Source organism: Molossus molossus, unplaced genomic scaffold (assembly GCF_014108415.1).
Source record: "Molossus molossus isolate mMolMol1 unplaced genomic scaffold, mMolMol1.p scaffold_m16_p_16, whole genome shotgun sequence".
Lineage (NCBI taxonomy): Eukaryota > Metazoa > Chordata > Mammalia > Chiroptera > Molossidae > Molossus > Molossus molossus.
In genome coordinates, this window is record NW_023425351.1 from 28,454,394 (window position 1) to 28,598,572 (window position 144,179).

General features: G+C 43.0%; 1 protein-coding gene across 1 annotated transcript; it reads right to left on the reverse strand.

The window, feature by feature from the left end:
• Positions 1 to 44,495: 44,495 nt before the first annotated feature.
• Positions 44,496 to 99,943, reverse strand: TRPA1 (transient receptor potential cation channel subfamily A member 1). Its single transcript, XM_036264479.1, has 28 exons — positions 99,889 to 99,943; positions 97,230 to 97,387; positions 86,476 to 86,635; positions 84,539 to 84,714; positions 79,240 to 79,347; positions 75,886 to 75,994; positions 75,553 to 75,698; positions 74,975 to 75,111; positions 72,180 to 72,228; positions 71,039 to 71,138; positions 70,267 to 70,367; positions 68,934 to 69,103; positions 68,684 to 68,848; positions 67,034 to 67,151; positions 65,660 to 65,826; positions 64,005 to 64,098; positions 60,108 to 60,167; positions 59,491 to 59,583; positions 56,494 to 56,564; positions 55,800 to 55,962; positions 54,916 to 55,005; positions 53,316 to 53,485; positions 51,500 to 51,629; positions 50,902 to 51,084; positions 47,473 to 47,541; positions 46,928 to 47,041; positions 45,280 to 45,377; positions 44,496 to 44,697 (listed from the first exon to the last, which is right to left on the reverse strand). Exons 1-28 carry the CDS (start codon positions 99,941 to 99,943, stop codon positions 44,496 to 44,498), a joined length of 3,456 nt encoding a protein of 1,151 aa, XP_036120372.1.
• Positions 99,944 to 144,179: the final 44,236 nt, after the last annotated feature.

Genomic DNA, 144,179 nt, shown 5'->3' on the forward strand with positions numbered 1-144,179 from the left:
CAATTGTCTTTCTATCGAAGAGGTGTGCTATTTATTAGTGAATGGTGGAACATTTTACAGAGCTTCAAGGTATTTGGAGAATCATTTTTGTCTTAAGATAATCTAGTTTATATATTCTTAAGAGCTTCCGGTGAAGAAAGCTCCATGGATGCTGCTAATAACAGCACTGCTAAGAAATGACTGTGCTTCCGTTCTACCTGACTGTCTACCAGTAGTTTCAGCTTGCAAAGCATCCTGTGTTGCTGTTCCTGAAAAGGCATGGCAGGTGGAGACAGGAGAGCAGCTAAATCCGCATTTAGGAGGTTTAACACCAGCCCAGCATTTCTTAAAATAGACAGACTCCAAAACTTGAATGCAAAACATAAATCAGTCACATTTTCAGTTAAGAAGTTATGTTGTAAGTTTGTAACCCACAACTCTTCATTTACATATGAAGAACTGAACTTTTGATACATTAATTAATTTCAGCCAAGACTCCTACTGAGTTGAGCTTCCAGACAAATTGCACTGTTTTCTTTGAACAGATCTGTTGGTTTAGAGAAGCAGAAGTTGATGGCAAATTACCCTTTTCTTTGGAAAGCGGTTTCGTACGATATTATTATAAAGGAGGTCGGGGTAGGTTGCATATTAGAAAACGGCTTTGATTGTCTTGACATATTTGATACAAAAATATTTTATCTTTTTTTTGTAAGAAATAAAGTTCACTTTTGTTAATAAAAGCTAATTAGTTAAGAAGGTGGAGATATATCTTAAATTGCTAATCCGTTTTTAGGAGGGAAGGAACAAAGCCAAGAGTTATTGTGCACAAAAGCACCATCTAGTGACCAGAGTGAGTAACTGCGGGCATCCGTAGGAATCCATAAGAATATAAAAGCATAGCCCATTAAAGCACCATATATGGGCACTGGCTCCCATGTGCTCACTCTTCTATCAGCCTCAGTGTCACTACCAAATGGGAATGAAGAACAATTTGTCAGTATTTAGGTTCAAGCCATACCCTTTCAGTAAATTCTTAGGGTTTATATTTTTATGTACTTTCCCCCTTTTCAATTGGACTGTTTCAAAATGACTTGATAATCACATTAAGTTGTAAATGACTGATAATGGACCTAAATTGCTCTCTTCCCAGGGTGCATTTGAATTTTGAAAGACAACAACCTACCAATCAATAGAGGGATATTATGGGTTAGTAGGTCTGTAGCTATTTTTGATAAAGGAAAACTTCTCAACTAACATTTAAAATAATTAACCATTCATAGCATAACAGTTTCTCTGATTGGTTGACATGGTCATTAGAAAACCACTTGGACACATCAGCCAAGCATTTAATTGCTGGCTATTAGTACTTTTCTATTGCTGAAAGGGGCATTACATACAAAGCAAAATATGACATAGCTAGGTTGGCATATACGGACATTATGTGCTGTTATGTACTATTTGTTTTTTTTTTCTAATCCTTAATAATCCTGTTTTTATTGATTTTTTTTCAGAGAGAGAGAAAGCAGCATTGCTCAATATGAGAGAGAAACAAGGACCAGTGTCCTCCTGTATGTGCCCCAAGTGGGGATCCAACCTGCAACCCAGGTGTGTACCCTGAACAGGAATCAAACCCGCAACCTTTTGGTGTATGGAATGACACTCCCATCAACTGAGCCACCCGGTCAGGGCTGTGTACTATTTCTTATGCAATACCACGCCTCTTTGTTGTTGTTGTATGTTCAAAATACAGTTTAGTAAAGGCTAAGGGGTGGCTGATGCCACTTATGAGGAGGAACCAGATTCCATCTAAGAGTCCATGCAGACAAGTGAATCCTGGACTGTCCCCACCTGCTACACAACGTGCCTAGTCAGCGTGTTTCTACTACAAACCTCTGTGCCTCAGAGAAGTGTCATTTTTATCATCGGGAGACATCCCTGCTACTTATTAAGAAAATAATGTCCACAAACTAAATGTCCACCAACAGTGGAATGCCTAAGTAAAATACAACACATCTCTGTGCTGTACTACAGCATAAAACAAATTGTCTAGGAATATTCCGTGACACAGAAAAATGCCTCCACCATACTTCGGTGAAATTTTTTAAACCCTTGTAACTGTTTTAGTTTGATCGCAAATTTGAAACAATAAAATAATGTTTATATCCACAGAAAAAATACTAGAAAGATAAAGTCATGATCAGTCATGGTTACTTGTGGGTGATAGGATTAGGAAAGAGGTTTTAATTTTCTGTCTCTCCTCACTGCCCTTTTGCCAAAGCTTTCGCTACTATTTTGCAAGATTGTACTAATGTCTTCAGTTGTTCAGTCTCTGTGTTCTGGCACTTCACCCTGTGATTTTGTCGTTCTCCCAATACAAAGGAGTACTTTGGCCACCCTTATATTTGGGTTCGCCCTTATGACTTGCTCTGGTCAATGAAATGTTAGCAAGCATGTCTTCGTGAGCAAATCCCTGGACAGGGGTTTTGTGGTTTGGCTTGTCCCCTCACGCCATGTCCATGAGACGACTGTCCTAAGTAGGCTGCTGGCGGAGGGTGACGCAGGCGTGGAGCAGAGGCAGGCAGAGCCGGCGGATCCCTGCCTCCCTGCATGTCTCGGTCTGAGCTGAGATTTTTTGTGGTTGATTATTTATGCAGCATTAATGTAGAAGTAGCTATTCGTTTCATTATTACTACAAGGAAAATGCTGTATGTGGAGTAGGAAAGAGACCCAGGGATGGAACAGATGTCTCCTCACTGCCAAACATGCTCAGCAGGGCTTGTTTTCAGGACTGTCTGCCGCACTTGTACACTGTCTTGTAAGATAAGAGATCTTAACCACTTGGAAATCTGTAGTCCAGATGCCGCATGAGTACAAGGACTCTGGGTCAGCTCAACCTGTTTACGTGCTTTTCCTGGCATTTTTTCCTTTGCTTTTCCTCTTAGTCACTACTAAAAGAAAAATAAAATTTATCAGAATATATTCTTTGTCAAAGAAGTCACTGTATTAATTTTCAATTTTCCACGTTCCAGTTTCTACTCCACCCTTCTTTGTCTTTCTTTCCTCTCTTCTCCTCTCTATGGTTTTATTACCACAGTGAAACGGCACAGTGAGGCACAGTTCTGGGGGTTCTTTTCAAAGACCACTCCTCTGGAACAACTCCATTTAGTACGGGGCTATTTCACCACCCCCCAAAGGTATTAATCTCATGTGCCATCCTCTGGTCTATGGGGACTCCAGTACCTTTACAACTGAAACTTCACCGCGTGACCAGCCAAGCTGCGTGCGATAAATCCACTCACCAGTCCCCTTGCCGCGTACAGAGTGAGTGGGGTTTCAGTTGAGGTGAAGGTCTCAGAACTACAGCAGTGTACCTGGTGTGGGTTTGGGGGGATTTCTTCTCTCAGAGCCGGGTGTTGGGGCTGGTCCTGGGTCCTCAGCGATGCTGAGGAACGAGCCGTGTTCCCCGTGCACCTGATCCTCAGAAGAAACTGTGAGCCTCTCGGGCCTGCACGAGCAGCCATGACAAAGGACAGAAGAGGACAGCGAGCTCATCGTGGCCTCCGGACAGGCGGACACTGTTTGGCCTCCTCTTCCTCCCTCACACGCGACCTCAAAGGGGTGACATGGGGAGGAATCGACCCCCCTTGGCTCCAGGCCCCTCCCGCCTGTGCTGGTTTGGGCAGGAGAAAAGCTTGAAATGAATAAGAAGTTGAAGTTTTAAAAAATAAAACAACCGGAGTACACTTTTAAAACAAAAATAGAAATGTTTTAACACATTGAAGTGACTTACGAAGATGGACTCAGGCTTGTATCACTGAAACTGAAAGCCAGCCCTGGCTGGTGTGGCTCAGTGGTTAGAGCAGCGGCCCGTGCACTCAGGTGTTGAGGGTTTGCTTCCCGTCAAGGGCACGTACCTGGGTTGCAGGTTCGATCCCCCGCCCCAGCCGGGGCCATGCAGGAGGCAGCCAGTGGAAGTGTCTCTCTCGCATCGATGTTTCTCTCTCCTGCTCCCTTTCACTCTGTTTAAAAATCAATAGAGAAAAATATCATGGGGTGAGGGTTAACAAAAACAAAACAAAACCGAAAGCCAGCTGGAGTCGAGAGTTGACAGAGCCTGGTGAAGAGCCGCAAAGCACACCATTTCACGTTCAGACTCCCAGCAGGGAGCCGGCTGCCTGAGCACCCCCCCCCCCAGGCTACTGGCAGAGGCTCCACGGAGGCAGAGGAGGAACAGACTGCCCTTTTCTTTGACTGCTCACGTCAAGATGGTCGGCCCCAGCCCTTCCTGCCCCTCCGCCTCTCTCAGCCGACGTGTGCACCCCAGTGAGGACTCTGCTGGTGTTGTGGACCAGTTGCTTTCGGACAAGACACAGTCCCCAGCCAGGCACCTGCAGTCCTGTAGGAAGAGGAGCCTGGCTGTGGAGTCATCTGGGAAGAGACGGTTGATGCCCCCCATGTGCTCCTAGTGAGGCCTCCTCCCCTGCTCTGGCCCCCTCTGGTTCCGATGAGTGTGAGGAGCCTGGGGGTGCTGGGCCCACTTCTCCTAACGTGGCCCGTGGGTTCGTTAGACCTGGAAGGGAGGCACTGGGCCGTGGTGTCGTCCTCAGGGGGCTGGAACAGCTACTTCCAGGGAAGCAAGGAGCCCTCCGCACCTCAGCCGGCCTGTCTCAGCCATGCAGCTCATCTGAGCGCACTCACTCGCTGCCTCTCGCCTGCCCAACCGGACATGTGCTTGACCCACCTCCTTGGACTTTTCTTATTATTGACTTTAGGGAGAGAGAAACATCGATTTGCTGTTCCACGGACTTATGATTCTTGTACGTGCCCTGACCAGGGATCAAACCCACAACCTTGGCATATCAGGGCGACCCTAACCAACCGAGCGACCCACCAGGGCTCACCTTGGACTTTCATGCCGCTGCAGCCACAGTGATATTGTTGTTGATAAAATACCGCCAGGGCATCTGCTCTGCACCAGGTGCTTTGCCTGCTCCGTGTCACCTAGGTCTCACTACAGCACACACTTACCGTCTGCTTGACAGACGAGGGGTCTCTGGCTTGGAGCACCTCTCTGCCATGCAAGGTCAGGGTTCGGCTGGGGGCCTTCACAGCCGCACCGGGCCCAGGAACCCAGGGCACTGGCCCCCTGGCTTCACCTGCCTCACTTGCCTGAGAAATGAGACTGGAAGTTGTTTTCCAGAACTAGCGAACAGTTCACAGTGTAAGACAAGATAAACTCCCTACCATGCAAGCAAGAGGTCTTCCACTTGATGCCTTTCGTCCCCTGCCTCTTAGCCTAGGACCGCTTTGGTGGGACCCCTGCTTTGCAGTTTTCTCTCTGCCTCACTCGCCTCCAGTGGCTCGCCTTCCTGGTCAGTCCCCACTCAGGGACAGTCAGAGAGGCCTTGGGACTGCTGGCTTGGACCTGGAGTCCACTATCGGCTGGTCCGCAGTTTCACCTGGCGGCTCGCACGTGCCGAGCCCAAGGACAGGGCAGCGGGGGTGGGTTGTCAGTCACCGTGCATTTATTCAGAGTGGTGGGAGAGGATTTAATGCGTTAAACCCAGTGAAAATCTTTATCCCACCACGTCCCCTTTCACAATCCAAGCAAGCACCTGTGGTCCCTCTCTGCTTGGCACAGTGGGGTTTTTGTTTAGTTAAGTTGTGTTTTTAGCTGAAGTCAAGCATAGCAGTGTCTGTGTAGCAAGAGTTCACTCCAAACTCATACATCACATGAAATATGATTGCATGTCAAAGTGGAAACATCAATAAAAGACATAACATTAAACTGTCTTAAAGAAACGCTAAACCCAAGAAACTAAGCCAGGAAAGTACTCGTGGACTTACTTGCAAAACACTTATAACCATTGTTCAAAAAGAGCTACTTTAATTTACTTCAGGTGTTCTCAATTCTCAGCAATTAATGTTCTAAGTGAGAGAGAACAGAGGTTCGCCTTTCAGGGAGAGCAAGTTCTCCGGAACAGGATAGTTCTCTTTCAAGGTCACTCGGCTTCAGGTTGCGAAGGAGCCCGGGGGCTGCTTGCTCCTCTCCGCTTCTAACTCGAAGCATCGAGAAAGGTCCCTTTCCTGGTTGCTCAAGTCACACATCCTAAAATCCCGCAGCTGTTCGCCCAAGATTGCCAGCAAGATAACAGCTATAAAACTCAAACCGCAAGATGCAAATTCTTGCCCCTTTTCTCAGTTCTAGCCCAGCAAAAAAGATCCTGCTTCCAAAGAGCTGTTGCTCTGTGGGGGGTTATTCCTGTTCACAGGAAAAGGAGAAGATTCTGCAGAGCAGCCGGGTTTCGCCTGGGTCTCCTTGTCCTGGGACCTACAGCCGGTCCAGGAAGGGCTTCGGATAGAAATGCTGTGTTTGTTTCCAAGGGCAGCAGACGCGGGACGGGCCAGCTCTGAAGTGAGTGGACACAGACCGCCCTTTGGCTTCTGCCAGTGAACAAAAGGACAAGCTTTCTAGTTCTAACGGTTTGGGCTAATACAGTGTGAAAAACTAAATATAGAATACTTTTGTTAAAATCAGATTAGACTAATTCTATATGAAGTGCTTTAATGAAAAATGTTTAATGGTTGAAATACTATAGCGCTGGAGTTAAAGTGCAGGTGCAAGAATGATATTCTACACTCCCCAGAGAGCAAACTAGAACACACTGTGAAATATCAATTAAAGTTTATAGTTGCCTGCATTGGCTAAATGTCTTTTTCATGGGAAATTTTCATTGTCTTATGCAATGATCATTTTGGGTTAAAATATGTGCCGAATTATGTGGGTATTCCAAGTTATTAAGAAATGGATTTATTTTACAAGCAAGCTGCAAGCATTCTTTGCTGTTTTTATGAGGTCATCGACATGACTTTTAAATGGGGCTCTAGGCCAATTCTGATTCTCACATCAGTTCATTAATTCACACAGCTGTCTCTGAAAACTACAAGCATAATATATACTGCAGACGGAGGGCCAGGAGGGGGTGGGGTGAGATTTCAAGGCCGTATTTCAGCCCGGAGATCCTGCTGACATCATAAACTACGAGAAGACAGCTTAAGCTGTTTGGGGAACCGCAGTAGCCCCCCTGATGGAAATATGGCTGGTTTAATTGATTCTTTTTCGTTTCAGAATATACAGAGCGGGGACACCCAGTCGTTTTTATTCCGAGCAAAGTCAGAACATGAAAGGCCGGCACTGCGGGAATGCATTAGCAGGGAAACCCAAGCAGCCGCCTAAGGTGTGGGGATGGATTTGATCGTGTTAACGATATATGAGCAGCCGCGCTGACATGTGAAGGGCATTGGCAGGGTTTACTGCACAGTGACTGTGTTTTATAGGTGACTGTGAACTTACCATCTCAATGAAGAGTTTTCCAAATGAGATGTGACAGGGATGATATGACCGTGGTGTGAGTGAGGGACAGGGAGAACGCTGAAGAAAGCTCCTCACCCTCTCTCCACTTCCCGGACTGTAGCCAACATGAACGGAATGACTGAACTCTGCGGTGGGACCTCGGACAGCTTCTGTCACTTGGTCGGGGAGGCATTGCTAATATCTGTATTAACGCTCATTCTGGTATGCAGGAGCCCACCTTCGGGAGGGTTTGATACCAAACCGAACTCGGCGGCAGCTGAGGCAAAACTAATGTTGATGAGAATGCCCTGGTTTCCGATGCCTCCTTCGGTGTTAATATGATATTTTTAAAAAGGAGATCTGCCGTTTCATATCCTTTAAATTCCAAATTTGTTTTGGTTGCCATGGGAAGGTGAATTAAGCCTCTGTGAGAGTAATTTCAGTTTGTCAAATAAATCTAGCCACATTTTTCTGTCTTTGGATGGGGGAAAGTTTTCATGAAGTGTGACATTTTAAGTGTGCTCTTCAGTAACTCTCCATTAAGACGCTGACACCTGTGTACATGTGGGTATTGAGATTTGGTTGCCCTTATCTCACTTGTATACACAAATGTCTTTCTGTACATGCGACCTGAGAAACAGATGTGTCCGTAAAGAGTATGTATAAGGCCGCTAATGCATAAGAAAGAGTGAAAACATTCAAATTTACTTAAGAGAGCGGGGTGGACGCTCAGTTCTCCTTACAAGCTTTCCAGCCCCTTCCTGTACTTAATTATTCTGTGGACAAATGCTGAGGATTTTTCTCTTAGGATCGTGAAAATATGTAAAACTTAACATGTTGCACAGGATCGTCTTAGTCTGTTGACAAACTGCCCCAGGCTGGGTGGCTGATGAACAGCAGACATTTATTTCTCTCTCTTCTGGAGGCTGGGAACCCCAAGATCACGACTCCTGCCGGTTCTGTGCTTGCTGACGGACCACTTCCTCTCACAGGCCTTCCCGCTGACCTCCCAAGGCGGAGGGAGCCAGAGGGATGGCCCCGGGTCTCTTTTATAAGGGCACTAATCACATTCATGAGAGCTCCACCCTCATGACCTAGTCACCCCCAGAACACCCCCTCTTGATAACACATCCTTGGAGATTAGGATTTCAACATATAAATTTGAGGGGGACACCAACATTCGCTCTATAGGTGGAGCGTCGAGGAACAGGTGGCGGTCTCCTAGCCTTGCTTGGAAGGCCTCCAGGCTGACGGCCACAGCTCTGCAGCCACCACCCCAGGCCTTCACCCCTCTACAGCCTCTCCCACATCTCTGGGGGCCATGCGAAGATGTGGGAGCAGCTGGGGGCTCTTCCTCATCAAAGACAGTTTGGGGACTCTTCATGGAGAACGTTTGAAACCCTAAGAAGACAGGTCCACCCTTTGATAGGCTTGTGCTGAGAAATCCAAGTTACGTTAAATACGTTACAATTTGTCTTAAAACCATGTTTTGTGTTACATTTGTGTACATAAAGGAAGTGTGAGTTGAGTCTGTAATGGGTTTTCATCTGTTGAAAGAGAGTGGTTTTCGCTTTTGCCGGCTAGCGTTGGCAGAAGGAAGGAATACATGGCAGCTCTTGTGAATGAAGAGACCCTCAGTAGGCGAAATTGACCAGTTTTCATTAAGAAGGAGTAAACTTACAAATTAGATAAGGGAGCACGAACGAAGAGAGAACACTTAGTTTGAGTAAGAACTTTAACTGTTCAGCAACCAGCCCTCAGAGTTGGCTGAAATTAGAAACAAATCTTGCTGGTTGTTGGAAGGCTAAGACCTCTTGGAGTTAATGGTCGTAGGTGTTATGTGTGACCTCACAAAATCCATGGGTTGAAGCCCTAACCCCCAATGTGATGGTGTTTGGAGGTGGGGCATTTGGTTTAGATGAGGTAATGGGGGCAGGTACCAAAGTCGGATTAGTGCCCGTATAAGAAGACAAGACACCAGAGCTTTCTCTCACTGTCTGCCATGTGAGCACACAAGAAGACAGCCATGACCTTGGGCATTCCAGCCTCCAGAACTATGAGAAAAAAAAGAGTCTGTTGTTGAAGCCAGCCAGTCTATAATAATTTTTATAGGCAGCCCAAGCCAATTTGTTTTAGTAAATGAGTCCTTTTTAATATAGTTACTGAATTTTCATTTTGTTATGAAAATGTGTTTCTTTTATTTATAGGTTATAGGTAGCCAGACTATTAACTTTTTCATTGCAGCTAAAACTTCTAAGCTATATATTGTAGGTCATTATTTGTACTATATGGTTTACACCTTACCAGCAACTTGTAGCAATAAAACTGGAATGCTCGGGTGACAAATAAGACATCAAAAGAATTCCATAAAAGAAGGGATATTTTAGGACTTGTGGGTCTTTAACATTTTCACCTAATAAATAAGTATAATCTTTCCCTTGGTGAATAAAAGTTGTAGGTATTAAAAATATGTTCTTTTCTTGTGAGAGTATATAATACTGATCCAATAATGTTTGAAGCCTGATTTTGTTTCTTTGGTATTGATTCTTGTTCTCAAATAGAAAACTGACCTGAAAGACTCTAAATATTGAATAGATTCATATTGTGACCAGTTTCTATTTCATCTAGTTCAACTAAAGCAAATCTGCCCAAGTCTGATTTCAAATATTTTGCATGTAAGTCAAAGTCTAAAACTCTTTGAGACTAATAACATGTCCTAATGGCCAGCTATTCCTTCTGAGATTAGATTGCATTTCTTTTTTCAAAAAAATTATCTTTATTATTGAAAGTATTATAGATGTCCACTGACCCCCTCCTGTCCCTTCTTTCCCCCCCCCCCTCCCCCACCCCCGCCTTCATCGCACTGTTGTCTGTGTCCATTGGTTATGTATATATGCATATGACTTCTTTGGTTTATCTCTTCCCGCCCTCCTCCCCTCTGCGGTTTGCCAGTCTGTTCCCTGCTTCCGTGTCTCGGGATCTATTTTGTTCATCAGTTTATTTTGTTCATTAGATTCCACATATAAGTGAGACCATGTGATACTTGTCTTTCTCTGGCTGGCTTATGTCACTTAGCAATATACTCTCCAGGTCTTTATCCCTCCTGTTCTTTCTTAGAAAGAAAACAGGCCACTTTAGATAATCCCATTACTTTGGTGAGAGAATTTTTTATTGCTGATTTTATTTATCCTCAGGAGCACCTGGAAAGTATTCTCAGCCATTGACTGCGGACTGTGTCGATCTGCTGTCTGGAATTGTGCTTCTGTGGCTCGGCCAATAATCCAACCATCGAGACCAACTGGACTTCAGCCTCCCCTCGCCGCACAGGCCTCTGGTGTGTCCTTGGCTTCCCCTCACTGTTCCCTGCGCCTGGGGAGCAGTGTTAAATAGAGGCGAGAAGCACGGCCTCTGGTTTTAGACAGACCTCCGTTTAAATCTTCATTCTGCTATTTAAATATTCGATGACGGGGAACAACTCTCTTCGTCTATAAAATGGGCATCTGAATGGGCCTATCGCTCATGAAATTGTGAGAGTTAAAAGGAGACAAGACATGTAAAGGACGGGGACCTATACCTGTAGGAGCTCAGTCAACACCAGCTGCCTGCTGTCCTCCGTACCAGGACCCATTCCTTCTGTGTGTTGGCTTTTCTCCCGGTTTAACTCGAAGCTGCTCTCAGGCAACTATTCCATTGGAACAGATGTAACAAGTATTCACACAGAGATGTCACCAACAATAAAACGGAGTTTCAGGGAAGTTACACAACTTTCCTAAGATGATAACATAAATGGCAAAGTCAAGGATCAAGTTCAGGCTGGTCTGATCAACGTCCATGCCCTTGCCCACTGTACAAGCCGCTTCCCAAGAGCTGCGGCCGAGCCTGTCCCCGCGGGGAAGCCCGTCTCCTGAGACAGAGAGGCGAAAAGACCAGGGTGGATGCTGAGTGGCCAAACTGAGCCTTTATCAAAAGATTCAGAGAGGGAGTGAGCACACCCATTTCTTGACATACTAGCGGAGACTGAATATTATTGACCTTTGTTATCTTTGACTTTCTGATGAATAAAAACGATCGCTTTGCTGGGTATTTGTATTCCTTCTTCAGTAGAAGGTCAGGTTTGATTTGGCCTGATCTCTATTATCCACTCATTAAAAGGAATTTTCTAAGGGAAAAGGTTATTTTCTAAAAGAAATGAGAAAATAGCTTACTGGCAAATGTTATTTAGTTGGCTTAACAATGGAATTTTGCTATACCTATTATTATTCAGAAGATAGCGGCTGTTTTCTGACTAATAAAGTTAGGATGAGAGAAAGTGTGTTTAGTTGCTTGTTACATGGTTTTTTAACTAAGATAAAAATAGAAACATTGAGAGTCTCTAAACCTTATAGTAGATTCCAACAGATCTCCACCAAATCTTAGGTCTCTGGTCACTACTGGGGGCAGTATTTGTGTCACTCATTCCTCTATTTTAGGTAAGTGTGTTTTCTTCTAATTTTGCCATTTTTTAAATGCACTGCACGCTCATCATTGGGACCTGAGCATCTAGACATAGGTGTGTATTTTAGGAATTTATTTTTCAACAATTGGTATTTATAGAGCTTGAGGAAGACAAATGATGCCCAAGGTTTGAGATCTCATAAACACATATATAAACGTTTTACACACTTGTGTAAATGTGTATGTATTCATGTAGTTTTCTATTAGTAGAATGTCCTGTTGGGACAAATGTAACATTTACAGAAGTACTTTACTTACTAGACCACAAAGTAAATCTCAGAAAATATCAAAGAATTTTTGTTAGCGGAGACAGACTATATTCTCTGAGTGAAGCGCAATTAAATTAGGATAATTGACTAAAGGATATTCTCCAAATACTCTGGGACTGTTAAAATCCTGTCTAAGTAGTGCATGAGTCAATGAAAAAATTGTAATTGAAATCTTACTTTTGAATATAGAAAAAATTCCAAATAAAATATTGAATCCACTCTTGTGCTAGAAAAATATATCAGAACCAATTATAGTTTATCATAGAATGCAAGGATGAGTTAACATTAGAAACTCTACTAAAGTAAATTAGCACATTAACAATTAGTTGGGATATTTCAATATGAAGTAAGAAAAAAAAACCAGTAGTCTTTTAAATTAAATATATGGAGAAAATTGACTATGATATAAAAAAATAAAGTTAAATTCCAAATTCACATGTATATAAAAATAAACTCCAAATTATTGAAGGGATTCAACTTGAAAAGTAAACTTTAAAACTTCTAAGAAAATGCAATTACATTTATTAATGACACCAGGATAAACAAAGATATCTTGAACACAACATAAAATTAACAAAACATATATTGATAAAATTTCACTACATGATTATTATAAAGACAGATAAAATGAAAATATTCCACTGTAAACAAACAAACAAGTTAAAGACTGGGAAAGGATACACAATGTACTTAGCAAAAAGAAATTCATATAAGGAAATATTTTGAAAGTCTACACCCCAGATTGAAAATGGGCAAAGGATCTAAATTTAATGACCAATAAACATATTAAAATATACTCATCCTCACTAGTAATAAGGAACATGTAACTTAAAATAGCAATGTTAGCAATGTGATAAAATGTCATACCCACCAGTCTGGCAGAAATCTGATAATACTAAGTGTTGGTGAGTTCGTGGGAAACAGGAAATGGATACAATCACTTTTGAGGGCAATTTAGGAATATCCATTAAAAATGAAGAAGCACATATTGGGGAGACCAGGGACTGATCTTATAATGACTCTTGTAGGACTATTTGATTCTCAAAATCCTGAAAAATACAACTTATTAGAAGTTTAAATGTTAATTAAACATAAACAGAAAAACAAGGAAAGATGCCTGGGAATGTAGGCTTAAGCCAAACTTTAAAAGCTCCTAAATATCAAACTAAACTCTCTTTGTAATTGATTCTGGTGGTAATTAACGTTAAGCTACTGAATGATTTTGAACAACAAAGCAATAAAACCAAAGCTATTCTTGAAGACTGTCTTGCCAAGATGTGGAAGACAGTTTGGAGTTAATAACCACTAAGGAAGCATTGCTGGCATTAGTCCAGGAATAGTCTGTAAGGCGCTTACCTGGGGTATGGGTCTGGGGAATGGGTGCTAGAATTGAGAAGAGAGATGTAGATTCTAAAATATCCCATCCGCTGAGTCAACCTCCCTGCCTACTCGCCTGTACTGTTGTTCATCTCATACCAGTCCAACCTCTGCCCCCTAAAGACACATTCTCACTCATTCTCCTGTCCGCTCAGCCCCTAGAGCCTTCAGGCCATTTAAGACAAGGTCGCCTTTAAGACCATTGCCTAACTCACAACCGTATCTTCCCGGTCTTTCCTGAGGGAGGCCTCTGTGTCCAACGAGTACCAAGTATCTCACTCTCTTGGAAGATAACTTTATTGAGTTCCATGCACACCAAAGAAACAAAACTGGCCCTCAATTTTCCATTAATTTTGGTTACATGAGCACTCTTTGTGATCTTTCTTCAGAATTCCAACTCGTCCATAAATTAGATACAACTCGACGATTAAAAAGCCATCCCTTTTGCAAGACATAATTAATATCCTGTGAACTAGCAAATGCAGTTCTAGATATAAAATGAGTTTGGAAATCTTCCTTCATCTTTAATTATTTGGAAGAGTCTGAAAGATTAGTATTAATTCTTTAAATGTCCAGCAGACCTTATTTTTAAAGACAGTATCTCCACTTAGGAGCTATTCAATTGGGAAAATAATAATAGCCATCTCCTAGCTGTTACAAGAAAATACGTATATCTAAAGTTCTATCACAAGATCTGGTGTATAAAAGAAGCTCAGTTGAAAGGAATTATTTTCCCTAATATCTCAGTAGGCATGGCAGTAAATGTTCACAGAATGTTCAAAGCCTATCTACACACCCACAGTGATTTATATAATACTATAACAATAAAACCTGTTTTTCCATTGGTAGAATTTTTAAAGCTTATCTGCACACACACACACACACACACACACACACGTGATTTATATAATACTACAACAATAAAACCCTATTTTTCATCAGTGTCTGATAGTAAATAATACCTCATATAAGCTTCCACCATTTTATACAATAAACTACATAAATAGTTCTTAGCATATAAAAAAATGACACTAAAAATATTCGATTAGCCCTGGCTGGTGTCCTCAGTGGTTGGAGTGTTGCAGGTTGATTCCTGGTCAAGAGCACCTCTCTGGGTTACGGGTTCATTCCCAGCCTCTGTCAGGGCAGGGGCTGGAGGAAGCCCGGTTGATGTGTCTCTCTCACATTAATGTTTCTTTCTCTCTCCCTCCCCTCCCTCTCTTCTTTCCACTCTCTCTAAAAATCAATGGAAAAAATATTCTCTGCTGAGGATTAACCAAAACAAAAAACAAAAAACGTTTTGATTGATGATTTGTTATGACATTTATTAAATTAAATTAGGATAATAAGTTTTTACTTTTTATTAGTACATCAACATATTTTCCAGGTTAACCTTAAAACCTTTAATAACATGACTTTGTGAAAGTATATTATCAAAAATTGTTCCATAAACCCAGGAAATATGTATTTCAGCATTAGAGTCAAAACTGTTACAGAAAGTCACCAAAGCTCCTTCTCTGGAAGACTTCAAATCAAGATGATTCAAATCCCTTGCAAATCGATTTTTCTGCAATTATTTGATTTGTCTACTTTTACTTAAATTCTATGGGTAAAATTTCAAAACTTCTGATGGGTATATGGAAATTTTCATTTTTTTGCATTCTACGCTGGGCACTCACTCCTTCCTTTTCTTTTAGAAGGTAAACTAAGTAACACCTACAATAATGACATTTAACTCTTATTTGGACGGACCGATTTCCTAAAAACTGAAGCTGAGTTGCCAGTGTTCCTCGTTGTGTTAGGATGGAACCTGGCTCATGTCATACTTTGCCTCCAATGTATCAGACTTACACAGGGCAGTGCAGAACCGCAGACAGGGTACAAAGGTCCACATGTTCTGGCTTTGTTATAATTAAATATTAATTTTATTATTGATATTTAGGAACCACCGAACAACATTGGTTTTTTTTGTTTGTTTGTGTTTGTTTTTTTTATCCTCACTCGAGGACATTTTTTATTCAGGTAGAGTGGGAGGGAGAGAGAGGAACAGAGAGAGAGAGAAACATCGATGTGAAAGGGACACATTGAGTGGCTGCCACCCGCACAACCGACCAGGGCTGGGGACAAACTGCAACTGAGGTACGCGCCCTTAGCGGGAACCGAACCCGGGTCTCTCAGGACCGCAGGCCGACGCTCTAACCGCTGAGCCAAACTGGCCAGGGCCAACATTGGTTTTTATTAAAGACTACATAAACCACAGTATGGTGAAACGCCTTAAATTCGCAATTTTTTTTCACAGTAGGAGAGATTCCTTTTTCTCATCATTATAAGGAATTCGATCATTTGTATAATATTCAAGTTGATTCTTTAAATGCCAGTGTACAAAAAGATTTTTGTTTGGTTATTTTCACTAGAATTTTTTTTCTAAATTATATTACCTTCAAATGAGATTGTTTATAGCATAGCCCACACAAAAAAATACATTTAAGTTACATTACTTTATATAAACACTCATTAAGTTAATTTTGGTTCATTTATGGTTCTATGTAGGGCTGTTCCTTTTCTCACTTTGCTGACAGTAGAAATGTTATGAAGATAAAACAAAAACGAATCCACATGAAATTCACTGTACATGACAGTTGCCCCTGGCCTGGTGAAATCAGTGACCATAACGTTTATGATTCTGACAGTGCGTGAGGCGTGGGCTGTGGAGGTGGCTGGGTGTGTTCACAGGTGGAAGGCACACGCAGACTGAGTGCAGTTTGACCCAGGTGGCATTTCACACGAAAAGAATTAATTTATTGCATTTAATCCATTAAATCTGAGAAAGAAGTACTGCAGAAAAGAAAAAAAATGTAGTACCTCCTCTAAAGAATTCCTTAGATGAATGTTCTGTGCTATTTTGACTTTGAACAAATTGTTTTTTCTTCGGTCCTTGTCAAATAAAATAATTCTCCATCAGACTAAAATGAAATTGCATATTTTAAAGTTTACTTGAAGATGAACTTACTTTGGTCAAAGATAGAAACTTATTTTGGAATGTAGAGGCAAATTATATAATTGAATGTGAGAAACAGTACATAACTAGGATCAAAATTCTCTTTCGAAATGAACTCAGCTTGTGGGGTTTGACACAAAGCCTTCTCCCCGTCGTTGGATTGGCTTCTTGAATTGGCACAGTTGTCATGAATTTAAAAGGATATTTTCAGTGGTCTCGGGGAAAACTTGCTGCCCCAGATCTGCCTCCCATTTACGCTGTCACGCAACCAGTAGGTCAGGATAGACCTTTCTCATTACTTTAAGCAGCGAGGTGGTTAAACAGGGTGACGTCCTGTCTAGGCTCCCTCGCTAGAAACCTGTGCGTCCTCAGCTCCTCTCTCACTTACACCCTTGAAGTCTGTCTCTGTCTGACCCTCTAGCTGTTCCCTGTGGCCTCTGAGAGTCACAGCTCCACTCCTGGGCTGGGAGAGGCCATTCCTCAGCCTCTCCCCATTTTCAGTCACTGACTACATCTTTTATTTCAGGCACTGTAAAATTTTACCTTTCCTGGAACACTTCTGGCCCCTTCACAGCTCCATGACTGTCTCTCTGGCTGTACTTTTATTCTGCTTAGCCTAGGAAAACAAAACTAAAAGCTACTCACCAGTCGATATTCATCTCAAGTGCCACCACCTCCGTGAAGCCTTCCATGGATGGCTTGTGTGTGTTCCTGCAGCCTATTTCTCACAGCACGTAGCATGTTGTAGTATAATGTAGGTCTCACAACACCCTCCCGCACTCGACCAAGCTGCCTGAGAGCACGGATGACTTCTTACCTCTCTGGGTCGCTGACACGGCTCCATTACGCACCCTGAGCCTTCGCACACAGTGTACCTGGCATACAGTACTCAAGATATATTTGCTGAGTATATGGTAGAACCAAAACTCCAACATTGTGGAGTGAATCAGCAAGCCACTACCTCCCGATACTGTGTTAATCAGGTCCATCTCTCTGGCCTTGGAGGTGCTGAGCAGCAAGCAGACATGAGAGGTCTACCCTGGAGAAGCAGAGGAGAGGACAGCAGGGGCTGAAGGGCCATCAGCCACACTCCACCTAGCTCACAGCGGGGCCAGAACCAGGCCTGGCCAATGTGATCAATACGAGGAGGCTTCAAATAGCGAAGGATGACCTAAGGAAAGGAAGGGGGTGGGGGGTAGGCTACTGTAGGACACTCCGACCATTTCAATGACTGCTCTGAGGATCAATGCATTTTAAAACAATGATCTGTGTCTCTCTTGCATGTTTCTCTCTCTCTCTCCCCGCCACATACCTTCCCTTCACTCTCTAAAAATCAATAGATAAAATATCCTCGGGTGAGGATTAAAAAAAGAACAATAATCTATTGAGGTGAACTTCACATAACATAAAGCAACCATGTTAGAGTGAAAAAATCCCTGGCATCTAGTTCGTTCACAGTGTTGCGCAGCCAGGAGTGATGGACATGTTCTGGATCTAGATAAATACATAGTTTTAATCCTCCCATGGGCCACCGTTTCACACGACGTCCCGTCAGTAAATGAAGACGCGCCGTGGCTGTCCTCACCCTCGATCCTGAAGCAAATGTGCAGCCTCATGTGGGAAATGCGTCCAAATGCCTGCGCGTTTGAATTCCACCTGGCATCGTTCTGGTGTGACTGGAAATGCAGACCACGGGGTAACCCTAGACCCAGACTGAAACCCACATTTCTGCTCTTGAATTCGGGACACGAAATATATTTATTGTGGCTCATTTCAGATGAGAGATGACACACAGGAAATTTTCCTTATTTAGGGGAGCAGCAGTGAGCACAGAGCTCAGGCGTAGGGTAAAATTGTGCCAGGTTAACCTCCACCTGACCTAGGCAAGCGTGTGTGTGCGCGTGCGTGTGTGTGCGTGCGTGTGTGCGTGCATGTGTGCGTGTGTGCATGTGTGTGTGTGTGTGTGTGTGTGTGTGTTGCAGTGTATAGCAACGAGCTCTCTTCAGAAGACTAGCAGATGTTGGTAAGTCTAGATATTTGTAAACGTGTAGTTATGATTCTTCTTCATGTTCACTAATTATTAAAACACCCCATAGTGCTGTGCAGAGCCCAACGTTGGCTAGGGTGAATGTAAACATACAGAATTACATCTAGAAATCTAAATATATGAAATGCAATTAGCACAACCAAAGACCATATTTCTCTACAAACTTTTGAGACCATGCAACTGTGGGTCTGTATTAGCTGGTGAATCATGCACGCAGCGAATAGTATAAGGGGACATATGTCAAATCTGAACATTGCAACCGGCTCCCTGTGCTAATGTATTTTATTAGTTGGGATTTCTTAGCTTTATTTTTAGATTACATTTCTTCTACGAGAAATTTCTTTTTTGACAGGTGTGCAGTCCGACACGTGGAAATACCTCTCTAGCTACTATGACCATCCTGTCACTAAGGTAAGACTGTCCTCCCATTGTTCACAAATGCTTGGCCCAGAATAAGTTCAAGTGACAAAAGGGACCAGGCGGCAGTCACCCTCGTAGACAGCGCTCCACGGAGATGCAAGTAATGGGCTGTTAGGAGATGTATCCTGATCCTCAATGTGAGGTTTCCTTCCAATAGCAGCATCTGGCGCTCGCTCACCGAGGCCCGACTCCGTGCTGCCGAGAAACCGAACCCGCGCTGTGCTCCGCTCCTGTCGGAACCCGGGGCCTCGGAGTCTGCGCGCTGTTTTCTTAGTGACATCAGTTTGCCTTAACAATCCCACCAGGAATTCTCTTGTGAGAGAAGACGTAAATTAGGCTTTTCCTTATTTATTCTCAGCTTCTCCTGAGCAGAATTTTGATGATTTAACCTTTGAAAATCCAGGAGTCCCTACATACCGTGGTAGCACAATCCAGTTTCTCTCTCTCACTGTCCCATTTGACCTGGTTCTGAAGAAAAAGAAAAGGATATTTGAGGCGGGAGACAAACACACGGGAAAGAGAGCGTTGAGGGGTGCAACGGGGAACAGATGAGAACCCCAGGCTGCGGTGAAACGTATCCGCCCGCTCGGCGTGTGTACTGATTCTCCGTCTCCCAGCTTCCTCTGCCTTTCCACCCCATTTGCCTCCCCCCCAGCAAGGTCAGCTGCTCCAAGGAGCAATTTATAAACTTGCAGTTCATATTGTGGTTGCAGTTCCAGGACTGACATGAAATTAAATCAGTCTTGAGTGCTGTAGGATGCAAGAGCTACCTTCCGAGTTTACCGAGCCCTGCAGACTCCTAATAAATCACGGGAGGGTGGCGTTCCACCAGCAACTGCCCGCCTCTCTGCTCACGGAGGACCTCAAAGTGGGAACAATGCAGTTCTCTTCCAGGCCACACTTCATAGCTCAGAGCAGGATGCACGGGGAAGGCACACGCTGAAGCCCTGTTCCCAGCTCCGGGGCAGGCGCTGAGACACCATCAAGGAGGCCTAACCTACACCTTTGCGTCCAGGGCCGGGGCCCCGCAGTGCGAAAACACCTAGAAAAGTTGACTGTGTCCCCAGAGTTTCTCCATTGTTTCTTAAGAGCCTAGAAACATGTCTTTGCTCCCAGTGTGTCACCCCTCCATTTCCAGTGACCCAGGCTGATTGCTGGAGGCTCCTCGGAGTGGCCCAGGAGGAATCTGAAGGACGCTCTTAGATGGTTAATGTTGAATTATATCCGCCGGCGGCTCACGTTTTCCACTGTTTTAAACTTTAATCTTGTCCAGCTGGTGTGGCTCAGTGGTTGAGTGTCGACCCATGCACCAAGAGGTTGTACTTGCCCAGGTTGTGGGCCCAATCCCCAGTGAGGGGCATGCAGGAGGCGGCCAATCATTGTTCTCTCTCATCGATGTTCCTATCTCTCTCTCCTCTCCCTTCTTCTCTCTCTAATATCAATAAAGAAAAAAACAAAAACAAAAAACTATGATCGTAAATTTTCAGTCAAATCTGCCTAAAACCTTGAGACAGTGTCAGTGATGCAGTCCTGTGCCAAGTGCTTCATAGGCATGAACATTTAATGTTCTCCAAACCTCTCTGAGCCAGGAATTACTATGGTCACCAGTGATGGTTAATTCCATGTGTCAACTTGGCTAGGCCATGGTACCCAGTGTACCCAGTGTACCCAGTTTTGGCCAAACATCACTCAGGATGTTGCTGCGAAGGCATGTTTTAAATGAGATTAAGATTTCAATCAGTGGACTCTGAGTAAAGCAGATTACCTTCCATCGTGGGGTGAGAGGATTCCAAAACGGTGGCGGAATGAATGGAAGCTACACAGACCGTCTCCCAGAACCAAACTGGAATTACAACTATAACACAGACAAATCGACGGGAAAAAGCAACAGAAAAGCAGCTTGCGAGGACAATACAACCAGGGACACTGACTGGATACTGGTAGGATTGCGAAGGCGGGAGACAGGGGCTGGGAGCCCACAGACAGCAGCGGCCTCAGCTGGGAGCAGCGCCCTCGGGTTACACTCCCAGGCGGCCCCACAGCCCAGAGCCAGGACAGAGGCTGAAACAGCCACAGCCACTCACCTTGGGCTCTGGCAGAGGGAGGGCGGACTGGACTGGAACTGTGTCGGGACACTCGGGGTTTGGAGGGCGCTCAGAGCTTTGGCTGAGTGCAGCCACGCAGGACTGTGGGCATATTGCTCCTTCCCAGGGCTGTGGGGAGAGACAGCAGCCCCTCCCTCTGAGATCCAACCCCACCCTGTGGGCCATTGAAGTGCTAATTGAGACTCATTAACAACCAGCATCTGCCCCACCCTCGCGAAATCCCCTTATGCTGAGCACCTGAGGGAGTTTTTCAATCAACTGACAACCCAAAACTGATCATAGTGGGGGTGAGCCCATCCAATCAGTTGAAGGCCTTAAAAAATAATTTCCTGCCTTGCTGGTGTGACTCAGTGGTTGAGCATCAACCCACACACCAAGAGGTTACCAGTTCGATTCCCAGTCAGGGCACATGCCCAGGTTGTGGGCCCGATCCCCAGTGAGGGGTTTGCAAGTGGCGGCTGATCGATGTTCTTTCTCATCGATGTTTCTCTCTCTCTCCCTCTCCCTTCCTCTCTAAAATCAATAAAGACAAAAACAATAATAATAATAATTTCCTGAGGAAGAGGGAATGCTGCCTCCGGACTGATCTCAGACTCAGGCTACAGCATCAGCTCTTCACCTGGGTCTCCAGCCTGCAGCTCTGCCCTGCAGATTTCAGACTTGCCAGCCCCCACATTTAAACACACCGACTCCTTAAACTCAGTCTCTCTGTGTGTCTCCCTCCCTCCCCCTGCCCCAGAGATTTCTTGGACAACCCTGACTAATACCTCTCCACTCTATGAACGGTGAGGCAGTCTCAGAGAGAGAAAATAACTTGCATAAGCCACACAGCTAGTCGGTGGCAGGGCAGCCTGCTGCACTTTCTCGCAGGTCCATCCTCCTTCCAGCCAGACTAGAGCCCCTGTTCCTTCCCAGCCTGTGGCCAGCAACCGCAGGAGGGGCCGAGGATCGGGGTGTGTTTAATCCTGTCAGCGGTTTATTGGAAAGCTTTCCACTGCAGCCGGAGTGCGGGGAACCCATTTGCTGGGATGAATGTGGCCACCAATGTGTTGTTTCCCTTAATCTAAACAGAGCCTCAGGCACACTTCATTGATCACGCCTTTAAGCTGAAAGGTTGCCTTAATGCCGGCCAGCAAATATTATGTTTCTCAGGCAGCCCTGTGCTGTCAACCACATTTCCTGATCTACTCTGATTAGATATATAAACAGCTTCGGTCAAACAGAGCCCACGCTTTGCTGTTAGAAATATAAGATAAGGCTTCCATAAAGATTCATCAACAGCAGAGATGCTAAGTTAGGCCTGAGCCCTCAGAGCTCACAGCTTCTTCTTCTTCTTTTTTTTTTTGGTGTGTAAGAGGGGTCAGTGGACAAATAACCATGATTTATAATCATGTTTTAACAGTGGCTGGTGCTTTGGCTAGGGGAGAAGAAAGGGTTAAATAATTGAGCAGGGTCACAAAGTGGTCTTGCATGAATGACCCAGCATCTGATGACATAAAAGTAACGGTCATTTTGTATCTGCTAAGAAGTGTCACCCTGTGCCAGCTGCGAACAGGGAAGTGGGCTGATGCCTGCAAGGTGCAAAAGGCAAGCAAAGAAGAATCCCGACTCCCGGAAACGCGGACGACTCGGTCCGGGGAAGGAAGCCATTGGAAGCAATCCTGTCTTATCTGCACACCTCGAGACCTTCCGAAGGCCTGATCGGACACATCTTGTACTGTAAACAAGTACGAGGGGGACAGGTTAGGGGTTTTATTATAGCCGTGTGTGTGTTTAATTGGCATGCATTTCAAAACACTCTTCTAACATTTGTGTAAAGGATGGGCTAGATGACCTAAAGGATTTTTCCAGCTCCAATTTCTTTGAACAAGAATATATGCCTTTTCTACATTTTTTTTTTCTTTAATCCTCACCTGAGGATATTTTTTCTATTTATCTTCAGATAGAGAGGGAGGGAGAGAGAGAGAGAGATCAATGTTAAAGAGACACATCGACTGGCTGCCTCCTGCATGACCCGACCAGGGCCAGGGCCGGGGACAAACCACAACCAAGGTACACACCCTTGATCAGAATCAAACCTGTTTCTTTGGTCCCTGGGCCAACACTCCAACTGCTGAGCCAAACAGGCCAGGGCTAGATAATTTTTTATATATTTTTTCAGAAGAATGGAAAGGGCTGTCAGTATCAGTTTTAAGAAGGAAAAAGTAGGGTGAGAGTAAGAGGACTATTCACAATTGCTTGATGGGAAAATGTAAGAAGTTTTAATGTACTTTGATATTTATATGTAATTTCTAAAGGATATTTTGCTCACATAAGAGTGGCTTACTCCCCACTTTAATGATCGCTTATGGATTTCCTAAATTAACCAATACAATTTCCACTCAATGTTAAAAGCATGTACTGTGTGTACCCAGCACTGTGGTAAGCACTTTATACAAATTAGCTGAGAAAATTTTTGTAGCAACCAAAGAGCTTGCTGCTTTTTCCTCCCTCTTGATTGTAGCCCATAAAATTCTACATGCTAAATTTAAACCCTTCTTGAATTAAAATAATATTCTTCCAGGTTGATGCCTGGTTTGGGTTAATGTCAAATATAAGTGTCTTTTATTCTCCTGAGGTGATAGATTTGCTTTCTTGGAATTATTGTAACCAGTGGTCCCTATGTTGATGTTCATGAAAATGAGGTGAGAAACTTTCCAAAAATGCCAGTTCCTGGGTCATAACTCCAATGGCTGACTCTCTCAGGGTGGGACTCAGGCATCTGCATTCTAATGAGAAGGTGCTATTTTTAATCCCTTTCTGGGAAGAGGTAACTGAGTCATAGTTAATTAATAGCCTGAAGTTGCCCTGATAGTACGTGGAATTGCTAAATGCAAACATAGGAAGATTGTAGGTTTTTTTTAAATTGTACTTCAGTTGATCTTAGTGCCGTTTGGCTTCTGCCACAAGCAAAATTTCTTCTTTGTACAAGGAACTCAAATACTAAAAGCAAAAGTGATATTAGACTGAACTAGATACATTGGGGAACTTGGGCCGCCTCTCCAAGACTTCCAGAAAAATGAATGTCTATGGACTGTCTTTCATTCTTTCCCTTAGAGCAAACACCCTTAAGTTTGGTGTGCACGTGCAAATGGGTTTCTGTGGTGAGAATGACTGAGACAGCCCCTCAGACTGATGTGGCTCCATGTGGGTTACGAACACAGCTGTAGAGGGGTCTGCACCATCAGTGGTTGGGGAAGAATAAATAAATTTGAACCTAGAATCCAAAGCCCAGGGTGCCAGTCACTGGTCACTTCCTATCTACACAGCCCTGAGCAAACCTCAGGGCCTCTCTGAGATCACTTCTAGCCGTTGCCCTCGACATTTCAGGGGCCCCCTGAAGAACAGGGCACCAGGCATTGTCCAGTGAGGCCCACAGCTTCTCCCCAGAGGCTCTGAGCAGAGGTTTGGAGCAAGCATTTCATGAGCTCATTTGGGTATAAAGGTAAATTCTTCAAGACGGACAAAACATGAATCTGATAAAATCCAGGCATGGAGAGAGAGCCTTAGAAAAGCTTCTCACCTTCAGTTCCAATTGGCTTGCTTAACATAACACTCTGCTGCAAGCCATAGGTGTTGGGGAAGGACAGAGAGCCCAGCGCGGCAGAGCCAACGTTCTGCTCTGTGTCAGTTTTAAAGTTCCCACAACATAGTTTCCCACATTTTCTCAGGAAAGGAATTTCGTATTATAAACATTATGCTCAAGGCCTTTACTGTAACAGCGAGTCATTTCCTTAATTTTGTCTTAATTCCCAAGTACACAATGCAGAGATAAACAGATCTGACCTTCGACCCTTCAGAGCTCTGAAGTATTTACCTATAAATTCAGGAGCATTGCCCACGGGTCGCAGTGCGCAGGTGCTGCAGGCCGGTCCCTCCACCTTACAGTGTGTTTTTGGCTGGTAATTTCCTGTTTATTCATTGTAAAGAAGGGTCCTGCTCCCTACCACAGATGGGAGTCACACCTAGGCCACTTGCATCCACAAGGACCATCTCTGTTTTCAAACAGGCCTGTTTAATTTCTGCAGGGGGCGGGCGCAGCCCCTTTTCTCGTGATGTTTATGCTGCATTTGCTCTATTTACACGTTGCCTCCAAACCCTGAAGGCAGCTCTGCATTGTCATTCTTTACCTCTATGTATCACAGCCCTCAGTTGCTACCCGGGCACTGCCAAACGCACTCACTTCTGCTGTTCACTGTTGATTACCTGGTAACATCTGAAATAAAAGTGAAGTAGACAGTGATTTCATCTATAAAAGAAATAGAACAATTGTCTGCATCCCCACCTTTACGAAATGTAATTCATTCCACCCTACCTGTTCGTTTGGTTGAAATGAAAGAAACGTCGGTCTCCCCAGCTGAAGGGTGAGCCCCTAGCCTGATGGGCTGAGCCTGCCTTCTCCATTACCGGTGCAGTGAGGGCCCACATAGCTGACCGCTGCCTCCGCGTGCCTGTGCCCTACTTCTTACCATAATGTCTCTCAAAATGCAACTTCCATTGGTGATTGAGCCTGTGCCCTCAAATCAAGTACCCAAGAAATGCTCGTTTTGGTTTCTGACTCATCTTCCTATTTTCAGATGTAATACTAGGTGGATTTACAGTAAGTAAGGAGGTAGTTTAAGAATTAGCAAAAGTCCCTTAATGAGAAATTGATCTAGCGTCGAGGGCCATCCTTGTGGGTAGCTAGAACACATTTTGTGATGATATTTTATAATTTTATGACTAGATCTGTGAATGAACCCAAGCACAGCGACAGGAGATAATGGACCAGATATTCTGGAAATTCTAGAGAGCAGCTAAGTGATGACCCTTCTCAGTTTCTGTTTCTGTTCTGATTCAGCTTCGTCTCTTGTAGGGTTAGACTTTTATAGAGTCCTGAACATTGCTCCTCTAACCCAGTGCTTATCAACCTCGAGCTATGCCATCTGGAGAGTCAGAGTTGTGGGAGCTGTCCTGTACATTGCAAGTAACATTTCTCCACCCCAGTTGTGACAACCAGTGTCCCTGTCCCCCCTTCTCTGCCTCTCATTGGGTACCACTGCTATAATCGTATACCTCTATAGTCATAGAGGCCAGAGTAGGGAGCAGGCTGCACCAAGTGGGTGAAGGTAGGTACTTCCTGTGGCTACATATAGACTTTAGAGAAGGGAGTCAGCCACTACCCATTTTGTATAGGACCCCTTCCTAGAAAACTTCCAGCGAGGGATGAGGTACCTCAGCCAAAAATGGCTGGATGTATGATGTTACATAAAAAGTAAGGGATGGGAGGCAAAAGACACACCAGGGGACTGCAATTAGATCCCCAGTAGACGTTCAAGATCTCACAATAGAATCCCATGAGAAAGTCCACTTTGGATGTCTGCCATACTCACAGGGTACTGATGTCAGAGGTGCACGAATCAATGAAGACTTCTCTGTGGGAGACTATTTGCATGGCATCCATGTTGTTAGTCTGCTCTGCTGTCTCCGGCCCCAGGACGGGGTCTCTCTGCATACAGTGTCTGCATTCCCCTAGATAATTGTTTACTCCATTATCATTTGTTCCACCTGGGGTATTTACTGGAATTTGCTTCAGGTGGGATACTCATTAACTGTTTCACCTGTTTTTCCCCTATATATTATGTGAACTCCCCCTGAATAAACGAGACTTGATCAGAATCCTGTCTTGTCTCCATTTCTCGTGTCTCTTGTCCCTCCTCATCCTCACTCCCCCTCTAGAGTCCTCGTTGCTCGACCTGCGGGCCGGGTCACTTCTCCTTTTTCCTTCCCTGTAGGAGCCAAAGGAAGCAGCAGACTGAACATGGAAGGAGGGGCCAGCTATGACACATCCTCTGACCCCGCAGGCTTCTCCGGCCACCAGGCTAGGCCAGGGCAACCGTGTTAAATGAAGTGAGAGCCTTTAGTTTTCAGAGTGAACTTTTTCTTACCTAAAAGTGACTGGGCAGTTTTCACAACAAGGAAAAGGAAATGAATCCTCACTGTGCACTTGTACGATCAGACTTAGAATGAATACTTACAGCTTGTAATTTACCCAGAATTCAACACTACCATGGGCATATTCCCAAGGGTGAGATCCTCAAAGTAAGTGAAAACAATGCAAATCCTGCATTAAATTGCCATTATGAGATGGAACAGATATTCAATAGGAAAATAAAATACCCCAAAGAAGAAAAATTGTGGCTTCTGTTCACGGATGGCCTGAAGATGGTCCCAGCCCCACACACTTGGCTTCCTCTCCTATAAACCGTTGGCTTTTCTGGGTATTATGTTCTTGCTTCTTACATTTCCTTTAATGTCTTTATCCTGTAACCCATAGTGATGAGACACATTACTGCTCAGTGTTCTTCCTATACGCGATGATGAAGGAATGGACATAAATTTCCCACATCATCATCATCATTACCCCCTGTGATATAATAAGGTGATTTTAAGTGGTATTCAGATAGGACATTAAATAGTGTCAAATCATCCACTGCTGCATTTTTTTTCCTTTTCATTTGATCTCAGTTTCTCTGATGGCCTCCTGAATGCTGCCAGGTGGTACTGGTAGACCTGCTGATGTTTCGTCTTGCAGCAGGTCTCAAGCTCAGAGCTGGACTTTAACAGCATTGTTTTGTTTTCATTGCATTTCTTTTTATGATCACTTTCTATTTATTACAAATAATATTGACTATTTTAATGGTAGTGTTTAAAGTATCCTTTAGAGTAATATTATTTATATGTATAAAGTGAGTCAATTTAAAGAAAATGTGACGGTATTGACCGGACAGGTGGTATATGAAGATCAGGCAGAATCCTGATGATGGAAAGGCGATGTCTAAAATTTGGGAGAGTGCTTTGGGGCATTTACTTGAACTCATCAAACCTCCATAATCCAAATGTTTCTGCTCAAGAAAAATGCTACGCTACAAGTGACATCCCACCACCACTAGCTGGCCACCTGATTGGCACAGGTGTCCTGGCAAGTAATCCTTCCTGCATCGGATTACTGATGGAGAGAAGGAAGTGACACCCACTGAAGGAAGTGGCTACACTACCCTAGTATCAAATGCCTTGGCTCCCTCCTTGGCCCCTCAGCCCAGCCGGTCATTAGATATACTCACTGTATCCTGTTTAGCAACCAGGTGGAGCCCCTCCACAGGAGACACGCTCATCTCCAGTGGTGCGTCTCCAGTGGTGCAGTGCCCAGTGGTGCGTCTCCAGTGGTGCATCCCCAGTGGTGCATCCCTAGTGGCGCGTCCCCAGTGGTGCATCCCCAGTGACGCGTCCCCAGTGGTGCGTCTCCAGTGGTGTGTCTCCAGTGGTGCATCCCCAGTGGCGCGTCCCCAGTGGTGCGTCCCCAGTGGTGTGCGGGTTAACAGCAGGGCTCTGGGGAAGGGGCTGGTCTGTGACAGTTGCTGATATCAGTGGTCTATTACTTCCACCTTAGCTGATTGTGAAATGGCTGTGTTTAAAAAGGGCTGACAAAATGCCTGAGGATTTGACAAGTGCCCAGGGGAGCCAGCCGCAGGCTCCAGCACACCACTGCCGGGCATCTCCCCTGTGAGCGTTTGACCTGTAACTGGCCTCCTACGGCTGTGTTCTTCCGAACATGAAGCTCCAGGAGAGAAGAAACGACGTCTGCCTTCTTCACCGTGGTAACACCCATGGCCCTGACACCCAGCTGATGACCCACAAACGGTTATTGGCTAATATGTGTTGGCGAGGGTCTGGGGTTAAAGGAGTTCCCTCAAGGACCTCCGTCCTTCAAATCTTAATGATTTCGTACGTTTAGAAAATTTTGAGGTTCCTTTGTTTGTACTTGTATTCTTTCTCTTTGAGCAGCCGACCTGGGTGGCCCACAGTTTCAAAGACGAGTGTCCATTGATGTGAGCCTGTGATGAGCAGCCGTGAAGGGTACTGGAGCGGGGCTGACCGAGTGAGGTCCCAGTTCAAGTGCCCCTGTCCCCCAGAGCCCGCCCCATGTGCCCCCCCCACTTAGTGTCCCGAAAACTCTTTGCTCTTATAAGTTGTCTGCAGGTCAGGGGAGCCTGGGCCGGCAGCCCTGCCCCGCTAACAGCTGGAGAGAATTCCTGCCTAGGTCACCTGTGGGTTGGGGACTGGGCCAGGTGGGCAAGGCCCCAGGCCCCAGGAAGGAGGACAGGGTCTGTGGCACGCAGGGAGGGGCACCTCCAGCTCAGGTGGCAAGTGGCACGGAGGCAGGACATCGGTAGCCCCCCCCCCCACGCCATCTCCTGGGTCAGTTGAGCATTCACCTAAGTGGCCACCAGTTGCCCCTGACGTTGGTAGTGACAACCAGGCTGTGGGAGCTTCACAAAGAGCCCTATACTGTGCTCTCCCTTTAATTGAGGGTTGGTGACACCTTTTCCTCTTGAAGGCAGCGACCTTCCAGGACCTACACTCACCCCTTGGTGGGTGTTGCCTCAGTGGCTTAAGTCCACTGTCTGATCACCCTGCCCCTCACTGCGTGTGCGACCCTGCGTGGCTCTCCTGCCCTGTCTCTCGTCCTCAAAGCCACAGAAGCTGCCCAGAGGACGTGACTCCAGGCAGGACAAGCCCTCCAGTCTGGAAACCCTGCCTGGAGAGAACCCACTTCTTCACTCAGCACCTTTGGCCTGGCAGCTTAAAAAGTGCTGAAGAAACTATGAAGCCATGGTGTCTTCATTCTATTTCCAACTCACTAATGGGCTGCCTGGCCTCAGGCGAGTCACCAACGCCTCTGCAAACGGGTGGAACTGGACCAACCGACTGTTAAGGTCCCTTTCAGCTCTGTTGGTCCAAGATGCTAACACTGGACTTCCTGAGGATATAAAATATAACACAATCTCTTCCCTTCGGAATATCATGCACTTTTAGAGAACACAAATGCCGCAGGCTTGTGTCACATATGGCAAAACAAAATCAAGACTAATAAAATGTATATTTAAAAGATTCAGTATTTATTAAGAGCCCTCCAAGTACAAAGCATTGAAAGCACTTGACTAGGACTTGATGACAGCAACCAAATAAAAACGGGTACGATGTGCCCCGTCTCCAAAGAGCTGTTACGTGTAGTTTTCTAAAAGACACTTGCACTAAGGCACGTGAATCTGCAAGCTCACCACACTGGAGCACTGCGATGAAATGAAGACTAGAGAACCGAAGGCGGTAGAGGACGGAGACAAAGCCAGAGCTGCCCCTAAGGAAGGGAAAAATAATGCCTTCTGTTTTTTATTTGCATTGTATCTGAAACAGTGAAACAAGGTGAGAATGGATAGGGTGATTTTGTTGTTGTTTTATGTCAAGACTCAAAACAATCCAAATATGTCTGCAGTGCCATTATTAATGACCCCCAATTTTTATTTTCTGATAAGTACTATCATTCACTGCTGTCTAGAGTTAACCAGATGGACTTCTTCCACATTGATTTTTCTAAATTCCTCTCCCAGCCCTCCGTGTTCAGACTCAAGGGGAGAGTGTGAACATCTAGTTTGGGGCTGCAGTGTCTGTGTCCTGAGAAACCCTGTTTCCTGGCCCCCTGCCCAGGCCCACCCTGTGGCCCGGGGTCTCAGCTTATCCTCAGTTTATCTTCCCTGGACCTCCATCATCGCTACCAGCCCTCTTCCTTGGACTTTTCCTTCAGATGCCATAATCTCCTAGGACTAGATGGGTTCATCACGGGGCAGAAAGTTTGTAGCAGAAAGAGAAAGCCTATAGCTGACCGATAAATTGGGGAGGTGACTAAGAAAAGTACTTCTCTGTTTTTGCAAGTGAGCTTAAACTTTAATAAAACTCTCAATCAAGAGGAGCCTTTTAACTTTATATTGAATACTTCAGTTTCCAAGCCTCTGCAGTATTTTCTAAAAACCAACTAAAAGTTTTTAGGCAAACATCAAGTGGCTTTTATATTAGTCTTATAAGTATAGTAACCATATCTCTAGGTATATATGGAAATGACCTTTGTTTCAAATGGCTCCAATTACTTTGTTCAAATGTCTCCAATTGCTCATATAAAGTTCTTATTATAGTTGTTTTTGTTAACTTGCTAAACAATAAAATACTATACTTAGTCGTTTTAGAAACAGAATAAAAAGAAGTCAATTTACTCCTAATATTAAATTTTGAATCATCTATATTTATAAAGCACTATCTTATGAATTGTAATTCTCTGAAGCTTCATTTTGAAGAATTCATATAATCCCCTTACAGTAGTAAAGCTAAAATATGGAAAATTTAAAATCACATTTTATATGAGATAAAATTTATTACTGCCCCGGAAGGTTTGGCTTAGAGGTTGGAGAGTCGGCCCACGAACCAAAGAGTCATGAGTTCAGTTCTGGCCAAGGGCACGTACCTCGGTTGCGATTTGATCCCTGGCCCTGGTCGGGGTTGTGCAGGAGGCAGCCAATCGATATGTCTCTCTCACATCAGTATTTCTTTCTCTCTCTCTCTTCCTCACTCCCTCCCACTCTATCTGAAGATAAATGGAAAAATATTCTCGGGTGAGGATTAAAAAAAAAAAGTTAAAAACAAAACATAACATTACTGTGTTCCTGGACCTTTAGAAGGAAACTGGGAGGTTGGATTAACAGCTGCTCTCAGGATGAAGGGATTGATGCGAACCCAGCCCTGGGTCGAGAGACATTCCACGTCCTAACAGATGTGTTGGGGCAGGGGAATTCCTAGTCCTCTTCATTTAGTTCATTCACTCTTTTCCTCACTATTTGTTTCATGATAAGGCAGTTTATCTTTCCTGAAGATAGAGATGTTTGTCCAAACCCTCTTGTATGGCTACCTTACCCTGTTCCTCATTCTAACAGATTTGTAAGGCTGGTTCGGCTCTAGCCACTTGAGACTGGATTCTGATGAAACTCCCGAGTCTGGAGTAAGTCTTTCCTGCCGTGTCCCCCTCAGTCCGGTCGTCAGCTGTATGCTAGACCTTCCCATACCAGCCTGAGGGCCGGATGTCGGATTTTCAGGGATTTTGCAAGCATCCCCCTTTCCCCACCTTGTTTTCTCATGCTTTTGTTCCTGAGATGATCAAATCAGGAATAAAGTCACTAACTAGTCCTTTTTTGGTTACGCATATGGGTGGCTATGGATTGGCAGCTACTGCACTGAGGGGATGAGCAGGGGTCAGTGGTGCAAGTCCTTCCACTAAGCACAGGGCAGAAAGGAGCGAGCTCTGTGAGAGGCGAGGTAGCCTTATTTAATGTCTGTCTCTCTCCAAAGTTTAGCCATAGAAGTTCCACTAGCCGGAAGGACAGGGTGATGGACCACACAGTATCACCTCTGCAATGACAGTCCTTACTGCTACCTCCACCGTACCGGCCTTAGGTAGGCTCTGCTTCATCATTCAAGTATTCTGACCTAAGTGTGAGCAAAATCCCCTGACTCACTCACTGACTTACAGCTGAAACAGAAATAAAATGTCCAAAAATAAACTATAGTACATTCTTGGGTAAAAAGAGAAACACACAGAGTGCCATAAAACTAAATAATTGGGCTTGCAAAAAATAAAAAAATAATACAAATAAATAAATAAATATGCTTGCTCTCTAGGGGTTTTCAACTGTTATGCCATTGCCCCTGGACCTCCAGAGAGAAAAGAAGACCTTGCCTGGAATATGTTTTTGCTGTGTCCATTGCGCTCCCCTAAGACGACTGGCAGAAAGTGCAGACATTAGACGTTATTTGAAGTCCTGCTCCCTTTCCTGTGTTCACCATGAGTATTACACACTTGGCTGCAGGTCCGTTTCTTTCTCCGACTCTAAGTTACAAATATAACTAACTGTAAAAGAGTAGACGTTTGGGCAGGCTTCAGCTCATCTGGGACTTTTTCTTTCCTAAATATTACCCTGGTGGTTAGGAATTTGTGTATTTTCTCTCAAAACGTGATAAAATGTGAACCATGCTCATTAAAGAAAAATTTTAAACAGGGGAATTTACTTTCAAAGTAAAATACGTTATTCATAGTCCTTTCTTTACCCAACCCTGTGAAAAATGAGCAAATGCTAAACAGAAACATTTGTATTTTTTCTATCTATCTATCTATCTACCATCCATCCATCCATCCATCCATCCATCCATCCATCGCTTCGGTGGGAGAGCAGTCATCTGTCATTTTGCCTGATTGGCAGCCATGGGTCTGACAGGAGTTAATCCCAGGATCTCATCCTCCCCAGGGAGGTGGACACAAGAACCAGGCTGGCCAGTCAAGGTTATTTATAATATTTTACTAAATAAATATTAGTTAATTTTGTCTAATACCTTAAAAAGCCTATAATATACTTTATTAGTTAATACATTGGTAATAAAAGGAAACATTTAACATGGGATTTTAATATTTTTATAATATGCACATTATAAAAAATTTAAACACTGCCTCTCTAGGCAAAGAGATTTTAAAGGTGTCTCACACAGACATTTCCCATATGGTTTCCAGCTCCCATGTCATAATTATAAAAGCGGTCCCTGCCTGGCTGGTGTGGCTCAGTGGATTGAGTGTCGCCCCGTGGACTAAGAGGTCCCGGTTTCATTCCCAGTCTAGGCACAAGCCTGGGTTTCAGGTTCGATCCCCAGTAGAGGGCGTGCAGGAGGCAGCCAATTGATATTTCTCTCTCACGTTGATGTTTCAATTTCTCTCTCTCTCTAAAAAAAAAATCAATAAAAACATAATTTTTAAGAAAGTGTTCCCTTTTCCAAGGTAATAAAAATATTTATATTGGGGCTTCATTTTTCACACATAATCTTTGCCCACCAGGGATTTTCCCTCCTAATAAAAATATTTGGTTTATTTAAACCAAAAACAATCAGTCTCCTCATATATCATGTAGTCAGACACAAAAAAGGCCACGTATCAGGTATGATTCCACTTATATGAAAAATCCAGGATCCGTAAACCCCAGGGCAGAGAGAGACCAGATTGCCAGGGGCTGAGCGTGGGGAGAATGGAGAGTGACCGATGCGTAGGTACCGGGTCTCTCTTTGATGAAAACATTCTGGACTAGATGGTGATGTGATGGCTGTGGGAAATTGTGAACGTACTCAAGGCTGCTGAAATGCACACTCGAAAGCATAACAGGATTACGTTTTTTTAAATTAAATTTTTAAAAAAATTTTAATTACAGATAACATTTATTTTAAGTGAATGTTATAAGAAAAATATAGAAAACTTTAAAATATATGTAAGATAAAAATAGACAATTTTAAAAATGCAGTAATAGGGGAGGGAAGAGAACTCTCTTGTGAGGCCACTCACACAACCTGCAGCTCAGGACCCAGCACTAAAGGCCCTGCTGGAGCTGAGGCGGTGCTGATAAGATGCGGGAGGTTGCTGTAGCTCTTGAGGTTGCTCTGCTCCAGAATTGGAGTTGGAAGATGTGCTTGTTCTCTCTCTTGAACTTGAATGAACGCTATGGCTTGAGCATGCTCTTGCTCAGAAGCTGAAGCTGTTGTCATTGTTTGTTCTAGCTCTTGAGCTTGAATAAGACCTTTGCCTTTGACTGAGTCCCCTGAGCACCAGCTGAGCACCTTCTGTTGATGTTCTACCACATTCATGAGCAGAATGCTCCTCACACCTCTGGGTTTTAGGATGAGGCAGAGTTAAGCGTAATGGAAGGACTGGAGTGGAGAGGGGATGGGTATGGATTATCTCAGGGGCTGACTCTGTCCACTGACCTCCCCAGTGCCCTCCTACAGCACCCAAAGCTACATCCATAGCTCCCTTTGACCCTTGTCCTCTTTTCTAGGAGAATTCCTAACACCTCTGCCCTCTTGCAGAAATCCCATGATGTGTGGGGTGCAGGGTTCTGCCAGCACTTCCAATGTTGGTCCCCACGCTCCACTCATAGTCCTGCTGCACAGCCCACTCGCCCTCTCAGCCGGTTCAGAGGTCCGCTGTCTTCGTCAGAACATGGGAAGATGCATCCGCATCTGGAGGGCGACAGGCGGGCATCACATCAACGGTCCCGGGGACAGTGCCTGCTGTGAAGTGTAGTGTGAGTGTCTCCCGACGAGGATAGACGCTCTGGCAGGAGTGTTGTCTGCTCTGTGCACTGGATTAGGGCCAGTGCCTAGAAAAGTGCCTGACCCAGTGCGACTTCCTATGTATTTGCTGAACGAATGAGCCCCAACCAGCCCACTACAGACATGTGAGTGAGCCTGGGGCCCCCCTGCTCACCCCTGGGATTTCTGCTCTGGCTTTGCTCAGGACAGGAACTCATAATTGAATCTCAAATATCCTTTACAAATGAGAAAAGAGACCAGCCCAAAGCCATGGGGACAGTGAGGGATGAGGCAGAGGCTTCTTTATGAGGAAGGGGACATGCCCCTCCAGCAGACCTCCCCGCTGGCCAGGCACCCAGAGAGCACTTTACAGGGAGAACCCAGCCGGCTGTCCAGAGGAACAGACAGCAGGTGGCCGAGTGGCCACTGTGCTGTGGCGGGCAGGGGCACTCACTGTGTACATAGCTGGTCTAACAGCTGTTGAGTGGTGGCAAAGGCTTTGCAGGGACCCAGAAAAGTGGGGACAAAGGTGAGGTCACTGCCTAGGAAGGCGGCACCAGGTGTTCACACCGGCGTGTGCAGCTGGCATGCCTGGACAGTATCTGCACCGTGCAGGTCTTGTTACTGTTCCCAGCTGATGCCTCTTCCCCCTGGGGCGGGACAGAGGAGAGCTATGCAGGCATAGGCAGCACCAGGGACCACCAGGAGGGTGAGGGCGGGGCTCAGACGAACCCCAAGCCCTCAGTGACTGGTGGCAAGAGATGGGGGACGAGAGCTCCCGGGAGAGAGACGTTCTCGGCATTAGAAGTAGACTTGGAGGAGGGGAAGGATGAAACACACAGAATCCCGGGTCATTTTGTTAACTGACCCTATTAACAGTGTCGCCGTGACTGCTGACAACACATCCCATTCAAAGACCAGAGAGGCCACGTGGGCTGTTCAGGGCAGCACTGCTGAAATGGCAGCGGAAGGGAATCAGGTCAAGGTCAAGGTCCCATAGCAGTGAAGGGCTGGATCACCCTGGCAACAGGTCCCCCTTGGGCTCCTGGCCTGGAGGTCCTCCGGGATGTGTCCCTCGGGACAGCAAATGCAGAGCAATCACCGTGGTCCTGTGAGCCCCATGACCTTTTGGGTGAGAGCAGCCCCGCTGACTGTGAAGATGTGGAGGACGGAAAAGGTGTACTAGGAGTGGCCCACGTGGACACCGGGCACAGGAGTTAAACAGGAAAGTCTGGAGAAAAATGCAGAAACATTCTTGACGGCACTGGAGGTAAAAGGGTATAAAAGTCTCTCTTCTAATATTCCTACCAATAAGAGAACAGTGACTTCTCATCTGGCCAAGGCAAGAAGTGAGGGTGGTGGCGGGAGGAGAGGAGGACTGGGATTCTTTTATGAACAGGACTCTAGGAGGGAGCCCAAGGCTATAGCAAGGCGACTTCAGGGACTGGGATCCCCTTTGGCTGTACGGGGTCCTGGACATTGGGTCAACTCAGCACCTGTAGTCACCCCAAGCGGGTGCCGGACTCTGTTGGCGATGTGGGGTGCCCGCCCCTCCTGCAGGGAGATGGAGTGGACCCCGTCGTCAGCTTCCACTCATGTCCTGTCAGGAGCTCTGTGATGACAGGGCCGCCACCACGCAGAAGGCCGCAGGGCCCTGTCTTTGCTGGTTCTCAGAGCCTGTGACTCTCTCCACTGCAGGGGCACACGTGCCACGGCCTGCTCAGACCTCCACCAGGGGGCACGGTTCCCACGGCACAGAGAGGCCCCGCAGGGAGCCGCTCTGCACCCGGCCAGCCTCGCCCTGGGCTGGGGCTGTGACAGGACCACCAGTCACCCACTGCCCACCAGTCCGCTCCTGCCCGGGGGTCCGTCCTTCCTCTCCCGCTACCCCCACATGAAGAGGGGGGGGCTGCCCAGGGCGGGCTCCCGTGGGCAGCCTGGCCTGATGGAGGCCACCTTGTGTTACCTTCGGGAACCTCCTGGACAATGGCCAGAGATGTTGAGGATGGCGTGGAACCAAGGCCTGCAGCATCTGAAAAGGCCCTCAGCCCACTTGGCTGGGACACAACAAGAAAACGTCTTCCACTGTCGAGTGTTGCCTGCTAATGAGCTGGCGAGGGGGCTGTCACTGGAATGTGGGTACCTGGTTACGGGGTTCCAAGTTCTGTTGGGATCTATTGTCAAGGAAGTGACTTCACTTCCATGGTCCCTTACCCGAGTCCCCTCCTCAAATTGCATAGTCGTCTGGGCTGCTGACTGCTCAGACCCCTCTCCGTGCTGTCTGTCCCCGGGACACAGTGCCCCTCGCCACAGGCCCCTGCAAGGCCCGTGCAGCCAGGCCCAGCTTTGAGGAGACAGAGCTGGATTCACACTTGGCTGTGCATGCTGACCAATCTGTGATTCGGGGCCAGGCCTGAACTTCTTGGGTTCCCCCACAACCCCACCTCCTGGCACATACCTCACCTGCAATCCCCACTTCTTAAGTGTGGACTGCATCAGTGCCTCCACGGCGGTGGCAGAGTGACCAGTGTCGCTTTCCAGATTTGGTTTAAAAAGGCAGGGCCTACCCACTGTGACCTGTGTTCTCTGTCCCCCTAAGTCTCTGTCTCTCTCAGGTCCCTCACTCTGGGGAACAAGCCTCTGTGTTATGAGTTCCCATCTCAGATGGCCTAGCACTAGGGAGACCAATGGACAGAGGGGAGGTCAGGCCTTCAATCCAAATGGATCCATCGCCCTGAGTGAGCTCAGATCCTGCCTGACGTAGACGCCACCTCAGTTGAGACCACAGCTGCGCCCCGAGCAAGGGACACGGTCCTGGCAGAAGCACCCAGCTGAGGCGGGCTGGGTTCCTCATCCTCAGAAAGTGGGACAAGGGTTGTGTTTGCAGGTTAAGTCACTGCCTTTGGTGTAATGTTGTCACATGTCCATAGGTCACTAAGACAGTTGTCCCTACACCGGGCCCTAGGCCTAAGACCTCTCCCCTCTTCCCTCTCCCTCCCCCTCTCTTCTTACAAACTCTTGTGGATGTTTGTCCATTTCAAAGACCAGATTGAGCAAAGTTCTCTCTGCCATTTAGCTAAGACTTACCCTCAGTAGCTACAATTGGAGGTGAACAAGGCATAGAATCTGTTATGAAAACATGGTGTAACTACCTTAGGGGGTGGCACCTGACTTAAAGCACCATCAAGCCTCACAAGTTTATTTATTACAGGTCTTATCAGAGCCTTTATGAAGCCAGCGTGCACTGTGAACCTGGAGTGTGGTGTTAGGGTAGTGGCCGGTCCGTACTGGACCACGGGTTTTTAAGGACGTGTCAGGCAATAACCGTGCGAAGCCGTCGTGACAGCATTGCCGCTTAGCCTGTGGTGTGCGTGGGAATCACCGAGCCATCCGGTCACACGCAGGCTCCGCTTCCATGGGTCTGGGTGGGTCTGAGAGTCTGCAGTTCTGACAAGCTCTGGGGATGCTCATGCCGCTGGCTCACTTTGAATAGCAAGGCACGAGGACGTACCAGAGTCCAGAAGAAATACTTGGCATCCCAGTGACAGAGCAAACGGCACCGCTGCAGCATGTCCTGCTGCCCTTGGGGACCCCTGTTTAGACAAGGATGTGGTCAGAGGGGACGAGAGAACGTGGGACAAACCCACACGCAGAGCAAGCTTTGGAGGGTGCAGAGGGCAAGAGGGAAGACACAGGAGGAGCTTACGTAGGGCAGGTCTCATTCGACTGAAGTTCAGGTGGTGAATTTGTTGGGGAAGGGACTGGGGTGGTTAAATAGCCCATCGATCAGCACATGGACTAAGGTAGTTTCATTTTAGTCATTAAAATCCAGGTAAGGAGGAAAGAAAGCCAGGCCCAGTATTGGTTCAGATGCAGTTACTACTCTCTCTCTCTTTACCCACAAACTCAAGTTGCATAGGTTATGAATTGTTTTAACTCTTTGTTATTCAGAATGGAATATGAATGTCAGGAATCAGAAGGGGAAGCGTGGGCTGGCTTAACAAGAGGTTAAGCTGGGTCAGGTGAGGAGGTCACACTACAAAACATAACCAGACAGCTAAAGGTGTCATAAACCTTCCTCTCGCTGCAGACAGACCTATCTTGCTCGTCTGGGAACCTCAGTTTGGCACCCATGTTACTGTAGCAGCTTCTGCTCTCCTGGCTGCCTTGGCCTGGGAGCCACAGTTTCTTGGCAACCGTGTTGCAGTCAACTGTGTGAACACACCGTGTAGAGCTGGGACGAGCTGAGGAGGTGTGGGGAGGTGCTCCCCCGCGTGTCCACCGAGACTCACTTCTGCCAGTTACAGCTTGACACATTTTGATAACTTACTTGAAACAAAAGGTTAATGACTTCCTAATAGATCGAATCCTGTATCACTGTAAAGCACTATTTTTGGCTAATTTCATGTTCCTTGGGTTATTTGTGTTAAGTTCATTTGGTCTCTCCTGTTGTGTACATGTTTAGATTTATCTTTGTTCATCTTTCTGGGATGCTAGTTTAGCTTATTCTCTAGTAATTAAAATAGTAAACCCAAATGGAGTGCATTTTACCTTTAGTGATTTTTGTATTTGTGGTCAGGATTTATAGGTGTTATTTGTGGAGTCTTGTTTATGTTTTGGGATTTTTGTGGATCTTGATACTTTTCCCACTTTGAAGCTTTTTTTTATATTGCTTGTTTCTTTTTTTAGGGTACTGATAGGTATTTATTCTGTTTACATTATGTTTATGGTTATAATTTTGTTTTTTTTCAATCCTCACCTGAGGACATTTTTTTTCATTCTTTGTTCAGATAGAGTGGGAGGGAGAGAGAGGAAGAGAGAGAGAGCGAGAAACACCAATGTAAAAGGGACATATCGAGTGGCTGCCACCCGCACGACCAGCCAGGGCCGGGGACAAACTGCATCCGAGGTACGTGCCCTTAATGGGAACCGAACCCGGGTCTCTCTGGACCACAGGCTCTAACCACTGAGCCAAACCGGCCAGGGCTATGGTTATAATTTTTTAAAGAAATGATCTAACTGATGCTTCAAATGTCAGGTATGAGTCAGCATCTTTAACTGTGATCGTTAGGATTGACTCCTTCCTGAGAAGGTGATTTAAAGGGTTCACCACCCCGCCCACACCCATCACTTTGCGATGCAAGGGCTTGGACTACTGCGGATGTCAGAGCTGTGGCTGAATATTGAGGTGTCAGCTGCAGTCACTTGGTGTTGGCTTGGTCACTGGACTGTCGCAGTGGGAATTTACGCGCGGCTTAGTCACCTTCCCATGAGCACGGTGTGCTGTCATACTCACCCACCACAGTGTTCCTGGTCTCTCGGAACTTCTGCTGTTGAAGGAGAATTCATAGGGATCTCTTCTTCCAGAGTTTGGCTCAAGCGTGATCCATTAAGAATAACTTTTAAAATACCATAAAACATCTATTCAGTGCCTAACAGGACGTTAGGAAACAGTCTTTTCATGTTTCAGCCCTGTGTTTATTGCTCTCGTCTTATCTGGTGGGATTGTCACGTATGTCAAATGGTGCTCCTCGTTATGGTGGAAAATGAAACAAAGGTGTTATTTTTTTCCCATTACCTTATGTCCTAAAATAGCCAAACTATATACTCAGGGCTCCAGAAGGACAGAGAGTTGCTTTTTTCTAACTTGTTTGAAAAGGACAGTGTGGTCAGGCTAGACCCAGCGGGGAATGTCGTGGTCCCGGCGTCCTCAGCCGTGCAGAGGTGAAGTTCCGTCTGGAGCCGACGTGTTAGAACAAGTGCGTGGTACGGTTAAGTTGGAGGTGTATTTTTATTTGTGCTGCCTTAAATATTCCCTTTTTAAGGTTATGATAGCTGCTTAGTGACTAAATGGTTGTTTTCTTTATCCATGATACATTTCTTCTTTAATTTTAAAGCATTTGATACTTCTTGTCTTAATCAAAACTTATAATTACACACGGAAAACTCTGCATATTAATATAATAGCCAAAATGTGTGGTCCTAGTTTGCTGTTCACCCATCTGATTTGTGCAACTAGCCTTAAAGTCTGTCATTTGAAATTGTATGTATATATCCTTGTGAACTGAAATTGGGCAGCTAATTAATATTTTCTGATACTTTGTGTGTATATACATGGAATATTTTTCTATCATGGTTTCTCAAAATATGTATTTAAAAACAAATATTAACAATAAATGAAAACATTTAAAGTTGCACTTATTTTTCCAACTGCCATACTAAATGTTTTCGTCAAAATACTTGTCGTGACTTTTCCCCACTCATCCTTTCTGAGCAGAAAAGGACCTGAAGAATCTTAGGAAACATTTGACCAAGCTCTGCCCAACCTGCACGTCCTGTTAGCTCTAAAGCTAACGTCCAACTTCAACAAACTTAAACACTAAAAATAGAACCGAATGACTAAGCAAGTCAGCAATTTTGGCCGCATTTTATTCTGTTTTCAAAGTGGGTTAATTGTATTCCAAACTCGGGAAAACGAAAAGCAGCGACTCATTCAACTTTTCACAGATACTTCCCTGGCTGAGCGTGCAGTGGAAGCCCATTGGAGCCCTCGTGGTATCATCTGAATAACAAGGCTAACTGCCACATTGGGATGATTCTTCTCGTGCGTGCTAGGACTTAGAATGGCAGTATCCCCATATCTCGAAACATCTTCATTGGATTTAGCTTTTTGTCTCATGGGCCATTCTTCACAGTTATAATAAACATAATAAAACCACTTAAAAAACTTAAAATTGTGAAAAATTTGACCTGCCGCACTACACTTCCTGTTAATGAATTTTACATACTCCGCATTTTACGCTTCTGTGGACGGCCGTTCTCCAGTCCGTGGGACATTTCAGAGTCCGCAGTGTCCCTCTCCCGGCAATGTCACTCACCAGCTCGGGTGGCGTCCGTTTCCCGACAGAGGTGGCCCCGAGGAGGCGCCGCGCTGGGAAAGCGGCGGGCACAGCAGGGGAACCAGCACTGCGCAAGGAGAGAGCTCGGAGCTGATGCCCCCCTGCGAGGAGCCCCCTGCGCGGAGCCCCCTGCGAGGAGGTGAGGCAGCCTGTTCACACATCAGAGTTCCCCACGACAGCGGAGGCCCCGGCTTTCACAATCCTCGGGTGGGCGAATGAAGACCTGTTTTGTGCGATGCCTGCCTGAAGTTTGAGGCATGCGGAGGTGGTGAAAGGACCATTTGATTTCATGATCCCGACACCCCTGGCATTGCCCCTGTGTTGTCAACGTCCCGGCTGTCTGTTTTAAGGGAAGCGACGGGCAAAGATCTTTCCTGTACCCAGATTAAGGCACCTGCGGCATCGCCCCCAGGCCGCGGGCTCTGTTGGGCCACCGATGAAAACATGTCTGGTTTCGTCGGACTGCATGTCGTCACTGGGCACTCTGCCCGTTTGTGTGAGCGTGAGTGTGTTTGAGAGTGTGTGTGACAGTGGGACGTGGGAGCCACTAAGATGTCTGTCTCTGGAGAGGAGTCCAGTGTGAGGTGCACACAGTGACAGTGAGCAGTTGGAAGCCTTGCACTAGAAGGACAGGTGGTGCCACAGTATCTTGTAGACATGATGTCCATTGTAAAGAGGTAAGAAAGAGAATAAGAACCATAGCATAATGCTCCCTATATAAATAAAATCACACCCAACACGACGCTGTTCAACATAACACAAGGACGTACACATGGCCAAAGATGTTCCTGAGAGTCTCCTGGGGCATGAGGGAATGAATGTGAGAGGGGCAGAGAGGGAAATGTAATAAATCAAAACAAGCACCTTAAGTGGGATGAATGAAGGATACACCACTTTCCCCTTATTTATGAGACCCAGTTCTATCTGCCTTTTGTCTGACATCAGTTGTTTCATATACTTTGTCCAGTAGTTGTATCATGGGCAGGTAAGTTAGTCCAGAGTCCGTTATTTATCATAACTAGAGAAAGAAATGCTTTTTATTTTTCAAAAATAATTTTAATAAGTTTGAGTTTTTATTTTCTTCTCTTTCTGTTGCAGTGTTTTAGTTTTACCATTTTTACATGTGGCTTATACATGACCGACAAGGGTTGTCGCCACAGAGAAGGGTAAATACTTTTTTCAAATAATTTATAACTTATTTGTCATTTTCTACAACCTGAATATTATGTGACCCACAAAATTCACGTGTTAAATCCTAACCCCCAAAGTTTGTAGGCAGAGGTGGGGTCTTTGGGAGGTAAGTAGGTCATGAAGGTAGAATCCTCATGAGTGAGAGTATTGCCCTTATAAAAGAGGTTCCAGAGAAATCTTTTGTTCCTTTTCACCATTTGAGAATAAAGACGTCTGTGACCCTGATGAGGGCACTCACCCAACCATGTTGACACCCTCACCCAGGACTTCTAGCCTCCGGAACTGGGAAAAATACACTTTTATTATTTACTTTTAAAAGAGAAAGAGAGAGAGAGAGAAGCACCTTGAAAAAATGAGTGAAGAGGCATGACACTGGGCGTCAAAAGAGAAAAGGGCATATGTGATGGAGGCATTTTTGAAAATCCCAAAAAACTAAATGCAGTGAACAGCTCACAATCATCACTGGGGTTTACATTTATTATGATCATTGGCAAACCAAGAATCCAGAAATAACACATGCTATCTGTGGTAAAATGCATGCATATCATAAGGTCTGTTGATTTGAGCCTCAACCCAAAGAGACATCAGGCGTGCTGGATGCAGAGGGCCGGGGCCTTGTACTGTGATGAGAACAGAGCATGGAGGGTTCCACCCACAGGGTCTCCCAACACAAAAACACGCCCAATGGTAAAAGCCAGTGTAATTCTTCACTGTTTAATGCATTACATGTTATATAGTTATGGAGCAGGAATCCAGGGTTGACATTTGTATTCTCGCTCAACAGTTACATTTATTACTCCTGATCAATCAAAAACATGTGTTCTAGCAAATTACTTTCTACCCATTCAAATAATAAGAGGTAAAGTCCAACCTAAACATATTAGCAGGGATACTCCTAATACAGAGTGACTGGCAGAAAATTTGACTAGAAAGAGATACTTTAGCCTGGCCGGTGTGGCTCAGCGGTTGAGCATTTACCCCACTGAGAGGGCACATGCCCAGGTTGTGGGCCTGATCCCCAGTGGGGACCATGCAGGAGGAGGCCAATCAACATTCTCTCTCATCGATGTTTCTATTTCTCTCTCCCTCTCCCTTCCTCTCTCTAAAAATAAAAAATAAAAATAAAAAAATCAATAAAGAAAAAAAAAATGAGAGAGTTTACTTTTACACAGGATGTAGGAACTGTGGTTTCACATGGAGGGAAACAGAATCAGCTTTCTGCTTTTCCCTTACTCTTTCCAAACTGGAAATCAGACCCCGTGTGTGTATTTGTATATTTATGTTTAATATACCAGAAACATATACACAGGAAACCCCACTGTACTGGGTAACTAGTGCTAAGGGCCTGTTTTGGCCCTTACTGCTCTCAGCACAGAATTCCATTTGCTGTGCCTTTGTTCTAACTGCTCTTTTTTATACCTGTCTTGAAAAGAACAATGGTTATCTTCATCTTCTGTCTCCGAGATGATTTCCATCTTCTGAATGATGAGTTTAATGAGCTCGTGCTGTTTTTCCAGAAGAGAAGTCACGTCCTTCAGCCTAAAGGGACAGACACGTTCTGTGAATTTCGTTTAGCCCTCTGAGTCCACAAAGGCCTCGTACTGGAAGTGTTGGGTATCAGATTACCTGTGCTCAGGTTACAGCTGCATGCAGGCAGAATGCTTCTAAGGAATACAGATTTTCAAGGTTTTAAGTGGTTTTCCTAAGGTTACAATGTTGGCTCGTGGCTGGTTTATAGCTGTTCCCATTTTAAAGATTAAAACACTGTTGCACAGAAAGGTTAAGTAGCTTGAACTCAAGTAAATGAACCCTAAAACCCTCACACTGAACCACTGTACATTAGGCAGCTTCTCCAGGGATTCTCGGAATCTGGCAGAGCTTGGAGGTTTGAATTGAAATGGCTCGTGAGGAATGCAGCTTCAGATACTGGCTGGCGAGGAGCCGCATATACGTGGTTGGGTCTAGAAACTCTCACGATTCCCAATCTACTAGCAGCATCAGTGAGTTACAGTATGCCTTAATGCCTGAGACAAACACAAATATACGCGGTGACCTTATACCGTGCATCAGTATCTAAGACTTTTCAGTTTCTCAAATACAGAGAAAAGGAAAAATACATACCGGTATTTCTGCTTCAGCATTTCGACTTCTAACGCTGTGTCAGCATTTGGCATTTCTTGTCTTACTTCGTGGGTGCAAACGACGTAACAGAGCTTGCACTATGGGATAAATGACTAAGAGTTACTCAAGTTAAACTCAACTCAGGAACTAGTTCTTGCAAATGGGCCCTAATTCAGCTGCTGAACCGGGGCACATATCGAATGAGCGCCGTGCCCCCAAGGAGTCCGCAGTCTATGAGAGAAACGGGCGTGCAGGGCTATGAGAGAAACACGACACGATCACGCACATTATCACAGAGGAAGGTGCAAGATGGATGCAACACAGAAGGAGGAAACTGCAGTGGAGGTTTATTTAGGAAAAGGTTTAAATGAATCATTTTCACAAGGAAATTCTCATGAAAAACATCCATCACAGGTGGTGGTATTTCATACAGGATTAGTTATTTCTCTCACCTGCTCTGCACCTTCATGCAACACAACTGAATTTCACACGGGGACATTTCTGAAATGCTATTTTAATTTATTTTTTAAGGTTGGATGTGAAATGACCAAGAATGAGGTAATTCCAGGAGTGCGGGCGAGAGGAGGCCAGCCAGGAGGTCAGGGGGCCTAACCCTGGGATTGGCTGGATGTGAGGGGACGGGAAAAGGGAGGGCAATGTCAAGGCTGACACCCCGCACAGGCAAATGAATGCTCTGGACAGTAATTGACATAAGGGACTTTGAAGGATGGGTTTTGTCACCCTTTCCCTGTACAGGATGTCGGGGGGGGGGAGTGACACAAGGGAGGAGTAAACGTCATGAGCTGGTTTTGCATGAGTTTGCTTGGAACATGCTGAATTTGAGGGACTTTGCGGCACACCAGAGAAGTCCACAGTCGGATACAGGGGCCGGGAATGCAAGGAGAGCTGCAGGCCAGAGAAATCAATTGCTGAGCTCTGTGTTAGGCAGTGAATGCAACCATGGACATGAGGGAAAGGGAGATAGTGTAGTCAGAATAAAGCCTAGACTGACACTTCGGTTGCCTTTATCCTTTTGTAACTACACCATGGAAAATGCACCTACAAAGAACTCAGGATATTCATGGAGATACAAGGGAGCCCAGGGACGGTGAGAATTAGCATCCAGTACTTCTGACGCTAGTATAGTCCCTTTTCCACTATCATGCAATGGCCTGGCTTAATCTTTGTGGATTTTCTATATGTACACTCTGTGTGTATCTGTGATAGTCACAGATTATACATGCGTGTTCTACATATACACACAGACACACACATGCTTCTACACACATGTAAGTGACATGTGACTAGGAAAACAAAGCATACCTGCACTGTGAAAAGGGTACTTAAATGGTACAGCTTGCCCACCCACTCAGTGAGAACACTGGGACGTGGCACTTGTTCAACCCGGAGCTGTGGCTGAGCCACTTGGAAATGAGACAGATGTCTCCCTCTGCACTGCCCATCACTTTTTTATCCTGGCTTCATCCTGCACGTTTTTTTGTTTTTGTTTTTGTTTTTTTTAAGCACAGTTATTTGTTTCCCACAGACAGGGTGACTAAACACGTGTAAAAGGCCACCCTTAGGTATACACGTGAATGACCATCACAGTGTCACTCTGTTGACATCAATGTTTGTTACATGTACTTACTAATAACCCTTGACTGAATCTGGGTCTGTTGGGATACACGATGATGGATTTCTGATCCACTTTGTGTAGGAACCAGAGTGGCAGCTTCTTCTCTAGGTTGGTGTGAAGTTCCACCTAAAACACATTTTGGATTTATTGCTAGGAATCATTCATTAGCATCTGGAATTCTCAAAGGGCACAGACGCTATTGTTAGTGCAGCCAACTGAAAACAGACTCTTGTGCATGAGTGACACACAGGCTGCTGGGCTGGCCAGGTGTCCTCGGCCCCTGCCAGCAGTCACCTGCCCCTACCTTTCCCCTCGACCCTGACAAGACAGGGGCTAGCTACCTGGTTGGCCACATGTTGACCTAAAAAGAGGCACAGGCATTTTCTCAATTTCTCTGCTGAGATGGTTATAGGAATCTTTTTCATTTTTGATTCTCTGACTACTGCAAGTGCACCAGAGAACCTGCCGCCCATGTTCAATGGCTTGTTCTCAGGGCTCAGCCAGGCTGCCGTGTGAACAGCAGGATGGTGCTGATTTCAAACACACTTGGTCCTCACCTGCATAGCAATCCTCTTCAGCAGCGCGTGCTTCTGGACCTCGGCAATGTCACCAACCGCCAAACCAATCTGCAGCACAGCACAGCAGTGGGTCACGACCGGTGTAATGGTTCGCGTCAAAGTGCACTTACCTTCTCTCTGGATACTGTCAGAGTGGCATGAAATTTACCAGCGGTGCCCTTGACACACTTCGTTTCCTCACCTTCCAGAAGCTGCAAAGCCTGTAACTCTGTAACGGTGATGGCCATGGTGGTGGGTCCAGTCATCGCAAGTGTTATCATGAAAAGTTCAGACATACAAATGCATCTGAAATTCATTTTATAATTCATCTTATGGGGGTGATGTGATATTAAATGCAGTTGGCAATAGCCATGCAACATGGTTAGAAATCGCAGGAGTTTGGCATCTAAGGTAAACAAGAGTGTCCAGACAACATGGCAAAGTTAAAACATTAAGCTGAAGGAGCCCTAGCGGGGTAGCTCAGTTGGTTAGAATGTTGCCCCGATATGTCAAAGTTGCAGGTTCGATTCCCCGTCAGGGCACATGCAAGAATCAACCAATGAATCCAGAGATACGTGGAACAACAAATCAATGTTTCTTTCTCTCTCTTTCTCTTCCCCCACCCCTTCCTCTCTCTCTCTCTAAAAATCAATAAATTTAAAAAATCAACAAATAAAAACAACCATTAAATTGATGGAATGAAGGAATTTATATTTTACGTATGTTTGGCAGGAAAAGGTATGGTTCAGGGGTGGGCGAGGCTGTGGTGAAAAAGGAAAATCATCCTAGAAATCCATGACTAAGCAGAATTAGGTGAGTGGAAGGTGTCAGCCCAGTTCTACTCAGTCCAACTGAACTCTCACTGTCAGAAGCTCTGTACCCAGGTTGGATCAGCCCCCTGCTGGCTGCAGCCCGAGGGGAAAGCCAATCCCTGCTCTCACAGGGCTGAGTCAGGTAAACTCCAGGAGAGAAGGGCTGTCTGGCCAGGTCCCCACCATATGCCCAGAGTTTAGGAGGATAGTGCGGGGCACAGAAGGTACACAGAACGGCCGCTGAAGGAATGCACAGTGGGAATACAGTCCAGGGTGTGCAAACTTGCGTTACGAAGCAAACATCGTCAGCAAGTAGGTTTTATTTGGCAAGATCATGTGTTCTGTTTTTTTAATTGGCAAGTCTTGAGATGGACAGTCTCTCTGGTTTAGATCAGCCCCATCAAAACCAATGGTCTCACAACTGAGGTTTCATGCTTCAGAGACTCTTGCCTGGGCTCCACAGCATCTGAGCCCGAGTCAGAGACTTATAGCTGGTGAGTCATCTGAGCTGCGAGTCCCATTGTAATTTATTAATATAACTTACAAGCTTGTAAGTCTCATTATAATTTACTAATTAAAGTCAGTCATAAATTAAAAGTTAAATAATCAAATACTATTAATATTTAATAAGTAGCTAACATTTATTGAACGCACATCATGTTTTAAGTGCTCATTTCATCTTCACAATATCCCAGGAAGCAGGTTTTATTGTTATCTTTCTTGGATTTGTGTCCTCAAAACTGGTGACTCAATAGAGGGGCACCCGATTCGGACTCGGGTGCTTGGGTGGGGGAGTTGGCTAAGAAATGTGCCCAGGAGAGATGATGCTCGAGCTGAATGTGGCCACATAGGGAGAGTAACCCAGGTGGGAAGGCTTTCTGGGAAGAGGAAGAGCAGAGCCCAGGAGGCAGGAAGGGAAGCCGAGCACACCCAGCGGACGTCGCGCTGCGTGTCTGGGGAAGACCTGTGATCAGGGAGGAGCTGGGTGGGATGTGGGCAGGGTCCAGACCACCAGGACCTTTGCGTGCTGTGCTCATGTGTTTTGACTAGACTGAAGTTTTAGAAGAGTCATAGAAAAAAATTTGAAAGAGCCACTGACAGGCCCAACTTTTCATTATCAGAATATCATTGTGGTGACAATGTGCAGAAAGGGTTAGAGAAATGAGATGAGATGAAGAAACTCTGCAGACCACTGCAGTGATGGGGATCAGGACACAAGGGTGCAAGCTAAGAGGAAGTAGGTGTAAGAGGAAGAACTGAGGAAAAGGGAGGGGGTGGATGGAGAATGTCTTCCAGTGGTCTGAGTCAGTTTGAAGGAAGGAGAACATAGTCAGTCTCCAGTCTGTTGGGTTTGATTTTGCTCAGGGACACGCAGGTGGAGAAGCTCGGTGGGTGCTGGACATGTGGATCTTGAGTGTGGCACTGACCTGCACTAGTGCTAAGCCAATGATCTTCCCAAATATACGTGATTCTAAGAGAAGAACATGGGCTTCATGTCATTCTTTATCATTCTTAGTGCCATCTTTAATTTTTTTAGGTCACCAGAATAAAACAGGAGTTGTGTCAGGTAAGTGAATCAAAACATTAAGTGCAGCCAGTGTGGCTCAGTGGTTGAGCATCGACCCATGCACCAAGAGGTTGCCGGCTCGATTCCTGATCAGGACACATGCCCAGGATGGGGGCCAGATCCCCAAAGGGGAGCATGCAGGAGGCGATCAATCCATGTTCTCGCTCATCGATGTTTCTCTCTCTCTCTCCCTCTCACGTCCTCTCTCTCTAAAATCAAAAAAGGAAAAACAAAAACATTAAGTAGTCTGTATTCTTATTTTTTCTTTCTGGGAACACTGCCTAGCACAGTCCCTGGTGCATAGTCAGACTCCAAAAAAGTGTGTGGAACATGCACATTCAAGTAATTGAACAAGGAAAAACAAGCCCTGTAATGCTGTCTAGGGCCCTCCATGGACCTGGGATACATTCCTGCCTGCATCGGCCAGGATGTTCTTGGCTGGACAGGCTCCCTGTGGCAGGGCAGAGGCATGTCTGCTGGGAGTGGCCAGCCTCTGACTGGTTGACAGGGGACACCTGAATGCCACAGATGCCCTCCCCACTTAAATCTCTGGTCCACAAGAGATTCAATAGGAGAGTTCTTCCTCCTTCACCCCATAAAGGTCGCTGCCTAACCTTTGCCCCCCTCACCGACAACCCTAAAGCAACACACACCATTCATCTCTGTGTTCTTATCCTGCCTTGTAGCTCTTTGTAGCATTTATCACCCCCAAGTCATCTTGCTACACTTCTGTTTACTGCTTAACTCCATGACTAGTTTATAATCATGTATAGACTGGGTACTGATCTATTTTGTTCTCCACTGTTTCCCAGCACCTGGATCAATGTCTGGCATTTTGAAGATTCTTGATGAGTCTTTTCCAAGGGAATACATCTCTGCATCGCCTGGGCCCCACGTGGTGCCGGGCCCATTGCAGGCACGAAATGAACGAATGAATTTCAAAGGTGCCCCTTTTTCCTTTCATGGAGGGAGATTAGGGAGGCTAAGAATAATAACTATTAAGTGCCCCAAATGGTCAACACACAGGAAATACAAGGATGAATTACTTACAAGTAAATTCATGAGGACGATGGGGACAAACATTGTGAAGGTAATAAGTTGCGTGAAGGACAGAAGTGGATACGCCAGCTCATTTCTCAGAAACGGCTCCAGAAAGGCATCGCGGTAACTGACGTCCCCCAGCATCATGCTGAAGGTCTGGACTATGGAGAGCAGTGGAGAGCTGAAAGCGTCCTGAGGAGGGGCGGTAAGGGGAAATGAAATGCAAAATGTGATAATGAAAAAATGTTTCCTGGAGAGTAAAATAAGAAACATCATATTTAAAAATATTTGTAATCATAGGACTACAGCTACTAAAATGCAGTGATTAAAAACTACTAATGAATTGGTGGTGAAATCATCAAAATGTCCTTTCTGCACATACCCCGTTGTGCATGATACATAAACGTTTTGACAATGGAAAAAGTCATTTAATAAGGTACATTTTTTTCTGCAATAAAAATCATTTGAGTGCTAATATATCAGATAAAATGAAACTATCTCAAATATTATTGTGGTGTTATTGGTTTTATACACCATTAAGATATCAGTTAAATATATGTTCCCAATGTTTACAGCAACGAAATGAGCCACAGACACAGCCCCTCACCTGTATGCTCAGGAGGACGTAAAAGCTGAGCCCAAAGGCCAGAAGAAGGAAGAAAAACACGACGGTGGACCGCAGCAGAGTCTTCACAATGACCTCCAACATAATGATGAAGATACCACAATTTTCAAATCTAGGGCAGTTTGAAAAATTAAAATATTTATTCACTTTCCCGGCCCAGTGTCGGTATTTATCACGCACTAGGCACTAGTTTTCACACGTGAGATAACTTCCGAAAAGGAGAATGAGAATTCATGAATAGTCACGACGTATTTTCCATCCATGCCTTCAACCTGCTTTGTTTCATCTTTTTTTTCCCCCTTCTTGTTTATGTTTATCTGTAATTGTTTTCCCACTTGACCACAGAAGGAGAGGGAAATCATAGCTTTCCAGCACCCAGGACAGTGCTCCCCGACATGCGACGAGAGAGGTGCGTGGTGTCTTGGTGTGGCCCTGTCACAGGGCACGTACCCAGGCTTCACGTTCGCCATCCGAGCTTCCCTGTGTCTCCCCCAGCAACCGACGCTGTGAAATGTTTGGGTGGATAATGGGTGTCATCTGGTCTCTAACTTGAACTTCCCTTTTGGCAAAGACACCCAGTTAAATAGGGAGTCACAAGATCTTAAAGCTGAAAGCGACGTCAGAGGTCTTAGAAACTAGAGAGACATCTAGTCACTCGCTACGGTCACTGATAATGACAAAGCCTCGAGCGTGGCGCTGCCTGGACCAGTCCTGAAGCCTCCTGCCTTGCCAGCCACCCCTCCGCCCACACGCCCTGTCCTTTCTGGGGTGGCTCAGCCCCCAGCCCTGCGCTCGGTGGCAGTGCAGACCCAGGGTGGGAAGGCCTGGTCCCTGGGGTCAGAACAACTTTGGTAAAAGGCCGACATCTGACTTTCTAGCTGAGATCTTGGGCAGGTTACTAACTCAGTACCTCCGCTGCTGCTTTTATAGATTATGAGTACTGACACTGACCTCTGGTTATTGTAAAGATTATGTGACATAACATATCTTTTTTATCTTCACCTGAGGATATGTTTAGAGAGAGGAGGGGAGAAAGAGAGAAAGAGAAACATTCATGTCAGAGAGAAAGGTCGATCAGTTGCCTCCTGTATGCACCCCGGCCAGGGATCCAACCAGCAACCTTTTGGATGCTCCAACCAACTGAGCCACCTGGCCAGGGCTGAAATAACATATTTAACTCAACATTAGCAATTGTGGGAGGCAGGGGAGCTTAGCCCTCTTTCCCCTCTACAATTAGATTTTCGGGGTTTACTTTTTCCCTTCTGTCACTGTTACTACCCATACCTATCACTTCATTTGATTGGTTTAAACTAAAGTAGACAATTACCAAGTTATACCAGGCAAAACAAGAATATCTAATACTTTCACACCCATTTACTCCCACATTTAATCTAGATTTGTCTAGACTGGTGGTTTTTGATCGGGGGTGATTTTGCTACGCAGAGAACAGTTGGTAATCATCTGGAGACATGTTTTGTTGTCACAGAGTTGGAGACAGTTGCTACTGGTGTCTAGGACAGGGATGCTGCAAAACACCCCATGGTGCACAGGACAGAGCCCATAGCATTACCCGGTCCCAAATTTCAATAGTGCCAAGGTTGAGAGAAAGCTGGTCTACACTCTGAACTCCAAACCTCCCGCCTTTTCCTTAACAGTATATGAAAGGTATCTTCACGGTCTACAACAATTGGTAAAGGAGTAAGCCAGCTACAAATTTATGAGACTGATAAATCGTGTAATTGTTCTTTTGATATTAAACATGCCTAAAGGATGTAGAAATCACTGAAGCACGTTTTACCTCTGAAGGTACAGTAAGAAGTTCATCCAGTAGAAGTAAATAGCGATGGCTCCACACTGCCACTGCACGTGAGCTGGTATGCCCACGAACAAGGGCAACACGAAAATGATGCTTGTGGTGTAGATAATCCATTCGACTCCGTTGTTTTGATCCAAAAAGTAATTCCTTTTCTGGGTTGAAAAGAGTGAAGAGTTACCACATGTAGAGATCAAGCCCTGACATCTGATGGATGGGTGTACATCTGTAAGCAGTCACAGACTTTCCTGCATCAGCTAGGGACCTGAGGGCCAAGGGGCCAGCTGCTGCCATCCTGGACTGACCCCAGAGCCCTGGGGACATATCATTGTTGGAGGTGGCCCAGTCCCTTCTGTTGACCTGGCACTTGGGGAGTGCTATGCCTAAGGACATTCTACAAGTTTCTGGGCTTTCCCCATGGATTTCACTCCATCCTGAGGAAAACTCCAGGGGACTGCAAGTTGGTTTAGTAATTTCTTTCTGCCTATAAATGGACATGCATGTGGATTCCTCAGGATACAAAGCAACCAATGCTGCTTCTAAGGGGGTTTGAGACTCATACTAAGACTCCATTACCATTTGGATTTGGTGTATTTTCTATTCTTAAAGATGTGATGTGGAGTAGACCATTATCAATAAGAAAATGTGGAGACCAAATTTGTCATTCTCATGTTTAAAAAATGAAAATGACAAGAGATATTAAATAAAATGCCCTAAATCATTTAACATACAATGGAAAAATACCGTCTAACTCTCAGAATTGTGACAGTTTACTGAAGCTATATACATATGTGTATACAAGTACTCGCAATGTACATTATAAAATGCAAAGCACTATTATCATCATGCAAATACCCATGTGCTTATATTATGTAATAAGGTAAATTTCCACCTAAAATGAGGTATTGTATAAAAGGTATATGACTTAAAAATTAACATTTTCAAAAAGCACACCCTAAAAATGAATAATAAAAGACTTAGAAATAAAAGACTGATGACATCTATATCAACCAAAGCAAGGACCTACAGGTAATTTACACAATCCTTGCATCTGATCTATCCATTTTAAAAAGTAAAGTAGGAAGTAAAAATTGTGCTAAAAAATTCCCCCAATTTTATTATTACTTGAAATTTTATGTGATAAATAAAAGTATTCCTTGTAGGAAATGAATTCAAAGAAAAACACATTTGAAATGGAGTCTTGGCCCAAGTAAGTTCTTTATTAACAGTTACATTCAAAATGATCAAATTCCAAATCTACTTTTATGTTAGCAAAATATTAACCTGATGTCAGACAAAACACGGAGAAGTCATTAATCAATTCATCTGCAGCGGAACAGACCCGCGTGGACCCGGCAGTCTGGACCCGCCCTGCTGCGGGTGTGTCAAACAGGCACCATCCAGTGCAGGGAGCCATCTAACCACCTGGTTTCAACATGGTTTGTGCTTGGTACTTCCAATCCATACATCTGTCAAGGTGTGTGATTTTATTCTGACATACATTGTTCTAATAATAGTTTAGCAATTATTTTATGTTCTGCCGATTAAAATATTTACAACTTTCAATATAAAATGCATTGTTTACCTGCTGGAAAATTTGGACCACTTCTTTGCAATATCCAAGTAAGCTTGATAAAAACACTAAAATCATGCAAATGTTTATAGAATATGAATTCTGAAACAAAAATAATGTAAGACAAGCACTTATAAGTAGATACATTAAAACAACATTAATTTCTTAATATTTTCCACTAGTACATGTTTATTTTGTTTTGCTTGTGCTTCATTTCTATACACTGTCCATATTTGCTTTAAACACATAGTTACTGTGAAGCCAGTCTAAAGATGACACACTCATTTCATAATGTCCTAAGTAAGACAGGTTCAAAAACTGCCAATTGAATTCTAAAGGAAAATGAATCTGAAGACCTATGTACAAATTATTTTACTCTAGTAAAATACACATAATATAAAATTTATTATTTTAAGAGTTTTACATTTTATAAGTACATTTACATTTGAAAATGTACATGTCTGTGGCATTAAGTACATTCACAGTGTGATGCACCATCACCACCATCCAGTTCCATCATCTTTTCATCACCCCAAAGGGAAGTCCTGAACCCACTAAGCATCACTCCCCTCTCCCCACAATCCCTGGCAGCCACAAACCTGCTTTCTTGTACACAAATTTTTAAGTTTTGTACTTCAGCATTCAAGCTAGCATCTCAATTCCTTTTAATTAATTTATAAACTAATTTACTGACTTATTTGTTTATATTCCCTCTCATTCCACAAAGGATTTTAGGAGAAATTATTACCATATATGAACTCTATAAGCTATTTATAGTAGCCAAAGTCCTGGTATTTCAGACTTAGTATGGGGTTCATATTTCTAAGTGGAAAATACACACTTTTTATAATCTTTTCTTTTTAAAATTTGAAATATGAAAATAAATGGAAAAATACCTTGGTGTCTAATATTTCTGAATGATCACTGGTTTCATTGATGATTCCAGTTGAGTTGAAAGCCGTACCTGGCTTTATATAGACAACAAGAAAGGTCATAGGCAGGAGACCAAGGCAGTAAGATCCTAGGTTCATAACATGGGCTCTAAACCCATAAGCCAACCTACAAAAAAATAAGTAATCCATAATTGAGAAATTTCAACAAAAAATATTTCTTTAAGATACCTGTGGAAAAGTAGTTATGGTCTCTCTCAGAAATCTATTTGGTAAATCCACTGAACTTTGGAACCAAGAAGATCTTCAAATTCATTTTTTTCAAAAAAGGAATTTCAACTTCCCAGTAAACCAGGAGTTACTTAAAACTCACCAGTGAATGGAAGAGCACAGCTCCTACTTTCTGATCCCAAGGTGACTGCTTTTCCCAGGAACGTACCTCTCTCTTTATTTGTGTCCACCAGGAATGCCTCTCCCTGTCATATACAGTGATTTCCCCTCACCCCAAAATATGTTACTTAATGTAAAAAACAAACACTATCATCATTTTAATACGAAAACATGTCTTCAACACACTTCCTTTGTAAAGTGTAAAACATTAAAATAATAAAATCTAAAACATCAAAATTCCATTAAAACATAATCATTTAGAAGACTTTTAATACATTGAATGGCGCTATCATTAAAAAGAAATACCCACCATTTCATAAGTAAATATTCTTTACACACAGGATGGGTGAGAAGCTCTATGCGATGATGTTGTACCATTGTCTAAGAAATAAGAAAAGATCCTATTTTATTAAGTACAATATAGTAAGCTATCAAGTGTAAACTAAGCTTCTTGTTTGCTGGTCTTATAACTTTATCGGTTATTATAAAAATAATAACTGTTTATTTTAGAAAATTTGAAAAGCCAAAAGTTATCTGAAGGATGTATTTAAAAACACACACACAAGCTATGGAGAACCATTGTACACAGATGCAAGTGTCTGGTTCAGTTTGTTTGGCAATTTCTCGCTAGTTGAGCTAACATAAGCTTCTCAGTCTTATACAAGTCACCGCTGGAAAGGACATTCGAGATAAATAAGCAAGAGCTACACCCTCGCTCTTTCCTTGAAGAAACGCAGGCTTATCTTTCTGGAAAGATTTTTAAACAGTGAAATACATATAATAGTAGTTAAATTAGCCTGTATTTTATAACTTTTCATGTGTTACTGGGAACTACTAGTATCTAACCTCAAAATTAATTTTTCTTCCTTTATTAATTTTTAGACAGAGAGGAAGGGAGAGGGAGAGAGACAGAAACATCGATGAGAGAGAACATTGATTGGCCACCTCCTGCATGCCCCCCACTGGGAATTGGACCACAACCTGGGCATGTGTCCTGATGTGAACCAGCGACCTCTTGGTGCATGGGTCGATGCTCAACCACTGAACCACACCAGCCAGGCTCAAATTTAATTTTTAATTATTCAGTAAATACATAGAGGAAGTGATACCGGCAGGATGGCAGAATAGGAAGCCCCAGACCTTGCTTCATCCACTGAGACAGGAGACATCAACCTAACAACAGTACAGAGACCAGCTGCCTTGGTGAGAATTCCAGAAAACTAGGTAAGAGGTTCCTGCACCCCAGGTGAGCCTGTAGCCAAAGGCAGTGGGAAAATCCATGGCATTACTCACTCTAGCCCCGCCCCGAGCACAGAACGGAGATTGAGAGAGAATACTCCCAGCTCCTCAGCTTCCTCCTGAGGAGGGAAAGAGAGGAGTGGAACAAATGTTCAATGTTCTAATTTTTCAGGGAGCTGCCAAGGGTCTGGTTTCTGTCTTGCCTGAATCTGAGCACTGACAGGTCCACCTAGACTCGCAGACTTCTGTGCACAGTGATTTCCTCTACCAGACCAGTTATCCCTCCAGAAGACCCTCACTCAGCTCCTGGAACTAGAGCAAGGTTTGCTGTGTTATGGGGACACTATTCAATCACGGGCTTACGTGCCGCCCACTGAGTATGGTGTATTCATTCAAGTGAGCCTGTTTCATATAAATTATACTGAGTCCATATTATACAGAGTCTATTTGTTTTAAAAGTTGCAAGTATTTTATTCCCTCCTATTCTGGTGGTGGAAACGATGAACTCTTTCTGATAAAGTATCACCTGTTCTTTGAATTACAATGCAAAAACTAAACCCGCTCATAGACAATCATTCGCTAAGTATAACTGTAGTGGAGTTACCTGCAGGTCACTTGGCTATTGAGTCTGAACTATAACAACTGCAAGAATTCACAGACTCCAGCAGAATTGAAATGCTTTGCACAGCGCAAAGGTGAATCAGTTGCCATCATCAGCCCTGTGGGCATAAAATCCTCAGGGCGGCTTCCTTCACATTCCAAGTACTCAGTAAGCCTCTGGAATTTCACTTGCGGCAATGGCTGGTATCATGGTCTGTACCAAAGGTGTTCACACAGGGAAATGAATTCATTTAAGGTGAATGAAAATTCCCAACTGGTCTAGACCAGTGCTATCCAATGGAACTTTTCTGCAAGAATGGAAATGTCCAATATTTCTGCCGTTGATTACGAGGGCCACAGACTACATAGACTCCTGAGTGCTAGAACTGTGGCTACTGCAAATAAGAAATGAATTTTTTGTCCGGCTGGTGTGGCTCAGAGGTTGAGCGTCGACCCATGCACCCAGAGGTCACCGGTTTGATTCCCGGTCAGGACACATGCCCAGGTTGTGAGCTGGATCCCCAGTGGGGGGCATGCAGGAGGCAGCCAGTCAATGTTCTCTCTCATTAATGTTTCTCTCTCTCCCTTCCTATCTCTTTAAAATCAATAAAGGAAAAACACTTTTTAAAAAATAAATTTTTAACTTTACTGAATTTTAATTGGTCACATGTGGCATATTAGATACACAGATCTAGGCTTTACAGCGCAATTTACAAATCCAACCCTCCACACGTTTTCTTTTGAAAGAAAAGAAATATTTCCATGCGCCTGGCTGCCATTCCCACAAGGCAACAGCCAGCAGCGATTGTCCTTTGACAGCAGGAGCCCACTCCGATCCGGTCCCTGCTTCCCCTGCAGTGATTTGAGTCTGAGATCCTGGTTTAGACTGAAGTAGATCAGCCTTACGGCTTTTATCACCTCCTCTGCTAGAAACACGCAAGCACTCTTTGGAATAAGAACTGATTTGGGGCAAGTCTCTCAGGAAATTTGGGTCCATACTGAGAATTTAGGGCCTGCTCTCAGATTGTTTACTCTTCCAGCAGGATCTAGGAGCTTCTGAAAGTCCAGAGTTTACCGTGAAGCCCAGTGGTTAGCTGCACTTGGAAGCCATGACTATAAAATGTCAAGCTCTGCATTTTCCTCGGGTTTACACTGGAGGAAACTCTTAAAGATGTATCTGTATTTAAGTGGACAGCCTATGTTGTCCCTGCTTTATTGGATTCTGGGTTGGAACAGATTTAAAGTGACCATGAGGATTAAAGTGATCAAGAGTGTGGAACTTTAAGGAGACCAAATTATAGCAACTGTGGAAAATGATTGCTCTCTTTAGTAAAGAAATATAAAGAGTTGGGCCACATGGCAGACAGACACAAAACTATAAACCTGGAATTCTCTCCAGGCCTCTTCCTGAACTATTGTATCAAACATCATGTAGAAACTGCCTGGATAAAGAAAACACTGGACTTACATTGATGGTTGTGAGAGGCTCATATGTAACATCTTGTGCATTTCTTTTCGTGAATTCTAATGGACATTGAAGATATCTGAAATTATACTCGATCTGTATAAGATACAATATTTAAAAATCACAGTCTAGTATAGACCCCAAAACTGTTCTTGACAAATCACATACACAAGCTAACAGTTCTGCTGCAAATTGATTCAAAAAAAGTTGAGTCATTTCATCAGAATAAAAGTAAATTAAGTGACTGCATATTAGTTTAAAAAATAAATAAATATCCTAGGAAGCTGTTATTTGATTGATTCTTAAATCATAGTCATGGAAAAAGATGAATTCTCAAAAGATCACTTAGACCTTTCAGAACTTCATTCTTCAGGCCATACTACACAAGAAAATGCGAGACTAGGAGCAACCCTAAGTAATGCTGTCAGAAACAATTAAAATACTGGGGAGAAACCGAGGATAAGGGGAAAATTGTCTCGTAAGGAGGTAATTGAGTAATATGACAAATGAAGACAATAATTACCATCTTTTGAGACTGTGGAACTCTACTAACATTTTTAATGCTCTTTAAAGGATTATAATAAAAGAAACTTCAAACTGTTATAGTAAAATGAGCTTACGTGGTAGTCTCGGCAGGACTTGTCCTCGGAGGAGGGTGTCATGCAGCAATCTAGAAGCACCTTGGAGAGGAAAAGGGGCTCAGATGCCAGGCGGGAGAGTAGAGAGGAGACAGGATTTGATCCCATTTCTAAAACAACACCTGAGACACTCCCTTCCCTTCCTTCGCTTCTTGCACCTCCAAGATAAACTATAATCCATGTCATCCGGGAACAAAGTTTAAAAAATAAAATGTTACACGCACCACTGCACACCTCAAGTGGTTCAGAAAAATGCCATCCACTTGAAAAACAAATTGCATTTACTGAAATTTGAGTGAGGAATATTCCACTAGTTTTGCCTAAGACTTGACGTCTTTCTGGGCTTCTAGAGAATATGTACTTTTTTTTTTTTTTTTGAGATAGAGAGACGAAGGGAGGGAGGGAGACAGAGAGAGAGAAGAACATCAACTGGCTGCCCTCTGCTGGGGATCTAGCCAGCAACCTGGGCATGTGCCCTGACCAGGAATCGAACCTGTGACCTTTTGGTGCATGGAATGACGCCCAGCCAACTGAGCCATGCCAGCCAGGACATGGAATAGGTATATTTTAGAGGATTCCTTCACTCAGTGTCTTGCAGTGATAATTACTTCTTCCTAATCGGCTTTCAGCTGAGCCCCGGAGTCTGTCTTTGGCCGAGATCCCATCAGCATTGCTCAGCCTGAAGCGCTGTGTTTGTGTCTGCACCTGGCTTGCTGTGCAGCCCTGACAAAGTCCTCGTCTAGAGCAGCCAGGGCAGGGGGAGAGACGGTACAAGGAGAAATACCACAGGCCCTCCAGATGCTTAACAAAGGGAGAGAATACATAAGGGGTCATTAGAGCTTCTGGTAGGGTACGTGGAGACAAATATTTTTGTGGGGTCCCCGTCCACATAAACAACTTGAGACTCCCCCCATCTGTGTGTTGGTATTTTTCTGGTGAGCCAAATTCATACCCCGAGAAAGAAATACTGCCCAGTCAGGCTGCCCTCCTGGACCCAGACTTGGACACCAGGCCCCAGATGAGCCCATCAGCATGTTGCCTAGAGTTCCTGGGGCATCTAGTCAACCCCACCTGAAGAACCCAAGGGTGAAGGGTTGGACAGCAACCCTGAAGAGGAGATTCAGGGGCCAGGACCCATTGGCTGGTCTCTACACTGGAGGCCTTAAGAAACTGCAAGGAGGTCTCTGTTGGTGATGAGGTAGTGGTACTAAGGGTCATACAGGCCTAATGAAAAATTAAAACACAACTAGTCGGTAGTGCTGTGCAAGCCAGAACCAGAGAGACAGGGCTGGCTGTCACAGTGTGGGAGCTTCTGGAACAATCAGCATAGGCACAGTAAAGGATGGGCTGCCGGGGAAGGGGGAGGGGAACGGGAGGGGCTCTGTAAGTTCCTCAAAGGTGTAGGGTGAGGTCAAAGGAAAACACCTTTAAGTTTCCTAGTTAAAAAAAGAATTCACAATACTAAAATAATACAAAGTCATATAGAAAGCTAACTGGAAAATATATAGTAGCATAAAGAAGAGAAGAAAAATCCATTATAGCTCTGGCTGGTTTTGCTCAGTGGTTAGAGCATTGGCCTGCGGTCCAGAGAGAGCCGGGTTCGGTTTCCACTAAGGGCATGTACCTCGGTTGCAGTTTGTCCCCGGCCCTGGTTGGTCGTGCGGGTGGCAGCCACTCGATGTGTCCCTTTCACATCAATGTTTCTCTCTCTCTCTCTTCCTCTCTCTCTCTCCCACTCTATCTAAACAAAAAATGGAAAAATGTCCTCAGGTGAGGATTAAAAAAAGAAAAACCCATCATAAACCCACACCTATGATAATTCTTATTAATATTTTGGTTTCTTTTCCTATTCTTCTTTATGTTTTCCATATGTGAATATTTCTAACACTTTTTTTTTTTACTATTATTAATAATGTTACGGGAAACATCATCATATAAAATCTGTCCCTCTAATTATTCATTAGGATAGATTCCAGCAATTGGAATTACTAAGAAAGAAAGTCTGAGATCATTTTCCATCATGAGTGTTTATATGGCCTTTGATGAAATGCAGGCACCGAAAATGCCAGTCTATGAACTGGACCTGCTCCAATATCCATGAGATATTATTAAAAAAAAAAAAAAAAAAAAAGCACACGAAGTACTTAGCACATTCTAAGAGCTTATCGAATACACAAAAACAGCGTTATAGTAATTAGTACTAATAACCACATACGCAGTATAAAAACACAAGAATGTGCAATATGGACTAAACACTATCCTAAATACATTGCCTATTTTACCGCTAACTTCTGTAATTACTTTGCAAGATCAGTATCAGCTTCACAGCTTTACAGAAAACAAAAATGGAAGACGAGGCTCAGAGAGGTGAAGCGACTGGCCCAAAGCAGCACAGCACAGGCAGAGCCAGGACTAACTCCCCGGGCCCCAGGCTCCACACCTGTCTCGCTGCCTCCTCATTTGGATACATTTTTCCCTGTGAAGGCTATTCAAAGTTGTTCCTCTTTCTTAATTATTCTCTGGCCATCCCAGTCCGCAAATCTCAGCTCTGCCAGGAGATGCTGGAACACCTGCATCCCGGGACACTCACAGCGCAGCGTTTGTAGGTGTTTCCCTTATGGGGACCAGTGACATCCCACAGAGGCCAGGCAAGCAGGGCGGACCAATGAGCTGCAGAGCCTTCAGGGCCTCTCCCATTGTGCTTGAAGTGCTGGCTCTCCTAGCGCTGGCTTTTGTCTTCACGGTTTGGGTTTTCTTCTGATTCATTTTACTTTTTAAATTAATTTTTCATTGACTTTATTGGGGTTACACTGGTTATAAAACTATATAGCTTCGAGTGTATAACTCTATAGTACACCACCTGGATATTGCATTGTGTGTTCACCACCCAAAGTCAAGTCTCCTTCCATCTCCATTTATCCCCCTTTTACCCTCTTCTACCTCCTCCCAGACCCCTTTCCCTCTGGTGATCACCATACTACAATTTCTTTTTTTTTTCTTCATCCCTTCACCTATTTTACCCGGCCCCCCAACCCCTCCTCTCTGACAGCTGTCAGTCTATTCTCTGTATCTCTGAGTCGGTTCTATTATGTTTGTTTGTTTGTTTTGTCCATTAGATTCCATATATAAGCGAAAACATATGGTAATTGTCTTGCTCTGGCTGGCTTATTTTGCCTAGCATAATATCCTCTTGGTCCATCCCTGCTGTTGCAAAAGCAAGATTTCCTTTTTTATTTTTCACAGTTTGGACAGAGGCATATAGAGAGACATATCACTGTGCTTCAAGGGGAGCAATTACATAAGAATGATGATACCTGGCAACTACCACCGGCACTGGAGCTGAATATACAAAAGGCGGAGGCAGGTATCAGAAGGAGGCTTCGCCCCAGCTAAAGGAAGCAGTTGCTACTCACTGGCCCAGCAATTCCTGCCTTGTGCACAAGGAGGCCCAGTCACCAGATCTGCTGATTTTTACAGGAAGCCAGATATCTGCATCCTTAAGGGAAGCCTCCTGGTTTTAAACGTTAGCAAGTACTGCAATTTTGAAACAATGGCATGCATTCCATTGGAAACACATCTAGAGGACTGTTAGCAGCAACTGCCATTCATAGACTTTGCTCTAGGCTTGAATTATTTGAACAAAAAAATCTGTTGCACACATTTTCTATATTACACATAAAACCTAATAGGATTCTTTAATCCAAGTAGGTCCTTCTTAAATACTTGTTGGCTGACTTCCCTTATAGCCTATGGAAAACTAGAAACATTATTTAAAGATGGAAATTACTACTATTTAGTAGTTGTGATTACAGCAGTAAATCCTCACATTATAGTATATGCCAAGCATATACTCAGAAGGAGTTTGTTTGGAGAGCTTACTTTCATGCATTCCGGGAGGTATTCTACCATTTCCGTGACTGGACATTTGTTGCTTGGAGAATTATGACTAAAAACCCTAAGACATTCTTCCCATCTGTAAAAAAAAAAAAATTAAAAACATGTTTTAATTCATTTGTTCTGCACAATAACAATGCTATCAATCGATACTCAAAATTATATATTTATGAGAAACCTGAATTGATTACAGTGGGACCAACATTTGAACCAAGATGAATCCATTAATAGGGTCCTTGCCCATTAATGGGAATTAGACATGAGGGCAAATTCCAGGATAGCTTTATAATCACTATTCCTTTCTCTAAATGCTCTTGCCTTCTTTTCCTCCTAAGATCAACAGCTGCTCATGTTGGGTAGGGATATTCACACACACATATACGGGATAGTAACACAGTACTGGGTACAGGATATTCAATCCATGTATGCATCGTGTTTAATTAAATTACAAAACAGCATGTGTCAAGTATCCTGACAAGCACGCGTTCTGCCAGAACACTGCAGAATCTGCCCCTTTCTTCATTTCCATCCAGTTGGACAGGATAAGAAGATGCTTGTGATACAGAGGAGGAACTAGATCTACAACGGGAAGTAAAGAGCCCATGTACCTCCAAGAGCTTCTCTGTGTCATAGGAGAGTAGTTCTAAAAACCACCCAGACAGATTTTCTGTTAACCCTATCAGTCAAATCCATCTGGAGTATCTGCGTAATCAGTAGAAAACTTCTGGTCGCCTGCGTGCCTCGGTGAGAGCTTCAAAAGCATGATTAGCAGGGGGCCTTGAGACTGTCCCATGCTCAGAAGCACAGGCCTTATCTGCCTTGAACAGGAGACGGTCCACCTCTGTGTCCACTACCCAGTGACACTGCGCCCTTGCATGTATCTGTCCATCATTACATAGAAAAAATTACACACCAGAAGAGGGACAAACGACTCTCCAACTTCATCATGAAAACTCCTAGGAGGCTGGTTCAAAAACTCACAACCACAAAAGATCAGGTGTTAAGGGAAATTCCTTTAGACCAGTGGTTCTCAACCTTCCTTATGCCACGACCCTTTAATACAGTTCCTCATGTTGTGGTACCCCCAACCATAAAATTATTTTCGTTGCTACTTCATAACTGTAATTTCGCTACTGTTATGAATCGCCATCGGAAATACGTGTTTTCCGATGGTCTTAGGCGACCCCTGTGAAAGGGGCGTTCGACCCCCGCAAGGGGTCGCAACTCACAGGTTGAGAACCGCTGCTTTAGATGGTACTAGTCACAATAACAAGTTGGAGAATATCTTCCCCAACATCCAGTTTGGGGATTTCTGTTGGCAAGAGAGTGTCAGGGAAGTTCACATAGAACAGGGCAGTCAGCTTGACCAGGGTGCCAGACACTGCACATGCCTGAGCCCGTCTCCCCAGCCAGCCACGGAGGCGGGCCAGGCTCCCACGATTTAGACAGGGAAACTGAAGCTCAGAGAGGTCAAGCACGATGTCTGCTGTCACCCAAAGAGTTCATTAAACATTTTCTGTAAGCAACTGACATTTAAAAAGTGATGATTAACAGCGGGGGCTTGTCCTCCTTCTCTGTTTCCTCCCAGGTTGTGAATCATCCTCACGCCAGGGCACGCTCAGGGGCAGCGGACAGCATACCTTGCGTGCCTGATGGTGGTAAGAACCACCTCCTTCCTCTTGCTGTGAATGGCGAGGTGCAGAAAGGAGGCCTGCTGCTTGTTCAGGACGATGTCCACACCGTAGCCCAGGAGGAGCGCGACAGCCTTGGCGTGGCCTTCCCTCGCAGCCAAGTGCAGCGCCGTGTTCTTGGGGAGAAAACAGAACACACGCAACTGGAGTGACAGTGGTTAATCGTCCCCTGGCTATTTTACTGCCATGTTTCATTGCTGAACTGCTTAAAAGAAGCGAGTCAAGAAACTAACTTTTGAGTACCAAAATGCATAAAACTGAAAACTGATGTTTCGGCTCAAGCTTCAGAATAATGAGTTTCTTTCTAGTTCCAGGGTGGCGCGTGTGCGGGGTGGGGGTGGGCCCGTGTGTGTGCATGGATTCCACACACTTGTTTTGCTTTGTTTTTGCAGTGGGATGATTCCATGAGGTCAGAGCACAAGCTGTCGGGGTAAGGATGCTGGAGTGAACACAGAAGAAAATACTTCTGGGAGATTTATTATTTCCCAGTACAGCAGAGCAGTGGTTCCCAGCTCCGGGGTTTTCACAGGCTTGTAAAGTTTTTTGTTGTTGTTGTTTGTTTTTTTAAATCAGAGCATCTCTGAGACTGCCAGTTTTTTGTTTTGCTACATAAAGACATTTTTTTTTAAAGTGACAATCTTAGCGCTGGCCAGTCCTGCTCAGTGGTTAGAGCGTCGATCTGTGGTTCGGTTCCCGCTAGGGGCAGGTACCTCAGTTGCAGTTTGTCCCCGCCCCGGTTGGGGTCGTGTGGGTGGCAACCAGTTGATGTGTCTCTCTCACGTCGATGTTTCTCTCTCTCTCTCTTCCTTTCTCTCTATCTGAAGATAAATGCAAAAATGCCCTCGGGTGAGGATAAAATAAATAAATAAAAATAAAAAAAGTAAAAGTGACAATCTTCCATCTCTACCATTTTGTGAGCGAATTTACATTTCAACACTTGCCTTTCACGAATAGAGGAAGGACATCTTATTGGAAAACGGGACTGCCCTTCAAATCAAATCCACTTCGCTTTATGAAGATTTACCCCTGCCCTCTTTATTTCTCTCAGGCCACCAGAGTGGTGAAAATGTTATCATCAATCCACACAGGCCTGTGAACAGTCTCTGTGAGACTGCAGAGGTGTCCTCAACGTGTACCCACCCCCAGCCTTCTCCGTGGTCTGTTCCCCTCCGCACGGTGCTCTCTCCAAGGGTCTGCACAGTAAGAGCCCAATAAAAGGCTGTGAATAGGGCAAGGAACTGAAGCAGTGGCTAAGAACGCGGCTTTCTTGTGATTTTGGAAGCTTCTACAATTTGGGGTAGGTATGAAGAACACAGTACATACCCCATCTTCATCAATCTGATCCGTTGTGCACCTCAAATTAGTGTCAAGAATAACTTTCATGGTCTGAGTGTATCCGCCCAAGGAAGCATGATGCAAAGCAGTCCAGCCGCTGTGGTCACTGTTAAAGAGGTAAGAGAGGATGTGCGCATTCCCCTTACAGATGAAACGTGGGCCAGCGGCCACCCATTTGAAAGGCACGTCTTATGACCAAAAAAAAAAAAAAAAAATGCAATTCTAGGAACCAAATATTTATTACAAATGTATAACAAACGTGCTCATTTCAAACCTAAGGTTATTAAATGATCTACCTATAATGTGATTCATGCATATTTTTCTAAATTCAGCAGGTTAAAATATAACAGTATATAAACAAAACGGGGGTGGGTGAAACGAGAGTTAGCAAGTCTGTGTCGTCCATATTTTTCCAAGGCTGTAATGTACTTACACATGCCATTTTAACGCTCGTTTTATTCTTTCATTGAGTATTGTATAAAAAATTCCCATGATGGTGGTAACAGTTTTCATGACCACTAGTTATTACTGATAATGATGATAATAATATCATCATCTTATAATACATGACGATACTTAACTTAGTGCTACTTAGCTTTCTAAGAGTTCAAGGCCAAAGAGATCTTTCCTCTGAGCTCTCCAAGACGCTTTCCATTTGGAAAATGTTTGTCTTTTCTCACAGAAATTTAGTATTAAATACAATGAAGGCTTGATATTTTTCCAAATGGCAGAAAAAAGTGTGAGATCCTGACACAGTTTAATTTCAATGCTGGTGAGCAACTGTGTCAGGGTGCAAGGGCCATCTTGCTATTTCAGTTACGATGTAATTAAGGAACAACTCTCTGGCCGGGGGTCACTGGGGTGCCCCTGCAGGTGCCTGCCTGGTGTTCCCATGGCAGCAGGAAGGAACTGAGCAGACACGCAGGTCCCAGCTGCGCCACGACATTGCTGGGCTGGCGGTCCGATAAGGAAATGTGTTTCTGAACATGAGCCTAATGAGCTCGTTGCTCATTCACCTGGATGCTAGTAGAAGGCGGCTCATCGTGTGTCTATAATGATGCGTCTATAACTTTTCTGGGGTTTTATTTTTATCTTTACAAAGATGTCATTTAATGATGCTACCTTTTTATTATGCATGATGATTTTAATTTGTTTTTGCTTCTTGTGTTAGAGTTAAGTATAATGAAAGTCAGGAGTATTCTGTATCTCGTGTTGTAGTGTAAAAGGTGCTTTTTATGTCTACCATCCGTCAGGTGGAATGAAAAGTACAGTCTTCGAATTTGTATGGAGTGTGTATCCATATACACACACACAGTGTTGGATCTGCATTAAAAAATGTAAGTGTGATGAAGTAAACTAGAAGGCACTGCATTTCAGACATCCTGGCAGCTACTCGGCACGAAGGCATTTATTCTGTGACCCTGAACTTGAATTCTATAAATCTCAACGCCTTCAGTCGTCAGCTGGCAACTATACTGACTTCTCTTTCAATATTTCAGAAGTCACATATGTTTCAAGCAGTAAATTAGATAAAGGTACTTAAGGAAATAGAAAGTTAGGCACCATAATTAATAATAGAACTGAAAACCTGAAAATGGCTAACTAGAATATATATATATTCTAGTCATACATCCTCACCTGAGAAATAAGGCACCTTTTCTCAGAAGAAGTTGAACTACTTTATCATGCCCATTTTTTGCAGCCAGGTGGAGAGGAGTCATTCCATGAAGGTCACCTTCATTCAAAAGTCTCGTATCACTCATGTCTTGCAGAAGCCTCTGACAGGTATTGATACGCCCATAACTTGAAAAAATTAGGTTTCATATGTTCAAAGCAAATATCAAACAGAAAGATGACAGGCTCATATGTCACATAAACTGACCCTTACCTGGCTGCAAAATGTAGGGGTGATTGTTTATCTTTGCTTTTGGAATGAATGGACACATTAAAGCCAAGTAGGTTATTTACAGAGACAGGGACCCCCTGTCTACATGCATAATGTAGAGGAGTACACCCATCATTGTCTTCATCCATCACCAGCTCTTTAATATGTTGCATCTATGGGAAAAAGTAATATTCTAAACATAATCCTGCTGTCATGCTAATTATAGTGTTTTTAAACTATTCTATAGGATAGTATTTTCCAAGAAGGGTCACTATGTATCCCTTGAGGCCAAAAAAATATAAATAACATGAAGGGTAATAGAGAAAAATAAATGTGGATCACAGTTCATGCTGTCTCCCTAGAGTGTACATTACTGTAATGTACAAAGGCTCTGGGAAATCCTGACAGTAGGAAATGTACTTAATATTTTTTAACCTAGCATTTTCCAAACATATTAGACCATAGACTACCCTCCACAGCCCTCTCTTCACCCCCCCCCCCAAATAACAATTAAGAACTTAATGCTAATGTGTTCTGTTAGGAGAAAGGAATGAAATATTAAAATTAAGTTTGCTTTATCTTTTGTATAAATATTAAATTTAAAATGAATGCCAAATGAGCATTCAATGAGCAATTAATTAATCCAACCAATAAGTGAACATTTTTATTTAAAATATTCAAATACAGGGGTGGGCAGAAGAAGGTATACAGTTGTAACATTCTTTTGAGTTTATAAGGCTATTGTAATAATCATAACCTGCAAGTCTTTTTTCATACGAACAACTGTAAACCTACTTTGTCACCCCTGTATATTTTTAAATTTTATTAAAGATGTTGGAAATATTGAAATCTATTATAAAAATATGATGCACTTCAGATATACCTAATAGTCGCTCAATAAATATTAGTCAGTGAATATAAATATGGAGATAATGTTTTCAACATGTCAACAAGTCAAGTATGATGAGCAGTTTTTCTTAATTGATGATGGTGTACTCCTAACCCATGCATGTTCTTGGCCTTTTCACTGATACCCACTTCATAATGGTCAAAAAATGAAGGAAAACTGACTCAATATAGGTAGATGGGGGGAAAATGGGAACCCTCTGTAACCTGGAAAATTCAGTCCCAATGTAATGTATCATCATCATCATCATCATCATCACCACCACCGCTAAGTTGTAAAAAATATTTAAATATGACATCTTTATTTTAAAATAATTTTTAAATTTCAGAGTTAGCCTTCATAATGATAAAAATTATAATAAGCAAAATCACTTTACTCTGTTGAGCCCAACTTGGTTTCTGGGAATCCATACATACACAGATACATTACCTGCATAAACTCAGGTTGCAAATTTCTTAATCCATGAGGTTGCTGTACAGTCAAATGCAAAAAATTACGTCCAAGATTATCTTTTATATCTACATGGGCACCTAAAAAAAGCACAATATAAATATAACTTCTACTCATTTACTTAAATCATAGCCTATGGTGAAGTTTTAATTTAAGAAAATAAACAAACAAAAAGTATTTTACTTAAATCTCTCCCAACCTTAACTTACAGGAAACTTTATTTAGTTAAGAAATATAGTTTTAAATGGTTTTACCTTACAGTGTGTACTCTGCGTGTGTGTGTAAAGTGAGAAGAGAATATATGTTTTTTTGCATTAATTAATGTATGAAGTCTTATCTTTGAGAGCATAAGCTATAAAGATGGAGAGATTAGAAATCAAGAAAGAAGAGAGGGTGATATTTCTCTTTGTTATAATCACACCAGGTTAGTATCTACAGTGGGGATAAGTTATAGTACTTATATTGCATAAAATTTAACCATTGAAAGAATGTAGAGAAAATGTTCAGCAAAATGCCCAGGACATGATAATCACTTTATAACTATTATCTATTACAGTTCTGAAATTATCTGTTTAAGTACTGATCCCTTACTGGACTGAATTATTATTCTATTATCCTAGACATGGGAAATATTCTATTTATCTTTGTATTCAAGCACCTGACCCGATGCCTGGCCCACAATAAGTGGTTAATTAACATTTAACCAAAGTGAATAGTAGTTCTAAAGGTTTGGCTTGGTCCCTTGTGGTACCTTTAGAGAGTAGCAAGTTTACAATATTCCAAGATGCAGAAACAGTCGCTAATAAAAGTGGAGAGCGTCCTTCAGAATCGGTCCTATTAATATCTGCTCCCTAAAAAGACAAGTCATTCAGTACAAAGCTTATGAACAGACAAACCGGCTTACATTACAATCTGTAATTAATATGAATTCATGGGGATAGTGTGCCCACAATAAGGCTAGCACCCAAGCATCTCTAATTCATATGTTGTAACATCAGAAATCAAGGCATTCTTTAATCATTTCAACAACAAAAATAATTCTCACATGTTAATCCTTTAACTGACATCTGGCAATAGATCTGTGTTACTACCTAAACAACAAAAATAAAATCCTTTGACCTTTAGCAATAGTTGAGTTCCCACTTTAAAAAACAATTTTTAAATGTCCATAAAAAAAAAAACTTCCAAATTTATTGCATGCATGATTTCAAAAACATTCACAAGACACTGTTCACTTAGTAAAAAATCTACCGTATCTGAAAGAGATGTAATTACCATCATATCAAGAGTTGCTATTAACAACAAATGCATGTTAAATACTACAAATGAAACTACATTTGTTGCTGATATGGTAGAACTTAAATAAATACATCATATATTCATCTGTTAAAATTTAACTTGAGGTTAATTCCTCAATTTTTCATTACTTGAAAGACAGCACTGAGGCAGCTGGGGGTGGAAGCTTATAGTGAGGGGTCACGTGGCGGGGACTACCCGTCCCGCCCCCACCAGATGTCACTCAAAAGATTAACATATGAGGATGCTTTTAGTTGTTGAAATTATAAAAAGACGCCTTGATTTCTGAAGAAGGGCCAGAAGAGTCGCCAAGCCTAGCACGCCAGAGCTTTGCTCGCCATGCAGCCCCTACTCCCCATACTTAAACACATGTCAACACATGGGGAGCAGTGCTTCTAACTTCATGGCAATGACGTTTGGCTCTTATGTATTCATGCACAATACACTCTACTTGCATATGTGTTGATCATCTTTTTGTAAACGTTTTGCTAATAAGCAAAAAATTAAAATTTGGTTTATTTTTGAAAACTTATATTATCTAATTATATAATTTTCAACTGCAAACAGTAATAAAAAACTGTCAATGGAATAGTTACCACTGAAATTAAGTACTCTGCTAGTTCGTGGTGATCAAATAATGAAGCCCTGCAAAAAAAGAGAATTATAAGCATTTTAAGCTACTATTGATATAAAATAAACCTACTGTATTCAGAAAGTCAACTGAAATGATCATTTAATAACATAAAATGCTAGAGAATTAAGAACCTTTCGAAATCCATTATTGATTCTGATTACGGTAATATTTTCAAAGTAATAGTAATAGAGGAACCTCAAATACATCACAAGATTTTCTTCCTTATCTTTTCATAAACCTGTGTTCTCCATGTCAAATCATCATGAAGATGTTCTGAAAGTGAGTAGTAACATCTGTCCTAAGAGCTTAAAGTAAAAGATAACAGAACTGATTGTTACCACTGTCGACCCTGGAGAATAACAACAGCTCATGCACCTAAAATTCATCAGTTGGATTCAAATGCACCCTCTTTGGTAACAGGTAACAAGGCAGAGTTTGCTTTCCTGAGGTTTTATGAAGCCACAAATTATGGTGAGAATTGCAGTCATTTCGGTATTATCTCACAGCTAGTCATAAGGATAATGCTAATAAAGTAAATAAATGTTTTCCATCTATATCAAAGCACAACCATAACAAATGTTAATGACTTATAACTTTATGTCTCCTATGGCAAATCTTGTGTCCTTGTTCCTATTCAAGGTTATCTTAGCTATTCTTAGCCCTTTGTATATAAATCTCAGAATCAGCTTGCTAATTTCGACCCAAACTTTACAAGAGGTTGTCTCATATTTAAATTAAGATTAAATGCATCTAGTAATTTTAAGAAATAAATAATGACATTGAGGCCCCATTTGATCTGTTCTGACATCTCCCCAGCCGACAGCATTGCTAAGCAGCGTGGGCTGCAGACCAGGAACACTGGCACCCTGGGAGTCCATTAGAAATGGAGATTCTCAATAGATCTGGATGCTGAAGCTTGGACAGGTCTAACGACTTGCCAAAGGTGACACAGCCAAGCAGGATTGGAACCCGTTAGCTAGAACAATGCACTGAGGTCTTTGCACTATAAAACTAACAAAGAATTCTAGCTTAAAGAGAAAACTTCGCTTTGAAGCTCAATATGAACTCCAAATGTCACTGGCTATTAGAAAGTCATTTCAGGATCCTAAGTCAGTATTTGGTTAATCAGAATTGGACTGAACTGATCCAAGAAATCTTCAGCCAATTCAAGTCGAGTATGTCTAGCTAGGTTAAGGATACTTATGGGTCAGGTAGATGGATCTATTTTTCTAAAATAATTCCTTCTTGTGCATATTTATGTATTCATTGTGTATATTAAAGGTGTATTCTAAATGGACAGTTTTTAACTATACCCAGATCTTCTGTTTCTAAATTGGCTAAATATTGTAATCACTTAGTAGTTGTAAAAATTCCTGATACCCAATCCAAAGATTCTAACATAATCTGGGATATGAGTTGACATTGGGATTCTATAAGCTCTACATGATTCGAATGTGGACTGAACTGGATTTATTTATCCAGTTGGAGACTCTCCAGGCTAGAGGTTAGTCTATCTATTAAGTTACTTTATTTCAAAGGCTTCCCCACCTCGTTTCTAAGGTTTCTAACTGGATCTTTTTCATATAGCAATCTGATTCATTCATGCCAATTTGTTATCTTAATCTATTTATTTTTATGTAACTGATTGTCCCTTCCTTTAAATATCTGAAAGTCTTAAATAATATGTTTTAAAAAATATTTTCAGAGTACCGTATTACTTCTATTTCCTTGGAAGCAGTCTTTTGTTGATTGTGTTGTCTTTTATACATTTTCCTTTGTGCTAAGAAATTTTAATTAGCAAACTCATCCTAAGTGGGAGTTCCCTGGAGTGCCCTTCAATGCAGGCAGGCCCCACTGTGCTTGGTGGTTTTGATAATGTACGTCCATCCCCCGTCCCCAGTTTAGAATCAGATCTTATATTTGTAGCTAAAGTTTCTTTTTCCCTGAGAGATATTGTGGATTTACAATATGTATTATCTCAGCACGCTTCTGCCATCCCTGGCTGCCAGCATGCTCACAGTTGCGTGTGTGTGTGTGTGTGTGTGTGTGTGTGTGTCGGAGGAGAGGCAGAGGCACACAGAGACAAAGGCAGACAAGGCTCATCTCAGCCACCTCTGTCACTCACACAGGAGGCACAGAGTCCTTGTCTTCCTGCAGGAATTGAACCCTCAGTCCACACTGCCAGTTCCCTGTCCCAGCACCTAGCACGCCTGTAGTTTCAGATGCTGTGTTCTCTGATGTATATTTCTGTTAACTCTACAGAAACATTTATCTTGTTAGGAGCTTGGCTATCATTTCCTAAAACAATGCTTTGAAACCTTTATCTATAATTTTGGGGGTGGGCAGAGAGGGGAATAGGGTAGGAAAAGCAGAGCCTCCATATGTATCTGCGCCATTATCCTCACTGAAAATGAGGAGAAGGCACAGGAAGAACTGGGGAGATTAGGAAGCGTGTGCAAAGCCACGTATGTTGACCTTCTGATCAACAGGAAATTAATCTTGAACCTCTATCCACTGGACTCAGAACTGACCCAGAATATGCCACTGGTGATTGTATTCTTTCAAAATCTACTTAGGGTTCTCCTTTGACTCCAGGGGAGCACGTAGTTTCCAGTTGAGCCCCAGGATATTTGTTCTGTTTTTTTTCTTTTGAATACTAGAATCTTTGATGGGTAAATGCTAACTTCTTCTTGCAGGGGGTCACTTAACACCTGAAGACTGACAATCTGTACACAGAATGGTAAGTAGGAAACTTGCCTGTGAAGCAATGTCTCCTGGTTTCCATCCACCGCGTTGACAATATCCCCAGTACCAGTGTAGGAGCTTATCATCAACTTTACAATCTCGGTGGCTCCCTGGGTGGCAGCAAAATGAAGGGCTGTGCACTTCCCATTCTGCAACGGGTCGGATACCAGAATCAATGGCCGTCCCAATGGGAGGATATAACCTAAATTCAGCTGTGAGTTTTTTTCTTCCCAGGTCAACAAAATCAAGGACTACGGAATTTAAGATGAATAGTAATCAGTTTCATCTCTTGAAAGGTATAAAAATCATAGCTGGCCACTTTGCTTCCTTGCAGTCTGACAGGTCCTAGCAGCATTGACAATACTTCTGTCCTTAACAGTATTATTACCTTGACTGGATCTGCATGTGTTTTTGCAGTTGTTTTTGGAAGCTCTCAAAATTCTTTACATAGATTGAAATTTGGGAGATTCTCTCATTCTGCTTCTACATCAGGAGCAGGAAATACCTGTTCCAATCTAATCAAGTGTAAAAGAGCTATAAAGCATTTTGCAAAATATGAAAAGAAAAGCTTGTAGAATATGAATGATTACCTCCATCAGATCCACCTGGGCGCCGTTGTCCAGGCACATCTTAATCATGTCCAAGTCTCCGCTTTGAACGGCCATGTGCAGAGGACTAGCTTTCCCGTTATTCACAAAGTTAACGTGGGACTGTCTGCTGTATCCATGTTCTTCGCCTTTAGAGGAAAATAAAATTCAGGATAAATATTATAAATAAATAAAAGGAATTTTTTAAAAAAGGGGGACTCTTAGACTTATTCAAAAGCCCATGTATAAATTCTGTTAAATATTTTTCAAATCATTAGCATCCACCAGTACAGGCTTCTTTATAATAGTGTATAATATAGAAAAGCCTCTACTCACCAAACTTTAATATTATTTCCATGCAGTTTTTGGCTCCCGAAAAGGCAGCCTGGTGAATAGGAAAACATCCCCACTTATTAGCTTTACATGGTTTAGCTCCACTTTTTAACTAGAAGAAAAGAAAGAACAATAACAGCAAAAACATTCAAATGACACAGCTTAAACCCCGCAAGGCCAGGATGGGCCAGGATTCATATGCCTTTCAGACCGTTTCATTGCTCTGCAATTACGTAAAACTAGACAGAACAGCTTCAGACCACATGAAATCTAGGTAGGAGGTAACTTTGGAACTAGGCTAAGATTCTGAAATAGAGACACTATATTTTCCAAAGATGAGGCAAAAACGTAGACGCAAACCATGCATCTTGATAGCTCAGAAAACTAAAGTCGACACGTTTTTCAATGGGATTAATGAGATATTTTTTAACATTAACAAGCTCCTCCTATACCCATACAAACAGAGTGAGATAATACTTCCCAGATTATTTTCCTTTTATTCATGTAAAATTAAGAAATGATTAGACCAATATTCTTGTCAACTATGAAAATCAGATATTTTCACTAATGGGGAAATTTTCCACTAAAAAAAAGTGTTAGAAGTACTGAATCATATATTACCTTGACCTCTGAGTCAATCATTTTCAGTTGTCATTTTCCATAGATCATAGGACTTGGGTTTTGTTTTAAGTACCTTTTATTATCATTAAAAAAAAAAGTTTTGCAAAAGCAGAAAAGTGTGATGAAGCAAATATTACCTTGTAATCTTACCTTCTAGGGATAGCATTGGTTTACAATATAGAAGACAATAATTTTTGTGTCTTATTATTTGCAAAGGTAATTTTTATGTGTATACTTTGTGATCATACTGTTCAGAAAAGTTGTTACCTACCAATATTTTTTTTTAAATATAATTTCATCAAGTACCTATTCCATTTTGGGGTGCACAAAGCTTTATATAATAAGTCCTATTAATTGAACTTTGTTTTATTTTTTTCAGTTTTCTCCCTCTCATATATAATACTGATATTAACATCAGTGATTGCTTTAATTATCTCCAGGCTATATTCCCAGAATTGGAATTGAGGGGTTTATTCACACCCACAGTAAATGAAATTCCCTAGCTCATGAAAATTTCTCTAACACTGTGTATCAACTAAATTTTTTTCATCTTTGGTTATTAGAGAAATTAATTAAACTTTATGTGCCCCCTTGCCAGTTTTCCATGGAGTGTTGCCTTTTCCTTATAGATTTGTAAGAGTACTTTATAGATAAATGTATATCTATTTAAAGGTAAATAAACACATAGATATGATCATATGCTTTGTCTGCTCAGGCTAAACATTGTGTTATAATCCAGTACTGAACTACACGCGTATGCTCTGCATAAGGCCAATGTGTATTTCGTGTTACTCTTTTAATTATTCGAATGAATTAATTGCTAGTACTTTTAAGATTTTACATCTATATTTATATGGTGAGATTCATCATCAACATATAACAGCATGTAATATTAGCTAGCTCCAGAGTTTTGATAATGCATTTAAAAAAAACTGTTTCATAGTTCCTTACAGGTCTTTAATCTTTTACTTAATTTTGACATTTTAATTACTTTCAGCTATTAATTCGTTAAAAGTGAATTTACAACTTTTTTTAGAATTGTGCATACTGATCTTCTGTCACTTAAAAATTACCATCAGAGTCTGGTAGGTGTGGCTCAGTGGTTGAGCATCAACCCATGCACCAAGAGGTCGCCAGTTTGATTCCCGGTCAGGACATATGCCTGGGTTGTGGGCCCAGTCCCCAGTGGGGGGCACGTAGGAGGTGGCCAATTGGTGTTCTCTATCATCAATGTTTCTATCTCTCTCTCCTGCTCACTTCCTCTCTCTCAAAAATCAATAAAGAAAAAAAAATTTTTTAAATAAAAATTACCATCAGATCCATGTAAAGCCCTTTGTTATTTCTAATTTTATGTATTTATTTGTACTTTATCTTCTTCCATTTTAGTTAGACTTGCCAATCTTTGCCTATTTGATTCTCTTTTTTAAAGAAATAACTTGACTTATCAAATACTTTCAAAATTATTATTATTTGTGTTCAACTTTACTATTTATTTAGTTCCATTTTATTTTGGTTTATTTGAGGCTCTTTCTAAATTCTTGGTTTGAGTGTTATTTAATTTACTTTTATTCTCTTTTTGGTCTAATCATAACAGTTTAAAAGAATCTGAATTTTTCTCCAAGACATAGAGTGAATATGTATGTTAGAGTGTATTGGTAGATGTAAATATTATAAAGATATTTTAAAATTATTTTATTTCATTTTCCTACTGTCTGGGAAGGCAGAGTGGGAAAATCTAATAGTAAAAATACAGAACGTGGGTTGAATAACACGTAAGTGATAAGGAATCTTGGGAAGAGAGTTCTTTGCTGGAATCCTGGCACCACACTCGAAGGGGCACTAGGGGGAGCTGGAGTCTGGGTTGAGAGGGGTGTGCCCTGTTTCCTGGACCACCGGCGAGAAGGCAGCTCTCAGTGCTGGGCCAAGGGCCTCAGCCAATACTGTCACGCAGGGCTCCGGTTTTGAGAACCCATGGCAATGTCCTCTCCTCTTGGTAACACGAAGGGCTATGTTTCTCTTCGCTTTTATTTCATGGCCTCAACAATAATATAGTTTGCAATGGACTATATTTACCTTTCCTTTGACTTTTCAGAAGTTCAGAGCCAAAAGTATGATACATTATAATTAACACACAGGCTATTATACTTTGTATTCTGTATTCTAGTCTCACTACCTGCTTCATCTTCATTTTCCTGTCTAAACTTTCTATTCACTTTGATCTTCTCACTCTTTCTTTAAAGTTTCCCTGTAAGCAAGCTCAGATCCATTTAAGATTTAAGGTGTGTGTACAGACATAAAAACTGTGTACAGCCCTGGCCGGTTTGGCTCAGTGGTTAGAGCGTTGGCCTGTGGTCCAGAGAGACCCGGGTTCGGGTCCCACGAAGGGCATGTACCTCGGTTGCAGTTTGTCCCCGGCCCTGGTTGGGTCGTGTGGGTGGCAACTACTCGATGTGTCCCTTTCATGTCGATGTTTCTCTCTCTCTCTCTCTCTCTCTCTCTCCCCCCCTCCCTCCCACTCTATCTGAATAAAATATCAAAAAATGTCCTCAGGTGAGGATTAAAAAAAAACAAAACAAAAAACTGTGTACAGACACAGAACTAGTTTTATAACATATTTTCTGTATTTAATATTTTCCCAAAAAAAAGAGAAACTGAGAGTTGTTGTAAATAACAATAATGAATGTTGTACTGATGAAATGGGAAAGCAAACAGAAAAAATAAGATTAAAATACAAACCAAAATCTGCAAGGCTTCACTGTTATCTGTGGAGCATGCGATGATCACAGCTGTGTTTCCATTTTCTCCTTCCAAATTGAGATTCGTACCTTTGTACTCGATCAAGACCTGCACGAGCGAGGGGAACAACCGTCATGAGTTAACCAGAACTTTCCAAACAGGGTGTTAGAGTATAAACTCCCGGGGGCCAGGGGCCCGTCCTCATCCACAGGTTTCACCCGCGCCCCCGGAATCTGGCCCGAAACCCGGCACATAGCGGCTGCCACGCAGATTCTCAAACAGATGAACCACGGCGATTTCTACATCTCATCAATCAGACGATATGCAGGTATGGAACTGGACACGGAATAAGGATTGTAGATATTAACGTGGTTCACGTACTACTTCTCACTTGTATTAAGTAAACTGTTAACTAACATCTGTGAGAAAGTAAATGTGTTGGAATGTGTGGATTGGGGAAGAGGAAAGGAGGGAGAGAATATGGGGGAAAGGGAGGGAAAGAGGAAGGGAGAGGAAGAAATGGTTTTCTTTTTTTCCCCCTCTAGTAATTTTTCTTCTACGGAGATTGCAAGTATTTGGGGAAATGTCATTAAAATTTCATTGTCTTGCCCTGGCCGGTTTGGCTCAGCGGTTAGAGCGTCAGCTGCGGTCCAGAGAGACCCGGGTTCGGTTCCCGCTAAGGGCACGTACCTCGGTTGCAGTTTGTCCCCGGCCCTGGTTGGGTCATGCGTGCAGGAGGCAGCCACTCGATGTGTCCCTTTCACATCGATGTTTCTTTCTCTCTCTCTCTCTTCCTCCCTCTCCCTCCCACTCTATCTGAACAAAAAATGGAAAAATGTCCTCGGGTGAGGATAAAAAAAAAAATGTCATTGTCTTCAATAGGGAGAAGAGAGTTTCATGTAACACTGATATAGCTTAGCTCAATTAATTCAGACTTACTCTGGAACAGAAAATGTTTCTATGATGTAAGAAATTAGCATTTCTTTAAAAATGGTTAAGCAATTTTTCTAATGGAATTTGAAGACCTGTTACCCCCTCACCTGGTTGACTTCCAGCTGATCACTGGCCAAGAATCTACAGATCTTTAATCAGATTTTACTTTATATTAAATCTAACAGTACTTACTTATCTCATGTAAATGTCTCTCCCAAGAGAGAAATCTTGGGACTGCCCTTCTGGAGGCCTTATCTCTTACAGTGAGCCTATGATAAAACTATAATGCACTTCAAATTAGATTGTTTAAAAAGAATTTATTAAAACAAGCTGTTTCCTAAAAACCTTGGCTTAAAAAAATTTATCTTTATTATTGAAAGTATTACAGATTTTTCTTCTTTTTCCCCCACTGACCCCTCCTTTGTCTCCCTCCCCACCCCCAACCCCCCTACACAACCTCCTACCAGAGCCCCCTGGTAACAGAATGTGTGTTGATGCGTTAGCAAATGAATTAAGCTTACTGAATTGCTCCTAAAAGAAAGTAAAAGTGAGGTTTTCATTCGTAAGAGCACACAGAGAAATTGCTGATGGATGAAGGAAGGTGAGAACACAAGCTTCACTCGATGGACTTAGGTGCATTCACATTCTGTTCTAACAAGTGGTAGTGTCACACGAAAAGTAACCTACCCAAGCCTAGAAGAAATTTCCCCCTCTCTGCCCTCTTAGAACCATAGATCATAGATCTGCAGTGTGTATTAGGGTGTTACTGCTGTATTACCATAAGCACAGTCTTTCCTAAAGCTGTGTCTAATTATATGTGCAGGGGTCCCAGGGACAGCAACTGAACTGTGCACCTACCTCAGATTCACTCATGACCAGGCAAGTCTGGAGCTTCTCAAGTGAGGCCTCCAGGTGTCCCCTTGATGAGAATCCAAGAAGCCTCATGGAAAAGTCAAGTCACTAGGTACTTTGAGGTTAATCCTCAAAGACTAAGGCCTACAAGTAACTGAAAAACAAGACCCCCTCCTATGCGCCAGGCCTGTGTGCCCCGGGGAACACCATGCATGCCAACAGTCTGCAAGAACCAGAGGGGACCCCGGGGCAGTTTTTTAGTTTACAATTATATGGGCCTTGATGGGAGATTTGGGGAAAGGCTGGCAGACCACATGATGGAAAAGCATTCTAAACTGGCCAGAACTGGGGGGCACAGGCCTGTCCCTGGGGTAGCTGGGAGAGGCAGGAGGAAGACCATTCGCAAGCACGTGAGACATTTCAAAATTCCTCCTCCTTCTCCTATCTCTTCATCTCGGGTGAAGCACAGGGGTTTGAAAGTATTTTTTAGAGGAAGTTACGCTGATAAGACCAAGTAAAGGAGAGATGATATCATTCTCTTGTAACCTTCCTTCTCTTGTTCCGGAATCACCAGGAAAATTTGTTATAGCTGCCACTCTACTTTATGAATCACTTATGGGCTTATTTCTAAATGTTCCTTTCTATTTCTGTGTGATACCGACCTTTCTGTATTCGTTGGCCTGAAGGGTTCTGATTTCTCATTAACAGTAGCCATTCAGCTGTTACCTGCCTCTGAATTCCCAAGTCACACTTCCAGAGACAAGGCTAATTAAGTCAATGAGCATTTGTTTCTGAAAAGAGCCTTCTGAGGAAGCCCAAGAGTCCTTGGGAAAATACTATGTGACATCTCTGGGGGCAGGAGATGGGGTCCCTACAGTCATTAGAAGCCCAATTCAGGTGGTTCATGAGTGATGTAGACATTTAAAGAACAAACAGGTCACTGGCAGAGGCCTTTCCAATAACCTCCTCGATGTACTGCCCTGATTCCTTCCTAGGTGCTGATACCCGAGCTCTCTCCTTCTGCTTCAGCCAAAGCCCTGACTTACTCATCCATTCATTCCAGACGTATCATTAACAGGGGACTCCCGATATTGAGATGAGTCACTCCCAAGAAGGGAAAGAAGCAATACACCTGTGATTACAATGCCCCGTCCAAGAATCGGGACAGACCTATACACAAGGTACAATGGGGAAGAGGAAGGGGGCTCCCCTCACACCCTCTATGTCTTAAAAACAGGGACCAAGGACTCAGGGGGCTGAGAGGACAGTGTTTGAACTAAAGGGAGCATGGAGCTCATGGACACCCTAAGATCTCTTTAGTGACTTACAGACAAAGTCGTTTTAGGTGTGGTGTGATGAAAAAAATGTTTTTGTCCCTCAAAAGTGAAATCCCAATCCCCAACATGATGGTATCAGGAGGCAAGGCCTTTGGTAGTTGATTAAGCCTTGAGAGCATAGCTCCCATGAAGGGGACCCATGTCCTTATACAGAGACCCAGAGAGCTCTCTTGCTCCCTCCGGCATGTGAGGACACAGCAAGACAACAGCCATCTATGAACCAGGAAGCGGGGCCGCTCCAGACGTGGAATCTGCCTGTGCCCTGCTCTCGGACTTGCAGCCTCCTGAGCTGTGAGCGAGGATGTTGGCTTTCTAAGCCACCCAGCCCAGGTGTCACAGCAGCTCAAAGTGACAATGCATGTGGCTTAGCACAACAGCCAAGTCACTTGCAATACTGTTTCTACAGAGAAATTGATTATAAGTTCCACATTGCCTACCTTAGAAATGAGTTTCTGGAACATGACCCGTTTGTAAACTGCATTCCTTTTTAAGTCAGCATGTGCATTTCCCAGTGTGTCCGGGAGATCTGAGCTGGAGTGTGAAAGCCAGGGCCTAAACCTTACCCATTACCTTTTACCAGGGTTTCCTCTATTTGACCTAACTTACTCTCAAAATGAAAAGAAAAGAAAACATTGAAAATAAATAAATAAATTTCCTTATAGTTTCGTAATGTCTTTTGCTAAGAGTATCACATACCATCCACCAAACTAGTAAATTATAATTATGTTTTCTGTCTTCACTCAGGTACTTGTCACCTTCTTCCTATTCATCAAGATAAGAACAGAATTCCTAATTCTTGCTTTCACCAGTTATCTGACATTAGGCAGGTGATTTAATTCTCTTTGCCTCAGTCTCTTCAGCTATGAAATGGGAATAATAACAGTCTTACTTCATAGTTTTTTAAATGAGGATTTAAAAAACTAAAACATATAAAGCCCTTAGAAAAATGCTTAGTACATAAGAACTATTTGATAAAGATAAGACCATATCATCATCATCACCATCATCATTGTCATTATCATCATCATCACCACTAACATGGTCATCAGTTGGTCAGAAGTAAAGCCAACAGTATAATTAGTACATTTTTTATTTGTGCTGGAAGCCTAGGTTAGTCATTCTGGCCCAGCCCAGACAGCTGACCATGGGTCCCAGCCCAGGCTCACCTTCATCCCCTCATTGTGCATGCCCTGAGGTGGGTCCCAGCCCAGGCTCACCTTCACCCCCTCATTGTGCATGCCCTGAGGTGGGTCCCAGCCCAGGCTCACCTTCACCCCCTCATTGTGCATGCCCTGAGGTGGGTCCCAGCCCAGGCTCACCTTCACCCCCTCATTGTGCATGCCCTGAGTGGGTCCCAGCCCAGGCTCACCTTCACCCCCTCATTGTGCATGCCCTGAGGTGGTCCCAGCCCAGGCTCACCTTCACCCCCTCATTGTGCATGCCCTGAGGTGGGTCCCAGCCCAGGCTCACCTTCACCCCCTCATTGTGCATGCCCTGAGTGGGTCCCAGCCCAGGCTCACCTTCACCCCCTCATTGTGCATGCCCTGAGGTGGGTCCCAGCCCAGGCTCACCTTCACCCCCTCATTGTGCATGCCCTGAGTGGGTCCCAGCCCAGGCTCACCTTCACCCCCTCATTGTGCATGCCCTGAGGTGGTCCCAGCCCAGGCTCACCTTCACCCCCTCATTGTGCATGCCCTGAGGTGGGTCCCAGCCCAGGCTCACCTTCACCCCCTCATTGTGCATGCCCTGAGGTGGGTCCCAGCCCAGGCTCACCTTCACCCCCTCATTGTGCATGCCCTGAGGTGGTCCCAGCCCAGGCTCACCTTCACCCCCTCATTGTGCATGCCCTGAGGTGGGTCCCAGCCCAGGCTCACCTTCACCCCCTCATTGTGCATGCCCTGAGGTGGGTCCCAGCCCAGGCTCACCTTCACCCCCTCATTGTGCATGCCCTGAGTGGGTCCCAGCCCAGGCTCACCTTCACCCCCTCATTGTGCATGCCCTGAGGTGGTCCCAGCCCAGGCTCACCTTCACCCCCTCATTGTGCATGCCCTGAGGTGGGTCCCAGCCCAGGCTCACCTTCACCCCCTCATTGTGCATGCCCTGAGGTGGGTCCCAGCCCAGGCTCACCTTCACCCCCTCATTGTGCATGCTCTGAGTGGGTCCCAGCCCAGGCTCACCTTCACCACCTCATTGTGCATGCCCTGCACGGCCAGGTGGAGGGGTGCCATCATGCTACTGTTTCGGAGGTTTGGGTTGGCTCCTTTGCTGAGAAGAAACTTAACACTTTCAACCTGGTTTTTTTCTGCAGCCCAGTGCAGGGGGGTGTTTCCATAATTGTCCATCACATTCAGCACTAGAAAAAGATACCAAACTATGGGTTAGGTTTTGCTTGGACAGGATTGCATGCCTACTGCATCTCTATACACTTCACAGGCCAGTGCCAGGTGCTAACGTAACAGGCTTCACCTTTGTTATGCAAGACAAAAATACAGCAGTCAGTTCTCAAGAAACGTACAGTGGCCATCTGGAGGGGATGCATTTATGACACTGACTTTGTCAAATGAGTGAGCTGTCCATCAACGGCAAAGATAAGAAACAGATCTTCCTATTGCTACATGTTTTTTATCTGTGGCATGAATCTGGGGACAGTTATAATGTATTGTGCTAATTAAAGCAATAGTTAATGCCAGGCACTCTACTAGGCTCCATTTAACCTTTATTTCATTAAACCCTCCAACAGCTCACAAGGGGTCATAACCATTTCTATAAAGATGAAGATGCTGAGCCCTAGAGGGCTGCAAAAATCTTGCCAACACACACACACACACACACATACACACACTTATTTCTTGACCATTCTGTCTGATCGAGACTGAACACTTTATTAAGAACTTCAGTCAGCACCAAACTTGGTTAAATGGACCAAAACTTAAACACTTCCATTCACTAATTAAATAACTTGAATCTGCCTTGGATCGCCACCACTTTTCAGAAATCATTTCTACAAAGATCCCGAGCTTTCCAGTGTAAGGTGTATTGTGATCTTCATCCTCCCTTGTTTGGTGTGTCATCAATCCGTTTCCCATCACTCTCTGCGTCATCCTGTCCCTGGCTTTTCTTCTTCCCTCCGACCCTTACTGTTGGTGTCTCCCCTGAGCTGCCTTTATGAGCAATTCTGTGGGCTCCGAAAGGGTTTCCATGCATTTCCACAGTTTCAGCTGCTTCGTATGCAACAGTGGCTTTGCAGGCTGGCTCCTTTCCTTCTCTATTTCAGGTTGTCGACTGGACATTTCCAAGTGGATACCCCCTGGGCCTTTCGAACTCAGTATGACCAAGCCAAAGTAGTCACCATCCCCTCACCCATCCTGCTCACTTCCCTTCTAGGCCTCCTTTTCTGGGTGGGCATACTATTAGACTCATCTCTTTAATTGGGAGTCCCAAAGTCACTTCCTGCAACTTCCTCCGTACATCCAGGCTTTTCTCAGGCACTGTTGACTCCCCCTGCCAAACAACCCTCAAATCTCTCCCTTTCTTCCTATTCCAACTGGTGGAATCTCATCTTCTCTTAAAATAGCTTTCTAATTGGCATTCCACTTCAATACCTCTTCCATGATATTGACAGAATTATCTTCCATTGTAAAGGCCTTATCATACCACCTCGCTGCTTACATCGCTGTAGCTTCCACCTTCCTTCCTTGACTACAGTTGAGTTTCTCGAAAGAGGCTGGGTGTACGAGGCTCAGGTGTGGGAGTATGTTACATCTTCTTAGAGTATCGATTTATTCAATGACAAGCAATTTAAATGTAGAATACCCTCAATGGAAACAGTATAGAAAGATACATACAATGTATATGAATTTTCATGACTTATCAGAAAAATTTGAAGAAAATCTGGGCTTGCTACGCGGTGTCCCAGATCTCTGTGCTGTCCCGGGCAGGGTTGCAGTGGGAAAATTGAGGAGCAATGGTCTATAGGAAAAATCATACTCCAAGCAAGCCAGGCAGGCCCTTTATAATCTGGAACTAATCTACTTACGAAATACCTTCACAGCACTTTTTTCAGTGAATCTAATGGAATGATAAATTAGGAGCAATCATTAGGATATTTTGTTACCTTCCCAAGAGGAGTCATTGATGATCATCTCCATCAGCTCAACTTGACCTTCTTCTGCAGCATAATGCAAAGGGGAGGCATTCATATCATCATATTTGTTTAACTTCTTTTGTCTCTTCATACAGCTTTGTAACTCATTTGCATTTCCTTCACAAAACACCTAGAGGTATATATTTTTTAAAAGTTACTTCAAACAAGCCTATGTAACATTTATTAATATAAGTTAACCATTAAAAGTGATTATCACCTCAAACTATTTATCATGTTTACAATGGGTAATTTGGGGGAGGAAACACAAAATGCTCACACACATAAAGAAAGGTCAAGCACATGCCTACACATTGATAAGTACATTAAATAACTGACTTTATTTTCAGATTATAAATGCGCACACACTATAGAAATAAAGTCCGTGAGAAAAGTTTCCGAGCAACTGTAAAGGGTGTGATCTGAAAAATAAGGTTAGTGGAACTAGAGGAATCCTTCGTGCCAGGTGAAGGTGTAAACTAGAGCACGAGGGATTCTGGTGAGAGAGAAAGATTTTCATGGATGCAAGACTTAAGTCCAGGAATCTAAACCGCTATCCTGCCTTCCTGCCTACAGTCAGTTCCTGCCTACAGTCAGTTCCTGCCCACAGTCAGTTCCTGCCCAGTGTTTCCTTTCTTTCTTTCTTTTTTTTTTTTTTTTATCCTCACCTGAGGACATTTTTCCATTTTTTGTTCAGGCAGAGTGGGAGGAAGAGAGAGAGAGAGAGAGAGAGAGAGAGAGAGAGAGAGAGAAACATGATGTGAAGGGACACATCGAGTGGCTGCCACCCGCACAACCGACCAGGGCCGGGGACAAACTGCAGCCGAGGCACGCGCCCTTAGCGGGAACCGAACCCGGGTCTCTCAGGACTGCAGGCCGACGCTCTAACCGCTGAGCCAAACCGGCCAGGGCCAGTGTTTCCTTTCTTAAACACCTGAGCTAGAGTCCGTGAGCACTGCCATGTCATCGGCGTGGTGAGGAATCCAGATGCCTTCCCACCACCCCGGGGAGTGCGCCTTCCCGTCACTGGTCCTGCAGCAGCCAAGTCAGGTCAGCTTCCCCTCCTCATTGTCTCTGAATGCGGGGAGAGCCCATCTTATTTGACTTTTCTTAGGGCCCTACAACAGGGCATCAAGAGGTTATATCACTTGCCCAAAGGGACAGTAAGAGGTAAAGTTAGAATTTGAACAGGAGACACATGGAATATATATTCTGGCCGAGTAGTAGATGCTAAAAATCACCATACACTGGAAGCTGAGGTCAAAACCACCCTCATACAATGAACGTGGTAATATATTAAGATATTATAGAGCCTAAGAATGGACTCTTTGGCTCAATACGTTCTGGTGTCATTGGCGACTGTCACTGGCCTATAACTGTGCAATTCTAACCACATGGCCATGCCCAGCGATGTCAGGGGAGGAGCAAGAGTTTTTTTGAACATCTCATTTTTTTCTAACACTTTCTTTTCTTCACACTTTTTATATTCTTTATTACGACTGGACTGCATATGATGTCTCACAGATGGTATTATGTTTGTCCTTGTGAAATTTTAAGGGGACAATGTTGACTTTCTGAGTTTGATCCATTCTCACAAGATATGAAGACAAATTCCCATTTAGGTCTTTTTCTATGACATATATAGAATTAACTTACTAAAAATAAATCTTTAAAAATCATTTTATTCAATGTTATGAATATTACTATAGCAAACACAGTTTTAAAACACCTTTCAGGTCATAAACTAGTTTCTACGAGCCTGCCTTGCATTATATATATATATGATCAAAAAGTATATTATCTTCTTCCTAAAATTAATGCATTCTTTCTTAATACATATATTAACTGACAATTTATTTTACTTGAAAATTCTTACTGTCTGTTTTATATAGAAAATTAAGAATTTTCAAAATTATTCACTGCAATCATATTTAAATATACTTCAATTGACGAGATTTTTATTCAAAGTTGCTTCTAGAATTCTCGCCTATATTTGAAAGTGAATAGTTAGGTATTATTAATTAATATGAATGACATGCCTTATTCTATTGCAAACATTTTTACATTGTTCAGAGATGATGGTATCATGGATCACACACCAGTTCAGAGACGCCAGAAATGGCATCAAATTAGTATTCTGATATTTAGTGCTAAAAGCAAGATCAAAACCAAAACTGAATGGCAGATTTTGACTCCTATTTGAGGCTGAAGCCAGTCTCAAGCACATCCCCACTCTGCACACAGTGGTCTGATCCCGAAGCCAGACTCCTCCTGCTCCGCATCCTGCAGCCCCTGCCTGCAGGCTCGACCTTCACCGGGCTTCCCCCTGCACGGTGCACCCTTCTCTCTGCCCTGTTCCCAATCCCCCTGCCTTCCCAGGGCCCTCCTAAAGCTCCCCTCCTCCTCCAGGCTTCCGTGAGGGCTGTGGGATCGCACCCTCCAGTCCAGCCTCTCCCTCGGGCTCTCGCACATGCACAGCGGAGCTTTCCAGAGGCCACAGATGTGTGGGGCCATCACAGCGCTGACAGCTACCGGAATGCGTGCGTTGTATTCTCATGCTTTTAAATGCTTCTAACATGGTAAATTTGGCAGCTATAACCTCATTTGTAATCCTTAAATTGTTTAAGTTTAAAAGGGCTCTGAGCCAAAAAAAAAGTTTGAAAAACTCTCTAGTTCTCTCCTAACACCGTCTATGCTAAATATGCACCCCACATTTGTATACTTATTTTCCATGATGCTTTCATATGTGAATAATTTTTTCAGAAAGAGAGAAGGAAGGAAGGGAGGGGGGAGGAAGGGAGGGAGGGAGGGAGGGAGGGAGGGAGGGAGGGAGGGAGGAAGGAAGGAAGGAAGGAAGGAAGGAAGGAAGGAAGGAAGGAAGGAAGGAAGACAAGAGTTCTTAAAGAGCAGCAGGAGAGGCCACGTGGACTATTAGACACACTAGAACTTCCCTGGGCTTCTTGGTGAATTTCAATTTTCTAGAGGCCTCAAAACCAATGGGAAAAATTAATGCAACCTCATTCCAGTCCTGTGACAATTCAGAGACTAAAATGTTTTCTCAGTGTTCCTTCGAGCTTTGCAAATATGTGACTGAACAATGCATTTGTTTGACTTTTTTCCAAAGCTATTTCTTAGCAAATATTTCATCACATGGACCAAAAGCAAAATATTTCACAGACAGTATCTTTTCATGGAACCCACTAAAAAAATGACTATTTTCTGAACATACAGAAACCTACCCAAATGATACAGGCATTTGCTTTATTCTACTTTGGACTGTGACTGGTCACATTTGACACATGGCAATATATGTGTCAAAATCCATGATTTATTACCTTAAAGATTACCGAAATATTTCCCACTGTTAAAATAAAAAACTATCATGAAATAAAATGAAGTCTTAAAGTATTTAATGTATTTTAATATAGTTAATAAAGAATGAGCATTTAGAGAGAACCTAAATAGACACCTCTCCAAACTGGACATACAAATGGCCAAGAGACATATGAAAAAATGCTTAACATCACTAATCATCAGAGAGATGCAAATTAAAACAACAATGAGGTATCACCTCATACCTGTCAGAATGGCTGCCATCAACAAATCATCAAACAACAAGTGCTGGTGAGGGTGCGGAGAAAAGGGGACTCTAGTGCACTGCTGGTGGGAATGCAGACTGGTGCAGCCACTATGGAAAATAATAGAGTTTTTCTTCAAAAAATTAAAAATTGAACTGCCATTTGACCCAGTGATCGCACTTCTAGGAATATAGCCTAAGAAGCCTGAAACACCAATCAGAAAGAGTATATGTACCCCTATGTTCATAGCAGCACTATTTATAATCACTAAGATATAGAAAAGCCCAAGTATCCATCAATAGGTGAATGGATAAAAAAGCGGTGGTACAAGGTACACAATTGTGGGAGACCGTTTGCATGGCATCCATCTTGTTAAAGTCTGCTCTGCTGTCTCCGGCCGGGCCGGGTCAAGTGGCGCCCAACGTGGGGCTCCAGCACGGGGGATCCAGTGAAGGACGCCGTTCGAGTGGCCGGCAAAAAGGAAAAGAAAAGAGGGAACGACGTGGGAACCTGCTGCGTCTGCACCCCTCGGGTAAGTGAACGGTGATTATGGGGCAAGCATTCATTGAGCCAAGATAAGACGTTCGTTGAAGGACTAGGAAAGGCTATAAAGGCACGAGGAGTAAAGGTGAAAAACAAGCATTTATGTCAGTATTTTGATTATGTTAAGGAAGTTTGTCCTTGGTTTCCTACAGAGGGATCTATAGATCAAAAACAGTGGAAAATAGTTGGTGACGCTCTTAGAGATTATTATAAGACTTATGGACCCGAGAAGGTCCCGGTAACTGCTTTTTCTTATTGGTATTTAATAGATGAGGTTTTATCTCAGAGACATTCTGATCCTCTCGTTGCCAATGTAGTAGAAAATGGCGAGGGTATATTACAGAAAGTAAAAAAGTGGAATGAAAATGAAAGTAAAGAATGTGAGGACTTCATGTCATTCGATAGTGATAATGAGGAAGAAGAAACCGAGCCCACTTGGAATAAAATTATGCCTAAGGGCTCTCATACGGGGAGACAAGAAAAACTGACAGAAAGAGAGGGTGGAGAAATCAAAAGAACAAAAACTAGTGTTGCCCCAGAGGAAATAATCAAATCCAAGACAAAGATTTATCCCGACCAATCAGTATATTTGGAGACTGTTCCTGACAGAGGGCAGGTTAATTGGGATGAATTGGCGGATAAAGCTGCCAGATATTGTAACTCTGATTATCCGCCTGTTTCTCAACGCCCTCCGCCTTATAATAATAATCCCAGTGCTCCCCCGCTGGCATGTCCAGTTCTTGACCCTAGAAAAGAACTTAGAGACAAAATTGAACACCTCAAAGAACAAATAAAACTGGAAAAAGAGCACCAAGATCTCATAGCCCAATTAGAAGGACTAAAAATAGGAAAATCTAAAAGGGAGAGTGAAGTAAAACCAGAAACCCTTGGGAATCAAAAACCACCCATGAGGGGAGCCGTCCCAAAGATCCCTCCCCACTTGCAACTTGCACAGGAGCTAGATGATATAGAGGCTTTTCCAGTAACAGAAACAGTGGACGCACAAGGACAGCCTTGGCGCCACCATAGCGGGTTTGATTTTAAATTAATAAAGGAGTTAAAGACCGCTGTAGCACAATACGGAGCCACAGCCCCGTATACTATGGCAATTTTAGAATCAGTAGCCGAAAATTGGCTTACGCCTGGGGATTGGCAGAAGTTAGCCCGAGCGACACTTGCTGGAGGAGACTATCTCCTATGGAAATCAGAATATGTAGAAAACTGTAGGGACATTGCTAAACGCAACGCACAGGCTGGTAATGGATGGAATTTGGATATGCTAATAGGAGAAGGAAATTATGCTAATAGCGATGCCCAAATGCAATATGATGCAGGTCTTTTTGCGCAAGTTCAGGCTGCAGGCACTAGAGCATGGAGGAAGCTGCCCACCAAGGGCGACATGAGCTCCTCCCTTACTAACATTAAACAAGGACCTGATGAGCCTTTTGCAGATTTTGTTCACCGCTTAATTACTGCAGCAGGCAGAATTTTCGGTAATGCAGACACCAGCACGGATTTTGTTCAACAATTGGCTTTTGAAAACGTTAATGCCGCCTGTCAAGCCGCTATTAGACCTTATAAGAAAAAGACTGATTTAACTGGCTATATTTGCCTATGCTCTGATATTGGGGCTGCCTATCAACAGGGCCTTGCCATGGCTGCTGCCTTGAAAGGGCATACAATTAGACAATTCTTGGAAAGATCCGCTAACCAACTCTTGGCATGACCCAGACCCAGTCCTCATCTGGGGCCGAGGTTCTGTGTGCATTTACTCTAAGAAAATGAAATCTGCCAGATGGCTACCAGAGCGTCTGGTTAAACAGATTGATCAAGTTAAAGGAATAGCAGATAACCATATAGATAACTCCAGGGACGAAAATTCGCCCTGAGAGGCTTTTCCTGTTTTTTTATTTCAGGAATGGACCAGAAGGCTGAAATCTTACTGCCAGGAATACTACTGCATCTTTGCCTCCTTGTGGAAAGGAGGTTTTGAGCCTCCTCCAAACCCTGACGAGCTCCTGAGGGCCCTATTTGGCCCCCCATGCAACTGCCTTGCAGGAACGCTGCTGCTTAAAAGAACTTTTCGATAACCCCCTTTGGAGCGGGCTAAATGGGGTGCTGCCTTATCTTCTCCCTCTGTTGGGCTCCTTACTTGGCCTTTTACTGATTGTGTCACTAGGACCTTTCCTCTTCAATGAGGTGATGGCTTTCAAGCAGCAGATGGATGCCATTAAGATGCAATCTATACAGGTCCACTATTATAGACTTGAAATGGCCGACAGAGAAGCTCACTTTAGCTGTGAGTCAGTAAGCTATGACTATGCCCGAGATGGCAAATAGTCTCAAAAACCTCGTCACCTTGGTGCGCTGGGCTGGTTAGCCAGAGACGGGCAACTGGAACTCACACGCGTCACCAACCACCACCTAAGACAGGAACAAGGCCTTATGCTGCCTTGCTTTCCAATGACGGGTAAGGATAGGTTGGAACCGTGTGCAAGTTTCCTGACCTAAGACAGGCACAGTCCCCTCAAGGTATTATTTCGGCCTTAAAATTTAATAAAAGGGGACCTGTGGGAGACCGTTTGCATGGCATCCATCTTGTTAAAGTCTGCTCTGCTGTCTCCGGCTCCAGTGCCGGGGCCTCTCCGCGTGCCGGGGCCTCTCCGCGTGCCGGGGCCTCTCCGCGTGCCGGGGCCTCTCCGCGTGCCGGGGCCTCTCCGCGTGCCGGGGCCTCTCCGCGTGCCGGGGCCTCTCCGCGTGCCGGGCCTCTCCGCGTGCCGGGCCTGCATTCCTCTAGATAATTGTTTGCTCCGTTCTTTGCTTATTTGTTCCACCTGGGGTGTTTGCTGGGGTTGGCTTCAGGTGGGATGTTTTCCCCCTATATATTGCGTGAACTCCCCCTGAATAAACGAGACTTGATCAGAATCCTGTCTTGTCTCCATTTCTCGTGTCTCTTGTCCCACCTCATCCTCACTCCCCCTCTAGGGTCCTCGTTGATCGACCTGCGGGCCGGGTCACACAATGGAGTACTACGCAGCTGTAAGAAAGAAAGATCTCTTATCCTTTGAGATGACCTGGAAGGACCTGGAGAGTATTATGCTAATCAAAATAAGCCAGTCAGAGAAAGACAAGTATCACATGATCTCACTTATTTGTGGGATATAATGAACAAAATAAGGTGGTGAACAAAATAGACCCAAAGACACAGAAGTAGGGTTCAGACTGAAAAACTTCAGAGGAGGGGGTCAGCGTGGGGGAGGGAAGAGATAAACCAAAGAACTTATGCGTTTAAGCATAACTAATAGACATAGACAACAATGCCGAGGGGTGGGGATAGGATCAAGAGGAGGGTGTCTAACGGGGAAAACAGGAGAAAAATCTGTAACAAAAATAAATTAATAAAAAAAAAAAAGAATTGAGCATTTAGGATTCATATAATAAACATCAGGTTGAAATAAATAAAACAAAATCTCTTCAAATTTTAATCTTTGGCCCTGGCTGGTTTGGCTCAGCAGTTGGAGCGTCAGCCTGCGGACCAGAGAGTCCCAGGTTTGGTTCCCGCTAGGGGCACATACAAAAATATATATATATATTTAATCTTTGATTTTTGCTCCATTAACACACAATAGTATCTAAGGGGTCACTCTTCCATGCAACACCCTCAAATAGAGATGGGTCACTTTTGTATTACAAAACCCTACATAACCTACATATCCCTTTAAAAGAGTGCATATGACAAAGAATATCCAACAATTTCCAAATTTGCATATATTAGTTAATAAATTTAAAAAGGAGCTTCTAGAAGAAATGGGCTCTTTCTTAATGTCTTACCCTATCAAAGAAGTGTTTACCTAAATCCATTTGGAAATATTTTAGCACCTCAGTTTGAAATATTCTTCCAGTGATAATAAAGGGATTATACTGCCTACCCCACAAAGCCAGAAAGAGCAATTCAAAGGTCTGCTCAGCAATGTGCTGGCAACACAATCCCAGCTACACATTGTTGGGGACAAGTGCAAGGTTCAAATGCTCCCAAGGAACTGCTGAATTCACAGTGGCACAAGTGCATCAAAATACTCGATACAGCCCTGGCCAGTTTGGCTCAGCGGTTAGAGCGTCGGCCTGCGGTCCGGAGAGACCCGGGTTCGGTTCCCGCTAAGGGCACGTACTTCGGTTGCAGTTTGTCCCCGGCCCTGGTTGGTCGTGCGGGTGACAGCCACTCGATGTGTCCCTTCACATCGATGTTTCTCTCTCTCTCTCCCTTCCTCTCTCTCCCTCCCACTCTATCTGTACCAAAAAAAATGGAAAAATATCCTCGGGTGAGGATAAAAAAAAAAAAAAATACTTGATACAAGCTCCTCAGAGGCGCTAAGCGGTCTGAACACAGTGTGTAAGCCAGCTTTCGCAGGATTTCTTAAAGAAAGTTCTGGAATAAGCCAAATGTGATTTAGACCAATTATATATCCATTCAGTGTAGTTTTGTACTGTCACACTATATAGCTACATACAGGATACAATAGTCGAGATCACCTTTAAAGAAGCGAATTCTGTAAAACAGATAGCAAAGACATCTGTTCCAGGTTACTTTAATGAAATAAGTGGTGATGGGGCAAAAAGAAGAGAAACATAGGTGAGAGATTATAACAAATGAAAGGTCAAATGCCAATGTGTTAACTGTTGAAGAAAAGTCACTGGGAAAGGATAGATGTGTAATTCACACATTTATGGTTTCATCCACATTTCTCATCTTGTAAGGACTCTGCCATCCTTCAGTTTTGTTAGTATTCCTGAGAGAGTGTGTGTGGTGGAGAAAATGTTATACACAATATCTTTTTACTCAGGAACTCCTTCAAATTCAGAACTATCGGGAGTATTATGTGTGTTGATTTCAAGTTTGTCTCACCATGGAGATTTCCACAGAATGATCTGGAATTGCTGCAGGTAATTAAATCTAAGAATCCCTTCATCGATAAGCTCTAATGTGGCTTCTAATACAACACAAATGGCTCTCCGACTCAGGTAAGCAATGAAAGTATTTCTGGTGTGATTTGCAAAATTGTATGCTTTCTTCCTCCCCCAATAATATTAATTCCAGAGACACTATGGTAATGCTTGAAATCCGCTCATGACCTCAGTACTAGGGATTAAGCCAAAAGACCTTGCTTAACGTGTTCATATGGAGGAGGAAGTAAGTGTGCAGTCTCCGTGTGCAAACAGACTCAGCTTGAGAAGCCTGGTTTATGGGGCTGGTTTCCTGCACCTGCCTGACTCTCGCACACCATTGGCGAGTGTCCATTCATGCAACCTGTTTAGAGGGCAATTTGGTGATTTCTACCAAAATTAAAGTTATATATACCTCTTGTTCCTGCTGGGACTTTAACATGCAGACATACCCACTAAGGTGCCAGTGGACAGGCAAAGTCACATCTCCCCTCACAGATACAATTGATAATATAAAATAACAAAATAAAACAAAACAAAACCAGACACAGCCTAAGTGTTCCTGGATGCAGAACCGGCTAACAAACCAGGATACATTCAGATACGGAAGACTATAAAGCTGCTAAAAAAACGTGAGGTACATCTCCAGGTGCTGATTTGAAAAGCATTCTGAAATTATTTCGTGAGGAAATAAAAGGGGGAACCTCAGTGACATCCCACTTTGGATATGCTATTAACGTGTGTTTGCATAAGCATCAACACCCACCTCCAAAAATACATAGGAACTGTTAATATGATTCCAATGTGGGAAGGAATTTGTGGTGGGGGGTTGGAGGGACATTTGTAAACATGTGCTAATGTCTGAAAAGAGAGCCCTCCTCCTGCTGACAATCTGAGGAAACCCAGTGGCGGGTCTCTGAGCACCTAGAGCCTCTGCCTTCCGACTGCGCCTCAGGGCTGCAGTAGCTGATGCTGCCTTCTGAGTAGGTCTCCAGGGAACTAACTGCTTAAGGCACAGAAGCCCCATCCTAGTCCTTGGGACCCCAAGGACCACCAGCCCCTCTTCAAAGGGTCTCCCTCTCCGCAGAGCCTACCCGACCTGCCTGCCCTGGAGAATACTCGGGTCCCGCCCTTCTGCACCGCTTCCCTTGCATGTGCTGGTTTCGCTATTTTGCTCCACGGGACAAGAACGCTTCTCACCGTCGATGCACCTCCGGAAATCCGACTACCAGGTACAACATTTAACTCTTCGGTTTGAAATAAAATCTACAAAAAGGTCTAGCGCAACAGCACATGCTCTAAAATTGTCCTGATTTTGGAAGTTGCTAATTTTGCCAAATGCAAAGGGTACTTTTGGGGGTCGCTCTCCCCAGATCTCAGTTGGCCATTCACGAGCAAGAAGGGGTTGAACAAACAAGCAAGCAGCCAGGACAGAGCAGGCACAGTGTGGGCGCCTTAAGAAGGCGGCCCTCCGACCCCCCACTTTCCCAGAAGGTCCCCGCGTGCACCGCGCACACCTCAAGCCCGCAGCTGTCACGCGCCGCGCTCCCCGCGCTCCCGCCCCGGGGCTGTCCACTAGGACACCTCGAACCCCGGAGGGCACAGCGAAGGAGAGCCGATGCCCGCGCTGGCCTCGCTGTCCCGACCGCCGATCGCCCAGGGTACCTTGAATGAGTTCGTGGAGTCGTCCATGTCGTCCTCTACGCCCTGGTAGACCACGCCCTGGGGCTCCTTCTTCCTCCCGGCGCGCAGCATCCTCCTCCGGCTGCACCTCACGGACCCCACCTCGGACGCCACCTGCTGCAGCTGCTCGGCGCTGGCACCTGGGGCGACAGATCGCGGTGAGCGGCGCGGGCGGAGGCGGGGCCGCACCTGGCGCTCCCGGGGCCGCGGAGGACCCGCTCTGCGCGAACCCGGGAACTTCTGCGAGGGGCCTCAGCTACTTGTAGCCGGGAAGAAGGGGCGCGGGTGGAGGCAGGGACCAGACCTCGTGGTCCGGCGCCGAGGGGGTGGCCGCGCCGTGTCCCACGGGCTCACTGCTTTAGGCTGAAATCCCTCACACCCCCACACCCCCACCACCCTGGTCTGGGTGTCAGGTCAGGGTGGATCCAGCTAATAAAAACAGAGAGGCCCCACCCCCACCCCCGCCCTGCCCCACCGTGGGGTGGGGGGTGGGGGAGAATGAGAAAATAACTGGGTACATTGGGAAAATTTCTGTTTCTTATAACGATTTTTCTAAAAGCCCCTGGGTGTCTTTTCCCCTTGTCCATTTCATTTTAGAAGCCTCTTTGATTTGGAGTTTCAGTTTTTAGAAAAACTTCTCTTTTCTAATAGAAGGTCCCACTTCCTCTGGATACATTTCCTGCGGATAAACATACTAATCCAATTAGGGTTTGGATTTTCAGAGTGGCTAATAAAATGACTGCTAGGTTCAAGTAAGTCAAGCTGACTGCTGTTTGTGGTCAGCTGTATTTGAAAGGCTTATCTCCACGCCCCCACTGCTTTTATTAATCAGCAGCACAGGTGTCAGCTGTGGCCTGGAAGGGGCCTCCTCTGAGCTGGAGAGGCTAGGTCTTCATTCAGGTACAGACAGCGGACCCTCTGAAACTGTTGCCACTGTGTTTAAGCCACGAGGTTAGGAAGCAGCAGACTTCCTTCCAAAGCCGATTACACTTCGCACAGGAGAAAACTTGACCAGCTTTTTATTTGGACACTCTGTGCGCTCCTTTGAGACCCTGGATTGGCATATTCACGTGGGGATCTCCAGCACCTGACACAAGTCCACCTGGATCCAGCATCTGGCTAGTCCAGCCCTAACCAAAAGTATGTGGACTGCCTGAGCTTCCCTGGGCTGAACTCAAGGGTAGCAGAGTGGTCGAGAGGATATGAGGCACTATGGGAAGGTCCCCCCAAATCTTCCAATAGACATGACAGGCTGCCATCAATTCCACCCCTGGACTGGAATACCTTAGAGGTTTAATATTGAAGCTATCTCCAGTCATCACCCATGTGGCCTGCTGACAGACTGATGGAGGACAGGCATTCAGCTTCACCACCTGCAGTTTACCCACCAGCACCTGTATTCAGGGCTACAGACCAGGGATCAGCTGCAGGCCTGGCTGTTAATAGGTTGGAGTAGGTAATGTATTTAGAAAAAATAATTAAAAAAAAAAAAAGATTGAGAGGGATGGGGAAAGAATTACTTTGAGTCACTATTGTCTGCTTTACATCTACTAGGTCCTCATCTTAAAAAGGAAATGCCTCCAAGGAATTTTAAGGCTTTCTGTTTGTTATTGTCAATTTACTTTGATTAATTGTGTTTTTCCTAACACTTAGATCACTAAGTGTCACTTAGGGTCACTAAGGCAAAAAGAGAATAAAGAGGAGTCCGAAAGGGGTCATTCTGGAAGCCTGGCAGAGGGCCTGTCGTGATAGCAAGGCTGTCGTTGAGAGAGGACTGTGAGGGCCAGGGAGGAGGGTCCCAGGAGGCCAACACCCTCCTTCATTCTTTGTAATTCTCTGGCTTCGGTGGCCAGCACAGAATTCCTGCTGAATAAAAGCTCTGCATTCTTGCTTCTGAATAAAATGTACAGAGAGGAGAGGTGCTTACTAGCCTCCCTCTGAAGCTGCTCCTCAGTCAGTACTTGCAGACCATCTCTGACTCCCGGTGGTCACTGGTCCCACCATCCTTCTTCCATCCCAGCCTCCTCGCCTATGTGTGACTGGAGTGTCAGGGACACGGTGTCATCTCTGTAGCTCTGGTCCTGCGCGCCTTCCATTTTTCCAGACTTCTTTAACATTTCTGGTCTGTTGATGGCATTGTTTTTTGTTTTCCCACCTTGGTTGGGATTTATTCTTTATTACAAAATCTTTTTTTTTTTTTTTTTTTGCCACTTCATAGTATCTCAGACGGGAAGGGAGGTAGGTGTGTACACTCAGACAGCTATCTTAATCAGATCGCTTTCTCTTATTTGCTAGGTAATTTTTTAAAATTCTGTCCTGTTTCTGCCAAATTGTATGGAAAGAAACAATTTTTTTATACAGCATGTCTTGAAATATTTAAGTTATATTAGAAAATAATTGAGTCAGGAGGAAGGGAAGAAACTGATGTTCATGAGACTCTACTGCTCACCAGGACATGTTGTTAGTTTAGTAAAACTGAGTCCCAGATGGGAAATTCTGGTTAATATTGACAAATTGTGAGATAATTACACACACACACACACATTTTACTGTGAAATGCTTTTTTCTACCAGGGAACCAGAGAAACTCGGTGCACTTTGTTACAAAGAAACCTGAAGCAGATTCGGTCCAGTCTACCTACCTCCCACAAGACCAGCTGATACACACAGCACCTCTCCAGGGCCCTTGGCAACCATGGTCTGGAGAGATTACTAGAACCATTAATAAACATGCAAATCTGATAAGATTATTTAAAATGTCAGATATTTAAAAAGCTAATTAAGTTGGCCCCTTAGGCAAAGAAAACCTTGCTGAGTTCATCGTGTCATGACAATTAGTATTTCAAATTTCAGAATAAAGTAAGGTATATAAATTTTATTTGTATTAAATTCTTATACACTAGTACATATTTTATTCCTTAACCTAATCAGATGAAGGAATTAATCTTTATGTTGTAAATTTCTATTTCTAACTATTTTACCTGAAGCAATAGCCAAAATTGTATGATAGAATTAATCTTTACATTGTGATTTTTTATTTCTAATCATTTAACTAGAAGCAATAGCCCAAAAGTAAAATTCATCTCCATGCTATCTGCCAAGCTTCTCAGTGAATTCTGAACAACCATAGCTCAACCATCTCAAACAGAATTAGATGTAAAATAAAGTTTTATTTCACCCAATTTATTATGGGAACTAGGTCAGCTTGAAACTACATCAAATAACATCAAATATAGAATAAGAATCTACATTCCTTACAGTTGGAACCCAAACTGGTATTTCAGATATATAATTAGTACTAAAATTAAACTAATTTCTTGTGTCAGAAACTTGACTCATCTAACATCTGACATAGATGTATTATTCTTTTAAAATATGAGTTATAAGATATTGAATAAAAATTACACTTACTTTTATTCATGGCACCTGACATTCTGTTTCTGAAGGTATACAGGCAAAAATATCCAAGCAGAGAGTTGTTCCTTTTCTCGTGGTCAGTAGATAGCACCCAGTTTTATTGTCACGTATAATTATGCAAGGCACAGGTCATTCTAAGAGTCAATATTATGGCTTTTTATTAGACTATATAATATAAATAATGAACGAACATTAAGTTTTCATAACCCAGGCTTTAAAATTTGATTACTGGCTACTGAAAAGGAATCACCTAATGTAATTATTGCTTGTAAGCTGATCCCACCTACACGGCCTCTTGATAATGCAGTACCACAAATCAAAATTGTTCATAGGTGGCCTTAGGAGAATGATCTAGCTTTTGCAGAAAATTAATTACCATCCTTCTACTGAATAAAAGACAGATTACCAAGAAAAGTAAATGAAGGATTACAACATTGTCATTTATTTGTTTGAATCTGTTATATACCAGTAAATTGGGGACGAAATTGAGTTACCCAATAGAAAGTTATCATGACAAATGTCTTGTACCGTAAGCACGCATCTGTGTCTACCACAGATAAAGAAAAATGAATTTCGAAAAAGGGTAAACCAATTACCTTGTGCAAGCTTTAATGTTTTAAAAATTAAGTTAACATTGGTTGTCAAATATGACAGCTTGAGCCCTCCCTGGCTAGTTTGGCTCAGCGGTTAGAGCACTGGCCCTCAGACCAAAGTGTCGCAGGTTTGATTCCCAGTCAAGGGCATGTACCTGGGTTGTAGATTCCATCAACGGCCCAGATTGGGGTCATGCATGAGTTAACCAATCAATGTGTCTCTCTTTCTCCCTCTCTCCCCCTTCCTCCTTTCCACTCTATTTCAAAAAAAAAAAAAAATCAATGGAACTATATCCTTGGGTGAGGATTAATAACAGCAGCAACAACAGAAATAGATAGATAGATAGATAGATAGATAGATAGATAGATAGATAGATAGATATGACAGCTTGATTGAAGATGCCCTATCTGATTCATTCTCTATTTTCTGTCCTAACGCATTTATATTCACTCATTCAGTTATAAATTCAGAAATGTGTATTGAGCAGTGACTACATACTAGGTAGGCTAATGACTGTAATAAGAATTGGTACCCCATCCAGCTAGTGTGGCTCAGTGGTTAAGCGTCGACCCATGGATTAAGAGGTTGCTGGTTCGATTTCTTGGTCAGGCACATGCCCAGGTTGTGGGTTTGATCCCCAATATGGGGTGTACTGGAGGCAGCCAATCAATGTTTCTCTGTCATTGATGTCTCTATCTCTCTTTCCCTCTCACTTCCTCTCTCTCTTAAAAAATAAAATCAATAAAAACATATTTTAAAAAAGTGATTGGTACCTCAATCATGAAAAGTCCAAAACGGGTCTTCTTAATCATCCAGAAACTTTTCTTCGAGTGGTAGCTCAGAAACCAAGGCCCCTACCATGTCGCGACCTTGTCTTCTTCAGCTCACAGTGTCCCGTGCTGCCAGGCTCGTGTGGGTCAAGCCATGGAAGAGGGGAAAGCCTGCAGCAGCTGGAGGGTATTGTTTTGGGCCAGTGAGGGGAGCAAGGAAATGTAGTGCTTGGGAGGAAGAGGAGGCGGGTTTGTTCATATCCTCCTCTGCAGGTGCTGTGGGAGTTTGGTCAGGGAAGGCTCCCTGAAGGAAGCAAAACTTATCTGATGAGTAGAAGCTAACTAGGAGAAACTGGGGGTGACAAAGGAAGATGCATGTGAGCTAGATCATTGTAGACAGAGGGAAGAGCATGAAGAAATCACGGAAGTGAAAGAGGTTGGTGAAATTAAGGAACTGCAACAACATAGGTTCTCCGGAGGGAGTAGAAGGAAAATAGTGTGGAGGCCTTTGTAACTGGATTATCCATACTGTAGGGTTTTTAACTTTTCTTTTTCTTTTCTTTCTTTCTTTTTTTTTTTTTTTGTTTTTTTGAGCATCCTCCAACAACATTGTAGGGGACGAAGCAAGCAGGCCAAGAGTGGGCTAAATAAAATCAATATGGATGGCATAATGATAATGAAGTCAGAAAGGACAAGGTCCTGAACAGTGGCAGTGGGAATGAGGAGGGAGGGAGGACTTAGTGGCCCTCAGGCATACGCAGCAAAGAAGTTGGAGGACAATTTGCAGGCGAGATGAGTGGAAGTAGTTTAGAATGATGTAGAGGTTTCTGACTTCCTGGGGAGGAGACAAGAGGAAGATAAAAGTGGGCTGTGTTCAGAGAGGAAGGAGGAAGAAAGATCCCATCACCCAAAAAGCCATGAAATGAGAGAGTTTAATTGGTAGGGTGGAAAATTGTGGTTTTACTAAGAAAATGACCTCTCAAAAATTAAAGTGCAATACTACATTATTTGCAGGAACACAATTTCAAAGACATAAAAGTGATTCAGAAGTTCAACTATGAAATATAAATGGTTGTACAATCAATGCTACACTTAAAAACTGAAATGGTGTTCTTCTTTCACTAGTAGTCTTTGAGAGCTCAAAGGTGTAAGTAGAAAATGACTTGCATTTATCCTAAATGTATACTATGGTGGATTATTACAAAATAAAATAAAAAAAAAGAAGAAGAAGAAGTAACCTGTCTTTAGTCTCAAATTACAAATAAAACAATTACAGACCTATATAGACAACACTCCAGAAACTGGTCTATCACCACAGTAAAAAATCAGCAAACCCACTTCCAAATTACCATCTACCCATGGAAGATTTCACAAATGCTCTGCTGCACCAGACTTTTCCAGACTATGAGACAAAAAGGTCAATGACATGAAATTTGAAGTAAGAGGACCAAGGTTTGAGTCCCAGCCTACCATCTGGCATTTTTGTAACCTTAGGTTGGTCATTCAGTTACTCCAAAATTTTGATCTCTTGGACACAAAATAGAAATAAAACCAGCCTCATTAGGGTGATGTTAGAAACAAATTAGACAACATAAGAGAAAATGTTATTAAACTATAAAGTGCTGTATAGCATAATCATCCGGGTTTTACGAGCAGCATTACAAAATGCTTATTTATTATGCGGCGACCATTTCAGTAAGACAAGAAAGCATTTGTAGCACAGTACAAAACAGAGCATTTGTGGCTCTTTCATGGGGAGAAACATTAAATCTTCTAAAGTCAAAGGTGCTTTTTTCTGTGGTTCTTGGGAATAAGATAAGCCTTCGGGGCAGTAACTATGGAGTACCTTTTTAATTGAGTCACTATAATTAAAGGGAAATAGTACTTCATGCTTCTTCTTCATTCCGGAGTGACCAAGACACTTACAGTAATTACTGGACACTTTTCACTGGATTGATGGCTGACATTTATTAATAACCACAAGTGCAAGTTTTCATACTTATCATCTCATTTAAGTGCTTTACCTGTGTTATCTACTTGCATTTTCATGGCAACTTCTGACGCGGGTCCTCTGTTTTCCTCGTGTGACGCGGAGGTCGGGCTGCAGTGGCAGAGACTTCCCAGTCAGGGCACCGTCGTGGCTCCAGGGACTCGCAGTCGGCTCAGTCCGAAAATACGGAATCGAAAATGCCAGAAATAAACAATTCATGTTTGTCTGTTTTCAATCCTCACCTGAGGATATTTTTTCATCTATTTTCAGACAGAGTTGAGAGAGAGCGAGAGAGACATCGATGTGAGACACATCGACTGGTTGCCTCCAGCACAACCCCAGCCAGGGGCCAGGGACCGAATAGCAACCCAGGTACATGCCCTTGACCAGAATCGAACCCGGGACTCTTCAGTCTGCGGGCTGATGCTCTAACCGCTGAACCAAACCGGCCAGGGCAACAATTCCTAAGTTTTAAATTGTGCCGCCTTCTGAGTAGTGTGATGAAATCTCGCGTTGCTTGCCCACCTGTGTAGTGCATCCGTTATCCAGCGTCTCCAGCTGTACACTTGGCCACTGTGGCCATAGGACGGACTGAGCATTGGGATCTCAGTGCTGGTGGTCAAGTCCCCCTGCAGCACCCCTCACGGCATCACAGTGCCCACTCATCCATCTCACTTCATCTCATCAAGCTGGCATGTTATCATCTTGCATCATCACAAAAAGGGTGAGTATAGTACAATAAGATATTTTGAGAGAGAGATGGCATTCTCATAACTTATTACAGTATATTGTTATAATTATTATATTGTTTTATTAGTTATCATTCTTAATCTCTTACTGTGCATAATTTATAAATTAAACTTTATCACAGGTAGGTATGTACAGAAGGAAACATGGTATGTATGGGGTTTGGTACTATCTGTGGTTTCAGGCATACACTGGGGGTCTTGGAAGTATCCCCAAGGATAAGGGGGGACTACTGTGTGTGGCTTTTAAGGACTGTTAGGAATAGAGATTCTGTAACATCTCGGTTGTTGACTCAAACATTTAATAATCTCTGCGCGTCAACAAGTTGCTTACCATTTCCCTTCATTGCTCTACTTGTGTAATTATTATTTTTGTCTGTAAACACTGAGACTTGATAGTCTGATTCATCCTGACTGTGCTTAATATATATACTTCCAGACGAATTGCCTGCCCAAGAAGAATCTTTCCAGATATAAATTTCCTGTGTTGTAGTTAAAGAAAACAAAAACAAATTATAGTTACTCAATTGCTCAGTAAGGTACAAAGTTAATCCAAATTAGGGTTAATATTGGACAGATCGCTTATCATCCCCATTGGCAGATAACCCAAGCACAGACCCAAGGGACACAACCAGGCAATCTTTAATAAAGGCCACATTGAGAGCCAGGGTGAATGTAGTCACCCTCGTTCCTTAAAATTTGTTCCACTACTATTGAAAATATCAAGGAAAATACCAGTTTTAAAATATTTAACAACATTTAAAATAAATCTTAGTGTATTAAAATAAAATATTGCCATGAATACATGGCCAGACATTAATCTCCTATTTTAAATGATACATTCATTCAATTAACATTTGCTGAACACCATCTGGGCTAGATGCTGCAGCTATAAAAAAGAAAGACATCGTTTATGGCCTGAAGACATTCTTTTTTTAAAAAAAAAAATCCTCATCCAATGATATGCTTTTTTATTGATGAGAGAGAGAGAGAGAGAGAGAGAGAGAGAGAGAAATCGACACGATAAAGAAACATGGATCGGTTTCCTCCCATATGCACTCCCACTGAGGACTGAAACCTAGGTATGTCCCCTGACCCAGAATCAAACCCGAAACCTTTTGGTGTAAGAATGACACTCCACCCAACCAAGCCCCCCAGCCAGGGCCTGAAGACCTTCTTTTAGAGGGGAAAGCACTTAGATGTATCACAGGACTCAAGAGATGTGGAGACGGCATTTGAGGGAGTAGAAACAGCAGAAAAAGCTTGAGAGTCTGAAAATCTGATGGAACTTTTTTATCTCTCATTTTGTAGGTTGTGTGAGACACCAGAAAGGTGGAGCAACATTCAGTTTGCTGCTTAGAAAAATTAGTCTGGTGCCGGTGTGAGGAAGGGGTTTAAGGCACGAAACCTTTTGGCGGGAGGGAGATGTTAGGTGATCCTAAGAGGCAGGAGCTGTACGGGTCTGAGTGGGGGCAGACCCTTAAGCAGGCAGCAAGGCCTGGTGAATGGGAAAGGTCTGCTGGAAGAAGTCAGAAACAACGGGTATTGTGGGTACTCATGTGGGTACATGGATGGGGAATGCTGTCCGAGATGACTATTTCCAGGCGGTGAGTGGTTCAAGAGAGAGGTCCGAACTTTTAAGTCCTGTTGAAACCATTGGAGTAGATAAAATCAACCAAAATGAGTAAGTAGAGCAAAGATTGTAAGGCAGACTAGAATCATACATTACTAGGGGTTGGGGGAGAAAGAAAAATACTGTGCCAGAGAGTAACATAATAAGAGTGGCAAACCTGGGAGCCTATGTCCCGTGCAAAGCCTTCTACTCAAAGTGTGGCCCATGGACCGTCGACATTGACATTCCCTGAAAGCTTCTTATTTTATTTTTTATTTATTTATTCATTTATTTTTATCCTCACCCGAGGACATTTTCGCATCTATGTTCAGACAGAGCGGAAGTAAGAGAGAAAGAGAAACATCGATGTGAGAGAGACACATTGACTGGCTGCCACCCACATGACCCCAACCGGGCCGGGGACAAACTGCAACCGAGGCACATGCCCTTAGCGGGAACCGAACCCGGGACTCTCTGGTCCATGGACTGACACTCTAACCGCTGAGCCAGACTGGCCAGGGCTGTGTTTTATTTTTTTATAACTCATCTGTATTGTTCTGCAGCACTTCAGGCCTCAGAGCTGCTGTTACCGAATATTCATTTTAACACCGAAGTCTGGGAAGCACTAGTCTAAAAGTCGTACTTATTTTTATGTTTTAGGTAATTGTTTTGATGTGGGACTCTGGGCCTGGTATTGTCAAGTCTGATTTTTCATGAAGCAATTTCCCAATTTTAGGAGTCTCTCACTATGATCAACAGATTAGATCCCTATGTTGCCAAATGTTGTCTGATTTTCTATAAAGTTGCCTCATCACTATTTTAGTGTTGTTTCCTAGTTACGAGGGTGTGTAGCTGTAGGAAAAATTTAAAACATCAGGAAAACTGTCATAGTAAATGCAATAAATATTTGAGGGATAGATAAACTCAGATGTGTTTGTTTCAGAGTAGTAACCACCATATAACCTCCAACTTCATCTGTTGATTTTTCATTCTTTTGGTGGACTTTTGTGCCATCTTTTGGGATGCTTTGGTACATTTTCACAGCGTTATTTTGGTTTTGGGAAGATGTCTTGGTGATCTGGTATCTAAAGATGAAATGGCATCAAAGGTGCATATGCTTTTAATGATTTCTGTGTGGTGGTGATGAACTTCCATTTAGTTACTCACCCTCCTTTCTACTCCTTCCTTGTAGAGTTACCGTGGGATTGAACATGTCTGCTCAAATATTATCCTCATTTCAATGTATTAATTTAGCTAGAGGACGTTTATTAAAATGACCTGACTTATGAGGCTTCTGTTAAAAATACATATATAGCATATATGTATATAGGACATTGGTATGTCTGTGCACCAGAAGTATGAAGAAATAAGTTGTTTTTCATTTGTTTTTTTTTTTGCTTTTCATGTTGATATCTGTCGGTCTACATCTGGCCAGCTTCTTTATAACACGTTGGAGAAGGTAACGTTGGAAAACTCACGTGAGGACTTTGTTGAAAATGGTGCCTGGCAGACAACCACAGTGAAAGGCAGGGAGGTGTCATTCCTGGTCTACCCACCATCCATTCCGTCCTTTTCTTTGATGACAACGGACTGGTGTTTGATGAACCCCAGGAACTAAGCCCTGTAGGTCCAAACTAACCCTGGCCGTCCCGTTCCACTTTGCCAGGCATTGTTTAGCTGTGAACTCTTGGAACTTCAGACACGGGGAGTTTGTCGGGAGCAGTGAGCTTCTGAGAATAATTTTTCTACTTGATTGAAGGAAACAACGATCTCCTTTTCAAAGGAGAGGCCCTTTTCTATCTGCTTACGTCCTTTGAATTTTTAAAAAATTTATTGGAGAGAGAGAGTAACATTGCTGTGTTGTTCCTGCTGTTTATTTATTGAGTTGCCTCTTGTATGTGCCCTGACCGGGAGTCGAACCCACAACCTTGGCTTCACAGCCAGAGCTCTGTATCCCTCCTTTTTTCACCTTTGGACATTGTCAAGTGAAGAGTTAATGCCTAGATCTGTAGCGATTATTTCGCAACATGCGGCAAACAGCATGAGAATAGGAGCTGGCATGCTGAGGACGGCCCAGGAGGATGAGCAGAATCTGTGTCTGTGACACGGCTATCGAGCTCTTGAGCCAACTCTGCAACTACTTTACGCTCTGCTTTTCATTAATAAGACAATTAAGGCTTTTCCCCCTTGCGGTTAAAGACACTTCTCTTTAGGTTCTGGGACCCAATAGTAATGTGCGTTGGGGAAGGTTCCCCCACACCAACAAATAATTCTTCGGACACTATTAGGGTGTCCTGTAATTCAACTCAATTTTAACACTAGAGATGGCATCAGATTTCACAGATTAGGGGCTCAGTCCCATAAAACAGCCCCTCCCTCTTCAGACACGAACAGAAAGGCCAGGCTGTTGCCCATAGTACTTCAGACAATTGGCTATAAACTGGAGGTTCCCACCCTCCTAGGGTTCATTGAATTTGCTAGAGCAGCTCAGAACTCAGGGAAACAGTTTCCTTACTGGATACCCAATTCATGATAAATGGAAAGAGCTGAGGAACACCCGGATGAAAGAGACGCGAGGGGAAGGTGTAGGGAAAGGCACAGAGCTTCCGTGCACAAGGCCATCAGTGTCCCCCAGTCTCCATGAGTTTACCGACCCGGAGGCTCTCTGAACCCAGTCCTTTGGGGGTTTTATGGAGGCTTTACTACATAGACATGATTGATTCAATCACTGGCCATTGGCAATTGAACCCAATCACTCAGTCTTCAGCCCCTCCTCCCTCCCAGGCGGTGAGGGGTTGAGATGAACAGTTTCAACTCTCTGCTCACAAGGTTGGCTCCACTGGCAAACAGCCCCCATCTCCAAGTTAACAGCATCAACCTGACATCAGCATTATGTTATTGTAACATTATTGTTATAATGACAATGTTAACATTGTGTTTAAACAACATAAACAAAGATATCTGTATAGCTCTCTCCACTTAAGAAATTCCAATGGTTTTAGGAGCTCTGTGCCAAAAAAGGGGATGAGGACCAAATATATATGTCTTATGAATTACAATATCACACCTTCTGATGCATAGCCTCTTTCCATTTCTCATTGAAATGCCATGGATGACACAGGGAAAGTACTAGTAATTCATTCTAAAAATGAAACAACTACAAAAAGCCCTTAACCACTGCCCTTTTTCCTTTATTTAAAATGGCACAGATTTGGAAGATGTCTCTTGGGTGTTGGAAGAAGAGGAAATCAATCAAAATCAAGCAGAGATTAGCTCCAAAATTTTGGCTTTATTTTTTATTGGGGACAGGACTACTCATGACCCATATTTTCAGGAATAAACAACAAGGCAAGAATTTCTTCCAATTCCTGCTTCTCTGTTGCCGAGACCAATCATGGAGCAGGAACGATCCGTTTTGATAGCTTTGCCAATGTACTCCTGCTTTTATCACCATAAATGTTTATTCACTGAAAAGTTTTCCAGAAAACCACCATCGTATTTCAGGGGCTTAGGCCAACTTCCTCAGTGATGACTCAAGTCTCCTAACATCAAGACATGTTGAGTAAATACAGGTCAGTGTAATGTAAATTTCTTTTGCCATCATGAAAGAGCATATCTTGGGTTTAAACATCCTGTGCTCACGAAACACCATAATTCCTTTATATAACTATCCAACCACAGTGATAAACATGGCCAGTGTATTATTATGCCACTGGAATCCACAAGCTGTAATTTATTGCAGAAAGCTAAATTTCCATTTTCTGCCCCTTGAATTATCTTATGAACCTTCTTATAATTGTAAATTAAGATATCGATTTTTAAAAGCAATTTCGTCAAATGAATTTGCTCATATGCATCATTCCAAAAAAATAGAACATAGTAAAAAAAATTTTAATAAAACTAGAAAACTTTATCATAGCTATCCATAAGAAAGGGAAGGTGCATTTTAAATATAGAGTTTAAGAGAATGATTGTGGTCCAACCAGTGTGGCTCGGTGGATTGAGCATCATCCCACGGACAGAGAGATCCTGGTTAGACTTCCGTTCAGGGGACATACCTGGGTTGTGGGCTTGATCCCCAGTAGGGGTGTGCAGGAGGCAGCTGATCGATGTTTCTATCTCTCTCTCTCCCTTCCTCTCTCTCTAAAAATATCAATAAAAACATATTAAAAAAAAGAAAGTGTGAGTGTGTAACATTCAGAGATTATTGTCATTCATTTATTAAACAAACCGTTAGTAACTAAGAAAACATGCTTTTCTCTTTATAGACGCTCATAGGGTTAAACAGATGAAAAAAGTAAGTCAGAAAAACAATAAACACTATAGAAAGTAGATCCTATGTTGAAGGAACTTCAAAAAGAGTGAACTTCTCTTGCATTAAAAAACTGTATAGATACTCTGTTTAGAAACTTGAATGTTAACTGCATTTTTAATTTTTTAACTTTTTTCTTTTTTATTGATATTTAGGAAGAGAGAGAGAGAGAAACATCGATTGGCTGCTTCCTGCATGCCCCCACTGGGGACTGGGCCCACAACCTGGGCATGTGCCCTGACCAGGAATTGAACCAGCAACTTCTTGGTACATGAGTCGACACTCAACCACTGAGCTACACTGGCTGGGCCTAACTGAATTTTTTTTAATATTAAGGGATTATTACTAAATTTTAGGACAATGTTATTGTGACTATGTTTTTAAGAGAATCTTTATAATTTAAAGACACCAGCTAAAATGTTTACAGATAAAATGAGTGATATGATTCTGGAATTTTCTTCAAAACAATATGGGAAGTGGGAGTATATTTAAAACAGTATTAGTCGTAAACTGATCATTGTAGCTGAGCATGGTGGTTCATTATAGTATATTGTCTACATTTTAAACAGTCTTGTGAGAGAAATCTCTACTAATTTCCACAAGTTGACACACTTGTATAAATGGCACCCAGAGGAAAACAAAATATTACCAGAAGACTCATTTGTGCTGCTTGTCATAACACCCCCTTTTCCACAGGTGGTCACCACTCTGGCTTCTGTTACCATATCTTTGACTTTTTGTGTAATTTATATAAATGTAACACTCCTTTGTAGCTCAGGTTTTTGTTCAATATTAGGATGGGATACTTTGGAATCATTTCATGTACTTGTAAATCATTCATTCTCACTGATGCGTACATCCCATTGTGTGAATCTACCACCATTCATCTCTCCTCTGGATTGACATTTGGAATTCTCGAGTTTTTTGCTTTACAAACAGTGCCCCATGAAAATTCTATTTCATGTCCTTTGAAAATGTGTGTGTGTTTGTGTGTGTATTCATGGTTTTTGCTGCTGCTGTTGTCATCGAGTATATACCTAGAATTATTGGATCAAAGGGTATGTATATGTGCAGTTACAATAGATGCTACTAAACTATTTTCAAAAGGGGTTCTCCCAATTTATGTTCACACCTGCACTGTGTACGTGTTCCATTGTATTCATACTTTGTCAACACTTGGTGTTGTCTATCTTTTTAATTTTTTTTTATCCTCACCCGAGGACATTTTTGCATTTATCTTCAGATAAAGCAGGAGAAAGAGAGGGGAGGAGAGAGAGAAAGAAACATCGACGTGAGAGAGACACATCGAGTGGTCGCCACCCACATGGCCCCAACCAAGGCCAGGGCCAAACCACAACCGAGGCATGTGCCCTTAGCCCGAACCAAACCCAGGACTCTCTGGTCTGCGGGCCGACGCTCTAACTGCGGAGCCAAACCAGCCAGGGCTATCTTTTTTATTTTTTATTTCTGGAAGTAGTATTGGGGTATCACATTGTGGTTTAAATGTACAATTCCTGATAACAATGAAGTTGTGCATCTTATTATAGGTTTGCTGACTATTTGGATATCTTCTTTGGTGATACATATATTAAAATATTTTAGCAATATATTTCAGATGTCTATGTTTTTAGATTGATTGGTAAAAGTTCTTTGTATTTCCTAGAGAAGAGTCTTTTTTCAGTATATGTAAGATAATCTTTTATTTTGAGTTCTTTTTATTGTCTCTCAGTGGGATCTTTTGATATACAAATGTTCTTAATTTTAACAAATTCTTCTTTGTCAGCTTTTTCCTTTATCTTTAATACATCCTATGTTAAGTATTTTAAAGTTTCTGCCTTCTTCAAGTCATGAAAATGACTTCTTCAATTTCTTACTAAAAGCTTTGATATTTTATCAGTCACATATAGATAGTCTATATGGACTTGATTTTTATATCTGGTGTGAAGTAAGTACACTTGTCCCTCCTGTGAACATCTAATTAACCCAGCACCATTATTAAAATCTGTTTTTGTCTAGCGTACTTTCTAGGTCAGCTTGGTCATAAAGCAGGTGTCTAAATACCTGCAGGTTTGTGTCTGGAGTATCTGTTCAGTTTGCCTTCTGTTGCACTGGTGAAACACTGTCTTAATGCTGTTGATAAATTTCTAATGTCCTTGTCCGTTAACCCCAATATCTAGGTCATTCATGAGTCAGTTCTCTGTCTAGTAATTGTTGATTACATGTGGAACAAAAATACTGTAAAGAACCACATGGACTCTAGTTAAAAGAGCCATAAAGGCTGTAGTTGATGTAATTTCTCACCAGAGAGGTTTTCATATTTTCTTTCTTAGGAAGAGAGGGAGGGGGAAAAACAAAACAAAACAATTCAGTCAAGGATCCTGCTGAATCAGGGCTGGGTTGCATTTTCAATGGGACTCATTCTAGGTCTAATTCATATGTATTTCAATGGCATGCCCTTTTGGGAATTTTAATTGCAATGTTTTTGGTGCTTGCCTCCTCAGTCTTACAACACTATAGATGTGTTTGCCTTCGGAGGTTCTCAGGTGATCTCTTTAGATCCTCACCCACCACCTTCCTACCTTTCCACCCTGTCAAGGATCTTCAGGCAGTGAAACTACCCAGGATCTTCCTCTGCATTTTGGAAGTGCTTTGCATTCTTCCTCAGCTTCCTCTGTGGACCCTGAACTCTGAAAATGGCCCATGGGGAAATTTACTATGCATTGAAAACCCCTTAAGTCTCCAATTTATTACTCTAGCTCCATATAACCACTAAAAGCTTTGCTGCTCTCTCCTTTTTCCTATAAAATCCCTCTGTGTTCTACAGTCTATCTTTAGCCCATGCTCAGAATTCTCAGCTACTCCCAGAGGAGCGCCATCTGACTGTCACCATTTACTTCGGAAGTATGTGATCTCTCGATAACTTCAGTTCGTTTCATCCTTGTTGCTTCTGTTATTATACAATGTGAGCAATTATTGCCCCATAGATTCATGGGACCAAAATGGACTTCAGGGAGTCAGAATCACCAAAAACGGTATTATTTTATTCATGTATTTATGTATAATTTTTCCCCTTGGGAAATACAGATTTTTATCAGGTTCCCAGGGGAGTCCATGACTCAGGTGAAGTGAAAAATAACCACTTTAGCCATTGTTCAGTTAAATGTCTTTGATATATTTTGAGGTGGACATTTGTGGTTGGCTTTCTGACCATCCATCTTTCCCCTTTTCAGGAATAGCCACAATTTTTTTTTTTTTTTTTTATCCTCACCCGAGGATATTTTTCCATTTTTTGTACAGATAGAGTGGGAGGGAGAGAGAGAAAGGGAGAGAGAGAGAGAAACATCGACGTGAAGGGACACATCGAGTGGCTGCCACCCGCACGACCAACCAGGGCCGGGGACAAACTGCAACCAAAGTACGTGCCCTTAGCGGGAACCGAACCCGGGTCTCTCTGGACCGCAGGCCGACGCTCTAACCGCTGAGCCAAACTGGCCAGGGCAGGAATAGCCACAATTTTTATTTGAGGATCCATTTTCCACTATTCTTCATCCATGCCTAAAACAGTTTCACCTTTGGTGAGAGTCAGTTTATTGCCTTTTTTGCTTAAAAGAATTTAGGTTGGCGTTTCTGCAACCTGCAGCCAAAACCCTCCGACAACTCCCTTCGTCGTACAGTCTTTGTCCTCAATGATCTGGCTTTGCTTTTTTCGTAGAATATACCAAATGTTGGCTGCAGGCAAAACCCAAGCTTGGCCAATAGAAGTTGCTCTGCCATTTGCTGGAACAAATTATTATGTGGGGAAACACCACTCTCGTGCTAGTTTTGAGTCTCCATTAGTGGGCTTTGTTATTAGCAGCAGTCTGCCTATTTTAACTATTATAACTGTTACCATTTCTGCTGCGCCACCCACCTCAGTGGCCAGTTGCAGACTTAACCTCACTCCTTCCTGGAGAGTGGGCGAGATCACTTTTTGCCTCCCTTTTCTAGTACACTCTTCTGGATGCTATTATTGTTTTATTTTCTGGCTTCTTGCCCCAGGAAGAGATGATTCTTAAACAAGGCTTTTGAAATTTAACTTCTGTGCTAGAGACTGTTGTTGTTTCCAGTTACAATTAACATACAATATTACATTAATTTCAGGTGTACAACGTAGTGATTAGACGTTAATATATATCTAGGAAGCAGACTGGTTCTTTATTAATGCTTCTTGGGAAAGATGGAGAAAGTCATTCCCAATAAATATATATGAAAGCACTAGATATTAACCACTCAACCACATTATTTAACTCTTCTTTATGAGAATACTTTAAACTAGATGGAATCAGCCCAACTCTTCTATAGACATTTTTTTTTTCTTTTTATACTTTATTATGGGCAACTATACACATTGAAAAGTGCATGGTCTAGGCATGTGGTTAGTACATCGTAACAGCACTGACCCTCCTATTGAGACAACCACGAAAACTCAAATAAATGATGCAAACTAGATTTTTAAAAGTAGCAACAAGGATGTTTCTTTCAGGATTTTAAGTGTGGCTCTCATATTTCTTTTAGGCAGTACTGGACTTGAGTTACAGATCGATAGTTAAACATAGCTGAAAGGAAGGTTTCGAATCGTGTTAAACTAGCTATTTAACTTCCTTAGAACTGCAGATGAAGAGGTAGAATGAAATGATGTTATAAACAGATTGAAGCCAGTTTAGCATTGAGTACATCTCAGGTCCTCTTTGGTGGATAACAGAGGGAGGTCACAGAAAAGACTGCGAGCGTTTAGCCCCTCTCCCCTACCTTTTTACCAGGTGTAATGCGAGCAAGCCTCAGACCCAATTCTGCCTGCAGACTTTCATTAACAAATTCTTTAAGCTCTATAAAGTCCAGCTCTGTCCACCATCCTTGAGGCAGACATGAGGACATTGCAGAGGCAAGATTCAGCGAATGTTAGGAAAAGGAAATCCTCCTAATGAACAGTTGGCCACAGGACCATTTAAGGTCCAGTCCTTAAGAGTTCTCCCTGAGATACAGGGCACAGGCCTTGCTAGATTCTCAGCTCTGGTTCAAGTAAGGATAGAAAATACTTCTCAAATGCTTCAGCCAATCCACAGATCTGAATACTTTTTACCAAAGAGATGTCATTTATAATATGCAAGCCACACATTTCACCAGTAAAACTATTACTGGCACTTCCTAAACTATCTAATAAAGCCTCAGATGTTGCTCAAATTGTAGGCAATAGTCTGACTAGTGTGGCTCAGTGGTTGAGCATCGACCCATGCACCAAGAGGTTGCTGGTTCGATTCCTGGTCAGGGCACATGCCCAGGTTGTGGACCCGATCCCCAGTGGGGGGCATATAGGAGACGGCCAATTGATCTCTCTCATCGATATTTCTATCTCCCTCTCCCTTCTTCTCTCTAAAATCAATAAAGGAGAAAAATAAAAACAAACAAATTACAAGCAATAGAAGTGCTTACAGAAGACAATTGTGAAATATAGGCTTTTTGATGTGACCCAGATTAACTTTGATAAGATATCTTGTCAGTGCAGAGGGAAGTGATGCCACTCTCTCCCTTGTTCTAAAATCAAGGAAAGTCATCTGCACTACTTTTAATGTAATAAATGGGTCAACGATGTACAGGTAAGTACAGCCCAGCCGGTGTGGCTCAGTGGTTGCATGCATCAAGAGGTTGCCGGTTCAATTCCCAGTCAGGGCACATGCCCAGGTTGTGGGTCCGGTCCAGTCCCCAGTTGGGGGCATGCAAGGAGGAGGCCAGTTGATGTTCTCTCTCATCCATGTTTCTATCTCTCTCCCTCTCCCTCTCCCTTCTCTCTCTCTCTCAAAAAAAAAAAAAAAAAAATCAATAAAGAAAAAAATTGAAAATAAAAAGGTAAGAACAAAGGTGAAGTTATTTATTGGGGATTCCCCTACATCTCCTTCCATTAAGCCTGTGTAGCATCCAAGAGTGGATGTGCCCCACTTTGAGAGGTAACATAACTACATAATACCCTTAAAAACACCCCTTTCTGCTTATTAGGTTGAATGAATTCTGTTGTCTGCAACTGAGCATATGTACAGATACAAGGTCTAAGGACAGTGTTGTGCAGCACTCTGCTGAAGGTCTCCGTTCAGCCCATGCATGTGCCTTCATTGTGTACATGTCACAAGTCAGCTCCTAGTGCACTTAAGGAATAAAATATCTAATATTATAACATATTAGTATCACATTGATCTTGTATTTGGGGAATACCACAGTGTGGGGAGAAAGACTCAACCCCAGTGAACTGTTACGAGTTCCCAGGAAGTGCCTTGTGTTGGTGATGGGCTGGGTCATTCCCTGAGGCTCCGAGGTGTCAACCCTGACCTCCTGCAACTGGAAACAGGTAGGAATCTGGAACTGGGTGGCAGGGACCTGAGAGGGTCTTAGAAGTTTGAACCAGGAGAGTTTGATTATTTTGTTTTATTGGACTTGAATTCTAAATGGGGATTTTTTTTTTTTTTTAACATTTCCAAGAAAAGGGAAAGATGGAAAAATAAAATCTCATTAAGTGGCAAAATAATGACACAAACAAGAGCTGGTCTGGGAATCAGGCATCCAAAGGGAAGATTCTGTGTTAGTTAAGCTTGGCTTGGCCTTGCACAGAAATGTCTCAGGTAAAGACATATATTCTTGTATTTTTAAATATTTTATCATTATTGATTTTAGAAAGCGAGGAAGGGAGAGGGATAGAGAGATAGAAACATCGATGAGAGAGAACATCAATTGGCCGCCTCCTGCATGCCCCCCACTGGGGATCTGGCCCACAACCTGGGCATGTGCCCTGACCGGGAATCGAACTGGCGACCTCTTGGCACATGGGTGGACGCTCAACCACTGAGCCACACTGGCTGGGCAAGATTTATACCCTTAAATATGCCTTTGTCCCCAGGTTCTTTTAAGTGTTGTTCTCTATGAAAAGGCTAAACTCTATTAATGGACTTTGGGGAAACGAGAAAGGATTTGGTGTTCTGGGGCTGTACTTAAAGGCAGGACGGGAATTTTCAGGCGCCTGTTCAGACCTCAGACTGCAAGAGTCAGTGTACTTCACCTGAACAAGAAATGTCCTTATCCTACGCCATTGAAGAATATTGAATAGGAGTGCTTTTTCATGAAAGTAAATATACTTTCTTCTGAAGCACTGGAAGATAATTTATCAAGAAGGTACTTTTGCTTTAAGAGCCTTAGAAGATCTGATTTGCTTCAGATGATACAATGTACCAATGGCAGCTCACAGTGACATAATTACTGCTGTTACTGGCATTAGCCAGATAACGTCTGACCATCCGTCCCGCTCCACTGACCTTGAGCAATGTCTTCTCCCCCCTACGTTATTGCTGTTGAACTCCGAAAAGCAGCCCTTTCCCATGTCTCTGCTGTATCAGCTGCCAGTTACTGTTGCTGCCCCCATCCCAGATTGCAGCGTTGTTACAACTTAACAGAGCTGAGGTTTCTTTAGTGCTTTTCTAAGCAAGAAACTTCAAGTCCCTGCAAGAAGCATAATAAATAAAATGGTACTCTCAGAGAGCACTCCCTCTTCCAGACGCTTAATGCTGCCCATCAGGGTACTCACTCCATGAAGAGGATGTGGCTTTTATAACCCATTAGCTTTCTGAGAGCGTCCCTTTCCTTCCTTGGATCCAGATCATTTTCATGCTGTGTTCTTCTGGGAATGTGGCTCCAGTAACAATTAAGCCCATTATAAAGAGTGTTATCTAAGTTCATCTTGACCTCAGGTCCAACTCCTTACAGAAATCTCAATTTAAGCTTTTCTCAGATACAATTTCCATCAAATTTTAGTTAGAAAGACACCTCATTCAGACATTCGGTCACATTAATTAGATTATATTAGAGAAGATTGAGAATAAGAGGTTTTTTTCCTTTTTTGCAGAAGTTAAAGCTGTGTTCATAGGACAGAGCTTAAAAATATAATGAAAAGAATAAGTTATTTTTAAAGATGATAACTAAAAATCTTTATAAAATCTGAGTTAGATATTTTGTTGTGACTTCCAATTGTCTTTCATATTCATATGTTATGCTACTAGTTATGTTACGCATATGTTATGCAGAGGTCACACTGTCATGCTGAAGAATTGAGGGACTGACACCTATTAAACAGAACAGCAAGTGCTCTATTGATCTTGACGCATGAACTGCAGCTGACTCGTGGTGCGGTGACTCTGTCACATGTAAAGCATTTGAAGAGTCTTTTTTTTTTTTTTTTTAAGATTTCCAACTTTTTATTTTAAGGCCCAAGTAAGAGTATTAAGCAAAACAACTATCCTCTATCAGCATCTCTCTCTCTCTTTTTTTTTTTATCCTCACCCAAGGACATTTTTCCATTTTTTGTTCACATAAAGCGGGAGGGAGAGAGAAGAAGAGAGAGAGAGAGAAACATCGATGTGAAAGGGACACATCGAGTGGCTGCCACCCACACGACCCCAACCAGGGCCGGGGACAAACTGCAACCGAGGTACATGCCCTTAGCAGGAACCAAACCCGGGTCTCTCTGTACCGCAGGCCGACGCTCCAACCGCTGAGCCAAACCGGCCAGGGCAGCATCTCTTTATAAAACAATTTTTAGCATCAAACTTGAATGGAGGTCATACTTGTAGGTAATAAAATGGAATAAATTTTGTTTTATGATTTTTGTTGTTGTTAACCCTCACCTGAGGATGGTTTGTGTTTTTTTTCCCATTTATTTTTAGACAGAGTGAAAGGGAGGGAGGGAGGGAGAGAAAGAGAGAGAGAGAGAGAGAAACATCAATAAGAGAGTCTCATCGATTGGTTGCCCCCTGCATGACCCTGACTGGGCCCAGGGATAGAACCTACAACTCAGGTACATTCCCTTGACTGGGAATTGAACCCGAGACCCTTTGGTTTGAGGGCTGATGCTCTACCTGCTGAGCCAAACTGGCCAGAGCAAGTTTTATGATATTTTTAATGCCCCGATTGTGGTGTCCTTTTCTCGTTTTGCTGAGGACAGGTGAAAACTTTATCACAGATCAGCAGCGTTGTTGTTTAGAAATCTCACAAGACCTGCTCTGTAAGGTCCCTGCTGGTTCTGACATTCTAGGGTTAGAATGGGCATGTTTAGGACCTACTTTCCTTCTCAGTGGATACTCAGCAAAACAGGCCACTGTCAGGACCCCTAGAACAGCCCTTCCTGGGCACCAGCTGGTCTCCCAGTAGGGCCAACTTTGATTTTTCCAAAGTCATCTCTCCTTCTCACCCTGCCTCCCAATTTTCCACATTGTCCGACTCCACAAAGACACACACACACACATTCAAATTCACCACAATCACGCAGGAAAATCAAGGAATTTTTCTTAAGGATTTCATGCTGGACTGTTAGTGGCTTAATGAATTATACCTTGATTTGCATATTTAAAATTCATGAAAACACTCTTATATCAAAGGATTGCATCTTTAGTGGTCATTTCCCATAGAGTCAGGAACACAAGTCTTATTTGGCAGTGAAAATGAAGCCAGCTATTAGAAAGATGTCCATATCCTCCCAATCCTGTGGAATCTACCCTTAAAATACACTTTAACAGAGAAGCACTAAACTCTAGGATGCTGGGGAGGTGGGGCTGCAGGAGGGGAAAAGAGGCAGAAACCCTCCATAGTGGGCGGGGTGAGGGAAAGATCAGATGACCAGTTGGCCCCGCCCCTCTAACTAGCTCCTTTTAAAAAATCCAGTGCAAGTGCAGTGTCCTTGAGCCTTAGCCACAGCATGTAGTTAAGGTTAGTGGTAGGGTGGCTGAGTTGGTGCCTTCTGGGGTTCCCACTGAGAATGAAAAATCCTTGCTGGTGTGGGAGCTAAGCCCTGGACCCACAGCCAAGGCCTTGCAGGTGAGCTAGGCCAGGGTGGAGAGAGGAGGGATGGAGAAAGCCCCACCCCACCCCCCACCTTAGCACCTCAACCACCTTGTGTCCTCCGAGAGGGATCTCAGTTGCACAGGGGGACCTGAGCAGTCAACAAGCACAAGGGAAGAGAAAAAGGATTCCAATGAGTCCCCTTCTGTTCCAGTTTTGCAAGTGCTGGGTTTCCCTTTTAATTTATCAAGGTGTGTATTTAATTTAGAATTATTTTTCCTAAGGGAGGTGATAGTAGCCTCTTGATTTCACTTAGCGCTCTTAAGGTACTAAACTAAAAGTATTTTGTTTCTACAAGTATCACTAATTAACAGATTATTTACAGGTTGCATCCAAACACATAGATCAATAAAAATTATATGCCAAAAGCATATTCGGTACATGCACACAGAAAATTTAATACAAGTTGTCGTTAAGTTTCTAGGATAGGCTATATAAAACTGTATCATCCATAAAATAGCTGAATCATATTAATTTATTTATATGGGCCAAATCCTTTAATTTTGAGAGCCATAGTTTTTCTGAGCATGAGTTCCTCAGAAGCTTAGCTAAACCCTGCTGACCACTAAGCCTTTCTAGTCTTTACTATTCTTTAATTTTTTTTATTTTTTTATTTTTGTTAATCCACACTTGAGGATATTTTTCCATTGATTTTTAGATGAAGTGGAAAGGAGGGAAGGGGAAAGACAGAGAAACATTGATATGAGAGAAACACATAGATTGGTTGCCTCCCACACGACCCCAACTAGGGTCGGGATTGAACCTGCAACCCAGGCCCACATGCCCTTGACCAGGAATCGAACCCACGACCCTTCAGTCCACAGGCCGACACTCCAACCACTGAGCCAAACCAGCCAGGGCTTACTATTCTAGCCAGCCAGGGCTTACTATTTTTCAAACCAAGTGTTACAGAGAAATTATGAGGAGAGAATGGAGAAGAAAGAGAAAATTTCAACAAAACACTGACAGGAAGAAATTTGGAGACCTTTGAAGAAGGTTTCCAGTGAGAGCAGCATCGATTAAAAAGGATTGTATTGCACACCCATGTTCATGCCTACAGCAGCATTGTTCACAGTAGCCAACGGTGGGAGCAACCCAAGTGTTTACTGGCAGATGACTGGGTAATCAAAATGTGCTATATGGGTACAATGGAATATTATTAAACCTTCAAAACCAAGATCATTCTGCACTGGCCAGTGTGGTTCAGTGGTCGGAGCGTCGGCCCACACACTGAAGGTTTTCATGTTCAACTACCAGTCAAGGGCGAGAACCTGGGTTGCAGTTTCGATCCTAGGGCAAGTGCAGGAGGCAGCCAACCGATGTATCTTTCTCACATCGATGTCTATCTCTCTCTCTCACTCTCTCTCTTTATCCTCTTCTCATTCTTCTCTCTCTACCCCTCCCCCCTTCCACTCTCTCTAAGAATCAATGGAAAAAAATACCCTTGGGTCCAGATTAACAAAAAAATAAATAAAAAACAAGGACATTCTGACAGATCTATAATATTGATTAACTTTGCTGACATGTTATTAAGTGAAATAAGCCAGTCACAACATGACAAATATTGTATAATTCCACTCATATGAGGTACCCAGAGCATTCAAATTCATAGAGACAGAAGGCAGAATGGTGGGCTGAGGGAAGGGGTTGGGGAGTTGTTATTTCATTGGTGCTGAGTTTCAGTTTTGCAACAATGAAAGAAATGGCTTATAATATTAAGAAAATCTTATGGAAAAACAGTGCTTTCTGTTTTGTTTTATTTTGTTTTTAACACTAGCTTCTCTAGAGGTCTAAAGGTATGTGTGATATCACCGGCAGAAGCCAGATGACGTGACACTCCTCAGAAGTGTTCTGGGTGATTATGTAAACAGGTTGTTTATTCTAGTTGTTAGCACTCTTTGAGGCCCCTGGGAAATATTAAATGTTCCCTTGGCTTGGCCATGGGATTTACTCTTTAAGGCTTTCTCCTGGGTAATTGTATTACTCAGGCCTTCCAGTGTGCTCTCAGCTTCCATCAGCTGTTTAGTGCTCTATTTTTCAATATTGATAGACAGCCAAGAACCACCAATCATTTAAGAAAATATTCTAAATTGAAAGTAGAAGTAAAATGAATAAGTAGGGGGGAAAAGTGAGGCATAGAGATAAGATAGAGGGAAGAAAAGATTAATTTAAAAAAAACCAACATTAATATCATAAAGAGAGAAGAAAAAATATCATATCCTTGAAAAAAGACTATTTAGAGAAAAAAATCTTTTAATAATATATAAGGGATAATGCTTTAGAAATTTTAAAAATTAAATAAAAATTTAGAAAAGAAAATTAAAAAATCTTATAGAAAGTAGGACAAACAGAGAAATAGATAGAAAATGGCAAGAAAATAAAGTAGCTAAGGGACATCCAGATAGTTGAACTTCTAGAAAAAAAAGAAAAGAGAAAATGCAAGGGAGAAACTAATTCAAGAAAATTCCTGAAAAACAGAAGATATGAGTTTGCATTTAAAAGGACACACCAAGTGCCTAGCATAATATGTAAAAATGGAGCAAAACTACAGGGAAATAAGCTTCTAAATGAGGAAAAAAGATGGTTTTTATGAAAAGGAAGATAAATATTTGTTTTTAATTAATAGAGATCCCTCAATTGCAATACTGGAAGACAGAAGATAATGGAATAACATCTTCAAAATTCTGAAAGAAGTTTATTGCCAACCTAAATTTTATACCCAGTACAACTACCTATGAAATGTTCAGATGGAATAGAAAACTCTCAAAAGGTTACCCCCCATCTTCTATTTAAAGAAGCTAAAAGAGGATGTGCCACATCACATCAAGGGATTAGAGAGAAAAAGAAGGCACAAAGCTCAGGGTGCAGGAGAGTCACAACAGAAAGGAGGTGGAGATAACCACCAAGATGCTAGTGAAAGGAGATTTCTTTCTTGCTGTAGGACCAAGAAAAAAATCATCCAAACTGAAGTAGGTCAGAAAGTTCTGAGAGAGACTTATTCAAGAAGATAAAATTGATAGAATCTCTAAAGTGTTTAAACATACTGAGAGAAGATTTACATAGCCAAAAGTAATAAATGCATAGAAAAGTTAGCAAACAAAATATAGGACAATTGTTAAATTCTAGTGAAAATAAAGCATATAGAACAGAAAAAATGATCACTGTATAATAAAATGTTCAGGTTTTAAGGGCATTGATATCATCATAGTGATGTAAAATTATGATAAAGATATAGGAAGGGTGTTGTGATAGCGAGAAAGTAAAAAAGCGCTGTGCCTATCCTCTTTTCAATGGAGAACTAAAATTGAAAAATTAAAAATATCATTAAGAAGGATATTATTTTGAGATATGGAGATAAATATCAAAACAATCAGATAAAAAATTAAAAGTCGTTGCCTTTGTGGGGTGGAAAATGATGGTAGTGTGTATAAGACTATATTTTTAAGGCATTTAAAAGTATGATTGTTAAAACATGTGCAACTTTGATTAAAGTAATGATAAATATTTTGTAATTTTTGAATATTTATATTACAATACACTGTTGACCTCTGCCAAGATGATAGCCCTCTTACAGTAATTAACGGGGTTCTTACTTTCCATTGTGGAAAACAAATGTCTCCACCAACTTCTGGAGCCATTGCTGGTTGCCACCCAACTGACTTCTAATTCCTCTGTCTCTCCTCCTAGCAAATTTTTTAATATAAGAAGATAGGAAACAGTAAACATGGGTAATTGAAATAGAAGTAATATAATAACCTGTATATATCAATGGTAATGACACAGTGCCAACTGAAATTTCCTGAGAAATTTAAACACCCAAGAACGTACATCACAGAACCTGTCCTGACAAACTGAGAAAATTCAATCAACACTCCTAATATTGTTAATTCCCCATGACAAACCTTTCCATTACGTAGGAAGGGAGAGAGGGAATAAATAAATAACAGCTAAGCCTTGAGCTGTGAACAGTGATAAGTTTCATGCCTGCCTGAGTTGGCATTTATAAATGTGGAGAATTTAGAGCTGGACGAAGCCTGAGACACTGCCTAGTATAAAGCATTGTGAAGCTTCAGCTCTGACGTGCAGGAGAATTCTAAAACCCAGAGTAATGAGTTGACTGACCCGCATTGATTTGATAAAAGACCAATTTTAAAACAAAGCACATGTATCATTTTTCGATAGTGGGTCATTTCTGCAGAGATGCAATTTACAGAGCAGGTATGAAACCACGCAAGCTTTCCTCTTTTTGGCTTCTGGCCTCCCCAAACCCAGTTGTCGGAAGAGGAGGGTTTCCTAGACAAAGGGGAAGGAGTGCATCCTCTCTGGTCTCCATGCATCCCAGGGAGAAACGGGTGGTGGTAGACATAGGGAAGCCAGATTTCCCCAACAAGGGCAGGTTCTCAAAGCATCCAGTTATTTGTATCTGGCCAGAAGGACAGAACTTCATAGGGGGCAGGGCAGGGCAGGGGGAGCAGCCGCATGAGCCTCCGAGTCCCGGGGACCTGGCCCCTGGGCCCCTCCTACCTGCAGCGCCCGGCCACCAAGAGGAGGACCACATTTTAGGGAAGAGCTACCCAACAAGATAAAGGGAGGCCAGACCATTAAGGTCTGGAACACTCTGTCAAAAAATAATCCTTTAAAACAACCTGCAAAATCAACCACAACACTTCTATTTTAAACACACATCAGAGCTAAAAATCTACAATGCTCTATTGTGAAGTTTCACCGGTTAACTTGGTATCCCAAAATTAAAGTCTCAGAATCAGTCTGGTGGCCAAAGAATGCTTTCTCACAGAGTGGTTTCGGCAGGGAAGGGCATCTGGCCCGGAGGTCTGGGGGGCAGAAACCCCACTCCAAGACATTGCCCAAAGGCGGTTAAGTCGGGGTTCAAGTCCAGACTTTCTGATTCCAGATCATTTGCCCTTTCCACTTGATCAGCGGATGTGTTCTTTACAGAGACATCTGCATTCTCCAGAGTTGTGAGACACCAGATTTAATTCCGATGGGGGTACAGCCTCCATCTATTCTTATGCATCTTAAAATGTAGCACAAATGCCTAGCGTACAGCGCCACAGAACCTGTTTCTGTCCATTCAGATGGGATGCTTACTTTGTTTAGGTCACTCAGGCTAAAGATTCTCTTTTCTCTGTTTCCATGGAATCCTGTCCACCTCTATTATCTCACTTTATTCAATGACTGTAACCTCCATGAGGTCACGGAATAGATAGATCATCTTTCAACACTATACACTATGAGTGTCAGGCCTTGAGGGCACAAACCGGGACCCATAGTCTGTACTGAGCCCACAAAAGGGAGTTGTTCAACCTGCACAGGTGACCAATTTGACATTAACGTCAGGACACCCACCTGGGCCACCCTGCCTGGTTGCGACCCAGAGCCCCAGGCAGCTGCGGTCTCCGGCTCACCAGCCCTCACTCCCCATTGCTCCCAGCACTTCCCGGCAGTTGACCTGTTTCTTCGACTGGTCCACCCTCTTTCCCAGGTGTCAGATCCCCTGGCTGCTCTGGGCATTTGACCCGAATCCATGCTAAATGAGTAAGAAATGCTTTTGGAATGAATAAAGACACTTACAGATTAGAATAAATGACTGTGAAAGAGAGCTTTTCAAAAAAGGAGAGAATTTGTTCCTTTTATGGGGAAGTGGAGGGATAAGGTGAATTTTAAGAATTCTAGTTATTGTATCTCAAGCCAGTCAATTAGTTCCATAATTTTCAATGTCCCCACATAGTTGTCTACTTGTTTCCAAGGCCATAGTAGTCACTGTGTTCATATGAGTCATTCCGTGTCCGTCTCAAACCTGTTCCATGAATGTATAGTAACTAGATTTGTCCTGTTGAAGAAATCAGAACTATAACTTACAGGTGCCAAGGTTATGTCTTCACTTTATACAAAGCCAATTCCAGACACCTCCAAATAAGGGCCTCTCATTAATTTCAAAACATTCTATGGTAACCCATTTATAACAAAATCCTGTGTTCTCAGGAAAGGATTCAGACTTCATAATAGTCTTTTCACCAGAACCTTAGTTATATTAGCTCATGACTCTATGACTGCTATTTGGCATCTCTTCCCATCCTACCCACAAAGCAAATTATTTCCTGAAATAGTCTCACTGGCGTGTAAGCCAGGAAGCCACTCCTAATTGCGGTGAAAGGATGCTGTTTAAAAAGCCACCGTCTTCAGAGGGCTGTCCTGGGGCAGAGAGGCAAGTCCCGTTCATCCGGCGAGGTCCAAGCAGCACACGGGCGACGTTCTATCAGGAGAGTGGATACGGCGTTTAAAATGTTTTATATAAAGCATCTTTCAGAAAGTCACTGAAAAAATAGAAGCAGGTAAGTAGGGAAAAAAATTACCCCTAAATATTTTTCCACAACACGGTGGAAGAGTACAGTAGTCCTCCCCTTTATTTGCAGGGGATATATTCCAAAACCTCCAGTAAATGCTCAAAACCAAGGATAGCACTGCACCCCATAAAGCTGATGGTTTTACTACGCATGTGCACATTTTCCCGCTTCTCTGTGGCCTATCTGAATTGCGGCATCACTGTTCTTGCTCTTTGGGGCCATCAGTGAGTAAAATAAGAGTGACTTGGACATAAACACTGGGACACCAGGAGAGCTGATATGATACCCCCGGCTCCCCAGGGACTATGCAAGGGGAGCGACCACAGCATGGAGATGCTGGACAAGGGGCTGAGTCACGTCCCGAGTGGGACAGAGCAGGTTGGCTTGAGATTTCATCACCCTACCCAGAACAGCACGGAATTTCAACCTTAGGAAGTGTTTATTTCTGGAACTTTCCATTTGGTGTTTACAGACCTCAGTTGACCTCAGAAAGGGACACCGTGGAAAGGGGAACTACTGTCTACATTTGAGAGATTATCAGAAAGTTACCCTTTAGAAATGGAACAGGTATATGTAAATGATTTATTATAATCAGACCATGATAAATTATCTTTGACTCTAGTGACCACCGTGTTTCTGGGTGGCAGGGCTTTGCTCTGTGAATGTCCAGGAGTAGGGGGCTCTGCATAGGGCGGGGAGCTTTTGTTCGGCTTTGGCAGGCTGGGAGGCATGAAACCTACCCGAAATTCAAGGGAGTCCTGAGGTCTGGTTCTCCCGTCCAGGGTATTTTTTCTGCCCAGGGTATTATTAACCTGGGGAAGGCTACAAACGTGATACATTGATATATGTATTTCTGTTAATTAGTTAATTATTCCTGTTATTAATTATTAATGTATGTATTGTCCCCAAATGTCTCACAGGGAGCCTAGTACATAGTAGTTGGTCACGAGACAGTTGTCTAATGTCCCGAACCTGACTGTGGCGTCCCCGGCTGTGTGGCTGAAGCGCAGCCATGAGAGGCCCCACTGAATTGGCCTTCGGCCGGTCTGTCTAACGGTGCCTGGAGCAAACCCCGCAGCAGCACAAGCTGAGAATGGCTGGCCCACGGCATGGATGAGACCGCAGGGCAGTAGTTAAATAATTCTAGAGGGAGACTCCATATTAGACAGACACATATGTGTAGAAATAAAACAACTAGAATTAATTAAACCAATGCATCTGTTCTTTCTCCCTTCTCCCCATCTATCTATCCATCTGTTGTATGAATCCAGTAAACACAAATATATATACAGTGGTTTCCTTGTAGTTAGATTTTTATTCTTCCTAAGGCACCGATTTAACAGTGTAGTAGTTGGCGAGGGCAGCCATAACAAAGGGCCACCAACTGGGCGGCTTAGACAACAGAAATGACTTCGTCTCCTTTTTGGAGGCTGGAAGTCCCAGGTCAGGGAGCTGGCGAGTTGGTCCCTCTGAAGGCTGTGAAGGAGAATGTGCTCCATGGGTCCCCCGGATTCTGGTGGTGTGCCGGCAGCCTTTGCTGATCCCTAGCTAGTAGATAACCCCTCCCATCTCTGCCTTCCTCTCACAGGGGGGTCGGTCTCCCCGAGTGCATTTGTCTCTGGCCCAAGTTTCCCTTTTTTATCCTCACCCGAGGACATTTTTTCATTTTTTTGTTCAGATAGAGTGGAAGGGAGAGAGAGGAAGAGAGAGAGAGAGAGAGAGAGAGATCGACATGAAAGAGACACATCGAGTGGCTGCCACCGCACAACCCAACCAGGGCCGGGGACAAACTGCAACCGAGGTACGTGCCCTCAGTGGGAACAGAACCCAGGACTCTCTGGTCCGCAGACCAATGCTCCAACGGCTGAGCCAAACCAGCCAGGACTCCCTTTTTTTTTTTTATAAAGACACCAGTCATTGAATTAGGGCTCAATCTACTCATTGTGACCTCATCTTGACTAATTACGTCTGCCATGACTATTTCCAAATAAGGCCTCATTCTGAGGTCTGGAGGTTGGGACTTAAACATATGAATTTTTCGGAGGTGGGGGAGTGAAGAGGGAGGGGACGCAATTCAACCTATAACACTAGGGATGCTTAAGGCAGGTGTCTGTTCTCCTTGCCTGTGCTTCCCAGTTCCATCCACCGCTCTCCATTTGTCTACTAGTCTTGCCTCCTGTAAAAGTGCCTGGGGCATTGCTGCCCTGTGTCAGTGTCAGAGACCTTACTGCAAATGGTAATTTTTAGCCTGGCCAGTGTAGCTCACTGGTTGAGTGTCGACCCATGAATCAATGGTCACCAGTTCGATCCCAGTCAGGGTACATGCCCAGGTTGTAGGTTTGATCCCCATTTCTATCTCTCTCTCCTTTCCTCTCTAAAATCAATAAAGAAAAAATATTTCTAAAAACTTAAAAAAAAAAAAACAGTAATTCTTAGCCAGGTGTTAAGAGCTGTCCCTTAGCCCCTCAGCCGAGATGTCCCGGTTGTGTGTTGGGCGAACTGGCTGCTCTGGATGACTGTGCCCTTGCAGCCCGGCTCCCCCGCCATCTGCCTCCACTCTGCTGCCTAATGTCATACAGGGTGGTGGCCCTGCCCTGGGAGTCAGTGCCACACTGAGCTGGGAGGGCTCCTTTGCGGCCCAGAAACATGCTGACAGGCATTCTGCCTACAATCATTTCATATATATATGTACATACATACATACATACATATATATATTTAAATTTATTTTTGTTACAGATGTGTCTCTTTTTTTCCCTATTGACACCCTCTTTCCCATCCCCCCCACCTTGTCCCCAGCTTTGTTGTCCATGTCCATTGGTTATGCATACATGTATATAACTTCTGTGGTTTATTCCCCCCCCCCACTTCTGAGGATTGACAGTCTGTACCCTACTTCCACGTCTCTGGGTCTACCCTGTCCCTCAGACTGTTATGTTCAATATATTTCACAAATAAGTGAGATCATGTGATATTTGTCTTTTTCTGCTTGGATTATTTTGCTTAAGATAATAATACTCTCCAGGTCCCTCCATGTTGTCTCAAAGGATAAGAGATCTTTCTTTTTTACAGCTGCATAGTACTCCATTGTGTATATGTACCACCGCTTTTTTATCCATTTGTCTACTGATGGACACTTGGGCTGTTACCAGATTTTAGCTATTGTAAATGGTGCTGCTACGAACATGGGGGTACATACATTCTTTCTGATTGGTGTTTCAGACTTCTTAGGGTATATTTCTAGAAGTGGGATCACTGAGTCAAATGGCAATTCAATTTTTAATTTTTTGAGGTAATATCATAGTGTTTTCCATAGTGGCTGCACCAGTCTGCATTCCCACCAGCAGTGTACTAGGGTCCCCTTTTCTCCACACCCTTGCCGACACTTGTTTGATGATTTGTTGATGGCGGCCATTCTGACAGGTGTGAGGTGATACCTCATTGTTGTTTTAATTTGCATCTCTCTGATGATTAGTGATGTTGAGCATTTTTTCATATGTCTCTTGGCCATTTGTATGTTCTTTTTGGAGAGGTATTTATTTAGTTCCTCTTCCCATTTTTTAGTTGGGTTCTTTGTCTTCCTTTTGTTGAGTTGTATGAGCACTCTATATAATTTGGAAATTAACCCCGTATCTGATGTATCATTGGCAATGATGTTCTCCCATACAGTGGGTTGCCTTTCCATTTTGATGGTTGTTTACTTTGCCATGCAGAAGCTTTTTAGGTTGATGTAGTCCCATGTGTTCATGTTTTCCTTTGTTTCTGTTGCCTTAGGTGATGTATGAGTGAAAATTCTGCTGCATATGATGTCTGAAATTTTGTTGCCTAGAGTTTCTTCTAGGATTTTTATGGATTCACAAGTCACATTTAAGTCTTTCACCATTTTGAGTTTATTCTTGTGTATCATGTAAGTTGATAGTCTAGTTTCATTTTTTTTCATGTAGCTGTCCAATTTTCCAACACCATTTATTAAAGAGGCTATCTTTATTCTATTGTATGTTCTTGCCACCTTTGTCAAATATTAATTAAGCATAATGTCTTTGGTCAATTTCCGGGTTCTCTGTTCTGTTCCACTGATCTATATGCCTGTTCTTGTGCCAGTACCAGGCTGTTTTGATTACAGTTGCTTTGTAGTACAACCTGATACTTGGTATTGTGATCCCACCTACTTTGTCCTTATTTTTCAAGATTGCTGTGGCTATTCAGGGTCTTTTTTGGTTCCATATAAACTTTTGAAGTATTTGTTCTAGTTCTGTGAAATATGTCATTGGTATTTTGATGGAGATTGCATTCAATCTATAGATTACTTTGGATAATATGGGCATTTTAATGATATTAATTCTTCCAATCCATGAACAAGGTATGTAATTCCACTTTTTTGTATCTTCCTCTATTTCTTTTTTCAGTGTCCTGTAGTTTGCTGCACATAGGTCCTTTACTTCTTTGGTTAAGTTTATTCTGTTCTTAAGGGAAATGCTTTTAGTTTTTGCCCATTGAGTATGATGTTGGCTGTTGGTCTTTCATATATGGCCTTTATTATGTCGAGATATGATTTCTCTATTCCCACATTGCTAAGCGTGTTTATCAGAAATGGGTGCTGGATTTTGTCAAATGCTTTTTCAGCGTCTATTGATATGATCATGTGGTTTTTATTTTTCATTTTGTTTATGTGGTGTATCACATTCATTGATTTGCAAATATTGTACCAGCCTTGCATCACTGGGATGAATCCCATTTGGTCATGGTGAATAATTTTTTAATGTATTACTGGATCCAATTTTCTAGTATTTTGTTCAGGATTTTGGCATCTATGTTCATCAGGGATATTAGTCTGTAGTTTTCTTTCTTTGTAGTGTCTTTTTCTGGTTTTGGAATTAGAATTATGCTGGCCTCATAAAACAAGTTTGGAAGTCTTCCTTCTTCTTGAATTTTTTGGAATAGTCTGAGGAGAATGGGTGTTAGTTCTTCTTGGAATGTTCGGTAAAACTCTCCCGTGAAGCCGTCCAGGCCTGAGCTTTTGTTTTGGGAGAGTCTTGATTACATCATCAATTTCCTTCATTGTTATTGGTTTGTTCAAGTTTTCTATCTCTTCCTGGTTTAGTTTTGGGAGACAATGTGTTTCTAGAAATTTGTCCATTTTGCTTAGATTGTCTAATTTGTTACCATATAATTGTTCATAGTATATGTTAACAATCCTTTGTATTTCTGTGGTGTCAGTTGTTTCTTCTCTTTCATTTCTGATTTTGTGTACTTGGGTTCTCTCTCTTTATTTCTTGGTGAGTCTAGCTAAGGGTCAATCAATCTTGTTTATCTTCTCGAAAAACCAGCTCTTTGTTTCATTGATCCTTTGAATTGTTTTTTTGGTCTCTATGTCATTTATTTCTGCTCTGATCTTTACTATTTTCTTTTTTCTACTTGCTCTGGGGTTTTCTTTTTGTTTGCTTTTTGTGAGGTTAGATAGTCAATTAGAAAAAAAATTTTTTTTTCTTGAAATAGGCCTGTAGTGCTATGAACTTCCTTCTCAGAACTGCTTTCGCTGCATCTCATTAATTTTGTGTTGTTGTGCATTCATTTTCATTGGTTTCCAGGAAGTTTGTAATTTCTTCTTTAATCTCCTCAGTAATCCATTCATTGTTTAATAACATGCTATTTAGCCTCCATGTGTTCAAATGTCTTTGCATATTCTTGTTGCAATTGATTTCTAGTTTCATGCCATTGTGATCAGAGAAGATGCTTGATATGATTTCAATCTTCTTGAACTTGTACAGACTTAGTTTGTGTCCTAACATGTGGTCTGTCTTTGAGAATGTCCCATGTGCACTTGAGAAGAATGTGAATTCTGTAGTTTTGGGGTGTAATTCTCTGTAGATATCTATTAAATACATTTGATCTAGTGCTTCATTTAGCGTCTCTATTTCCTTGTTAATTTTTTGTCTAGAGGATCTATCCAGTGATGTCAGCGGGGTGTTGAAGTCCCCTGCTATGATTGTATTGCTGTTGATTTCTCCTTTGAAGTCCTCCAGATTTTTTAATATAGTTTGGTGCTCCTATATTGGATGCATATATGTTTACCAAAGATATATCTTCCTGTTAGATAGATCCTTTCAATAGTATGTAGTGGCCTTCTTTGTCTCTAGTTATTGTCTTCATTTTGAAATCTATTTTATCAGATATGAGTATTGCTACCCCAGCTTTTTTCCTTTCTATTTTTTTCATCCCTTTTCTTTCAACCTATATAAGTCTTTTGTTGTTACGTGGGTCTCTTGTAAACAACATATATGTGAGTCATGCTTTCTTATCCAATCAGCTACTCTGTGTCTTTTTCTCCGAGCATTCAAATCATTTACATTTAAGGTGATTATTGATATGTACTTATTTATTGCCATTTTTGTTTAGTGTGGTTATGTTTTTCTTCCTGTTTCTTCTACTAATTACAGTAGTCCTTCTGACATTTCTTGCAGTGCTGGTTTGGTGTTAATGTATTCCCTTAGCCTTTTTTTTTTTGTCTGGGAAGCTCTTTATTTGACCTTCTATTTTGAATGATAGTCTTACTGGATAGAGTCATCTTGGATTCAGATCCTTGTTTTTCATGATCTTGATTACTTCATGCCATTTCTTCTGGTCTGTAGTGTTTCTGTTGAGAAGTCAGCTGATATATAGCCTTATAGGGGTTTCTTTGTAGGTAACCTGTTACTTATCTCTTACTCCCTTTAGGATTCTCTCTTTGTCTTTAATTTTTGGCATTATAATTACTATGTGTCCTGGTGGGGGCCTATTTGGGTTCTTCTTACTTGGGGCTCTCTGTACTTCTTGAACTTAAATGCCTTCTTTCTTTATCAAATTAAGGAAGTTTTCTGTCACTATTTATTCAAATATATTCTCTAACCCTTGCTCATTTTCTTCTTCTTTGGGGACTCCTATGATGCGAATATTATTACGTTTCCAGTTGTCCCATAGTTCTCTTAAGCTGTCTTCCTGTTATTTAATTGTTTTTTTTTTTTTCTTTTTTTTTTCTAATTGTTGATTTCTTCTCCCTGTCTTCTAATTAACTAATCTGGTCCTCAGCTTCTTCTACTCTGCTGTTTTGTCCTTCCAATGTGTTCTTTATTTCTGCAATATCATTCTTCATTTCTTCTTGGTGGTTTTTCATTTCCAATTGTTGATTCTCAATGTTTCTATATCTTTACTCATGGTGTTAATGTCCTTACTCATGCTGTTGAGCTTCCTCAAGATCATGGCTCTGAACTCTACCTCTGATAACTTGTTTAACTGCATTTCATTTATCTCATCTTCTGTAGAGGTCTCTTGTTCTTTCATTTGGGATTTGTTTCTTTGTTTCACCATTTTGGCTATGTCAGTGGATTTTGGAGCCTGCCAAATTTTCCCTTTGGGTGTTGGTGGCTCCCTCTACTGGGTTTGGATGAGCATGGGAGGACCCACTTTTAACACCATTGTCAAGTTTTACTTTCCTGGGTAGATTTGCAAGCCCAGGAAAGGTTCAGTTATCCTCTAGCTTTTTGCCTGGAGGCTATTATTCTCAGTTACTTGAAGAGCCTGGGGTTCTCAATTGAATAAAAAAACTCCCTCAGGTGTTCAGCATGAGAGGATTTCCTGAGGGTGGGGCAGATGCTGGTTGTTATTGAGCCTTAATTTGCATTTCTTTGGCCCAGCTGGGTAGAGTTGAGTCTTCAAGAAAGGGGCTGCTGCTTTCCCCCAGAGCTCTGGGAAGGAGCAAGATGGCCACCGTCCTGCATAGCCAAAACTCAGCAAAAACTTTGAACACCCTCCAAATCCCAAATGTCCCCACACAGTTCCAGACCAGTCTGCCCTCCCTCTGCCAGAGCCCAAGGTGAGTAGCTGTAGCCAATTTATTGCTCTGTCCGGGCCCTCTGTGCTGTGGAGCCAGCTTGGGATTTTAACCCTGATGGTGCTTCTCACAGCTAAGACTGCTGCTGTCTGTGGGCTCCCAGCCCCGATCCTGCACCTCCACAGACCTACCAGGCGGATTCAATGTCCCTGGTTACATGATCCTCTCAAGCTTCTTCTGTGTTGCTTTTTCCCAATTATTTGTCTTTATTTTAGTTGTAAATTCAGTTTGGTCCTGGGAGATCATGTGTGTAGCTTCCATTCACTCTGCCGCCACTTTAGATTTTTTTTTTCCTTCTTTTTTTAGAGAGGAAGGGAGAGGGAGAGAGAGAGAGAAACATCAGTGAGAAAGACACATCAACCCACTGCCTCCTGCCTGTCCCCCACTGGTTCCTGCATGCTTCTCCCTGGGGATCAAACACACAACCTGGGCATGTGCCCTGACCGGGAATCAAAATGGCAACTTCTTGGTCCATGGTCCAGTGAGCCAAACGCTGGGCTTGCCTACAATCTGCCCCATGGATTTGATCACTTGACAACACACCTACAGCCACATGGTCCGTATAAATGTTGTTCAATAAAACCTCCAGGTATCATGACACTTTGGTTAGATATTTAAGGATAAGTTTCTCAGTCATTGCACAGAGGTTCCGTACTTGCCAGCTGGTCATTATGAAAGTAAATAGAGAAGTTGGGAGATTTTACTAGAATGAGGTTAAAATATGTCACTGGGTTTCCCTTCATTTTTGCAACTTATGACCCTGTCACAATTAAAAGTAAAATTTTTACTTTATATTCTTCCCTAAAGTTTAGACTAGCTAGAGGTAATGGCCATTTGTTTTATATTAGTCATTTAGATAATAATTCATTGAGCATTATTAAGTTCACACCGAGTAAGTTAATCATTAAACAGCAGAATTTCAGTTATCTAGAACACTTGGGGGCTAAATCAATCTAAAGAGCTGAATTTCTGGATGGCTGAACATTGTCACTTTCAGCTATAAAACTTAAATAAATCAATAAGTAAGTAACCTTTGGATACAATTTTTTCCTCACTAAAATCTATGTTTTACTTCTTATCTTAAAAGCTATTTACCTTTAAATTATGAGGAAAACATGTTCATTAGTTTGGAAATAAATTACTGTTCTGAAATTTATTATAACCATTACGGCAGAATCAATAGAAAAATAGACTATTTGTTTCTATACTAAATCACCCTAAAAGTGCTCTTTGACATCTTATCTTAGCTTCTGACTTTTTTTTTTCTGCCCTTGGTTTAGATGTTGGGTCTTTGCATGTAGCTCTATTAATGCTCTTGTTTTGTATCTACTTATATAAACCCTTTTCTGCTTCTAATCTACTATGGAAACCACATCCTGTTAGATTTCTATGCAAAATAAGCAGAAATGTGTTTGGATTAGGGATCGTGTGAAACATTTATGAACACCAGGGTTTGTGCACTGTGATATCAGGAGAGAAGGCATGGGGTGTGCTGGGAACCTCTGTGTCTCGGGGTTGCTGGAGTGTGGGGTCTGAGCTTGGCTAGAGAGACAGGCAGGCAGGCGGGTGCCTCCTGCTCAGGAACTGAACTCAATCCTAAGGTACAGCTGTTTCACCATAAAAGAGGTGGTAAGATTGGAGGTTGGGCTGTCTGGAAGATATATTTGAGAGACAAATATAGAGAGGTTGGGTTGAAGAGTGAACGAGAGATGAGAAAGTAGAAATAAGAAAGTATTGATAGTGATTTCAGGAAGTTTGGATTATGAGAAGAGTAACATTGGATGTCGGCTCTTGGGAGCCAAGGTGGAGAGAGGTTCGGAGCATTTTGTTTTTTAGGATGGAAATGTGTTTCTCTCCTTACCTGCTGACAGAAAAGGGGAGCTTGAAGAGAAAGGGCAGACAGGGGATGAGTTTGAGCGAGGTCCTGGAAGAGACCAAGGTTTGGAGTCCAGGTCACCAGTGGAGTCAAGGGCACAGTAGAAGGGTTGGTCTTGGACAGGAGTAGAGGCCCCTCATTTGCTGAGCGTGGGGTGGGGGCAGAATCTCCCTCAGTGAACTGTCAGCTCTCTGAGGGCTGAGACTCTGAATCTCAGCAGATGGTAAACACTAGTTTCTTGATGACTGGATGAATGGAAGAGTGGGAAGAAGGTAAACAATGCAGATGGAGTGAATGACAATGGAGGGTGATCACACCTCAATTTCCTTAACAAAGGATGTGGGTTCCTATCAGCCAAGGGTATTTATATATATTAATTTTGTCCAACATCCCTATTTCTTCATGAACTTTCCTTTCCCTGGGACTCCACACTCTCATGCAGCCTTCTGCTCACCCAAGGACATTTTTTCCATTGATTTTAGATAGAGTGGAAGAGACAGAGGAGAGAGAGAGAGAGAGAGAGAGAGAGAGAAACATTGATGTGAGAGAGAAGAGACATTGATGTGTGGCCTACTGCAGCACTCTGACTAAGCCAGGAATCAAACCTGTGACCCTTTGGTCCACAGGCCAATCCTCTAACCACTGGGCCAATCCAGCCAGGTCAAAGTGCTGCGATTCTTTTTTGTTGTTAATCTTCACCCAAGGATATTTTTTGCATTGATTTCTAGATAGAGTGGAAGGGACAGAGGGAGGGAGTGGGAGAGAGAGAGACACGGAGAGAGAAAGACAAAGAGAGAGAGATAGAGAGAAACATTGATGTGAAAGAGACACATGGATTGATTGGTTGCCTCCTGTAGGACCCTGACCAGGTGGGGATCGAACCTGCAACCGAGGTACATGCCTTTGACTGGGAATTGAACAGAGGGTTGATGGTCCCACTGAGCCAAACTGGCCAGGGCCTTGTTTGTAAACCAGGTTTTTATTCAACCCTGATAATGAGTCAGTCCTTCTCCAGAGTGTGGCCTGGGAGCCCCATTCCTCATGACCAGCTGAGCACGCCCTGGGCAGGGGCTGCTCATGAAATCTGAAACAACCCCACCCCATTCAAATGACTATTACATAAACTCTGAGATAAAATCAATATTAGCATGTCTACAATGCTCAGAACTTGCCTTGATACCTATTCAACCTCCTCACCAGGTAGCAATTGTTTCCAACTCTCAGCATTCTTCTCACAAATTTACCAGACCTGGCTTGTGTTGTCCCTGATGGTCAGCCCAAATCACATTTACCTGTGTGCACACGATGCTTAATGCAGTGCTGGGCATAACGCAATTGAATCAGTCAGTAATCAGATGAATGAATGAATGAATGAATGAATGATCAACTTTATTTTTTACAATACCTCTCCCAAATACCACCTGGCCAGCCTGAACATTTTCATTCCTACCTGCTTCCTGCCTGACCCCAGGCCTCTCTCCCTACTATATCTTAGATTTCAACCCCAAGCCACTGGTTCTTAACCTTGTCTACACTTTGGTATCACCTGGTGATTTAAAAACACGGTCCTACTACTGGAGCTTTGGATTTGATTGGTCTAGGGTTTTAAAATAGCCCAGGGGATGCTTTTATGGAGCCAGCTGAGAACTAATGCCTTCCTCACACTGACTGAGCAGCGCAACCTCCAGACCTGTTAACCCTGTCCCAGCACCTGCATCCCTGTAGCCGCCTGCTCTTCATCTCGGACCCTCCAGCACTTGCCATTCTGGCCCAGAAGCAGGCCTGAGGCAAGCTGCCCGGTGTGCACTCGGGACATGCACCCGTAGCGACACTCGGTCCATGCCCATTGTCTGAGACACTGCTTCCAAATCGCAGTGCCCAGGGTTTCACAAAACCACAGGAAATAGGGAGCTGCTCTCTCTTTTTTTTTTTTTTCCAGAAGTACTGTACATTAAAATGTGCATATTTAGCTTTCCCACCCCTTTTATACAATTTAAGTGCATTTTAAAATGAACTAATCCCACAATATTTTGATTTACATGGGATAAAATAAAGGTTTTTTTTTTTTTTTTAAATACAAACATAAAGTTTCTATTTCACAAAGTCACATGTTGTTTTTGAGCAGGGAGCTGTTCTTCCCAGATGGCCTCTGCTCCCGTGGAAAGTACCAGCCACTTATCTGTTGTTTAGATTGCTCTTATCTTGTCCCCACCCCACCCCACACTCAGCACCTTTAAAGCTGATGCTACATGGAAGCTTTCTCTAAATTATGCTTAAAATCAGTCATTCCCATGGTGCAAGCAGATTTCTCCCGAAGACATAGATATTTAGATTGTGCTTCTGGGTTGCTGTCATGAGGAGAAATTGCCAGTTAGGACCCATCACAAATGACTCTCCAGTTGGATTTGTAAAGAGCAAGTCCATGTTAGCTGCAGCACGGCTGCCACCTGCTGGACATCCTCAGAATCAGGCTTTTAGCACCACCTTATTTCCCTTCTGCATTGCTGACGCAATATGACCAATTATTTGGGATATCTGCCTGTCTGTCTGTCTCCCTCCTTCTCCCTCCCTCTCCTTCTCTCTCAAAAGGACAATTAGCCATTTGTACTTTTCTGTCTGTTAAGCAGGTCATCAGTATCAATGGGCAATGCACCACAGGGTCAACCAGACTGGCCAGCATCATCCGCTTGGCCAGCATCTCCCAGATAACCATGTTTGATTTTTTTAAAATTTATAATTTTAAAATTCAATTTTTTCATCACCATTTAGCCCCTCTGTGCCCTCTTCCACCTCTACCCTTCTCCCTCCACCTCCGTAACCACCACACTGTTGTCCGTGTCCAACCATGTTTGATTATAAAGAGCAGTATCACTACCACAGCAAGTGACTTACTTCATCCTCTAAGTCATTTCCATGATAGACACTAATTTTATTTTAATGTTTTATTGTTATGACTGATGATCTCTTTTCAGTAGAGGCTAGCATTACTTTTCACCAACACAAAAAATAACTTATAAGAAAACACACATTTAAGAAGATATGTTGACTTTTTAACCTACATTTTCCCAGTGAAACAATATTGTAGGGCCCTCTGACCTCTCACTTTATAACACTGAATCATTTTTAAAGTTTTGATCATTGGTTTGGATTAGAGATGGTGAAAGATGTTTTTTCCCTGAAAGCAAAGTGTCTCTGGATACAAAAAAGGCCTCTGCTGTTTTATGTCATTTGGCAGATTTGGGGAAAGTAAACTCAAACTTCAAATGCTTAGACTGAGTTCAGTTTTATAATCACCCAGATGATGGCAGCATTTCCAAATCTGATTGAATCAGAACACAGAAGGAAAGGAATTCACCTCTACTTGTTCAGTGCTGCTAAATACTACTTTCCTATCATCAGCTCCATGCAACGTCCATCTTCAAAGACGTCTAGTACCCAAACTGTAATGTTTTCTATTTTGAACATAGAACTGCATAAATACTGGGACTACATCTATCATTCTCCTACTAGTGAACTGCATTTTGTTTAGCACATGGATCTTCTCTTAGGCAATGACAGACCAATTAATTATTTTGTAGATCAGTACTGCCAATAGGACTTGCTGCTGTGGTGGTAATATTGTGTCTGTGTTATCCAATAGGAGCCACTGGCCACATGCAACGTGACTGCTATTGTATGTAGTACTACTAGAAAATCTAGTGCGACTAAGGGACTGAATTCTTACCTGTTAATTGAATCAATTTAAACGTCCGCAGCCACATGTGGTAGCAGTTACTGTCCTGGGGAATACACTTCTAGACGGAACCAATGACTTGGCCCACAGGTCAGAATGTTTCTCCTCATATCAAACTGACAAATGTTGCTTATGGGCTAAAGCTCGCCCACTACTTGAAGTGCATTTGCTCAGAGAAGGCTGTCTCAGAATTAAACTTTTAATAGGAGGGCACGCTCTCCTTCCTGATCAAATTCCTTATAGATTCTCTCTAATCACTCCGGTTCTTTCTAAAGCTCCCCAGCCGACCTCCACCCCCAGCCTCTGGGTTCCTCCTCCCCCTATGTACTGATGATTCTTTTGCTTGTTGTTGTCCTTTATGAGCTTCTTATTCATTTGCTGCTTCTGACCATTGACCTCTGTGTTTTATACAGTCTCCCGAGTCCCCCATTCACTCCATGGTTTTAGTTCTGGTCTCACACTGCTGATTTCCTACTGTGTAGCAGCAGCCCTGACCTTGGCTATGCCCCCAGCGCATATCCAATTGCCTAGCGGCTATCTCCACCTGGGGAGCTCCAACATAAAATCCCCCAAACTTACGTTCCTCTCAGTCTGCTCCTCCTATAAATTGTTTCCATTACAGCCAGTCGGCTACCACGCCACATACTGAGCTTCACCATTTCAGCTTTCCCTCCTTCACCCTGCCGGTGTAATCAATCACCGTGTTCTGCTATTTTTAGCTCCTGCAGTTCTCAAACCCCTCTCCCTTCTCTCCATCCTTACGGTCACTGCCTTGTTCAATCTGTCATCATCTCTTCCCTACTGCAGCAGCCTCTCGGTGGTTTCTTTATTTTGTTTTGTCTGCATCAAATTCTTCCTCCACACGGACACGTCTTTGTAAAGACATCTTCTCCACTTAACACGGATGGCTCCCACGTTGCCTAAGGAGCAAGTCCAGACCGCTCTGTGAGACTCGCAGTGTCCCTGGGACCTGTTCCACGTAGCTGTCAGCCTGGCTCCACCCCTCTGGTCTCCGCTTTTCCTGCTTGGAACTTTCTGGACACTCCACTGTGTCTCCTACCTCTCTTCTCAAATTCATTTCAGGCTTTATTCATTTTGCTGCCTCCACTGGAAACATTTCCCCCTATCCCCGAGCCCCGTTTTCTGGCTCATTTGCCCTAATTCACTCGCAACTCCGACAGCGTTTTCTTTGGGAAGACTTCTTCCAGTTCCCAGGCTGGACCAAGTCACCAGGCTCAGTCCCTTTGCATATCTTTATCATTGCAGCTGTAATTGTTGGTTTTCTCACTCAACTTCTTGAATGCAAGGGTTTTATCCAATTCAATGATTGCACCTAGTAGATGCTCAAAAATTTTATCAAACTTTTGAGTGAAACTCACAATCAAATTGTAAGAACTGGATCTCCCCGTTGAGTAAGTATACAGGGTGAGTTTGGAGGAAGACATTTATGCAGCAGATCTCGATAGGACTTTCCTATATCCAAATTGTCCCAATCCCTCTACACTAAGTGCCCCGTTATGAGAGCTTTCTTTACAAAGTCATCTCAAGTAACCTGTAGGTCATCTCATATGCCTTCTATGAAAATGACCACTTAAAGTCAATTCTACCAAATAGTGCTGGAGAGGGATCATCAGACTCTTACTACAGGAGAGAGATTTGCAAGGTTTGCATGTATAAATGTTGCTAAAAGCCTGACTTAACCTTGGCCTTGCCTGCACCTGAACCCAGTGCATAGAGCATGGTGCTGGCTCAGCATCTGGAAGCTTCCTTCTCTGCCTCCACTCTGCACCCTGTACTCTCTGAGCCCCAAATCCACACTGTGCACACACCTCCAACTCCATGGACCACCTGCACAATTCACAGATTAGCTCCACCCTCAAGAACAGCAAGTTTCTCTTCCAGCTCAGAAGTCAAAACATCTAAAGCTTTACTAACCCTAAGGCAATACATTTAGGTGTTATATTTAGAAGGTCACTTCCTTCCTCTGGGAGAAAGACTGACTAACAGAGGGATGTGGTTTCTCATTCATTTAATTAAAGTTACTTTTCCTTCGATGGGGCTTTCAAGTTTACAACAAACTCTTAGGTGTATTCAGATTTCTTTCTTTCTTTTTTTTTTTTTGTGGTACGTGTCCCTAGTGGGAACCGAACCCAGGACTCTCTGGTCCGCAGGCCAATGCTCAACCGCTGAGCCAAACTGGCCAGGGCCAGATTTCAAATGTTGAAGTGCATTCCTTAAAGCAAAGTAAAAACTGTCACCACACTGTGACCCTGAGCTAGTATTTTGCTTAATGACATTTCTCTGTGGCTTTCTTTATACTCAATCAATTCGAGGAAAGTCACGAACATTTTTTTTTTAATCCTCACCCGAGGACATTTTTGCTTTTATCTTCAGATAAAGTGGGAGGGAGAGAGGGAAGAAGAGAGAGAAAGAAACATTGACGTGAGAGAGACACATTGAGTGGTTGCCACCCACATGACCCCAACCAGGCTGGGGACAAACCGCAACCTAGGTACGTGACCTTAGCGGTAACTGAACCCAGGACTCTCTGGTCTGCGGGTCGACGCTCTAACCGCTGAGCCAAACCGGCCAGGGCTGTCACGAACATGTTTAAGTCATTCCAGAGTGAGAAAAACATACATATATACAACAAAGAGTTATAGGTTGTTTTGAACCAATAAGCCGGTCAAGAAATTTCATAATCCTGTCAATTTCCAAAGTGTTCTCTCTTTTTATTTATTATAAAAAGGTAAACTGCTTAAAAAATGCATTTTGAAACCTGTTAGTTTTCTTATTTCTCACATTGAGCAGCTTTTAGCGTAGGGCTACAAAACTGGAATGCCGTGAAGCAGAGCTCCTATAAAATAATTCCTTTCAAATGCAGTATATATTTAAGGCAGATTGGTTATAGGTGGTTAATTTGCAATATTAAATTCATTTAAAAGCTCAATAACCTGCCCTGGACAGTGTGGCTCAGTTGGTTGAGCATCGTCCGGTACACTGAAAGGTGGCAGGTTCAATTCCAGGCCAGTGCACATCCCCAGGTTGGGGGTTCGATCCCCGGTCAGGGTGTATACAGGAGGCAACTGATGCATGTGGCTCTCTCATGTAGACGTTTCTCCCCGCCCCCCCCCTCAAATCAATTAAAAACATAACAATACATATCCTCAGGTAAAGATTAAAATAAATAAATTCCTCACCTCTCAACTTTCTTAAAAAAAGGAAACCAAAACATTTGATAAGCAAGAATAAGAAGTTACTTAGCATAAGTATTCAGCGAAGTTGTTCTTTTTCAAGGGAGAGAAACGAGCTTGGGTTTCATGCACCTTGGCTATGGTGGTTGCATACTGCTCTAAAACAGAGAAAGGCCGGGAGCAGAATCCATCCCTTAATTATTGCCCCTTTTCCAATTAGAAAAATGGAAATTCTTTCCACTGACCCACTTCTCCCACTCACTGAAATTGAACCCTTTGGAAAATTTTTTTTATGTTTTTATTGATTTTTAGAGAGGAACGGAGAAGGAGAGATCGAAGCATGAATATGAGAGAGAAACATCGCTCAGCTGCCTCCTGCACACCTCCTACTTGAAATCGAGCCCACAACCCAGACTTGTGTCCTGACTGGGAATCGAACCAGCAGCCTCTTGGTGCATGAGACGATGCTCAACCATGCACACTGGCCGGGTGAAAGACTTTTTTTAATCTGCAGGTTTCTATACAGTTTTATAAACCAACCTATGTAC

Coding starts and splice junctions, on each gene's coding strand:
- TRPA1 (XM_036264479.1), bottom strand. CDS start 99,943: ATGGTTGCCAAGGGCCCTGGAGAGGTGCTGTGTGTATCAGCTGGTCTT. Junction 67,152..68,683: donor AAAGGTGCCTTATTTCTCAG/GTGAGGATGTAT, acceptor CCTCTTTAACAG/TGACCACAGCGGCTGGACTG. Junction 51,630..53,315: donor TTCTTACTGTACCTTCAGAG/GTAAAACGTGCT, acceptor AAACTGCCCTAG/ATTTGAAAATTGTGGTATCT.